The sequence below is a fragment of the Patella vulgata genome, chromosome 8, assembly GCF_932274485.2.
Source record: "Patella vulgata chromosome 8, xgPatVulg1.2, whole genome shotgun sequence".
Classification (NCBI taxonomy): Eukaryota; Metazoa; Mollusca; class Gastropoda; family Patellidae; genus Patella; species Patella vulgata.
Window position 1 is genome coordinate 27,151,284 of NC_065886.2, and position 131,776 is coordinate 27,283,059.

General features: G+C 34.4%; 5 protein-coding genes across 6 annotated transcripts; 3 read left to right on the forward strand and 2 right to left on the reverse strand.

Moving 5' to 3' along the window:
* Positions 1 to 8,329: 8,329 nt before the first annotated feature.
* On the forward strand, positions 8,330 to 17,177 carry LOC126830476 (serine/threonine-protein kinase PLK4-like). Its single transcript, XM_056102859.1, has 9 exons — positions 8,330 to 8,335; positions 10,058 to 10,134; positions 10,329 to 10,365; positions 15,377 to 15,472; positions 15,564 to 15,659; positions 15,808 to 15,922; positions 16,272 to 16,384; positions 16,552 to 16,640; positions 16,934 to 17,177. The coding sequence occupies exons 1-9, from the start codon at positions 8,330 to 8,332 to the stop codon at positions 17,175 to 17,177; spliced, it is 873 nt and encodes a 290-aa protein (XP_055958834.1).
* A 2,572-nt stretch (positions 17,178 to 19,749) lies between these two features.
* LOC130014047 (serine/threonine-protein kinase PLK4-like) lies at positions 19,750 to 22,631 on the forward strand. Its single transcript, XM_056102860.1, has 7 exons — positions 19,750 to 19,854; positions 20,006 to 20,100; positions 20,839 to 20,954; positions 21,101 to 21,311; positions 21,444 to 21,756; positions 21,919 to 22,025; positions 22,390 to 22,631. The coding sequence occupies exons 1-7, from the start codon at positions 19,750 to 19,752 to the stop codon at positions 22,523 to 22,525; spliced, it is 1,083 nt and encodes a 360-aa protein (XP_055958835.1). The 3' UTR covers positions 22,526 to 22,631.
* A 2,867-nt stretch (positions 22,632 to 25,498) lies between these two features.
* Positions 25,499 to 51,503, reverse strand: LOC126829454 (cadherin EGF LAG seven-pass G-type receptor 3). 2 transcript variants are annotated; one of them, XM_050559361.2, is made up of 27 exons: positions 51,415 to 51,503; positions 43,599 to 43,658; positions 43,137 to 43,366; positions 42,620 to 42,761; positions 42,057 to 42,235; positions 41,289 to 41,433; positions 40,353 to 41,168; positions 39,393 to 39,503; positions 36,376 to 36,488; positions 36,060 to 36,272; positions 35,343 to 35,411; positions 35,060 to 35,216; positions 34,650 to 34,769; positions 33,419 to 33,494; positions 32,694 to 32,811; positions 32,022 to 32,083; positions 31,122 to 31,245; positions 30,660 to 30,769; positions 30,086 to 30,200; positions 29,729 to 29,879; positions 29,447 to 29,513; positions 29,057 to 29,120; positions 28,652 to 28,746; positions 28,416 to 28,557; positions 27,770 to 27,811; positions 27,461 to 27,574; positions 25,499 to 26,638 (listed from the first exon to the last, which is right to left on the reverse strand). In XM_050559361.2, exons 2-27 carry the CDS (start codon positions 43,645 to 43,647, stop codon positions 26,381 to 26,383), a joined length of 3,882 nt encoding a protein of 1,293 aa, XP_050415318.1. In that variant the 5' UTR covers positions 43,648 to 43,658; positions 51,415 to 51,503; the 3' UTR covers positions 25,499 to 26,380. The 2 variants fall into 2 exon arrangements, with proteins under 2 accessions (XP_050415318.1, XP_050415317.1); XM_050559360.2 differs by lacking the exon at positions 51,415 to 51,503 and adding an exon at positions 51,265 to 51,349.
* Positions 51,504 to 56,320: 4,817 nt separating this feature from the next.
* On the forward strand, positions 56,321 to 64,432 carry LOC126830276 (polyprenol reductase). Its single transcript, XM_050560635.2, has 5 exons — positions 56,321 to 56,507; positions 56,763 to 56,908; positions 57,988 to 58,197; positions 60,435 to 60,548; positions 61,821 to 64,432. Exons 1-5 carry the CDS (start codon positions 56,383 to 56,385, stop codon positions 62,078 to 62,080), a joined length of 855 nt encoding a protein of 284 aa, XP_050416592.1. The 5' UTR covers positions 56,321 to 56,382; the 3' UTR covers positions 62,081 to 64,432.
* Positions 64,433 to 77,488: 13,056 nt separating this feature from the next.
* LOC126830475 (glutamate receptor) lies at positions 77,489 to 102,607 on the reverse strand. Its single transcript, XM_050560862.1, has 11 exons — positions 102,178 to 102,607; positions 98,734 to 98,886; positions 88,743 to 88,991; positions 87,710 to 87,903; positions 82,151 to 82,204; positions 81,846 to 82,007; positions 80,034 to 80,237; positions 79,403 to 79,510; positions 78,546 to 78,659; positions 78,164 to 78,233; positions 77,489 to 77,643 (listed from the first exon to the last, which is right to left on the reverse strand). The coding sequence occupies exons 1-11, from the start codon at positions 102,263 to 102,265 to the stop codon at positions 77,489 to 77,491; spliced, it is 1,551 nt and encodes a 516-aa protein (XP_050416819.1). The 5' UTR covers positions 102,266 to 102,607.
* Between the last annotated feature and the right edge of the window lie 29,169 nt (positions 102,608 to 131,776).

The window sequence follows — 131,776 nt, forward strand, 5'->3', positions numbered from 1 at the left end:
CTTCTTAACAAGAACATAACATGTACAACGGTGATATAAAATTTCATCTATTATGTTCGTGATCCTTTGAAAGTAGCTATTGACTATTATTATAGAAAATGTCTTACTTTTTTAGCAAATTTGATGAGTTGTTGTGTTTGTATTGAGAATTGTTGTTGTATTCTTGGTGATGATACAGATAATATACTTCCTTGTTGTTCATTCACTAGTTTCATACCTCGCCATGTACTCACAAATGTCTCACCTACAAAAATATACATTTTAATTCGATTATTATAAATTAATATTGTTTTATTTTTTTTTTAAAAAAGCTGTGACTTGAATTGCCGAATACCTATTAATTGTGCAAGAATGTATTTTAATCTGAAACTGCATAATCTATGAGTCCAGTATCATTAAAATTAGACCATGCTTTCGTTTCTTGTACATTTGTACTTTTACGCCACAATAAGTTTTATAAATATATTAGATTCGATTAACCCGACCTCTCATTTAGTCAAGTTGAATTAATAGCAAGTAGTCCGTAGATTAAATTAACTTACCATTATAAAATTTGGCCATGAAATTTGGATCGGGAAAATTTTCCATCAACATACATTTAGCTTGTTGATTGTACATAATAATCTTAGGTGTCTTAGACTTCACTAGGTTCACAAATCTAGAAAAAAACCAACACAACAGAAACATGAATAATTAATCAAAAACATCAAGGTATTAAATAAACTGAATTACAACATAATTATTTGAAGAAAAAGGATATTTTATTCGGTATTTCTATATAGAGATTAGGACACAGATTTGGACTACCAGATTAAACCTTTTCCCAGAATCAAAAACATCAAGGTATTAAATAAGCTGAATTACAACATAATTATTTGAAGAAAAAGGATATTTTATTCGGTATTTCTATATAGAGATTAGGACACAGATTTGGACTACCAGATTAAACCTTTTCCCAGAATTAAAAGTTAGGTTAATCTGTCTATTACCTTCTTGTGTATTCATATTTCTTGTAAAGTTTTCTTGGTAAATTATCCCATGAGTAGACCCTTCTACGCATGTGATTAGATATGGTCATGTTATTGGTTACATCTGTGCCTTCTCGCGTCACCACAATCTGAAAGAGAAATACATTCATCCATTACAAATTCCAGTTTGTTGCTGGTGTGCGATTAGATTATATAGTTTCAAAGGAGTCCCAGAGATAGTCCTGTGCGGTTATCTGAAGCTGTGACACTTTTTGAAAAAAAATACAAACTTTCAGTTTGTTTAGGTGGTTTGCCGTAAGTTTCTATAATTGCCGAAATACACTCGTAAGTGATCGTCGCGATTATCCAGTCGCTCACCGAAGAGTAACATATCAAAGGTGAGAGAAATCTAGACCTACTCCTTCAAATGTCGAACAATATGCAGTAACCGGGAAGTAGTGTGGAATAGCTTACCGAATACTCTAAAACACATTACATAGATTGCCATTTTCTTCGAATTTTAGGTATAAATATTGTTATACAAATCTGCTTACCTCTCTTCCATCCTGAGACACCGTGAACGTTTCAACTAATGAGTCGATATTGTTCCTATTTTTGAAGATTTCTAGACGAACAGTTCCTGATTCAGTAATGGACAGCTGAAAAAAGACAAGAATACCATGATGACAACACAGGAGACACAGTGGTTCAGTTCGTAAAGCGCTGCCTCACTAACCAGGTGGTTTCGGTTTCGATACTGGTGTTGATCGAAAATTGTCAGTGGTGAAGGAATGACGTCTATTCGTTCAAGTAGAACTAAAACCGGAGTTCTCATGTACGTAAAACAACCCTGGGCGGTTGGAATTATGCGCAGAAGCAACAGCAAAATCTCCCTCATTGCACACTGCATGTCGTCTGCGGGTCTTCATTACCCAGGTTGGTGCTGAAAAGTAGGACTTTTAACCCCATTTAATTTCCTATCATTATCAAAACGACTATCTCATTAACTATTGAACTGGAATTATATTATAACCTTTATAATAGTCTAAACTTACTGAAGTACTACGGAGCCTCTCTGATATAGGTTTCAGTCTGTAAGTATTTAATGGGGAAGTTGTTTTATCTTCAATGGTCAGTGTTTCATCAACATTACTCAATAACAAATCATCATTCCTGAAAATAAATATTGACATCTTTCTGGTAAAAATATTGTTCAAACACACAGCCCAATTTTAATTACCATTGTCTTACTAAAAACGAACAAATACAAATATCATTTTGTTTATTTATACACCACTAACTAGTTGGTACCCCCGGATAAACACAAACGCGTTATTAATACAATTGCCTTTTCAAAATTTAAAGTCTTTCCTTAAATGTTCACAAAAACCTCCATTGAAATCTAAGATGTATTTGAGATACCCTTTCTATGCATTTAGTGATAACTGGCTTTGAGCGTAGATTCTGTAGAAATTACAGCAATATTTACCTGTTACTCTGAAGTCTAACGGGTGTGTCACGAACTCTCTTTGGTGTGGCAAATGGCGAACTCGTCAAGTGAACGTTAGCCTCAGCAAATCTTATTCTGGGTGTTTCAACTTGTTCGATCTGTGATATCTCTAGTTGAGTCAAAGCTTCAAAGACTTCTTCCTCTTCTTGAACTACATGTAATCTAGGACTACTAAAGGATGCCATCTTAACTATTCAGTGTAGATTATTATAATTCTTCAGCTGGAAATAAATAGTAAAACGTTAAGAAAAAGAAATATTCCATGTTCTAATGTTCTGTGGTCAAACCGAAATTACACCCCCAAAACACCCCACCCCCAAAAGTGCCACAAGATACTGTACGGTACGTACTAGCCTATTTAAAATGAAGACGACTTCACCTGCATCATATTTGTTGTTGGTCCTTAGACTAGGACTAATAGAAACATATGCATCACCATAACAAAGCACAGAAGTCTAGTCATCCGAAAAACTGGTATGTCGGTACCTTATGGGTTCTAAAAACAATTAGTCTCATGTTCATTCAAAATGACATATAAATCATACATGACTGAACACTGCGTAGTAATACAAATATTACACATTGAAAATCACCAGTTGATCTATAAGGTACAGAGAAGACGAATAACTAAGAATGACATCTTACCAATTGAAAGGTATATTGAAATATGAACTAACAAATTAGGAATGTTTATATTTATATAAAAACCTATACTGTTAAACAAACATTGATTTAATTGTTTCTAAACCCATTATAATTAATCTATGAATGACAGCTTAATTTTCTTTACAGCAATCAGTAGTGTTATAACCATACCAACCTAATGTTGTCAACAAGCATTGCCATTGTCAGGGTAGAGTTAGTATGGAGAGAAGAATGAATATTTAAAGACGAGCGAATCAGTTTTGACAACATGACTTGAATATGAATATTTCTTTGAAATTTAGTCAAGTTAAATAGCCTAAATGTATTCAATTCGGAATGTAAATTAAGAAAACTAGTTAATATTGTTTGAATTGTGTAGAATTAGTAAATCTTATAAATTAAGACGCATTATTCAATATGTTTTATGTCCTTTTTACTTTTTATTTTTGTTTATTATTATTGCCATGATAAAAGAATCATAACAACTACTCACTTAGATTAATCGCCGTCAATGGTTGATTAGACCAATTAATCGATCTGAAACCTACTCACTTAATGTTACTCTACCTTTTAATGCATGTATCTACAGATCTACAGTGTAAATAACTTATATTTCTACAATTTTTAATTCTTCAAAAGTTTATAGAATAAGATATTTCAGAAAAGAAAATGATTTAATAATTCTATTGATATGATATATTATTATGCGCTAGTGTCCGGTTTTCACAAAGTATTCTCAGACTAAGTTAAGAATTTACTCAACTTTCAATCACTGTTTACGAGAAATATCTTTGATCCGGAAACACATAAATTTGCATGTAGTGTTTTATTGATGTATTTGATGCATTAAATCAACAATAGTTTTATAACGGGTTGCCCGTGTATATATTGGAATGCACGTAAAAGATAGCCCGGCGGTTGGAATTCGATATAAGAGTAGGCAATAGTGCCGCTGCCCGGGCAAAACTTCCCTCATAGCACACTGTGTGGCGTATACCCGTCTTCATTAGCCCAGTATATGAGCAGAACAGTAGGGCGTTAAACCCCATTTCATTTCATTTCATTTATATCGGGTTGTATTTTAGCTAAAATATGGCGAACAATTTTGAGTACATTCTTAACTTAAGTCTGAGAATGGTTTGTGAAATCCGGGTTAAGTGTAGAACTTCGATAAACCCAGAATAAAAACCAAGGTAACCCTTCCAAGCTGAATGACTATACTGTAATCATGAAATATTTATTTCTAAATTGAATATATTTAAAGATACATTATGGGAGATAAGATAAAGAGATGGTAGTTCTCGCTATAATAGTTAAAAACAAGATAGTGTAAAGGTAATTTGCTGAAAATTTCAGTCAAATTGATCCACTATGAGCCGAGAAAGAAGCGGGTGAAATTTTTGCATAGTCTCGGTCATCTTTACTAAAATCATTAATATAAACAGCATAGTCTCGATTATCCACTTTTATTGATTTAATTATCAATAGCCGTTAGCGGCATATAGGAATCTAATCCAGCCAACATCGAAGGCTAGCCATGACATCGAGAGTTTATTATGGTCTGGATAAGTTAATTAATGTCTAATTGATAATTTAAATAACATTTCAGGCCTAAAGAAAGACTTGTAATAAGCAGATTTTGCTCTTGCATAATGCATGTTTAAGTATAAAATGAGAAATAGTTTCATTTAAGCATTTTTTGAAAAAAAAAGAGAAATATTTAATTTAGTGATAAATTGCATGTTTTGTCACAAGTATATAGTTATAATATAGAATAGAGCTATTCAAATATTGCTTGATAATCACCTTGTTTGTTGGGTTCAACATTTGGACATTGATGACTCTTTTATTCAAAATCAAACATTTGGAAGTTTAATTCACTGTACAATACATTTTATTATGATTTAAATCATCTATTATATATGGATCATCGGTATCGTGGTTTAGTCGTTGTGTTCGAAACCAAACATATTAACAGTTTGCGGAAAAACGTTTGATTAATTAGTTAACAATATCAGTCAATCAAGAGGAGAAGTATTCGCAAAATTCGAAATCAAACTTTTTAACAGTTGGTAGCACTTCTATTCGGTTAAAGATGAAATGGGAGAAGTAAACTTTCTTAGAAAAAAAAATAACATACAGTACACATTTTAATTCAAACTATAATATATTTTTTTTAGATTCCTAGCGTTTAACCGATATTTGTTATAAAACAAATGACAAATGGATTATCTTAGTTAATTCTAGTAAGAAATTAAAACCTTTAATCTCCACATGTGGCAGGCGTCAAAGAAATATTTCTCACTGCTTTAATGATTTCACTGTCCTTATATTCTTTACCCATTATATTTACCATTTCTTCCCTAATCAATTTGAATGGATTATCTTTCTTTAGTGGTTAGAGATTAACGGATTTAATAGTCCAAGATTATCTTATCCCTGCTGACAGTGATAGACAGTGTTTTGATGTTTCATTTTTTTTAAATTTTAAATATTGGCTATGCCACCACGGTACCATCCCGTTTTAAATAATGTTTTGCATTATGGCTTTTGTATTTGCTTGATGCGAGTAAAGTGAATTTAAAATATGCACAGTAAAGTACATCCATCGCCCACGGATATTTCTTAATATTTTATTAAAATGCATAATTCATACATGGTTTTATGACGCAGTAAGGATCTCTAGGCTTTTGGGGTATTTAGATCAGTTTCTTCACGAATACTCAGTGGCTAGCATGAGAAGTAATGAAATGAAATGGTGTTTAACGTCCTGCTGTTCTGCTCCGACCCATGGGCTAATGAAGACGGGACAAATAATATGATTCGGCCTTTATCCCCAATAATTTGACTCATTATGGTCATTCTGGACAAAGTAAGAAGTTTTGAACGTCCCACACAGACTTCTCATCAAATGAGCAGTTTAATCTAATTAAGAAATAAATCTTTAGTATCTAAACCGCGCTCATTGTCGTAAACTACCCCATACTGGGGAGTTCAATGCAATTTATGTCTGGCTCTCTTAAATCCAATCCAGCTGAATAAAAAAAGGTTGACCAGTATGTAATCTATGTGTAATGGACAAATTGTTCGATCGTTAGTATCCCGCATGTAAATATGTAAGATAGACGCCGACATTATCGGTATATCTCTTTACATGATTAAGATTGACTACGAGATTTATGTTTTAATTAAATTAAAGTAATTATAATCTTTAATGCAGATAATTTTACCCTTTGATCTTAAAAATTATTTGGTTCCTTACCGAAATAATACACACAATAGAATATAACGCATTATACATTTTAACTATGCAAAAAATAGAGAAGAAACGCAATTAATTCAAATCTAAGGTGTATTATACTGAACATCGGTATATCTCTTTATGCGATTAAGAATAACTACGAGATCTATGCTTTAATGAAATTAAAGTAATTATAATCTTTACTGCACATGATTTAACCTTTGATCCAAACAATTATTACCTTCCTTACCGAAAATAATGCACACAAAAGATTATGCATTTTAACTTTGCAAAAAATTGGGAAGAAACGCAATTGAACCGAATGTAAGGTGTATTATAATGAACATTAAAGTTTCACAATAAAAAATACATTGCATCAATTCTAAAAGATACACGCAATAAAAATATATAATTTGCGAGAAAACATGCCAAACTGATGGGTTAAGAATAATTTAAAAAAAAAATCTTCTTTACATTTTATTCATCACAATTTTAATATCTTAAAATGTTTACTGCTATTTGCATAACAGAAATTTCGAACTTCCGTAATCTCCTATTTGTTTTATAGAACAACCAGATCCAATGAGTGGCATTGAAAAGAAACAATGGGATTAATTATCCCATTAAAATCAGTTAAAGAATTAAACTTGTTGAGTGGACTACAATATACTTCAACGTGCTGATTTGTTTGGATTAGAAGACATTTTGTTTGTGTTACAGTTTGTAACAAACCGTGTTTCTATATAAATATCATGATTTCTGTTGAAGATTCATCATTTGAACATTCAGTACTACAACAGTAAACATCTATATCTTAATAATAATACCAGTTTCCACAAAGACAGGTAAACATTGATCTTCATTGGTCTTAGATATTATTTCTTACTTTATTTCTTTATAAAAATCATTAGATTGGATATGAAATCGTGCTTATCTAAAGGAAATATCAATAGTTGAGGTGTAATGTTTGACTGGGGTTTATATTGTTTGGTTTCATGCCTTTTATTTTGATTTTCAGACTGAAAGAAAATGGATTTCTTCCACACCCCACCACAACATTTCAATCTCAACTCTGCATATCGCATGGTGAACAATGACAACAGTTATGAAAGATTTTTTCCAACTATGAATATGACTAATAGTACCCCTGTCAACAGATCACCTTGCACACCACCACATTTGAGAATCGCTTCACCACCAACACCGCCTACCGTTATACGAAGGTAAATATTTAATACATTTTTTTTCAATTTTAGTAACATCAGGGAAATTAAATTAAGGTTACCAGGTGATATTTTGACAAGGAAGCATAGTATCTTGTTTGGGATGTCACCACATTGTCATCGAAGGTATAATGAACTCCACAGTTGCTGGTACCAACTGTGACAAATTAATTATGACAAGATATAATTGTAGTAGTGTAACAGGAACGCTGCTAATCAATACATAATAGCAGGCAATTTCATTAACCAGCATTTGTTTTATGTATATGTAGCTAGGAAAATAACATACATATAGATATTAATAATGATAATATCAGAAAGGGAATATCGACCTCTGTTCATTTGTGTTAATTAGAAGTGTTGATTAAATGAACGAACATCTGCTTATTCACTAACACAAATCCAAATTTATTAACATTATAGTAGATATATTGAAGTCATACATCAATAATTACGAAATTGAGAAGTTCTGCTGTTCTAACATGTACACGCACCATTTAGAAGTTGGTCGTAAAGCGATACACGTCGCTTGTTCCAATGTGTTACAATAGGATATGATCTAAATTTAGTGGATGAACTGTAGAAATCATATAAATGAAAACAAAAAATATATTATTCCAGGAAAGAATCTATATCATCTGTAACCAGTAGCATGAGTTCTCATTCAGAAAGTGAGGAAAATGAAGGTCTTTCTCCGCTGTCAACTATTCGCCTCAAACCCATCACACAGAGAGTTCGAAGTATGACGGTAAGTCGTTCGTGATTATTTTTTTTTAACATATCGTAATTCTTAAATGAAAGTTTTGATCATGATTTTAAATCGTATGTACAAAAAACAAACTAATATTCCAAACAGCATACAACCTTGAAACAGTATAACATAATCGTCTTTTAAATATTTCAGATGTCAATAACAGAATGCGGAATAGTTTGTCTAGAATTTCATAAAGTTAAAAATGGCGTTATGAACACCATAGAAACATTTTCAGTTTCTCAAGATGGCAATGTCGTAAGTTTATAGTTTTATTACACTGTTTAGTTTCTACAAGTTTAATCTTTATTAATAACGATTGATTGTTCAGTTGATTTTTTTTCTAAGTTTCATTAATTTTATATTTTAAAATACCTTCTGTAACTGATTTGACACAGGTCAAATGTGGATGTAATAATTAACGTTTTTATTATTGACTTTATAGGTAACGATAACCAATCTACGTCAACAGATACACGGTGATGAAAGCAACCGAACTAAGATTTTTCAGTTAGACAACCTTCCACAGTGCTACCACAAGAAATATAATCATGCCAGAAAGTAAGTAGAATCTTTTACTCCAATTCATTTCACTTTTACCACAAAATATTAAGTGATCAGGTAATAAGAAGATATTGGTAGAGCAAGGATTACAACACATATTATTGACAACGTCAAATTTTTATGTATGAAATCTAAACTTGATTTTATTGTTTCAGATTTGTTTCACTAGTTCAGTCGAAAACACCAAAAGTAACAATGTACAATAAAGAAGCTAAGTGTATGTTGATGGAAAATTACCCTAGTCCTAACTTTGAAGTTCATTTTTATTCAGGTAAGAACTACTATTTAATTTTGTTGAATTTATATTAAATGATATATATATTTTAGTATTTAAATATAATGAATACGGCGTTTCTATAGAGTATTTTAAAAGTCATTTCTACGTGTCCTAACATATCAATGTGTTTAAACGTGTTGTATTATGTTTTTAGGACGTAAGTTTATCAGTAATTGGAGTGGGATGAAACTGGTAGATGATGAACAAGGCAGTATATTATCTTTATCAACACCTAGAATACAACAACAATTTAGTAATGAGATTCAACAACTTATTAAACAGGCTGAAAAATATCACCAACAATGCATCCAGTTTGAAGCGGTTATACATTCGACAGCTAATTCGTGTACTGATAAAAATGAACTGTTTCCTGTTATTATTGGAAAGTAAGTAAAATCATTTATATTAAACCAACTAGATAACGACCATTTGTTATATCCAATAAATCATTTAAAGGATAATGGTTTGTTTTTCTATTTACGAAGCAAATGAAACAATATTATTTATATTCATTTGTTTTCTTTTACTAGAAGACCAGAATCTCGAATAATTGTGAATGAAGAACCAGTTTTACCCACCTCCCATCCGGCTGACATCAGTATCATGACAACCTCAACTACCTCTAGCAGTTCTTCATCCAGCTGCTCTACAGATACCTGTAGTCGTGTAATCAGACAGATTAGAGTTCCTACTATAGGTTTAGCCTCCCAGGTAATTATAAATCATTAAATATTCTCTTATAAAAACGTTTCAATTCATGTAATATGTCTTTTTTTTTTATTGAATACCGATTTACAATGTGTATTTCATTTGTCACTAAATATTCATTGAAATAAATAGTCATTATTACATATATTAATATATTTATATTTTTTCAGTTGGACAATGGTGATATATGGGTTGAATTTGAAGACGGCAGCCATCTTGGTATCAAGCCAACGGTTACGACTGTTACGTACATCAACCAGATTGGTTTAATGAAAAAGTAAGCAATGTTTTCTTTTTTCTATGTCGTCACCTAATTGAACAAATCTTCACTTGAAGTGAAAATTTTAATAATATAAACATATTTCTAAAATAAAATAAATAGCGCAATACCACGCGATGGTTTGAATTTGTATTTATATTTTCTTTTTCTTTTAATTTCAGATATAAGAAATCAGAACCACTGCCAGACAACGTAAAAGTGAAATTGGCTTCGTTGCCAGTTGTTCTAGAACAACTAAAACATTCTCAAAAAACCGAATCATTTTGTCATTTCTCCCAATAAGACATGAAACTGTGCTATATATTTAACAATATCTATATCTGTGATAATTATTTTTCTTAAATTTCTGTGATCTCATATCTGTGATCTCATATCTGTGATCTCATATCTGTGATAAGCTTTATGTGATACTATTTTGTAACTATTAATAACGGTCTGTGGTGAATATTATGTGATAATCTTTCTGTAATCAACGATCTGTTATGATGTGATACTCCTGTATGTTCTTAATTATGTCTTTAACTTTCTATCTCAATTAACTATTTGTGTTACATTCTGTGATATACATTCTGTGATATACATTCTGTAATAAACATTCTGTGATAAACATTCTGTGATAATCCTTCTGTGATAAAGAATTGTATTGTATTATATTATTTATATTTATTTAACTACTTGTAATCAGCATTCTGTGATAGATGATTGTTTATATTATTTATCTATACTTCTTGAACTACCTGTAATCAGCATTCTGTGATACAGAGTTGTATAATATATTATTTATATATATTTATTTAACTACCTGTAATCAGCATTCTGTGATAAAGAATTGTATAATATTATTTATATCTATTTGTTTAACTATCTGTGATCACCTTTCTGTGATAAACAATTGTATATTATGTACATACACAGTTAGCTACATGTGATCAGCATTCTGTGATAAATAATAATTTATAGTTTTACTTTTTTTATTTGTAAATAAATGCTCTATACATAAGTTTCGCTTTTCAATTATATTCACATTCAGCTCTCAGTAATATACACAATTTCCTTTCTATGAACATGAAATATAATAATTGTACAAAAAAAGAAAAATGTCTGCTTAATTTCCAATTCTTCAGACAGCAGACTATGTAAATTGAATGATAACCTGCACGAGGCAGGACAATTTACCCGATATTACCAAATATTACCCAATAATAAGACATACTCCCTATCATCATGAAAAAAGGACAGAATACTTCAATTGCATCAAAAGCAATGAAATTAAATTGCAGTGAGTAAGACGCTGGCTCGCTAACCAGGAGGTCCTGGGCTTGATCCCGTTGATGGCTGAGAACGTACCTCGGGATGTTCCCATATTGATTTCCCCTTGGCGGTTGTGCAGGGCCGACGATGTGACTAGGAACAGTGTCTAATCGTTCGGGTGGGATAATTCTGTCCTAACATTGTGTGCAACAAGAGAGAGAGGGAGAGAGAGAGAGAGAAAGAGAGGGGACAGGGAGAGAGAATGGTTCAATTTTATTTCAATAATTCGCTTGTGCACCCACGAGGTTAGACAGGTGAACCTACTCTTGTCACGTACCACCGGGGAATCGAAATCACACCAGTTGACTCAATGACAGACCTTACGCGCACGCGCTAACCATTCGGCTATCCACCCTTCCCACCTTCTGGACAACGGGATTTTATTATAAATTCCATTTATTATGTCTAAACAAATTGTTTTGATTTAAACAGCTTAATTAAATTTGAAATATTTGATTATCTGTCTGTAGCTGCTTGTAGAGCTTAGCAGGATTATGTGTTTAGAATCTGTGTGGGGCTAGTATATGAACAATCTTTATGCAGTTGAGCCACTGGAGGGATTTTATTATGAATTCCATTTATTATGTCTAAACAAATTGTTTTGTTTTAAACAGCTTAATTAAATTTGAAATATTTGATTATTTGTCTGTAGCTGCTTGTAGAGCTTAGCAGGATTGTGTGTTTAGAATCTGTGTGGGGCTAGTATGCAGTTGTGCCACTGTAGGAAATGAGTCTGTTTTGTTCTGTGGTGTTGCAAGGCTCTACTTTCTCTGTTCGGATAACTTTTAATGAACTACAGAGTATATATATGGTTTTAAACGTAAAACGCTTTCAAAAGACTAGAAATGTTTAAACCTATGGACAGATTTTAAATAGAAAGTATTTGATTTCTAGATAATCCACAGGTTTTTTCGGCGAATATTTCGCTTTCCCACATAAAGCAAACGGGCTTTTTTTGCTATCTGCATTGATGATACCAAACCTCAATCAGCTGGACCTCATGTTTTGATTTTATTATGACAAAGGGAGATTACCCACACTCTCTTCTCACGACAGGGAATTTTAACACGGTGTTTTAAAGTGACATTTTGATATACAAGAATTTTCTTTTATATATGTTTTTACAAAATTTTGCTTATTTATTACTCCTTCATATGTAAATAACCTAATTAAATCAGAGAGTGGGCGATTAACGTCTACTAGGTCATTTAAATGCGAAAACACGTCTTTTTGATGTTTTTTGTTACATTTCATTAGAAATAATATAAAACTATGGCGAATAAAAACTGTAACAGTAATGGACCGATCATTTGAGGAATTTCTTTGACAGGGATAGTAGGCAAAATGATTACACTTTCAGCATTTAGTTTGGGTCATAAGTCACACTTACGCCCTTTCAGAACTATGGCATCGACATATCGTTTTGCTAGCCGATCCCTCCGCCTAAAAAATGAAACGAAATGAAATGGGGTTTAACGTCCTGGCGTTTTTTTGCAGAGACGAGGGACTTGAGCAGAATGAACATAGGTTTGCAAAACGTCCCAACAACAAACACCGATATGTTGAAGATCTGAGATTTCTTTACCGGACAAATATACTATCTGCCGAAATCAATATCCAAGTCTTAATATCATGAATATTCACTAACACCTGGCAGACATTTCCAATTCAAATGGCTTTATATTTTGTCAAACAGTTGAAGAATATCTCAAATTTCAGAATGCTTCTTAATTATCGCAAGCCAAAAATTGCTTATCGTGACAACCAACCTCGTGGATTTTCTCCGGGTCCTCCGTTTTCCTCCAACTGATAAAGACCCATACGCGCAAGCAAAGTATTGAATTAAAATGGAACCATAATATATATTATGTAAGTCCCGAAATGACCTAGTTTGTGTCGAGTAGACGTTAAACCCCATTTCTTTCTCTTATCGTGACAAACGTAGCGTTTTAGGGTTCAAGGGTAACTCATATAAAGTTCCTTGTAAATATGTCATTTATGTTACTAATTTCTAAATAATGTCATAGAAAATAAAGAACATTTGCTGCTTTTATCAAAAGAAGAGAGATTTAAGATTTCGTTTATTAAGAATTGTGCTCCAAATCTTATGCCAAGCCTTATCTTCAAACAGTGTTAATAAAGTAAATTCCCATATTTGCGGCACCGGGAAAAGATCAGAGAAACCGTCGATGAAATTTGGTCACCTATCAATTAATCAATCAGTTAATCAATCAACCAATATAGAACAGGATGAACTCCACTCATTATTATGAATTTAGTGACCAGGTATGTCCACCGTCCACTTAATGAAACTATGGAAAACAAAATAATGTACGAACGTTTCTATTTTGTAACGATATAACATAACGTTTACCACAAAACGCACCTGCACTTTTCCGTAATTAACGGGTGTATGAAATCGGGACATGTGTCATAATCCATAGATTATTTGGCCTCTTTTTTATAAATAAAGCTTCCTATTTGCTACACAGTAAACAACTAAATCCAACAGTGTTCATAAAATTAATGTATCATTTTATTTCATTTGTGTTAAACAGCATCCTTGTTTTCTTTTACACTCTTAGTTACGAAACTAAACAATATTGCATAAAACGGATACGATATATGCAGGATTAAATGTTAACTTGTAGGAGAAATTAGATTATTGTGGAAGTGATTGAAGTTATTTTTCAAAATTAATTAGTATATCTTTATTGACACTTGTGTATATTTTGTTAATTCAATACATTTTGTTTTCTACTGGACATTAAATGTTTCATTAACCATCATTGGATCAGCATTAACAATCTTTAGCTTAAGGAGATTAAGAAAACTCTAGTCCAAACACTCATTCTTAATGTTGATAGAATACTTATAATGTTTTGCTATAATGTTTATTTTACACTTGATGCCAGTGGACTGTTGCTACATGTCAACATAAATCCTTGTGACAGTAACCTCACATATTAATCGTTCTTTTATTTTTCAATTACATTAAAATTGTCTTTAGATAGTATTACTGCGAGGTTTTCTATTTCTTTTAAAATATCAAATACAAGAATATGAATTATATGGACAGTATAGCAATCTTTTTTTAATTTTTTTTTTAAACGTCCCTCGAAGATTGAATAATCGCATTTGGAAATTGAATGATAGTTTCTATTTATATAGACAAGTAGGGCGCTAATCGCAATTGTATTTCTAAATACATGTCTTATCCTAACTTTTCCGTTAATTATATTTTGTTTGATTGAATACGTGATTAAGGGAAGAGGAAAGTTTTTCTATGGGACTGCTAACTACTCACATAAAGTAACACAGCATGTTATAAAATACTACAATATCAAATTAAACCACAATACTAGTTTGATTTTGTTAATCACTTGTATACTGATTTTCTTGTACTCGAGATTTTACCGCAGATACCAGAATTTGTTTAAACCATTAGCGTCCGTGAGTACGCTGTGGCGGTGGTTAACTTTGAACTTGGCGTGATTAGGGATGATTGATCACGTGACTCGGAGATATATATTTCCTAATCCACCCGTATGGCAAATATATATCTTCATTTTCACCCAACATGGAAACCAAGAGTAAAGTTTTTACTCTAAATGATAATAACACAAAACAAAATGTCGACAGTTTAGCGGTACCTACTTTGTTTGATTTCAATTTTAGACATTTTTCTAACATTTTAATAACTCTTTAATCCACAGTCGGTTTTCGTTTTTGATTAGCGATGGATTTAGAAAACCCATCATTCAATATAATTATTAATAACTTTAAAAAAGATTAATTATTTATCTCATTGAAATAGGAAACTATCATATTTCATAATCATTAATCAGAATTACTACAGATTTAACAAATATTGATTTTCTTTTTTCTTTTTTTTCAGAATTATCAGATATTTAATTTACTTGGAAATGGGGGTTTTGCCAGTGTTTACCGAGGAGTGAGAAATGAAACAGGACAAGTGGTTGCTATCAAGATGGTAAGAACATATTATAACATAGCGTTTCATCTACACTAATTTAAAGATATTTTAAAGAATAAATGTTGTAAAACGTTTGTTTTGTTTGTAGATAGATAAGAAGGTGATGAAACAGAATGGCATGACAGAAAGAGTTTGTAAAGAAGTAGAAATACATTCTCGATTAAAACATCCATCAATACTACAGGTGAATAAATTGATTTACTGGAATATATTATGGATATTGTAGTATTATTTACCAATAACTAATGCAAATATAGTACATATTAATAGAAGCAAAAATAATTGTTATAACATGAATTTATATTTTAGTTTCGTTATTTTTTTTATTTCAGCTCGAGAGTTACTTTGAAGACAGTGATTATGTATATTTAGTGCTGGAACTATGTGAAAATGGCGAATTGTATAAATATTTACAACGATCAAGCATGATATTACAAGAAAACAAAGGTAGAGGCTGATAGTCAATTTGTCCATCATATTGAATAACGAATATTACTTTAATGTCCAATGTTTATGAATCCGCTATTTATTTCAAATTAGTTCCGTGAGATTCAAAATTGAACAAAGGCGGTTACATTTTACTAACTAGCGTCGACTTTTGAAATTCATGTCTGAATGATGGCTTGGTTCATAATGATACAATTTAAATCCAAAAAGATATAGATGTTGTACACGAGGCATGTCATTAGTATTCTTTCAAGAACATCTGAATCCATTTTTTTAAAAAAAATTCATTTTGCCCCCTTGTTTAGTACTTGATGAATAAATTTTAACTTTATTCGTTCTCTGTTTTTAGCCAAGGATTACATGAACCAAATAGTAGAAGGAGTACTATATCTACATTCTCATGGAATATTACATAGAGATCTTAAATTGTCTAATATTCTACTAACTAAAGACCATCAACTGGTAAGAATGTCTAAAAATATTTATATTTTTGTTCCTGGGTGTAGAAGCGACTTCTCAAGATGTGCCATAAAGAGTATGCGCACCTGGCATGTTACAATATCGCATAATTAGCAATCATTAAATTAAGTTTAGCAATATTTTCTAAACTTCATTGTTTTACATTCTAGAAAATTGCTGATTTTGGTTTGGCTACTCAATTATCTGTTGTTGGAGAGAAGAGATACACAATGTGTGGTACACCCAATTTCATTTCACCGTAAGTAACATTATATCTATTTTAAGTCTTTAAATGGATACAATTATTTATTATACAGGAATCACTAATAAGACATGCGTTTGTAAAGGTAAATACTATCAAATCTAAAGACAATTATTATGGCTTATATATAATTTAGAAAAAATTCTTATGGGCTGTATCAATTTGAATTGGTTTATTCATTTTTAAGAATTATATCGTTTCTCAAAAAGGCTCTTTTGAATTATATCAAATTTTAATATTTAAAGATTATTCTTATAAATCATATCAACTTAGTTTTGTTTATATTATAGGGAGGTGATAACCAGGTCATCTCATAGTTTAGAAGCAGACGTGTGGTCATTAGGATGTATGCTATATACTTTCTTGGTAGGAAAACCACCCTTTGACACAGACGCGATTACATCAACATTAACTAAAGTTGTAGCTGCTGAATACAAAATACCCAAACATTTATCTATGAAAGCAAGAGATTTGATACGCTGTCTACTACAGAAAAATCCTAAAGAGAGAATTAGTTTAAAAGGTATATTTTGAACCATTTATTTGAGTATTGTTCAATACCAGATATTTATCAAATACTTGATAACTTCTTAAAATGTATCATTATAATTTCATGAATTTTGAGTAATCAAAAATTACTCCGTCATTTTGTAAATTACAAAGAAAACAATGAAGTATATTATCTGTCTGATACAGTAAGGCGATAGAATTAAGAGGTGACCCTTGAGTAATGCCTTTAAAAGATGGCGACGAACATAAATTTTAAGCCTAGTCATTGTAGCTCATAGTATTTTCAAAGGAGAGGTCGTGGAGAGGGTAGTGTTAGGGGAACATCGGGGATTCCATAATCCATTCTATGTCGGCGACATAACGGAACCCCTAAACTATAAGGAGGCCACTATTCGTCTAAGTTTCAATGATCGACCGATTAAATGTAATGAAACTTAATTGTTATAATTAATATAATTAATCAACTGTCTTTTTCATATAGATATACCTTATCACCCGTTTATGGTAAAAGAGACCGAAACTTCTACCAATTCCGATTCACTACAGGTAGGCATTATATCATTAAAATTATCTCCTTAGATTAATAAGGATTAGCCAATTAGACCCAGGGATTAAATAAGTAATCCGGTTTGAATCAAGAATGAAAAGCATGTAAACGTTGCCAACGTTCTGTCATTCACCGGTGTTTATAATAATAATAATAATTTATTTTATTAAAGTGTCACAAATCAGATGAATATTTACAGAGTTTATACAATATAATACAAATGATTTCCGGCCAACAAAGGCCTATGAGACACTACAGGTAAAACATTAATATAATATAAGGCAATAAATACAGGTAAAACAATTAATTATGTAATCACTTGTATCTAAAATATCTGTTAAAATCAATCATAAAATTTCATACTTTCATACAAATTCTAAAACTTTCCATCCGATATGTTAAAAGCCAATCATAAGAATTTCTAAAAGTAAGCATTTTGAGACAATCGCAGAATTTCAAACTATACAACATAGCTTCTCCAGGTCGCCAATGTGCATTCCATTCCAATACTTAAAGTTTACTTCTTAAAATTAGTTAACTGTAGATATTTTAAAGTCCAACTACGACCAGAAATGTAATAGTTTAGTTTACTTGTAGTTTACAAAATAATTGTAAAATTAAAAATAATTAAAGCAGCCATGGCACCAAAATTTATTTTTCTTTAATAATGGGAATATTAAAAAAAAAGACTTTTAAATCTAGTTTCATTATATATTGAAAAGTATATGTTTACGTTGATGGTTGATGGAAAATAATTCAAAAAATGAAAATGACTTATTAACCTTTTTTTATGCTTGCTTAAATTCTTTGAAATAATATTATAATTTGTTGTCTTAATTGTGTAGGCGAAAAGCCACTTAAAAGGGACTTATTATACAGTTCGACCATCATGCTGCAAGATTATGATAGTTGATGTAAGGGGATTATCTGGATTAAAGTGGTCAAATAAATTCGATAAAGGGTTTAGTGTAAATGTAATTAGTATATCATTTAGAGGTTAATCTGCTGGAGTTGTTTAGGAATTAGTAAATGTATAATTGTATGGTTGTATAACGGTTTTAGTTGTGAAATTTGTTACTAGGTTACGGCTCGATAATTTCCGTAACTTGTTCCGATGACAAAAACCGTTAACACACCTGAGTTTGACACAGGATACTTTCTAATTACTGCTATGGTGAGATTTTACAACTGTTAATTGTTGATTTACTAGTTATAAGCAATTCGTTATTAACAATACTGTATTTAGCGACCTATGTGGACCACACCTGAATGAAGAGTAAAATTAGATCAATAATATTACATTAGTCATTCAATCGATGGGATGTAGTAGAGAGAATACGTACCGTACGTCTCTGTGTTTATGTGGAATACTATATGATTGTCTTTGACCATCTTTTGAATATTTCTTACAGTGATATTTTCATTTTGGAAGGATTTTTATTATTTCTGTTTATTTTACAATTATTGTAGAAGCCAGAGATACCTTATGACAGCAAACGATACACCATGCAGACGTCATCTGCTAGTCACGACCGATCACTCTCACCAACAGCACGCATATCTGACAAGTAAGTACATAATGATTGTAATATTTCTTTTTAGCATTTCCATAATATGATATATTAATGAATACATTAATGAAGACACTTAGGTTCCCATGATTTATTTCTGTTTTTATTTTTAATTAAAGTGAACTAGAAACGAGTATTCACTATACCCAGGATGTTATCAACACTTGTTCATGTAAACATAGACACGCCTGTAACAGTCCAACAGAGGAGCTTGTCACTAAGGGAAACAACCCTGTAAAATCAATCAAAGATTTTGTACTGCCCTTGAACACCTGTCGAGTAAAACCGATATCACAGAAAACAAAGAATGCGATGGTAAGTATTGATTTCATAATGACAATAAATGATAATATATATCAAATATGTCGCCAAAGTAGGAACATCCACGACGTTTCTTGCCAAATCATCAATATGACCATAGAAAGAAATAGAGTCGATATAGATCAAATAGTTTAGTTTGTTTTCCCTTTCATTTCAGATGACGGTTTTAGAGAATGGAGATGTTTGTTTAGAGTTTCTTAAATATAAAGATAACATAGAACGGGTTGCAGAAATATTTATAGTATCAGCAGATGGTCAAAATGTAAGCTCGATTAATATTTCCATGTTTATATTTAAGTTGATTACTTTTAATAAGATGTTACGTCCATGCAATTTACGATAATTTAAATTTAAAGAAACTGTTTCGGCTATTTCAAGTATTCGTATTTATTTATTCATTTCTTTTTCATTAGATAACTATAAAACACCCAGACAGAAAAACAGAAACCAAGAAAACGTATAAAGATTTACCCGAAAAACAGTGGAAGAAATATCATTATGCTTACAAGTAAGTAAACTAACAAAATTTACATGAATACATATATAAATTTGGGTGAAAATTTTCTAAATTATCTAATTTTTCAGGCGATACGTTTCAAGTCAGTAGCTTGAAGCGTATATATGGTATTAGTGTCAGTGGCCTGTGGCACGAAGTAACAGTATGTTGTCGCATACATAATATATTATGTCAACGCTTGGGCGATATAATATATTATGTCAACGCTTGGAACTAGGATGGAGGTGACTAGGCATGAACTTGCAACGATAGATTTAATTGGCGCTTTGATAACCAATGAATGCTTGTTTTTTTCTTTTCTGTTTTTTCTCTCTTTTCTGTGTCCTAACCCTAACCCTAACCCTAATCCGAAAGAAAAGTGCCCTTTTTTGAAATTCTGACATCACAGGTGCCCTTTTTCTGATAAGGATGCCCTCTTTTATTTACAGGGACACTTTCTATGGCTCTGATGACGCGTACATTCCACTGAGTCTACAGGTCTAATATGCTAACACGCTTGGAGCGTCAACACAATATATTATGTCGCCCAAGCGTTGACATAATATATTATGTATGCGACAATATACTGTTACTTCGTGCCACAAGCCACTGACACTAATACCATATATACGCTTCAAGCTACTGACTTGAAACGTGCAGGGTGAATTTTTGATATCATAATGTGTATAAAAGTATAGGCTTTAAACTACAATTCAAATTATAATAACAATATAATGTTTTACTTTCTAGATTTGTGGAATTGGTTAAATCTAAAACACCAAAGATAACAATGTACACAGAAGAAGCTAAATTTATGTTAATGGAGAATTCACATGACAGTGTTTTTGAAGCCAGTTTCTATGACGGTATGTATTCAACCAATGTAACAAAACGTAATTTTAATTGTATGTGTATATGTATTTTATTTTATTTTATTTTATTCATTAATTTATAAATTATAGAAATACATACGTACTGAATGTAATAATAAATATGAATATTAATATTTCAGGAGCAAAATTGATTGTTACGTCATCTGGGTTATCTGGTAGAGACAAAAATGGTGGGAATATCACAGAACATACGTCATCATCTGATATACGTACTAAATATCACGTTTCAAAACAATGGCTGCTTCAATGCCGACATTTAGAAACTGTTATATCATCCATTGCACACCAAAAACAAGATGGTGACAACATGTTTCCGTTAGTTTTAGGAAGGTATGTAAAATATATAATTGTAGAAATATCTTGATTAAGTATTTTGTAGATCTTTATATGATAAAGTCGTGATATCTATTTAAAACATTTGTTTGTGTTTTAAATATTAAAATTCTCATATTTATTTCACAGGCGACCAGGGGGAGATAATGTCAACATAACAGCATCCACGGAAGTTATGTCTTCATTGGCCTCAGACGAAGCTGACCCTTCATCTTTGCCGTTTGAACCATCGGTAACGTCCACCCATTACGAGACTAGAACGAAATCGTCAGCACCAACACAATCGTCTTCTAAAGTGGCGGATGTTACAAGAACAACGACGTCTCAAATATCTATGACGTCAACGTCTTCATCAAACCAGAGTTGGGGTTACGACTCGAATGTTTCAACCAACCAAGTTTTGAAGGAGCTGTTTGTACCGGAAGTTGGTTGGGCATCACAGGTTAGTGTTTCCTCTTGATAAGAATAGCAACAACCTCCAGAGTCTGATTTCACTTTGTATTTATCATGTTAATTTATGAAATTATATATCCATTTTTGTTTATGTCTAAATTTACAATAGCATTTTAAAAAATTATCAAAAACTTTTTATCAATATTTTCAGTATGGTAATGGCGATATTTGGGTTAGATTTAATGATGGTAGTCAACTGGGAGTAAAGTCATCAGTTACATCAGTTACATTTATCGACATTAATACCAATGTTTATAGGTAAGATATTATTATTTGTAATAATCCGCACCATACTATTTGAAAGTAGAAACACATGGATACTTTCACATAATACGTGTCGCCCTCTCAGCGTTATAAAAGAAACACAGCTTCTGAAACCACCCTTTGTTGATTGGATTCCTGGGAAATTATAGTATTGATGGTTTTAAACCTAATGTGATTACCCTGTATATCTACAGTTTGAGAGACTGATTAATATCGGTTGCAGAACTGCGTTCGTAAACATTTCTCTAATGTTTTTATTATCGTGCAAATTATATTAAATTTCAAGTTCTAAAATTTATGAAAGAAGTGTGTTTATTGGTTTCTTAAACGAACTTTTTTTTTTTTTTATCTATTTCAGGTATACAAAATCCGACACTCTTCCAGAAATTGTAAAGATGAAATTATCTGCGTTTCCAGTTGTTTTACAATTACTGAAAGCTTCGTCTGCCAGAACATCAACAGCACCTTTGGTTCTTCCCAATATTCAGCCATAACTTGTATTAAAAATAAATTCTCCGAATAATATGATTTATAAAATCTTTAAGTAGGTATGAAAATCGAATTTAAGAATGCGTCACATACACCTGTAGCAAATCGTAAAAGTGCAATAGATCCATTTTGTGTTCACCATTTATATATTTTCATCGTGATTTTATTTTCTACACTTTACATTGTCGTTTTATTTCATTTAATTCATTATACAATAATCAACATCTTCGTCTTCAACATCATCGTTCATATAAATCATTATTGTCTTAATTATCATGCCCATATGTTGTTTTGGGTCCAAAGGGTCCCGTTTATTCCTATTTATTTGTTATTATGTATATGTATGTTATATTGTTAATTTATATTATATGATAATTTAACATTATAAATAATATTATAAAGTCTGTGATATATTTTATATAATTAATTATGATAATTTAACATTATTTATAATATTATAAAATCTGTGATATATTTATTGATCTCTGTGATAATTAATGTGTATATTGTAAAGCTATTTACTTTTTTGTACTGAATATGTAATAATGTATATTATAGGTTTTAATACCCGAATTGTTATTGTTATTAATAAATCTGTATAACCAATTAATGATTTGTTTCTCTCCCTTACTTTTGTTATTATATAGTGGATAATTAATAAAAATAACAGTAATTTTTAGACCCCGACATTTAAGTGTGGGCGTATTAGGAAGTCACCCATGTCGGTCAGCCCATCCGTCCGTCAACTATTTGCTCGTTAACGCGATAGAGCCTACAGTTTTAACGGATTTATTTCAAATTTGGTGTAAAAGCATTATGTAAAGTGGAAATTCTTCAGGGTTTTAAAACAAAATGAAAAAGATTTGTTTGACAGGAGAATACAAATTGCTACCTGAAAGAATAGCAGAAATCCAGTTTATATTTATGTATTGCGAAACTACATTTCGTTGTCTTTCTAAAATATCAAATATCATTTCATTACAATAATCATTTGCTTTGAATGGTTTAAAGCTACAATTTCATATTTCATAGTTATATTTTTAAAATTTATTAAAATAAAGCCTTAAAATAGATGGTATCCATAAACCGTCCTACCTTGTTAAAGAATAATCCTATTAATCCAATAATTCACTATTGCCAGCTGAGAAATTGGCAAAAATATCATTTTCAACTTCAAATTCCAACGTTTGAAGGTAGCTAATGCATGGAGGCAATAGGAAAACAAGGGAGGTAATTGTGTTATTATTTCCTGTGTCAATGATTTTTAAGGGTGGGAAATGATGCCCATGGTCGTATAATAGTGAGTTGATAACCTATTGAGCCAAAGACATAGAAATAATTATGTTTTGACTTTCTTAGAAAATATGAAATTCTCGCTTTAACTAAACATATTCTATTTGAAGATCCCTAAAATTGGGAAGTTAAACCGGTTTCAATGGAGGAGCTCCCTTCATTAACATACACCCCACACCATGACAAGTTGATACCTTACTTAATATAAGGGCGGTGGGTTGTCGTGCTTTTACTTTCGCTAACGCCAAATAGTTAATTAACGATTGAGAGTTTAAAACACCGTGATTTTGTTTTTTAATTAAAGGTTTTGACATTCATTGTCAAACTACATCTAAACCAGATACTAAATTTGACTTTCAATGTCTCATCCTCGGTATCTCCAGTGGTTTCATTCCGTGCTACTCCACTATACCCTGAGTTACTCTATTGGGTAATCACATATTCAAATCATCTGCCCTTGATCGTAGCTTGAGTCTGCGAAGCAATCAAAAATAGTTTACAAACTGGTTTTAGCCGCCTTGTTAACGTTCACAAAAATATGCCGAGATCAAGCTGGCAGACCATAAACCAGGACACTATACGGATAAGCAGAAATCATGCTGGCACGCTACTAGAAATTCGCTTCACGAGGAAAATCACAGCTGTTTCGTTAAGAGAAATGGGTAGCTGTCCACAGTAACATAATTACTAAAAATAAACTACTTTCAATTTATGTTATTTGTCGAAGGCTCGGATTAGCTATATAAATCACGCGATTTCATTGCTATCACGATCGTTCAGCGTATTCTTTATAGCGTGCCAGCTTGACATCGGCTTATCGTGTGGTGAATATCCTTATAGTGTGCTGGCTTATAGTGTGCCAGGTTGATCTCGACCAACAATATGGCGTCTTGTTCGCTCAATTATCAGAAAGTTTGTAAGACTTTTAATATAAAAGAAGTGACATGCACCAAAAAAGATGTCCTAAGCATCTTCTTGATGGGAAAGATGTTATCTTATGTCAGTTTTTATGTAATTAACGATTTATATGATTGGTCGATAAAAATACCACAATCATCAAGGGCAGACAATTTGAATACGTGTCTAGCCTACGGATGAACCCATGGATTAATGGAGTGGAACGCAATGAGACCACTGGGGATATCGAGAATGTCAATGTCTAAGTAGGATGCGTCTTTAGCTGAAATAAGAACGCGGACCCTCGCACATTGATCAGCAGTGAATATTCGCTAGCCCGATACGATCAACGAACGGGATGACATCGGTGCGGGTTAATTAGCTCGCAATATTGACCTTTTTCCCTCTGCAAATTAAATTCTAGAACATTTTTTTGAAGTATTAGCAAAATAAATAAAGGTGTTTGAAGGATATTTGGATAAAAAAAATATTTGCTATTTAGTGTAAATGGGTATATAAAATGCGTAAAAAGCACCATTCTGCCCGGACCAGTTTACGCTACCATGTTTTGTGTAAACAATGCACGCGCCATCGAGCCTACGATCGACGCCGTATGATGTGACGTCCGATATAGAAGTTATTTGTCAGTGTTTGACAAGCGGAGTATATCAGGGACATGCCAGATTTTCAGTTCTAGTATCAATAGTAAAAGTGATGCTAAAATTTACCCTGAATTATAGCCCAAGACACTAATATCATTAAAATAAAATCAATTATATACCTTTTATTATAAAGCAGATTTTATGTTTCAGTAAAAAATACATAGAAATACATTTTGTTTCCAAATTTAAAAATAGTAATGAATGCAGTCTTGACTATCAAAAGGTTAAATGCTAAATATGTAACTGGCCCTCACAATAAACTATAACTATATAGACCAATGCCCTTAGAAATCATAATGATAATGTAGAAAACTGAATATAAATGTAATATTATGCGACAACCTCTAAGTTTCTTTTGTTAAAAAAAAAAATACATTATAAACAAAACTGAACACAAAATATTTCTTGTTCATTTGGCAAGATTAGAAAAATAAAATTAAGGCATAAATAACATGACATAACAAAATATAAAAAAATATCAAGAGACAATATCAATAAGCTACAAATTTTTAATTTGAAGGGATATTGTCAGATATTACAGATGCGTTTAAAGATTTTATTTATCATGGACACAGAAGCTGGGCGTTGTTAGTTGTCATTGCTCCGAATATAGCACGTCGAAAAAGGTATTTGTCAGTTTTTTTTTATCCAATAAGAATTCCGAAAACTTTTGAAATGAATAAAGTTTTGGAAATAATTTAATTTAGGTTTAAACAAGGGACAGGTTTAATACAAAACACAAAAAAAACAAACAAAAAAGACATTGATAGCTATACGAACGTGGTATCGCGTGTTCAAGAAATATTAAAAATACCTTGCCTCAAGCAAGACACCTGCCATCATATTTTTGGCTAAAAGGCGTGGTGGTTTGTACTTGAATTTTGGAAGAACACGAGAAATAGCAAATTAAAAAAAACCCATTAAAACAGCAACCATTACTAAAAAAAACATTTACAGAAAATATGAAAAGGCCATAAAATATTTGAACATAAATTATCCCTAAAATAATTAGGTATTACTTGAGAAATGCACAGAATGACGACTCGGCTTTTCCAAGTAATCTTCGATGTCACTGATGTATTCAGAAACGTTTGGGTCCGATTCACTGCTTGGTCTAAGTCGCAGAACAAACGGATCATCGTACCAATTCTTGTCCGTATCGAAATCGTGAAAATCATTGAAATGAATATTGGGATTAATTTTAGGTTTATCAATAACTGTAGAATTGTTCGTCTTTTCCACCACGCCCACAAATTTAGGGGTCATCTGAAAAAATAAACGTATCTGTTAACCGGGTCATAATATATTTATTATATCAGATGAAAATTGAAAACAATGGAATATAATGCTAGCGAGTATAACATTTTTGACCAATATGGATAGGGGTGGACCTCGGCTTTTTTACCAAACACGCCATTAGTCAGTCCTTCACGCGCTAACCTCTGTCTCGAACTCAAGAAATTCTAGCCGAGAGTCCATTCCTTGGCAATCTTATTAAAATACAGATCTATATTTCGTTTCGTTTGTTTTATACTTTCGATGGCCTACACTACATGAAGATCTGACAAGTTATAGCGATAGGTCACGTCAGGGGTCAAAAGACCGACTAATGACCCTATGATGTCAGCCATTTGATTAAACAATCAGCATTGATGTTACTAGTGGATTACCCACAGTTCCGTGCAAAACACACCTAAATCTCGCCGTAACAGACCGTTTCATTGGCTTATCCCTGACACCATTCAGAACACGAGTTAAATAACAACTCTTCCAGATCCAAGTGTAGTAAAGACATGTAAAACGAAATTTTGAACTATAAAAACGAAACGAAATAGGATCCGTGTTTTAACCAGATTGATTCCTTGGCGACCAAGGTTCCTGAGATATAATTTAAACCACACATGTCTCTGTAAAGTCAATACACCACCCCAAAAATGGTACAGGTAATAAGTGTGTTTGTATCTACTGATATGTTGACCTGTCGTAATCTCGTATAGCTAACATATTTGTATTTAGTGAAGCGATTGGTATGTCGTTGTGCCCTGGCCCATTTTTGCATTGTATATTAACCTAAACCGCAAAACTTACCGTTCCTTTCACATCGGCTATGTAAGAATCCATCTCTGAACTCTTTCTACCACGTGAGGAAGACGTGTCCAGAGACTTCTTACGACGGTATCTTCTTTCAAACGCTGAACGTACCTGTAACGAAACAAAAGAATCAACCCAGTTGCTATTTATGCATTAGGATCATTAATAATTGAGACTTAATGAGACCCAATATTGTAGTAATAGTCGTTCGTTCTTTCCTAGAGTTTTACGTCCACTTCCACGGAGGGTGATATCATATTTTTTTTGTAGTCATATGTACATACTTAAATAATGTTTCATACTTACATCAACATTCATTAGGCAATGGAAGACAAAGAATACCACGCCCTGAAATACAACGATAAAATATATATTCACGGCAATCAAACATATCAAAGAGGCATTATCACTTTTGAGGTCTTTACTGGTTGGTAAAAAATATATATTGGATTTTTGATGTGATATAACAGTTACACCTGCGAGGTCAAATCTAAGATGCAGAATTTTAACTTTAAATAAAAATGTCATGTCGTAAAACTACTTTTTATATGTACTCTTAAGTAGGCGGTGTCTGAATTCGATAATCAGATGAGTCACTGACTATTTTGAATATATATATATATATGTCAAATTAGTAATTTTTTTTTTATTTGATTATGCTTTAAACGAAGTTTGAAAATGAAGAAAGTTAGCATTCGGTATTATATGTAGTCCACTCGAAGTTCAATCAAGTGTGTAAATTATCTTATACCTAACGGTTTGTGCCCGTAACTCCGAAACCGAAAGTGGTAGGCCAAGGCCATCTAGCCTATGTTACTCACCGGTCCGAGCTACCACTATGCACCAAATGTCATCCCCAGGACAGTCCTAGTGTAGCCACCAACCCTGAGCAGAAAACGGACAAGCGACAGTTACAAACATTAGTATAGATACAGATCAATTTGTAACTTACCTGAAAAGCGTTACCAATAGTAAATAAGTAAGTAAAGACGTAAGCTAGGGCTTCTGTACCATCCGTATTTATAGCAAAGAACGCTAAAGTCCATGTAAGACCCAATAGTGGTAGAAGAACGACAGCTGCTTTCAAACTAATTCTGCAAAATAAAATATAAAATTGATATGAATTTGGTTCCTTTCAAGAGTCTGGTTATCTTGTCTGAATACCCCTCCAATTATTATAAAACTTACCTTATACTGGACTTTTCCTTTACATTGACTTTAGATGTCGAATTCATAGATTTCATCATCACACGAATAGTTATAATCAACATCACTGTATTAATCTAAAATCAGATCACAAGAACATTTAGATATATATTGTAAAGAAAACATTTATTATCACCTTTGCCTACCGTTAGCTAGCCATTGGATACTGTCTAAATGTGGACATTTGATTGGCTTAAGACCGGAAGTTCTGCACGCGAATGTTATGACATTGTGGACATGATTTTAGTCTAGATCATACAATCATGCACAAATTGTAGCATGACTAGTATTACAAAATAACCACCGAGAAGTTAAATTATTATATTATGCATGTAGGCTTATAGGTATAATCTTAAAAAAAAACTACAGATATCAATGTTTACTTACGACAACAACAAGCCCAACAGATGGCACGAAACATACAAATAACAAATCTCTTGCTAACCAACAACTGCAAATAGAAAAGGTACAAAATTAACACTTTTAGAAATCCAAACAATAAATTTTAATGCATTATATTAACAGTAATACCGCTTTGTGTTTTCAGTAATCTCGACGTCGATAATTTCGTTCATTTGATTTGATCTGAAAACACTTCCAGGGTTTTAAATATCATTGTATATAATGATTAAGCTGTGTCAAAATACAGTGAAATCATGTAATTCAAATTCTCTAAAACATACAACTGGATTATGATATAGTATACATGTCTACAATACGTGTTAATTCAAAACAAATATCAATGTGTAGCTTGCAGAAATACTCAGGATAACATACATTCTTCCTTGTCCATAGTCAGGATAGAAAACCCCAACAGATATACCGACTATAACTAATGGTGCACCTATAACAGGAATACAAAAGACACAACAAGACATAAAATAAACAAAACAAACATAACAAACCGTAACAAAGCAAACATAACAAACCGTAACAAAGCAAATATAACAAACAAACAGAACGAACTATATCGAAACAACGCACCAGTCAACATAAATCGTAACAAATAAAATATAAAGCAAAATCGAGGAAAACACAATAAACATAGTTAAATCTTACCCCATCCAAGAGCCATGTATTTCTTGAGATGACTTCCTCTCTGAAAGACTTGTACCAGTACAACATACAGATGAATACCTTCTACCAACATCCAACAGAACAGTGCCGTTAGCGTATAGTGTAGTAGTATGGCTACAGTTTTACAAGCCCACTGAAAGACACCAATATGTTACTAGTATATCATAAGTAAAGCATTAACTAAGTATTGTTGTGTGTATGTGAATATTGTCTTATCATATTTTCAATTTTATCACTGCTTGATAATGACTAGAGAAGCCTAGTCGAAACGTCGCTCAGTAATAAGCAGTAATTGTATTCCATAGAATTGTGACCTGTATAATCACAATGAAACCTTACCACAGGTGTTGATGTTTTGTCACTTGTTCGTCCAATACCAATTAAAAATATAACTTGTACCAGGATAATAGATGCTGCCAACTGTTCATGTATTCTAACACGATCACTCTTTAACCTATTTTAAAATATAACTCCTTAAACTAAATACCAAATTAATTCATTTAGATATTATTTATTTATTGATTGCAAGGAACTAAAAATCTCATATACTTAATGTCACCTTAAGTTGGTTTATGAAACCGTCAAGATGGTTTTCATTCTCCCTTAAATTAACTCTTTTTTTGGACATGAAAACTGATCTTACATCAAACAAATAAAAATGTTTAGGAACTAAATAAACAAAAGGTATGCATTTTCTTTATCAAATTCTTAAGCAAGCAAAACATCAAACGTATCGCCTTATAATTCAATCGGTGGGTGACATTACTTGTTTAGTTTTAGCGATATCTGATTCACACTTGTTTTATTTTCCTTATTTGGCTAAAACCAAATTTTAAACTCGGATAATTTTAATTCCTATATACTTAAAAACAACCCAAGGTTTGTACCCTTTATGTATATTACCCTCACTAACCTGAAGTATTCGAATACAATAATTGAAACCAAACAACCAAGGATAGATAAGGAACCACCTATATATGATATATAAGATAAAACAGCATCATTTGTCTCATCTAATTCTTCCTGTAAATATAACAATATAATGATAAATTCTTCCGTATATTTAATACCATTAACGCCTATACAGATATGTTCTCGATAAAATCATATAAATGGTACATTTTAGTTCTACTAGAGTATGATCACTAAAAATAAAACTATCCACCACAAATCATCATGCATCTGGTTTTCTTCAACAACAATATCAATAAGCGGCATTCCCAGGCCCAAAATAACAATTTTAGAAAGTAAGGCCAAAAGAGGACAAAGTTTTTGTCCAAAAGCTAACACGTCAACACTTTAAAAACTAAGAACAGGCCATTTCTGGAATTATCAATAACATTTTATATAACCCCACCCCACTCCAATATCTTACCGATGTTTTGTATACGTCTAGTAGCAAGGCAAAGTTAGTTAAATGATAACAATAACAGATCACGTGGGTAGAGTTACTGTCCTTTAACAAACATCCTTCAGTTGACCATTCTTCTTTGGATGATCTGTAAATATATAATACTGGATTATCTTAACATAAATTATATACCTTGCCGTGTGTCGTTTGATATATTTTACATTTCTGTACAAAGGCAATGCATTTGTTCTTTAATCGTGTAGTTACTTCCCTTTGTTGCAACACGACTCACAGTGGGCTCTAGACTTCTCGTCATTATTGTTTCGCTATATCGCGTACAGGCCCGGATTAAGGGCGTGCTGACTGAGCTGCAGTTAGGACCGCCATATTAAAGGTGACCCCAAATTAACACAAGGTACAATTTTATGGATACACAATTACTGAGTGTAATACGAAGCAACATTTCGAGGAGGATACTCTCGTCTTTATCAAGCATTTACTAAAGTATCTGTAAATAATGTACATTATTGTAAATATGTGAAATACAAATACTCAAACCAATATTTACATATTACTAAATGTCAACCAAAGAAGACCCCAAATTAGTTTATGACTCCATCTATTATGTTGTATATGTTTGTGACAAAAAAAAAATCTACCCATCTACCTTACTGACATACAAATTTCGCTGTTGATGAAAGGGTCCAGGTGACATTTTCAGCCAAGGTCCCCAGGGAAGGTTAACCCGATCCTGATCGCGAACATGGTTGTATTCTGTTACTCGCATGAGAACCTTAAGCATAATATGCACACGGACCCCTTTAGATTCAAACTATCAACGTGAATTTCACGGCTAGAGTAAACTGTACTCGTTTTTTGTTTTGATAATAAAATTATAACAATCAATAAAACAGAACAACTTACGTGGAGTTCATGTTCATAAACACACAATGATTTTTCACATGATCTTCTGTTTGTCCCGAGTTCTACAATGAAAAATAAAACCATTTGGATATCTTCATCATTTAGAATGACAGATACACTCACATATATAATTTGTCTATATGAGTGCTTTTTAAATACTGCTTAGTTTGTTAAGGTTACAAGGGTCAGTTTCAAATCTTAACGTTTACATCCCGTAGTCATTTTTAAAAGAAATATATCCCATCCCTTCAATCAATGTAATAAACCATAATTCAGATCAAGATATCATTACAATATTAAACATGCTGCAAAACAACCGATCCCATTTGAACACCAAATTTCCGAAATTAGTCTATGTTTCCTACTATTACTCAAGCGAATTTAGAGATTTCTTTGGGTGCATACTTTCCGGAACAAAAGATTGCTTCTTATAATTATCATTGTGCCTTTAATTAAATTGACATACTCAAGGATCACCTGTTCATGGGGTATATTTAATGCCAACATACATATATAAAGAAGAGACTAATGCCTTCAAGCTTACACATAGGTGCAAAATGTGCACTCCATTCAATTCTACAGTCAACAATGTTTTGAAATTTTTCGAAATTTGCATAAAGAGTCGAGTGCAAATATTAGCTTTGTGTGAAAATAAGAGTTTATAGTATTTACCTTGGTTTTATAAGTAATGATAACAGGTTCAGCTATTTTATTAAAGACATCTTCTGGAAAACCTAAAACTTTGCTAGATATTATATCAGAATTTACTATACTTTCACTGACATTTTCACTGAAATAAACACAATAATTACAAAATGTTTTAGAAAATATAGCACATAAGATTCAAAGATACCTTCCCACGTACAAACTTAGTGATTTGATGATATATTTGGACTAAAAACATATTTAAACTAACCAATCTATCACAATTTTGCTTCAAATCCTTCTCAAAACATAGTATTCGCGAGAAAATAGCTAGTCATCATCAAGCTTATCAACATAAACATCAAGCGCTCCCTAAAGCTGAGAGATCAGACAGCTCTAATCGTCAGACTGCCAATTAGTGACAACCTCTCATTTTTGTTCTGTGCGTGCCCCATGGGTGTTTTTAAGGAATCAAGTATTTTTCTAGTAAGATTGGATGTTTCTACTTTCCATATATACCACAATTGCCATACTTTCATTGGAAATAACCACCTGATAAATACTTTTGTGGGGAAGTATCTAGAGCACATCAATATCGGAGAGGGACATTAAGCATATGTAAGCATGTCCAACAATTTGCCGTAATTTATATATAGAGTTTTAAAAATTCTGTCCCGTTTTTATTTCTGAATAACTTCACATTTTGTAAATAAGCACCATTTTGGTGGCAAAACTATATTCAAATAACTTACCCATATCTCTCTTCTTTCATAGATAGTAAATCGGCCATTGATGAAAATCGCGCATAATAAAAACTAACTGGAGATTCTGAAAATTACAGGAAAATTCTAAAGCTTAATGGTAATTTTCAAGTATCAGTATAAGTATCGATATACATTTTCTAGAGCTTTTGAAAGTTTTCTAGTTATTATTATAATATACAAATGGTGAAGACTAATATATACTAATATTTGTGACTGTCGTTGGTCTGTCTGTCTGTTCAGGTTCGGGTCGGGTGTTCCACCCCTGCATTGGCCGAGAAAGTTCATCCAGATTTTCCGGCGTGGTTACCCCTTGTCAGTGATGCAGGACGGAGGGCCTGACAAGGACAACTGTCTAGTCGTTCGGGTGGGACGAAAAGCCGAAGTCCCGTGTACACATTGGCGTGCGCGTAAAAGATCCCTTGACATTTGGAATTCGATAGAAGAGTAGGCCGTAGTGCCGCTGTCCGGGCAAATTTCCCTCATCCCTCCTAGCACACTGTATGGCGTATGTCCATTTTCATTAGGCCAGTTCGGAGCAGGACATTAGAACGTTAAACCCCATTTCATCTTCATTTCATTTCTGTTCATGTTTGGCGGCAAAACTAGGGGTGTCCCGAGGCTAAAATTTGGTGTATAGGGGTATCTTGGATCGGGGAGTGGCGTTGGCTACTGCTTCCGGCTTCTGAGTTATACTACTACTTTCAACCCGTGCAGTGCCGGTTCATCCACTAGTATATTATATTTTGTACGTCCAGTCCTAATATTGAAACTCGTATCCAATGTAATGTCCTATCTATTAAATTCGACTACACAAGTCAGTATATGCCCGCTTTATGGATCTCAATATTACTGTATTAAATACCCCGGAATAAAATTACGTATATTATGCTGGTTTCGGGCGCCCTATTCCTCTTTTTTATACTTATAGTAATTGATTGTTCACATATACTGTTCAGAAGGCAAATTTGGTCTCAACCTACTAGATTTAAGCCTAAGATGAAGTCCATTTGCAACAGGGCGCATTAAATGCGCGTTTGAGTAACTCTAACCTTTATAATTTGTCACCTCAGACAAGGTATTTAGCTAAAAGGGCTTAACGTTTATGCAATTCTGGATGAAATTTAAAAAAAATTAGACGATCCAAATAACACTAGTGTATGGGTTCCCTACTTAAAGTTTGCTAAAATCACATCACAGGTACATCAAAAAATCTGTTTACCATCATTATATTGTCTTGCTAGTTGTATTACAGCTGGTGGAAGAACAATACTACTAGAATCACCACCAATGAATATATCAGGTTCTTTCTCATCTTTTCCCACAGTTGATATCTGTAATTCTTTTAACAAATACAATGTATTTAATACACTGTAGGATACATTGTAGGCTATTATAGAAAGGCCTGTTAGTAGCTTGATGAATTTTAGAGACGTCTGAATGAGAGTTACATACAACTTTTCATGTGCTTATTCCGCTATACTTACAAAATGTTATAGTTCTAATTTTACTGTTCATAAGAAAGTTTATTGGTTTTGACTGTGCAATATCGTTATTTAAAAGAAGTTCACGTGGTTGGCAGAAACGCCATGCTAAATATGGTTTTAATTGTAATATACACCAACTATTTACCCATATTTCGTCCTACAAGACGAAGGTCATTTGGTTCATCTTGGTCACCAGAATCAAGGGATCGAGCAGACTGCGTATTTAAACCACCAGTTTTAAAATATTCTGCAAGTTTTTCTGAAGATTCTAAAACTGATTTCATTCTGTCAACGACAACATTCTGAAATTTAACAAAATAGTTTGGACTTAAGTTGCGGATGTTCTATTTTTAACATAATATTTACAAAAACTTATCTGTTATGAAGATAAATACATTAATATACGAAAATTCAGTATATGAACTTACAGCCCTAGCGTTTTGCCACACCACTTTGGTATCAGGGTCAATAATATTATCCATAGCATCCTTAACACCCTGAAATCAACAAACAAATTGTTAAGAACCAAGAATTTTATATACTTGTGCATTTCAATACAACTACAAATATAAAGAATACATTTGCCGTGATTGGTCCCTAGAAAAAGGACATGTTTTATTCTCATTTCCCTTAATTTTTCTAAAAAAGAAGTGATAACTTTGGGGGGGGGGGGGGGCGTTGAAGTTTGCTTTGTTCTGAGGTAGGGGTAGTACCAATTGACAAATTCAAAAGACGTCCCATCAGCTGCTATTTAATAAACATCTTGCCATTCCGAACCCATCAAGGGATTTCCTTCTGACTGATAGCTGAAGTATAAGTGACTTCAGCCTTCCATGTACCTTACAAAAATGTTACATTAAGCATTGTCGCTTTTCTAAATAATTTTATTTCCGGTCACTTTGATATTGAAGTAGCCTTTCTGAGAATTTAGGTATCCATTCAGGGAACGCAAACATCATTCTAGTAGATTATGAACATATTCCGTCTGAGATGAATCATGTTTATCTCTCATAGTATTACCAAACCATCGCCCTACTCTTTTTCCCAAACTTTGAGACCGACCATGGCTCTTTAACTTTATAGTAAAAGGCAAATTTTAGATAACATCAAGTACATTTTTATTATTATTTTTTATAAAAAAATACCTGAGCAATATGCCAAACACTTCCCTGAGCCGCATTAGTTTCTCCGAGACCATCTGTTATCAAAGAGACGACTGTGGTGGCCATACGTAGATCTCCTGGATAAAGTGTTTTGGCCGTGGGATCTCTGACAGCTGATGTAATGTTCTCTAGATTGCTTGTGATTTCAGCTAAAGACTTGACAGTCAAATCATTTCCCGATTTCAATAGGGTTGCCTGTCAAAAACATGAAAATGCAAGATGAAGGCAGTAGATTACATAAATTACACTGTTTATATAGAACATTTAATATTTTAATTTTTGATACACGTAATCTTACCTGAATAGCAATTTCAAGAAACTCTGGACTAACACACTCGCTCAGATCAGGTCTTGTCCATACACCACCAGTTGGTGATGACGAGTCCATTACACATGAACGACTAGCGTTTCCTGCAATTTTTAAAGAAATCTTAGCGTTTTGGGCATTGGTCAACATATGCCTTATTCTAGAAATATATTTACAGTTCAAATCTAAAACTAAATGTTATACAACATTAAAACTAGGGACATGTTTGCTGCTATAACTATTAAATAAACATTTCTCAATTTTAGAAAGCAAACTGAATTGAGATCGAGATACTGCAAAGATCAATAATGGGGAATCAAGCAAGCATACAATAAGAAAAATCGCTCGCTCCGTGACCGTGATTGTAGTGAAATCACGTGCGTGGTATTCAAAAAAGTAGGGGATATTAAAATGCAAATACCTATGCAGGTTGAGATAATTATGATAAATAGTCATGGACACTTGACAATCTTTGAGAGTATGTTCACAGATGAAGAACTTATCGCCCAAACAGAACCACTGAGCTGCACATGCAGGGTTGACGAAAAATGCCGCGTGCTGGTTTATCTATCCATGTTTGCTTTCCTATCGGTTCTTGCATAAGATTTACTGTTTAGCGTATCTTTGCTTTAGGGTGTTACGTTTAATTTGATTGGGAGACATGTTCGTCGACGTCAACATCAACCGACAACACTGCAAGAATTGACCATGGCACTGCAAGAGGATTGGGCCAGATTGCCCCAAATCGTGATTGGACGGTTGGTTAGGAGCATGCTACGACGAATTGCTGAATGTCTGAGGAATGGTGGAGCAATTACTCATTATTAAGACAAAAATCAAAAACGTCTATTTTCACTTTTGACGGCGTATCTCTTTTCGAATGAAATGGGGCCGTCAGATAAGCCGCCCATATGAACTGTACATGTTCATGTGTAGGCCATTATCCTGTTATTAACATACACTGGCTACCTCTAATAAAAACAACAATGAATTTCCGAAGTTTTGTATTGTTTCTGAATATCCCCTACTTTTTTTGAAGAGTATATAACTGTATGGGTTACTCCAATCTAGCATTAAATAAAATAAATTTAAAGTACATGTAGTCTATTTTTAGTAATAAGGTGTTGGCGACATATTTCTTAGCACAAACGAAAGAGGATTTTCTATCATGTAATCATGAATGTGCCAGGATATAACTAATACTTGTATATTCAAAGAGCGATAGAAAAATACTTTCCGGTGATGCATTGCAAGATAACTGAATTTCATATTAAGATCCGTATTTTGACTTTTAAATACTCCCCTCTCCCCATCACTAAATTGAGTTCAGACGATCCAGATTAAATCTGTTTTATGAATGTGCCATAAAATATTTTTAAAATTTTGAAAAGGTATATGGTAATGTTTTTACCAAATCAGTGTTTGAAACAAAATTATCTTTGATTGTATATGGTTTATTTTGGCATGTTGGAGCTTTAAGTAATACGGTATATATAGTGCGTTAATGATTGTAGATTTCAAGAAAGAACATCAATTAACTAAGTTTTAAATATAAATGGTTGTCGTTAAATGTGTTGTGTTTATTCAGACTAATCCCACTTAATTCTCTTGAACTGATAAAACAGCACGTGCTGACTAATCTCATTAAATAGCAGAATAGTTCATCATTGTTTGCTAAACGTATATTGATTGACCCACATTTTATTATACAAGTATTAACAGACAGGTCGTACATGGTCTGTAAGTCAATAGTTTTTATGTAGAAAGACGATAAGCCACCCACGTCACAACACCACCTCGAACGTAGTCCACGGGTATTACATTAAATGAAAAATGAAAACTTCCCAAAGATTTTTTTTAAGAACAATATATATAGATAAACATTATTTAATCATTGAGTGTTTACGCACAATGTCGCTCATAGCACACTGAATGACATATGCCCATCTTCATTAGCCCAGTTGAAGCAGAACAGTAGGAAGTTAAACCCCATTTCATTTCATTTCAATTAAAAGTAAGTGACGTAGACAAAGAGTACGGCCATGTTTTATATAGTCGAAAAAACCTGCCCACATGATATGATGTTTATTATTTAGAACACAACTGGGGAGATTTACTTTACCTTTAAACGATATCCTAGTGATATCACGACAAACTTTGTTAATCGCCACGATTCCTAATTGATTGTTTCCCCTTTTCGCTTAACCGTGTTTGACTTAAACTGAATCTGAATCTGAAGTAGTTTTTAAATTTTCTCCAAATTTTATGTCTGTTCTAATTGGAATTCGTGATTAAAGTCTGGTCAATGCGAGGTCCGAGGTCAGTTTGTACATTATTGTACCACCGGAATGATTGGGCACCCATTTCTTGTCAGTTCCGCTGGTACGCCCCATCCCCACCCCCGTATGCTTGACAAATCACAAAAAGTAGCCCAATTCGTCACTATGTGATTAAAAGACACAATTCCTAACTTCTCGAATTTAAATAAATTAAGGAATCCAATATCACAAACGCTCGAAGGATGATGCTGGGAAGTCATAAACGCCCCCAAATTGACACTGGGAGTCATAAACGCTCTAAAATTATTCTGAGTGACTATAAAACACATTCTAGTGTCGACACTAGTCTTATTTTGATATCAATTATATTTTCTCTTACGTTTTTATTTACTATATCGACGTATTAAGCACAAATACAGAATGTGGCACACAATTACAATTTGAATTAAAGCGACGTTTAATTTGATTGTTAACGTTGAGAGAACCCCCCAACGAAACATCGCTTTAATTATTATGTTTTTGTGTTTATTAGGTGTGCCAATTGAAAAATGGCGCTCAAAAAGATATCGACGTATGTTGACATATTTGATACAAAAGAAATACTAGGCGTTCCGCAAGGTAAAGTAGTCACTGTACTTTAATAAACGTGAATATGTTAGACGACCTAATGTGATTAATTTATGCAAACAAAGAATGTATTCTTCAACTTAAATTAAGAAAATGACTTACCCATGATTCCTTGTGGACACGATTGTATCTCAGTTGAATTAGCTAGTATATCAAACCATAAAATACGGCTTGTTACAATATCATCTCTAGCTTCCAGACAATGACCTGCATCTGGTGATAAAATACAGCAGGTATATATTAAAGTGGACAAAACATCCCAATCAACCTAATTATCCTCTTTTTCCACTAATCACATTGTAAATTATTGCACCATGTACACATCAAATGTTATTGTCTGCGATATCACCTCGGTGGAAGCGGACGTAAAATACAACTAACTCACACACACATCCCAATCACCAGCCATGAGTGCATGTTTCTTAGCATAAGCATAAATTCAATGTCCGCGCATATTCATATTATAATGTTTCTTAGCACAAGAATAAATTCAATGTCCGCGCATATTCATATTATAATGGTTCCTAGCTGCGAGGTAAACTACCGTAACAGCGAAATAGAAATAAAAATATTTACCAAACATAAGTCTGCATTTCATCACTATATTAGTAATTGGTGTAGCAAGCACAGATCAAGCGGATGTCGCTAATGCGGCAGGGTATGCTTACCCTTTCCAAAAAATCTAGTTTTACTTTCCATTATGGGAATTTCTTATGCTAGGTCCCTGCTATCACGATTCGCGCTACGATTGGAATCGTATTTTTAATCGTAGTGTTATCGTGGTGATCCTAACAGGTCTTATCATATATTGAGGTCAGTCGTAGCAATCGTGTTGATCGTATGAAAACGTACCCGAACGTATCTGCACGTACCAGATCGTGGACTCAGTAGGGACAATTCTATTATAACGCATCGCACGACGGTGGGAGCCTAGCACTAGATGGCGAGGCCACTTAATGCTGTATGATTATGTCTACTGTAGGGTCGATTTTTCCTACTGTTTGATTAATTTGATAATTATTAAAATGTTAAATATATATACTAGAACAATCATGAACATACCTTTATGTATAGAACAATATCTCCCAATGTAATCAATGTCACATACACATTTAAATGTGCTCCCTGTATTTTCACATATTCCATTGACACAAGGCGATTCAGCACAATAATCAACATGGATGTCACATAACGGACCACTGTAACCATCATCACATATGCACTTAAAGGTATCATCAGCGTCTATACATTTACCATTCTTACAGGGGTCCGAGGTACAACCGTCCATATTGATCTCACAAGCATCTCCTGAATATCCTGCAGGACACTTACATTTATAGCTCGCTGGTAGACTTACACAAGTAGCATTTTCAGGACAAGGACGCGAAGAGCACATATCATATTCTATGTGACATGTCTTACCAATGAATCCCTTAAGGCATTCACAACGAAACTGATCTCCTTTACTGAAACAAGTTCCGCTATTTTGACAAGGATTTTCCTCACAGGGATCGTCTTTTGTTTGACAACGCTTACCACTAAAACCTTCTGGACATGAGCAGATGTAGGAATTGGCCGCATTTTCACATGTTCCACCGTTCATACAGCTATCAGGAAAACACGGATCAACAGCAGCCTCGCATGTTTCCCCGGTAAAGTTTACTGGGCAGTTACAGGTGAACGCACCCCTAACTTGTACACACGTGCCATTATTTTGGCAACTTTTCGGGTAGCATGGGTCCACAATCTCTATCCGCACATCGCAGTTTCTTCCCGTGAACCCTTCCTGACAGGAACATCTGTAGCGCTCTGTATTGAGTAGTCGTGGATTAAGACAATTTACTGAGTTGACACAAAAGTATTCACATTGTGGATTTTCTGAAAATAATCAATATTATGACATCAGCAGAAAAAGTATAATGAAATTACATTGAACAATTGGATATAGAGAGATTGGTTAAATAAGATCGGTTAAATGTAAGAACGATATTTACTTACTTATATATTCGACTTTCATGGATCCATTCCATGGTACACTATCTGGTGTTACATCATACGTAAAGACTGCATCGTTGAATATCAAAATTTTAGATTCAATCAAACATAGTTTATTCTTCTTTTTGTCATTCTTCGTCTCTGTAACCTAGAATAAATCAGGATTAATTACTGTGCATATTCAACCATGGAGTTGTGTTTGTGTCAGTGAGTTTACTATACGTTAGATAAAAAGAATGGGCTGGTGAAAAAGTCCACACATGCTTTTTGTCAAATCATTGCACACTAATTTATCATTTCTCTCCAATTAGATGAAACCCGAGGTAGCTAAATCATTGGCTATAATGTATTCTGGTGTAAAATCCATGCTAACAAGACACTAAAAACTAATTACAGTCATGTCAAAATATTCTAGAAAAAAACCCAAACAATTTTAAATGTTTTCCGAGGTTCTTAAAAAATATAGACAAAACTAAGAAACGTAAATCAAAAGTCCAACACAATTGGATAAAGATTTTTCTTCGTTACTTTTGTTCTCAATTTAAAAAGAGAAACATCATCAATTTGGAGATAAAACATTTTAAAATATTTCCCATGGTTTTTAAAAAATATATAGACAAAACTAAGAAACGTAAGCCAAAATTCAAACACAATTGGATAAACGATTTGACCTCTTTACCTTTGTTCTTTATTTCAAAAAGAGAAAAATTATCAATTTGGACAATACTGTTTTCTATACACAGACTTGCTAGACTTATGTGATATACATACGGTTAATGGAGAAATGTTACAAGATGGTAGAGTATTGGCTTGGTTATTTAACTGTATGACAGCCACTGTTGCTTTAGGCACATTTATATTCCATTTACATTCAATACTATCTGGTGGAGACTTGGGAAAGTTGGGTGTCTCAATAGTACTGTTTTCAGCTATATCCATAGAGCATTCACCTTAAAACAACAATTCCAAATACATGAATACCATGAAAATAATTGTTAGCTACGTAAATTTCCCAAATAAATCGGAAGCGGTATCATGTGTTCCAAGGAGAAAGAAAGCAGTGGGAGGAAACAGACGACCTAGTTATACCTATAAAGTACACATACCGTATAGGAACAGAGTCTTTTGCAAAATGGCACGGGAATATATGATTAATATGATATATGGATGTGTAACTTGCTACTACTCGAACTCGATTTTGCCAAATTCCTTCATTCGTATTTTTTTGTGTGTCCGGGTTAGGACATTTTGTGTTTCTTTTGAGAATCTTCATAACATTTCAACTAAACAAACAAAACACTGATTCACTGTTATATTTGAAAGAATAATCTCACCATGATATTCCAATCTAAAGCCCGCCTTATTTCCAGATTCATCTGATTTAAAATTGATCTGAATTTCATTAGTATTAGATAGTATAGGGCTTGTCAGTTGACTTCCACAAGCTTCCAGTAAAACATTCGTACCATCACGTATCTTAAAAATACACAAAATGAACATAGATAACCTGCATTGCCAAATGAAGTAACATATGCACACCAGCAGCTTTGTTGTCCGGGCTAACACAAGAGCCCCCCCCCCTTCATCTCCTAAATCTTATTCAGTCCTAAATCTTAGAGGGAAACACCATCTCCAACTTTCTGAATTAACCCTACCTCTGCCACTGTAATGATCGATCGCCGGAATTTATCAAGGATTTCGACTGCGGTGTTCATGTGCGAGGCTTTTTACATTAATAACATAACACAGCACGAAATTAGTCCAGATATTTAGCATCATTAAATAAAAAAACCCCTTATATTTATTATTTTCTGGGTAGATACAGAACATTAGATGTTTAATATATCTCACCTGTACTTTATCATAACAAGTACTGACAGTATCACCTGATTTAACACCATCTTCTAGTTGAAATAGGGTAAAATCTAATTTAATTCGACTTCCCTTACTGACCCTAATATTCCAGGTACAGTCTTGGTTGTTAGGGTAGGAACCACCCAGGTAACCAGGACTGTTTAGACTACCCGACCAATCTGTCAATGTCAACGAGTCTTTGGCTAGATTACATACACCGCTTATGTCTGTAAAAATTAAAAAAATAATATGTTAGATGTACCAAAGCATTATTTATTTAATTAAATGAGCCAACTCTCTTTGGATTGGGTCAAAATAAAGTTTTAAAGTGAGCAGATCTGATGAGGTATTTCAGTTAAGTATGGGACAAGATCTATACGATTAATTTTCATTTTAACTCAGATAATTAGGAGCAAAAACAATTTATGTCAGATAATCTTCACGTGTTCATGCACTTACCAGTAAAAATACTGAATATACAAAACAACTTCAATAGTAGATCATCCATTATATAGACAACTAGAAATAAAACAAGAGCTTGGAATAAAATCATGAAGAACACACACTCACTGGCAGCATAAATGTCTGAGGGGCCGATATAGGCAATCAGTATTCGTTCGTGCACATTGCATAAATTAAAGGCTTAAATTAAATTATTCATGCAAATTATTTAAAAATTTGTGAATGATATTTCAAAACCGTTACAATAACTTTATCAATAATCATCAAAATTCTTAAATGTTTTTTTAACAAAATTGAATCAAAATTTCAACTTGTTTGATTTGTCTTCCAAATTATGTACGGAAATCAAGGAGCAATGACTCCATAAATATTTATTGGAGATCTGAAAGATTAAATAAGGCATCGTATATTTATTCAAACAGTGATTTATCAACCCACTTAACAATTCTAAAAGCCCAGATGATCTCAGTTTGTCATGTAAGAATACTATAAGGTAATAATGATAATAACGAAATTAATATTGCGCAACAATTCATCCCATTTGCGCATGAAAGTGTTCACATGGGTCAATTATAGTGCCTAAACAGCCAAGTTTTCACATTTGATTTGAAGATAGACAATGTTTCACATTTTTGAATGGAAGGTGGTAGCGAATTCCATAGAATTGATGCATTATACTGAAAAGTCCTTGAACCAAATTTCTTCATCTTATAAACCGATACTTCTAACAATAATTTATTCTCGGATCTCAGTGACCTTTTTGGTTGGTAGTGTGTCAAGAGATTCTGAAGATATCTTGGTGCTGTTTTATGGAATGTTTTCTATGTCAGAGTTAAAATTTTAAAGTTAATTCTCTCGCGCACTCGGAGCCAGTGAAGATTATTTAAAATGGGAGTGATGTGTAATTTTGATCCAGCTTTAGTCACATCGTGCAGCACGATTTTGGATCCTTTGCAACTTGGAGATTTGTTCATCAGTTACTCCAGAAAATAGTCAATTCTGGACAGCACGAATGATCGAGCCAGTGCAGCGGTTGCACTTTCAGACATAAGATGACGGATTGATCCTATTCTTCGAAGATGAAAATGGCAAATTTTGCAGATATTGTTTATGTGAGAGTTAAAACTGAGGTTTGAATCTAAGAACACGCCACGATTTTTCACAACATTTGAAATTGGAATATCTGAATTGTCTATTTTGAGAGATTTCACAATGCAAGTATTAAGTCTGTGATCAGGTCCAATAAAGAGAAGCTCGGTTTTGTCGTCGTTAAGCTTTAACATGTTGGCGGACATCCAGTTCTTAATACCGTTGAGGCAACATTCCAAATTACAAATTGTTGTGAGCTGGCTGACAGTGTTAAGGTGAAATTTATCGATCAGGTAAAAATTATGTAGGTTATGCCAATCAAAAAATAAAATTCATATTCCAGTCAGTGAACTAACCTAGTAAATGTATATAACTTTAAAGTGTCTGTGCGTCATTAGCAATTTTCGACATATTATTGAATCTTCATTTCATTATATCTTTGTAAATACTGAACAGAAACGAAACAAATTTTGATTGATATTCCTTCTGGAGATTCAAGTTGTGCGCTATTATGATTCCCCAATGCCTCAAATGAAGTTCGGTAACTTTAAGTCATTTTACCCACATTGTATGGATACCAGAAACTAATTTGTTGGATTTTAAATAAACAGTATAATACCTTATAGGTATAACATGCCTAATAAGACAATTTATGCAATCCACGTTTACTGCTACAATAATAATCTTATATTAAAATGTTACGTGATGATAGTTAAAATGTTACGTTATGGTAGTTAAAATGTTACGTTATGACAGTTACAATGTTACGTGACGATAGTTATAATGGTACGTTATGATACTTATAATGGTACTTTATGGTAATTATAATGGTACGTTATGGTAATTATAATGGTACGTTATGGTAGTTATACTGGTACGTTATGATAATTACAATGTTACGTGATGATAGTTATAATGACACGTTACGAAAGTTAAAGTGTTACGTCATGATAGTTATGGTGTAACGATTATGGTAGTATAAAGCGTTATTTCAGGTAACATTATTTTAGTCAGATTATAAAGACAATTACAATGTTACTTCATTAATAATATTTCTAAAACCAACGATAATATTTATTCTTGCGAAATACCTCTGCATGATATATTTATTAGGGTTATCTGATATAAAAGGTATGTCTTTTCTGTCAATTTGATGGAAAAGAATCTACGTAACAAATAATACTTGAAGAGGAAATATTGACAAAAGGTGGCGGATATTGACAGTGGTATGCAAAACAAACCAATATGTCTCAGTTTCCTTCTGGGTCATATAAATACTCTATTAACTATTGACCAATTAAACTCTAGCTTTGAGTAGTAAAACCGATAGAAATAAGATGATATTAAATTATTGTACTTGTTCAAGGTTTTGTTGACATGAACTCACTACTTCTCCTGAGAAGAATTTTTTTATATCTCATTTGGTACGTGTTTTGAATGATGGATGCGTTATTCATATACGATTGACACTTGCCGAATTGACATTTAGTTATTAAATCGTAGAATATCTGGATGGATGCGGTTAGTCATTTCGGGACTAACGTATGGTACAATTTGATGTTAATAATTCGCTTGTGCGATGGGTTGTGGGTGTGGGTGGGAGGAAACATCCGTGAGCCAGGGAGAACCAAGAAGTCTAATATGTATTGTTTTAATATAAAGACCGCTGTTATTACCTAATCATAATTGTTATGTGGAAAATAGACTTAATTACATTGTAGCAACTTTAAACTTAACACAAAACCTCATAATCCCTAAAAATACATTGTTTGTAGAAACATTAAAGCGATTGACTGAAACTCTTTTAGAACGGACCTTCAAATTACAAACTTATATCGGATCCGATTAGATTCTTGAAAAGGCAATCAATATTCGTCTAAAGGAACATCTTGTTGCTAATAATTCTCTGTTGAGCGCATGCCAATTGGCAGACCAGCAATACCATGGCACAGAAACAAGGTCTGTGGACGACCTACGCTGTGTTGTAGACTGTGGTAATGTTTCTTCCCTTGTGATGTCTGATTTATCTGCAGCCTTTGATACCACAGGCCACATTGGTATGCTGGAGAATCTTTCAACCCGCTGTGGTATTAGTGATTACCCTCTTGAATGGTTTAAATCTCATCTCCAAGGCCACACTCAGTCAGTTCTAATTCGTAGAGAACTATCGGGGGGAACATCACTATCCTGACGAGTACCACAAGGATCTGTACTGGGCCCGATACTTTTTATTTATACCAGTCAACCCTCTGATACAATCAATTAACCTGACTTTTCACATCACTCATATGCTGGTAACGCTCAGATTAATGACATATTTTCGCCTGTACAAGTAACAATCTGCTGAAACTTAGATCAACCATGGTGATGATTGCTGACTCTGATATTCAGACACAGACCAATGTAAAAAAAACAAACTTGGAGTTAAGTTAGTTGGAATTAAACGTTATCAATGGAAACACATGCCAATTTCCTTTGCAAAGTGTGTTACTTTCAACTTCGAGCCATTGGAAATATTCGACACCTCCTGACTAAGGAGACAGTATATACCCTTGTTCGATCACTCGACTATTGTAACAATATATTTATTATGTATTTATAATGTATCATTATGTAATTATTTTTAAAAATATTCAGATTTGGAGGAAATAAAGATATAATTATGTAAAATCTTGTGCATGTGCTTTACATGTTTAAATGAGTCCAGCCCAGCCTACCTATCTGAATTTATACACCTCTACACACCATCACGATATAACGCAGCCAAGCTCACTCGAATAGGAAATTTGAAAACTCATTTGTTTAACTTTGAATATAAGAGATCAAATTGCTAATGTGTAAATAATGTACAGTGTACAGAGATGGCGCCTTGAGTGTGCATTTGTGGATGGAACAGGCGCAATATAAATATATGATATTATTATTATTACCGAGTATCAAAAGTTTGAATAAAATTGGACACATTTCTTTCATAAAAAGATTTTAAATTGTGTATGATCTTAATCTCTGTATAACTACCCGAATTGAATATCTAAACGAATTCTTCGATTAGGAAGTGGTCCACTCCAGTGGTATAATACAAAAGCACAATACAATTTTTGTTTAAAATGGGAAGTGGTATCAGATGCTCTATAAAAAAGTAATATTACGAATTGACTTCATGTTCCTAAGAGATGAAAATTGGTAGTATTGGATGACATGAGTTGAATTAGTTAAGTGTTAAACTATTTGAATTAATTAACAAGTATAATCCACCAAGCTTTTTACATTCTGTTACACGTTACAAACACATGTGAAATAAGCATCTGATCTAGTCAATCGACCAATGAGATTAGTCGAGACAAGATTGACATTTCCTGACATTTACATTGAAATTAATGGCTAGAGCAACACTCCTGTATTATCTAAGCAATGACAAAGTGAACACAGAAATGTGTTTAACACTGTTATAGTATGTGTTTTAACAACAAGCAGGATCTTGCGATTATATGTGTGGGCGCAATACATAAAGATCCATCAATTAAAAGGCGAAATATACAATCCTATATTTTTTAACTAACAAGTAATGAATTTTTGTATTTCAAAAAAGGGCCGAGCCAAACCGGGTACAGAGTATAAATTGATTTTGTACGAAAAGGACCCCTTATTGGATGGAATTTGATAAAGTGTGGGTGAATTATCATAAAGTCCCCAATTAACAAGTAATGAATTTTTGTATTTCAAACAAAGGGCCGAGCCAAACCGGGTACATAGTCAACCAGAGTAAAAATTGATTTTGTACGAAAAAGATCCCTTATCGGATGGAATTTGATAAAGTGTGGGTGAAAGATGTGTCAGAATTATCATAAAGTCCCCAAGGTATAAGACATATGCCATATTAGCTTGACATTGAATTATCTTACACAATTTCCCGTGAAACTATTGAGTGATATATAAATCCCTATTATCACCCAGAACTTAATTTCAGACAAATTGTCGCGATAACAGTTGACAAGAAATTCTTCCATTTCTAAAACCCTGGTATTTTAGGGTTGTAGAAAAATAGTAGTAATGTCGCTCTTTCACATAAAAAGCGTGATTTACTAGAGAATTATTATATAATCGGAACCATTGGTGTAACCAGTGCACATAAACAGTATAGGGATTAAAAAAACCCATAACACCCCCAACCACACCCACGACCGGGGGAAAAGTCAGAATAATCAGTGAAACCCAGGAATATCAGGAACGACTAACGGCGTCTATGTAAAACAGTCTTCCAATTACTTAACTTATTACAAAAACAGTTTAAAAAGTAGGTTTGGTTGAGCATGATAGATACAGACGAAACATCTTAACAAGCCTAATTACACACTTTAACATAAAAAGGTACAAGGAATGAAGAAAACTCTGTGTGTTTGTTTGTCGGAGAGATGTGAAGATGGGTGGTTTGGTACACCACAGAAATCTACATAATCAGTTTACGTACATTAGTCTGTGTCTTAAATCACATTTTCCATTACTTACGAATAACAATTTCTCTGCTATAGTACGAAAACCCCAGGTTCCGTGTACACGTTGGGGTGCACTTAAAAGAACAATTGACATTTGGAATTCGATATAAGCGTAGACCGTAACGCCGCTGTCCGGGCAGAATTTTCCTCATAGCACACTGTATGGCGTACGCCTAACTTCATGAGCCCAATTGGTGCTGAAAATTATGACGTTAAATCCCGTTTCATTTCATTTTCTAAACAGTAAGACAAAGATGGGTAGATATATTTCTAATTCAAGGGTTGTCCATATTAAATGTCACCCCTTAGCTTTTTTGTAACCTCACTTTCTCGTACCAAACATGACAGCCTTGTTGTCTGCACATATCTCCCATTATCTCCCATTTTACCTTCTGAGTGACTATGTGTATGAAAGCCTACTATATAACCACAGTAAATATCGCTCATTAATAACTATATAGAAGTCATGGCAAGAGTTAGTATAGTTTAACCCTGATATCTTCTGGTGAAACAGGGTGCAGAAAGGGACGAGGTCGTGACACTTAAATGCTTACGGGCCCGGGACTGTACAGCGCAGTGGACGCTTACGGCAGACCCCCGGATCCATTCACTTGTTTTGATATTTGTTGTTTATTTCTTGTAATATCTTTGTAGTTTGTTTTGTCCGCACGTTTGTTTGTCGGTTTTGTTTTGTGTGTAGTGTGGTCCTCTTGCTCTTATATTAAATAGGAGAGTGAATATGATAAACAAAATAGAAATATCTTACAAATGTTTATATGAGAATGAAACCCCTTAAATTTGTCTAAATTCTGTGATTTGGCCAATTAGTCAATGACGATTAAAAGTAAATAACCTGTATTTAAAAATTTCTTACACAGCGACATAAATCTATATTTAAACTTTTAAGAGAATACATATTAAATCTTTATGAATCTAAATATTTAATGCCCTGAAAAGGACATCAATCTATTTTATCCTCCATTACATATACAATTTTCAGTTTTGATATCAATACCAAGGGCATCAACTTTTCAAATACATATAGTTTCGAGTTTGAAAGAAAGTTTGATTAAGGGTGCCGCAACCTAATTCATTTATGACATTTTCATGTGCAGGATTATTAACGAATATAAAGTTAAAGGGTGTGTGACTCTATCTTTGAAACCTTAAAATAGACAAAAACCGGTCTAAAAGCATATAAAGTGATTTATGTTCAATGTTTTAAAATTTTATTGTAATTTCTAATCAGTTATATTCAGTGGAACATGTGAACACTCCAAACTGAACGACATTTGTTTACGCCTGCTTAGACCAGTCTACAGGGTTGTTTTATCAATATTATGTAGTTTGTGAATCAGATATTATTAATTACTTTCGCATTGTCTTGTAGGGTATGTTTTCTTTGTTCGTTACAAATGGCGTCCAAAACCATAGAATACACGACTCGTACACTGATTATAAAATTTTCACTGTGTCTTACATATTAGATATTAGGATCACAAATTTTCACAGCAAGATAACAACATCAATATTGATTGAAATGGAGCAATATTGATTTCTAATTTGTGTTTTTAATTTCATATATTATGGAAAATATTGAGTTCGAGGACCAGCTCCTTTAAATTATCCTTTGAATGGTTTTATTACCTACCACAAATTTGGTCAGCGTGGTGGAAAATAGGAGTTAATAGTGTTAAAACACCTTTAATCATGTGTTATAGCTCGTACTAATGGTTTAATTTGACATCTTCTATACACAGTGATACCCATCCATTGTTCATAGACAAGTCTGGCATAAATTTTATAATGAATATTGGAATAGTGTAGATTAAGGAGGAAGAAATAATTTTCATTTATTTGTTTTAACTTAAAAGTTGACACATTTAAAACTAATTTCTGTATATTCAATTTACTTGATCAATTTAGATATATAATTTACTTTGGTTTGTTTTCATTTCATTTTCATGTCCCTCAACATAATATATTCCTATGTTGAAAAATTCTCCCCATAGGTTATAACTTACAACGATACTCGAAGTTATCTTAAAACATACTGTTTTAAATTGAATAACCTAACTTACCTTTATTTATCTCGTATATAAATTCACAAATTATCGGAATCACATTTTATGGTGAAGTGTTTTAGATTCCCGGATATTATTCACAATTACAGAATTTACCACAATATCTGCTTGCGATTCGTTAACTGTTAGGACACTTCAAAAACTTACCATGGCTAATCCGAAAATCTTTTTAAATAGTTTACACAAAAACTCAACAAAGTTATGTGTCGTATAGGAATGCTTTTGCCGGCCCTGACAGACCTCGCTAATGATAGGTTATGTAGGATATAGAGCAAACACGAATGGTCCATTCCCACATTTGTTTGCCCACATTCGTATCTCGACCCATTACACGCGAGATAATATTTACATTGAGTTCTTCAGCTTACATACAGGAGAAAGCCCGTTACGCTATACCTTTACATACTTATTAAGATCATCACACTCTTGTATGCTAATGGACCATGACCGACTGGCCGGGTAACAACAAATAAACATGGGTTGTGGAATTCAAATTATTATGCGACAACGCATAATAAGACGCCCACTCTAAGATGCATACAGATTTAAACCACATCTCAGAATAAATGTTCAAAATAAACTTTTGGGCTATACAGGTAGGGTAATTAATACGATACGGCCAGGTGCCATTAATACACATCTTGGCTCTCCTAACTAGAGTTAGCACCCCTTGGTAATAGTCAGGCTATAACTATGGTATTAGAGGTGATCGAGAATAAATACCAACCATACTAACTGTTCCATTACATTCTCCTGCTGTACTTCCGATCTGAAGCCAATCAAATGTGGAATTTGGTCACGATCCCAAAACCACACAAATAGCATGACTGTAACCAAGGGTAGCTAAGTGAAGAGAAGCCCAAAGGCGGGACTCGGGGTACTAGAGATCTTAGTTGATAATCAATATGAGTACCCATACCATTCTAACCATTGTTCCCGGATCCTCTACTCATGGTACTGTATCAATTTGGTCGTTTTATGTCATTGGTTCATAGACTGGACCGACTGGTCAGAAATCAGACTCTTCCCTAAGTTACACAGGCTTGATTTCTGTTGGTAAAGTCAATAAATATAATAATTTCGATCGAATCGTGACAGTAAATCCCACTACTGTGCAAAAGATACAGTGTTCTTACTGTGGTATAAAATAAAAGTTCTAGTATTGATAATATACGTAAGAAATGTACAATATTAGTGTAAAAAATCAGAAAAAGACTGGTGAAACGAAATGAAGATAAATATTTTAAGTAGATTGTACAATATTCACACGGTAGTTCAATTAAAACGAATACCACGCTCTGCCATCATCATCTCTAAAATAGACTTTAAGTAATTCGACAGTAAATTATTAATCTAAATAAAACTGCTTTTTCATGGTAGAAATTTTAAAGTTTTAAGATGTACATGTACACTAGATATAAAGTAAATAGACTGTAAGGGTTTCTACCAAAAACAAACACTTTAATGTTCAGGGTATACATAATCTGTTAACAGGTCGTGCTATTTATTAAAAGACACACCTATCTTATTATAAAGTTAATAATTACATGTATGTTCAAAAATATCTTTATTCGGGATAATTTTAAAGGAGAACTTCAAGCAGTATTTTCTTACGTTATTCAATAAAAACAAAATTGTTCCTGGCACAATCGGAAGAGGTGTGAAGTTATAACTACCCATGACAAAATAGTCTCCGATACAACGACGCGTATACAGGTACCGTCGTCTGTTTAAAAGGGGGGAACATTGGCTATTATAGGTGGTCGTTTGCTTATTTACAGTTTCTGACAGTTCCTTTCATAACATCCCACCTGGTGTGTTAATCTCTAGAATTAAAGGCAAAAGGATTAAGCATAGATGAAACTATTTTCTTACTAGATAATGAATGATATATATAAAAAACATTTGGAACGGCTGATACGTATGATTATTTTATCTTTACGGACTGGTTATGTTTTATGCACTGTATAGAATCCTGCATAGAATCCACTTATTTCTCTTGGGGGGCGATTACTACGAACAAATTCACGGTCTACCAATGGGCAGTCCCCTATCCCCAGTTCTAAGTGAAATCTATATGACCGATTTTGAAGAGAGGGCTCTTTCCACCTCACCCATCCAACCCACAATTTGGCTCCGTAAAGTCGATGATGTCTTTGTAATTCTCCGTCAGAACGAAGACCACACCGCCTTGCTCCATCACCTCAACAACCAAAATGGCAGAATTAAATTTACAATAGAAACAGAAGAAAACCAATGCCTCCCATTCCTGGATGTACTAGTTAAGAAAACAGAAGGTAGGCTCACAACAAGTGTTTATAGAAAACCAACACATACTGACCAGTACATTAACTTCTATTCCCACCACCCACACAGTGTTAAGAAAGCAACCATAGCAACTTTAGCCCGCCGTGCTGTCAACATCTGTGACAAAGAACATCTCCAAAAAGAATTAGACCACATTGAAGAAGCCCTTACAAACCTGAACAACTACCCTCTACAATTTGTTAAAAAGACCATTAAAACCACCATTGACACCCCTACAGATCCGGGAAAAACCAAACCAGAAAAACCACCTATAAGAATCACCATACCGTTTCAAGGGAAGCTCACTTACCACCTCAAGAGAATCCTCATCCCAATAGGTATCCAGGTCACCTTCTCCAAGGGCCGAACACTTGAAGATATCCTGAAAGCTAATGGTAAGCTCCTCCCGAATAAACCCCCGCCCCAGAAAGAGTGTGTCTATAAAGTTGCCTGCTCTTGTCTTAGTACTTACATCGGTGAAACTAGACAACCCCTAGATAAAAGAATAAGCCAGCACAAGTCCAAGTCGTCCATCACTAACTCAGCTGTTGCACAACATCTCCAGACCAACCCTGGACACAGAATTGAGTCATACGAAACCCTGGCATCTAATCTCCCAATAGAAAAGACACGAAAGATAATGGAGGCAATACAAATCAGAAGGAACAGCCCAGATCTTAACCGTGATACAGGGATATTTTTGCCCAATGCGTATGATCAACTAATTTAAATAATAGCATGGTTCCACCACTCCTTATAAACTGTACAAGTGTGTTATCTTTTGACTAGTTATTGTATTTACTATCGTGCTATATTCATTGTTGTAAATTGTTTTTGTTTTTACATTAAATCTATAACTCTGTTGCATATCTAATTATCCTATCATAAAATTACAAGTGTTAATAGATATGTGCAATGAAATAACAGTTATATTTAATCTACCCTTCATCATGTAACATTTATCTGTTGTATATACTCCATTGCCTTAATTTATTGTCTTAACTATAATAATAATCACCTCCCATATTCGGTTAATATCGCAACTACTTAGTCAGCTTATTGATCGTTTAACATAGCGGTTTCTTTTCTTACTTTTGTATATTGTTACCAAATTGTGTCACAACCCTTTGATCTAATTGTTTTAAGGTATGGTTTCCATTTTTGTTGTTAAGACATCCTCACTGGCCATGGACTATAAGTTAATTAACTCTCTATCTGCTATTGTATATCTTAATAAGTGTTGGTGTAGGCCTTTGATCATTTTGTTGCTATGTATGGTTTCGGTTATGTTGTTGTATTTTGTCTATATATATTTGCCTCATACCTGTTTTACTGTATTAGCTTGATAAAGTTGAGAGAATACTCTACGAAACGTCGCCTTAAATACACTAGTAGCTGTTTTCCATAAGTATGTGTTTTGTTGTTACTCTATCCAGTTACTAAATGCCATTTAAAGAACATATAAATAAGGTTATGTTGTACCACTTTGACATTATTGTACTCCCGGCCTTGTTGTACTCCGGGCAGTATCATTATTTCTTTTGTCAATTTGTCGGGAAGTTATTTCTGGTGTCCGATGAATGCTGCTACACTAGTCTGATTAATAGGGATTCAAATCAGCAACATAAGTAAAGCTATATTGGACTACTTAGAAATTGTTGTAACTCATGGGCTGGAATAGCTGGAAAACGCATTTGCGACCGTTTAAGTTTCAAAATTTTCTCGGTGAGGCCCACCATAGCTCTGGACAAAACAATGTCTGTCTTCGGCGCTTAATTGCGACCGGCTTCGCAAGCTGAGACTCGGTGGACTCTAAACAAGAATGGTGGGTATAAGGTGGGATTTCGGTTGCAAGACAACATAAATACGGCTGCATTGGTGAGGGAGAAAGAAATGACGGTTAACGTCCACTCGACACAAACTAGGTCATTTCGGGACTAACATATTATGGTTCATTATTTTTCAATAATTCGCTTGCGCGTACGAGTCTTAGCAGTGGGAGGAAACCAGAGGACCTGGAGAAAACCCACGAGGTTTGACAGGCGACCCTACTCTTTGTCACACACAACCGGCAATCGAAACCACGCCAGTTGACTCAATGACAGACCTGGTGATACAGAGGGGGGGGGGGTGTACCATAACCAACCCATTTGGAGCTTGCGGCGGTCGCTGATGTCCGCCACCGCCTACCGTAAACAAGCTAAAAACGTGATTTTTCGAAAAATCAGGGGCCATAACCAATGAAGTTACACTCCAATATCGAAAGGAACCGAGATCTTTTCGGGATATAAACCTATATTTCAAGTTTCGTCAAAATAGGATAAAAATTTTGACCTGTATAATGTCCACAACAAATTGTGGACGGACGGATGGAGGGATGGGGCAATGTGGGCGTATAAAAATTCCTTACGCATTTCCATCCGTTTATAGTTTTTCTCTTCATTTTTTTCTTTTTGCCGCGTTGTTCATGGTGATTTCTGTTGGCTTTTTGGGATCTAGAAAAGAGTTTGAATTTACATTTTTCTTCAGGATAAGTGGATGTTCATGAATATGAGGCAGAACGATAATACAGTTAAAAATTGTTTAAGACGTTGAGGAAAGGTGGAACCGGGCAAAGTGACGAGGATTAACATTAAAGTCAATAATAAAATATGGTAATGTTAGGATTTAACATTAATGGGAAGAGAATTACTAGTCTTGATCCAGATATTTATACCAAGGGAAATAACTCTTTTCAAAATGGCGTTGTCCATTGCGTGTTTTATTTGGATCTCGGCATCTATTGCAACCCTTGTGTGGCTGACTTGTATGAAAATTACCAAGTTTATAACAGTAGGGGGTATTTTACATAATCTGTTCTACTTTGGAAAACTAAGAGACAGGAAATACTATGATGCGATTGGACGATTTCGTTTCTTAGACGTACCTAAACGGTAAGTTTTCTTTATATTGGCTATCGCTGTCTCATTATGTCTAATATGTAACAGTTCAATTCCTCCGGCCTGACTATAGCAACCAAATATGGGCAATATTGGAAATTATATGAAAAAACCCTATAAGGCTCAAGATTTAGACGTTATGTTCATTTGGGACAAAATTGATTCGAAGTTCTTTTCAGCAGCTTAAATAGAGTTATTTCCCCTGAACTGTTATCTCCACCAAAACGCAGTTTTACCTTTTCTTTGTAGCTATTTTCTCCATTTCTACATAGTTGGTGTAATATTCAATACAGCAGTGATTTGTGTCTTTGTTAACGCCATATACCGTGGTAAAATTTGGCCATCAATATTCAGAGAAGTTTTTGATATATTAAATTATCCTAATATAAGTAAAAGTAAGTTATAAATATAAAGGTAAGAAATAAATAAACCAATTTCGCTGACATATTGATAAAAAACAGAATTTGCATGGACTACGAAACCCGACTGCTCTGCTCTAACTATCAGGGCCGAATTACCAACAATGCCTAAAGTTTGAGATGTATTGACAAGGAGGTCTGGGCCTGGCATTCTGCACACAGGGATCCATCTACTTCATACTACGAGAATTAGTATACTGTTTTTCAATGTGATTCTACTAGGTTTCACATCTATCATACACACAAAGACTAAATAAACCTTTTCGATTTTATTAAGTGGAAGTGGAATAAACACTTAACAAAATTCTCGAAATATACTTATTGATTTCGACTAAAAATCGTAGATTAAGAACTTAATATACCGACCAACTAGCTTAGTGGCTGATCCCAAGCGGAGCTAACTGTAGACAGGCAGCCTAAGTTTAGTATGGGAGGTCTGAGTAGAAACTTATACTTTAACTGTAATCTAAACATATTATGGATTACGAAGAAAAATCACTTATTGATAAGGGGTTTGAGAGAAATAATAGACACTATCCACCATAGTCAAAGCCATGTATTATATTTACTAAAATAGTAGGCTATTATTTGTATGTTGATAAATGGTATAGTACACCAGGAAATACAATAGTATATATATAGAGAGAAATGGGACTTAACGTCCACTCTACACAAACTAGGTCATTTCGGGACTAACACATTGTTCAATTTTATTTCAATCATTCGATTGCGCTTAGGGATCTTTAGCAGTGGGAGGAAACCGGAGGACCCGGAGAAAACCCACGAGGTTGGGAAGGCGACCCTAAACCTTGTCACGTACAACCGGGGAATCGAAACCCCGCCAGTTGACTCAATGACAGACCGCATGCTACAGCGCGCGCGTGCTAACCGTTCGGCCATCCAACCCCCCAATAGTATAGAAATCTTAATGTGAATCATTGATAAACAATAATATAATCAGTAATATATACAAAATTGGTCTAGAGAACATACTCAATATACATTATTTGTGAATTTTTTTGGAAATATTCATGCCGCTTCGTTTTAATCACCAGATTCCCAATTAAATGGTTTCAACGTAATTATTGTTTTGTTAATGGAAGAAGTTCAAGTTATAAGAAGACTTTATGAATGTGTAGCAGTTCATATTTTCTCCGAAAGTAAAATGAGTATAATACATTATGGTATTGGTTTACTTTTCTACTGTTCATTTTCTTGTGGTGTGTTGTCGGAAGTAGATCCAAACCATATTGTACAATTTAAAGGTTTGTATAGGGATGGTGAAAGCTAAGGGAGCTAAACCTCTAACTCAAAATTATCCATAATAGTAGGGGAGCTATCTGACCGTTGTTCCTAAACTCGCGGACAAAATTGGCACTATGTCCAACAGAGGCACCGGCCGATGATCAGAATGGGAATTCTTAAGTTGCACATCCCCTGGGGTTAGGTGCTGTACGCCCCCGAATTCGCGGAAAAAGTCGATTTAATTCAAATTATTGCGGACAAAGTTAATCTTTGCTACATTTGTTCACGTTGCTAAGGCAAACTTGAAAAGTGCCCTTTAGAACAAAAAATCACCTGGCTTCTGGCTTCAGAACGCCCCCTAGTGACCCGAGTGCGTAGGTTTATTTCAAATATGACGGACAACTTTGATTCCTTTTTCAGCTGATAGGGTATGGTCCCAAAGTAAATAAAACACAACTTCAGAACAAATAATACCCAGGGTTCCTACTCCAGAACGGGTTCCAAGCTGAGCACATCACAAAATCCCGGTAGAGCTATTAGAAGACTAATTTGTTTCAAGTATGGCGGACAAAATTCTGCTTTCGTAAGAATGGTGCCACAATTGGACTATAAATATAAAGTGGCCTCCAGAAGAAAATATCGTCTGGTTTCTGTACTTCAGAACGCCCGCTAGTGACCCCAATAGACATGTTTATTTCAAATGTTACAGACAACTTTGATTCCCGTTTCAGCTGATCGGCTATGGCCCCAAAGTAAATAAAACAACACTTCCGCGAATTTAGGAATAACGGTCAGCTAGCTCCCATACTATAATATTCGACATTAAAAACACGAATTAGAATTCAATATCGGACCATTGTTACCTTACCGTGAACATATTGTATCCTAATATACAATATTTATTATAACCCTGCAGCCAAAACTTCTAGCTTGCTTAGAATCACAATTCCGCTACTTTGTCAAGTTCACAATCGTTAATATAAATATAGCATTTACTTTTCAATTATCACAATTTTCATTTGGCCCTAAATCGAGTTATTGCAAACATTTTGCTTGAAACTCTCTGGATTTGTGTTCCTAGTGTTATAAGCTTTCCAAAAAATGCATAGTTTGTTTGATAGTGAGGACCTTGTAACGGAAATTCACGCTAGAAATTAAGAGACAATGAACACGACGGTGTGTATTCTATGGACAGAATGGTTTTTGTGCCATTTGTAATACACAAAGAAAAACTAATCAAGAAAGAAAACTAAAAATGGCTGATTAACAAACGACAAAATAATGGTAAAATACCCGTGTAGAATGTACTAAGCAGGCACAAACGATTACAGTTCAATTTGGACTGTTCGTGTATTTTAAGGTACCAAAGAATAGAGCTATGCGCCCCTTGAAGGTGGAGTACGAATAGGAATTTATACTTGGGTTATATTCTAGACAGTTAACTATGCATTATAAAGACAAATCACCAATTTCTGATTCCGGGATTTGCATGATATATTCTCGTCTCCTCCCTCTTGCTTTGTTTGTAAACACGTGTACAATGCAATATATACACGTGACTTTAGCTAGGGGATTGTTAGATCTACATCCCAATCTGGTCTCCTTGTTTCCACTCAAGATGTTTCGTGTTAAGAAGCCAGGAAATGTTCTCAAAAACGCAACCTGACTTCTGAGATGGTAATGTGTTCTCCATGCTTTTTATGTAACTCATGTTGCACGTGCTGTTCACCGGGTAAAATGCACCCCCATACCTGGTTGAATCATTCACACTACAACGTCAGCGGCATGCCACGACTCACGGCAGCTCAGAGCAACCAGGCACTTGGAAGACCCAACACTGGCCACATAGCCCACGCCGTTGCCAATCACTTCCAGGTCAATGTTCGAACCATCTACAGGCACGAATAATCGCCCCCGAACTGGTAGACCAAGGGTTACCAGACCGCCATGTTGTGCGATAGCACATGTAGAATCCCTTCACACAGGCATCTGAGACGGCGCGTCAGACAGTGGGAACACACGGAAGACACATCAGTACCGATACAGCGCGCCGACGTCTCACTAGAGAAAACATCCGTTGCCGTAGACCTTACCATGGACCGATCCTCACCCCTCGCCATCGAGAGTATTATTTAAATTATGAATATGCCCAGTTGCCTTCTGTCAGATTGCATATTTAATTATGCTCTATTTACTGATATATTATTTTTGAAAAAGGTTACTTAGGATTATTAAAAAAAATCCCATGATATTTCAGCCTCATTATTGGAAGTGGTTATCTTATCAACATCGATAGTGATATTTAGCTTGTCCTGGTATAAACAACATTCAACGTTCAAGATCTTAGCAAACTTACGAACATATAAAAAGGGTAATATATAGTTATTACTTATTGCAATTAAATGCTGATAATCATATTTTCGTCACAGTTTTACTAATTTGACTAGAAAGTCTTATTTTTATACGCCAACATGGAAATGTGGACGTATATTGTCGTCGCCCTGTCTGTCCGTCGTCCACAATTTCTTGTGAACGCTTTTACTCTAAAAGTTATATATCTGATTGTTTTAAAATTGATATATGTGGTTTACATTAGTGCGATGAAGAATCCCATTTAATTTCAATAATTTATGTTTATTACGTCTAGAGTTGTGGCCCCTGTTTCACTTAGTTGAACCCTGTGAACGCTATTACGCCTAAAGTTATCATCTGATCTTTGTGAAATTTATATATATGTATTATTTAAATTAGTGAAACGAAGAAACCTATTGAATTTCAGCAGTTTCCGTTTATTTCATCTAGAGTTATGGTCCTTGTTTCACTTTATTGAACCGTGTGAACGCTATTACGCAAAAAATTATCATCTGATCTTTGTGAAATTTATACGCATGATTTAAATTAGTGAAACAAAAACGCCTATTGGATTTCAGCAATTTCCGTCAATTCCTTCTAGAGTTATGGCCCTTGTTTCAGTTTGTTCAACCTGGTTAATGCTCGATTGATGAAAATTACCATCCGATATGTATGGAATGTATATGTATCATTTAAATTTGTGAAATAGAGGTCCATTGAATTTCATCAATTTCCGTCAATAATTTCTAGAGTTATGGCCCTTATGAACCTTGTGAACGTTTGAATGACAAAAGTGATCATCCAATCTGTATGAAATTTATATGCATTATTTAAATTTATATTTTAGTACACATTAATTTTATATGTTGACTGAAAATATAGATAATTACTGAATATGGAAATATTTTGATATATAAAAATTGTAAGATATTAACACACTAAAAACTATTTATGGAACAAGAATTACTGGTTTATTAACACGCAGCGTTTTGACGATGATACTCTTTTCTTTATAAAGCAGTTACGAATTGCCACTCAGAGAAATTAAGATTTTTACACCGGACAATATAAAGCTTTATATGTAAGATTTTCAAACTTGAGTGCCTTAAGGTTATGGAAGATAGTTCTCACTATAAAAGTTAAGACCTGCAATATGCAGATGCAGATTTAGGTCTTGCATAATGTATGTTTAATGGTTTTTGATTAGTAATGGAAAGTCCAGTATGTCATGTAGAATCTTGGCGTTGTTTCGGGTCAGTAAACTACACCCTCTCTTTCTGGTTAATTACAGATTCAAAGACAAGTCTTCAGCATTTTCTACCCAATGGCGATCTATTCCACTATGTCTCCTGTCCTCACTTCTTCACAGAAATACTGATATATTTTGCAATGAATTTAGTGTTGAAATTTCATCACACTACCGGTCTGTGTTATTTATTATTTATATGTGTTAATCAAGTGACGTTTGGTTTAATAACTCATTCATGGTATAAACAAACATTCCCATCATACCCTAAACATCGACGTGCCGTTATACCGTTCATTTTATAAATACGTGGTTGTACTTAATTAAGTGAATATACTATAGTTTCGTATGAAATCAAAGTTTCGTATGAATTGAATGATTATATTGTATTGTTTAGTAAGAATTATGTGAACATGAAAAAGTTTCATTAGAATTTTAAGAGAACATGTATATTTTTTGGAAAGAAAGGGAATACATGGTATATATAAACGCTATTGACTGAACGTTTATAGTTTCGTATGGATGAAGAGAACATGTTGGTTTCATAATAATGATGTAAATATATTTATTGTGTGGATGTATTGTATTCTGTGTTAAAGTAGCTAAGTCTCTAACTCAATATCATCCAAAATCTTCGACATTGAAAACACGAATTATTTGTCAATTTAAATCAACATTGATGTTGTGATCTTACGGGGAAAAGATGGGCTTCTGATATCCAATAATTAAGACAAAATAAACATTTTACCGTTGGTACACGGATCGTGTACCATGGTGCATTTCAGCGCCATTTTTAAACAAGGGACTCGTAGAAAGAGGCTAGATATATTCCACAAGTTATGTCGAACGGTGACGTCATATTCTGGAGAGCATGGGCAATAAAAACTATCGGTATAGAGCGGAATAACCAGACGCTAGGGATTGCCATTGGATTGAGACTTCTGGCATATTTCCCCGAACATAACTGATTAGAAATTGCAGTAAAAACAGAAACGATTGAATGTAAATCAGTTTATATACATTCACGTTACATTATTATATACGTTGCGACCCATTTGTGTCAATTTCTAGATCCAAAATATTAGTGATTTAAGTAAGGTAGTGCGAAGTGTTATATGTATATGTCTGTGTGTTTAGTTTCGTATAAATTATGTAAACACGCATATTGTTTTTTGTGTCTAGATCCTAAATGCATAACATTCGATTGGAAAATATATTCACACTAACACTAAATATATGTTTATTGACAATGATAAGCGCTGACTTAGAAAACTGCACCCACAAAGGTAGCAACTACTCAAAGAGTGGTTTTGTGTGTCCGTATTAATTTTGCTCGAAGGAACATTGGTATTAATTGTTTTGTATAATCAAGAATTATGTGTTATGTAGTAATTTTATCGGATTTGGTACAAGTTCAGAGGCTTGGTACCATGATTTTAGAGATATGCCTCTCAGAAAAAATTATATTAAAAAAGTATGTAGAGATATGATTTTAGAGATATGCCTCTCAGAAAAAATTATATTAAAAAAGTATGTAGGTATATTATGCATTGTATTAAACCATTTTGTACATTAAAGCAGGATTATGGAAGATTAGATAAAGAGCTGACAGCTCTCGCTATAATTGTTTTTAAAAAAAAGATAATGTAAAGGGAGTATGCTGAAAATTTCAGTCAAATTACTTCACTCTGAGCCGAGAAATGCTCATTTCAAAAACACTGTAGCCTTTGTTGTCATTGTTACCGTCGTTACGATAATAAACTAAGTCCCGATTATCCATTTTTACGGTTAATCATCAACAGCCATTGAACCATATATCGGATTCAAATCTGTTTAAAATCGGACCCATCAGATGGCATCAAGAGTTGAGTATGGTCTTATCATGTTAACAAATTTTTAATTAATAGTTTATATACTCCGCCAAATTAAAAACTTGACACTCGGCATTTTTGGTACTAGATTTTTAATATTTGGTTTGAGGCAACTATTTTAGTGTTATGTTGTGCACAGACGACCTTGACATCAACAGAAAGCAAGAATACGTCTCGCCGAAAGTCCTTGACATTGATAACGTTCGTGATGTCACAGTACCCCCCAAAATGAAATTCACAGACTTGGAGAACAATCGGAATAAAGTGTTTAGTAACGGTTGTGGTCTCCTCTGGCGTCTCGTACTGCCACACGTCTTCTCATGGATCTCAGAACATTAGTAAACACTACCCGAGGAAGACGTCGCCACTGCTCAGCAAGAGCATGTTGAAGGTCCTGCAACGTCAGTGGTGGATTCACTTGCTGACGAACACGTCGACCCAGTTCGTCCCAGATGTGTTCAATAGGATTAAGGTCGGGGCTAAGCGACGGCCAATCCAGGACTTGGACACCGGCATTTTTAAAAAAATTCTGGGTAGCAATTGCTGTATGGGGTCGAGCATTGTCTTTTTGAAACGTTAGTCCAGGCCCATGTCTCTGCATAAACGGAAGAAGAACAGGTTGCAAAATCTGATCCCTGTACTGGACAGCATCTAAGTTCCCTTGGACAACAACAAGAGGAGAACGTCCATGTGCACAAAAAGAACCCCAAACCATGACGCTGCCGTCACCAAATCGGTCAACTTCTCTGATGCATACTTGAGCGTAACGTTCACCTCGTCTGCGGTACACTCGGACCCTGCCATCGGCAAATCTCAAAGTGAATCGAGATTCGTCACTAAAGACAACCGAATTCCACTTTCTTTGAGTAAATCGTATGTGTCTTGTGGCCCACACAAGCCGGTTACGGCGAATAAGAGGTGTCAATATTGGTCCATTATAGGGCCTCCGAGCTCGAAGACCAGCAGCCTGCAAGCGAATTCGAACAGTTTGTGCAGTTACCCTTCTACCAAACATCTCTCTACTTGTGGAGGTTGCAGTGACAAATCTGTTTCTAAGATGACGTAATCGTATTGCTTGATCTTCCTGGAGTGACGTCACACGTGGCGCTCCCGACCTTGGGCGGTCGGCAATAGTTCCAATTTGAAGCACTCTCATTCTAAGATTAATTATTGTCTGGCGTGAACAATTAAAGGCTCTTGCAACAGTGACTACAGACTGACCACCATAGAGCCAGCCTACCTATAGCACGTAGACGTTCTACATTTGAAAGGCGCGGCATTTTCTAACGAAGATGAAAATAACAATTTTAATTTGTTTTCCCAGTTCAAGTTACGTTTGCGTGTTCGGTTTAAGCAAACTTGCATCGATTGACCTCACGAGTTTGTGTTTGCATGTGTTTTTCAGGTTTTTCATCTTTATATTCTCAAAAGTCACGTGATCGACGTGACTTTACAATTTTATGAAGTTAAAGGCTTCTTACTACTTGCTATCGCTAGAAACACTTTAAAAAAAATTTGGCTTACCAGAAAAAAAAAAATTGTTGAAATTCATCAGTGTCAAGTTTTTAATTTGGCTGAGTATATGATATTAAAGGCCTAAAGAAACGCCCGCAATAGGCAGATTTAGCTCTTACATAATTCATATTTAAACAAAATGTAATTATTTTTTAAAAAATGGTTAAATATCACCTGTATTTGAGTATGTAGATTACACAGCATCATTTGACAGCCGAGGAAAGTGAAATGAAATGGGGTTTAACTTTCTACTTTTCTGCTCCTCAGTGGCTTATGAAGGCGGGCATCCGTCATGCTGTGTGCTACGATTCTGATTTTGCTCCTGTTTCAAATTCTAACTGGCAAGGGCAATTTACGCGCACCCCTGTGTGTACACGCCCCAATGACCGGGGAAACCACGTCTGAAATATAAGAGGAACTTTCTCGCTCAATTATGGGATCCAACTGGGGACTTCACGAGCTAGCGTAATACGCACTGGGCACTGAGCCACCGCGGCTTCCCAGCAGACGCAACCGTGAACACAAGAGATGTTGTTTGAAGAGAAAAAGTTCATAGGAAATGGCTGAAAATGCTGATTCAACTGTGTGAAAATGTCAAGTTTAGACAGTAAATGTTAAAATCGTGAATGAAGGATGGTGCAGTTAAACTAATCAGTTAGACCCGTTGGTCTTCCATAATCAATGTCGAATTCATTCATCTCAGTGTCTTTCGCTCTAAACAGACTAACATAAATTTTCTTAATTTTGCAAAGACATCCTGGGTAGTACAATTTCACAAACCAGTTTCTATGTTCATCATAATAAATAAAAACAATAACAGAAATTTAAACAAATAAAATAAATTTAATGTTAGATAAGAAAAACACACTTTGTTATACCTTTATTTTATGTCTACAATTATGTTTTTGATCTCGCCAATTGCCAGACGTTCTTTTCCTACTATATACAAATATGTTTTTATTAACAAACTTATTATACACTAAATTCCCCTATTGAAATAATAATATTGATCCAGACTTGTATCTAGTTCTTTAGAGAAAAACAGCAAATAACGGCATGCAATTCAATTTGAAACGATATCGTTCTTGCAAATCGACTGCAATTGAAATGAAATGTGATTATGAGAGTCATACAGATTGTTCCAGGTACAATATCAAAGGAACCAGACGGCGATAGTAGGCCAATTCCAATTAGTTATAATAGTGTACTCACTTCAATCTCTACCTACAAATGAAATTTGAGATATTTAAATTAAGAAGTTGTCGAGAAAGTCTTCATCTGAAATGCTACCTGTATGGTGACTCGCCCAAAGCGTAAACATCACGTGATCATAAATCCCTGCCCGTCAGCACTCAAGAGTTCCTAACAACCAATATACATACACCAAAATAGGCTGTTCCAACGGAGTATGTCACTTTCTTTCTTGATATGCACATATTTCCATCTTTAAATTAACATTAAATCACCCTACAACATGATGCAGATTTTCAATAGTTTAACAAGGTGGCAGGCAAGTATATATTAGTTATATTTTCTATGCAGACAGGTACCCTATCGCCTCATCGTTCTTTAAATATTAAATACGTTTTTTTTTTATTCTGTGTTATAGTTCTTTAAGCTTGTGTATCACTCATATCTTGATGAGTATGTATTATCAGTTCATAGTGGTCCCATTATCACCATTGATTCCCTCAAATCCTATAGGTGCATTGTATTCTGTATTAAAGCCTTCGAAACCAATAGTTCCTGGAGCACTGTATGTATACTGTAAAAAAAAAAATGTGTTAGTTATTAATAATACTGATGAAGGAATAATATTTTTAATAACAAAGTCCAAGCATGTCGAGTAAAAGTTTACTATCTTGCTATTAGATATAATTATTTTTATACGCCCACATTAATGTGGACGTATATTGTCGTCGCCCCTGTCCGTCCACAATTTGTTTGTGGACACTCTACAGGTCACAATTTCTTATCCGATTTTGACGAAATGTGAAATATAGGTTTATCTCCAAACGATCGACACTTCATGGATTATGATCCCGGATTGTACGAAAAATCACGATTTTAGCTAGAGGTCATAATTTTCATCTGATTTTGATGAAACTTGAAATGCATGTTTACAACCCAGCGTGATGTCGTTTGAGTACCACTTTCGTGAAAATCGGACCAAATCTCTTGCAAAATGTGGGCGTATCTTGCCTGGCAAACGCTGGTTTCAATAGATATTATACTGGTTAGCATCAACAGTAGCTAACCTTTTGGTGTCCGGAAGACCTTTGATATCTTCCATGAAGTATGTTCTTAACTGGCCAGCTTATGGACACTTATATAAAACAGATGTGTCATTTTACAGTGTGTGACACTATTTACCCAGGGTGTTGATATGTACAGATGTAAATATACATTTGCACTACCTCCTCACTTGACGTACATTTACTTAGCTTACTTTGTCGATATGCAAATCATCATATAACATATTTTTCCAGAAAGCGGTAGTAATTAAAGTAAAACGGAGTTACAGAACAGTACAATAATAGACATTGAAGAATTTTACCTCTGATAAAACTTTATCGTTGTTATATGTATCATAAGGAAGACATTTCTCGTCTCTTTCGTTAGGTGTCGCTACCAATGTCGTTGCTGTTTCAGTGCCACGTAGATAAGAACCCTTAAGTCACCAATAGAAAATCATGCACTTTGTAAGATTTAGATAAATAGCTGACAGATTGCTATAGTCATGTAGTTTAAAAAGATAATGAATATGTAACGTATTCACAATTTCAGTCAAATTACTTTATTCTGAGCGCTGTTTTGATAAGAAAAGAGTCGTCCCGACGGTTTCATTGCTACCATCGTTACAATAATCCAGTTTTAAATTTAATTATTTAATGGCCACCAGTCCATTTAAATTCACGACCACCCGACGCTCTAGTCCAGGGAATTCGTTAAGGGCTTGGCACGCGAATAATTGTCTAATTAATAATTTATATAAAATTTGATGCCAAAAGAAAGACCCACAATAGGTAGATTTAGCTCTTACATATTTCGTAGTGTTTATTTTTCGGTTCATCTTGTTCTAAAGACATTTTTTTACACGACTGTTTGGCAACGTGCAAATTGTGATTGAACCATGTGTTAGTCCCGGTATGACCTAGTTTGTGTCGCTTGGGTGTAAATCCCCATCCCCACTCCCTACCCAACCCTACCCACCCCACCCCATTCCTGTGATTGGGCACATCAAAGCTCAAAAGTCAAAAATACCTATATGATGTCATTATGCAACTAAGGAAACCTGACTATATAAAAATAAACATGAAGAATCTCTGAACATGTATGAAAATTTCTTTATAGTTTCAAGATAAATAAAGATATATGTGTGCAATCAATAGAAATCGAACTGTAAATGGCATACAGGAACTAAAATTGATCGATCCAAATAATTTATCGATCAAATAAGTTTTTAATAAACGTACTTGTGATTGATTATGGTCCTTAACTCTATATTCAATCTTTAGTGTGGCCTACTCGATCTTTTATGTTGAATTTGCAATATATTTTCTACGATAGCAGTCAATCGGCCAAATCTCGTAATGAAATTATTCATTATTCAGATTCTCGGATTAATTGCACGTAACAGTTGGTCAGTATCTAACGTGTCAGTTTTACCATTTTCTTTTTACTATCTTTTCTAAATGAATTAAACACAAAACATATACAATTAAAAAATTACCTTTGTGTTATTGGATCTATAATAGAGAAACTCAAAAACCCCAAGTATTATAGAAAATACTAGACCGCTGATTAAAATATAAAACACTCCTGCTACATTACTTAGAGAAAGAGATCTTTTACCAGATTCCTGCAACAAAAACAAATATATTCATTTAATTAAACTCATTGGGCGCCCGATCTTTGTATCGTTGAAATAAGACGATGAAGGGTGAATCCGAAAATTCTATGACTACCCCCTGGTTTGGGTGCTTATTAAAAAATAATACTCGTCTGGTATAGAGTCACATAAAAATGTTGCAACGTCCCGTCGACACAAACTAGGTCATTTCGAGACTAACATATGGGTCAATTTTATTTCTATAATTCGCTCAGGGTCTTCGCTCAGGGTCTTTATCAGTGAAAGGAAAACCGGAGGACCCAGAGAAAACTCACGAGGTTGGACTGGCGACCCGACTCCTTGTCACTTACAAGCGGAGAATCGAAACGACGCCACTTGAATCCAAAGAAAAGCAAACTTTCTGATCGCCCCCCCTCCCTTTAATAATAATATGTATGATTGGCGGGGTGTGAGCTAATATTAGAAAGAAAAACTGTACCGTACGTTCTTCCCTAAACATACATATCCTCACGGATTTTCTCCCTGCAATGATCTGACTCCCCAGCTCCCCCATACCAAACCACCAAATCCAGCGGCAGCGCAAATATTTATAATACTAAAATTAAATACAGCATATATGATTATTATCGTAACCTTTGACCCTCCATCTACTCCACATTCGCCCTTTTCATACCACCATCTTCTGTGTAGGGTGTGTAATGTTCCATCTTCTTTAAGAGTTAAAACAGCTAAAGTGATTTGATCTCTGAAATATTCATATACGTAAAGGATAATTTTAAATAAGTCTGTATATTTAGAACTGAACCAATATGTATTTTTACTTGATAAAGACGAGACTAGCACCGTCGATTATAAACCAATAATTGTTTTTCCTTAGTGTGATATATGCTCTTCAAAAAAAGTAGGGGATATTTAGAAACAATACAAAACTACGGAAATGCACTGCTGTTTTTATTAGAGGTAACCAGTGTATGTTAATAACAGGCCAATTGCCTACACATGAACATAAACAGTTCATACGGGCGGCTTATCTGACGGCCCATTTCACTCGCAAAGAGATACACTGTCAAAAGTGAAAATTAACGTTTTTGATTTTTGTCTTAATAATGAGTAGGCTAATTGCTCCACCAATCCTCAGACATTCAGCAATTCGTCGTGGCATGCTCCTAATCAACCGCCCAATCACGATTTGGGGCAATCTGACACACCCCTTTTGTAGTAGTCAATTCAGGCAGTGTTGTCGGTTGACGTTGACGTCGACGAACACGTCTCCCGATCAAATTAAACGTAACACACTAAAGCAAAGATACGCTAAACAGTAAATATTATATGCAAGAACCGATAGGAAAGCAGACGCGGATAGGATAAACCAGCACGCGCCAGTTTTCATCAACCCTTCCTTGAAGTGTCAAATTTGACAATGAACCCCTCCCACGTGTATGGTGCTATTGCGTGTCGCATGTGCAGCTCAGTGGTTCTGTTGGGGCGATAAGTTCTTCATCTGTGAACATACTCTCAAAGCATGTCAAGTGTCCATGACTATTTATCATATCACAACCTGCATAGGTATTTGCATTTCAATATCCCCTACTTTTTTAAAGAGTATATAAAGACATATAAAATTGATTTGCACTTGGCAGAATAAAACGAAATGAATTTGAATGTACGTTTCAATCAGAAATATTGTCTTGATTAAAACAAGGGCAAAAATGTATATGTGACCCACCGCATGTTATTGAGTCGGAATGCGGCAAAATTAATTTTGCACAAGAGACAAAATAAGCGAAAATATTGATTTTGATCGAAATTGAGATTTTCACAAAAATGAGTCTATAAATATAATATCTATCTACTCAAAAGATCAAAATAGCAATAAAACATTTTAAAACGCCTTTATTTGGACGTTTTGTAAGAGTACCGTATTCTTAAATCTGTCTTTTTTTTAATATTCTCAGCGGAATTAGATATTTTTCTCTGCTCGCAGCGGGGCGACCTGTCAATCCTCTTGCAAAATGCTTGGCATCGTTGTAAAGCGGCGAATCTCTAGTTTATAAATATGACCAAAGTATTGCCGATGAATTCATTTTGAAGAAATACAAAAGGGTTTTAAAACTCCTAAAAATGTAAACATACATTGCGATGCTTCCAACACGACTCGTTTGCTAATTGGCCCCGACGACGCCTGCAAAGCATTGTGGTTCCGTGGCCGATCGAGGCTCAAGCAGACGATAGAAATTAGATTTGGGCAATGCTTTGGTGTATCTACATGCGATTCACTCTGAGAAGTGGCAGAAAACAACTGTTGTTGTTTATTAAAGATTTAACGTTCAATACAATGAATATGATATTATGGACAGGTTGATTTAATTAAATTTTTTACGCTTGAAAACTGTTAAAAACACGAAATAAAAAGCTCCTCGGATACCAACAACTTAATTCTGATCGTATATAGATAGCCGTTGAGTGTTAATCAAAACATTGTAAATCAATCAACAAGCCGTTCGTATCATTGAGTAATACTAATCTGTAATCACTTCTCACGGATTAATGATTAGTTGATTGATAATTAACAATGATAAGGCCACCGACAATTCATTATTTACTCCGAATAACTAATCAAAGCGGCGATGATTTAATGTCTCGTTTGGTCTGTTAGAAAATAATTTATAGTCCTTAAATGGAAATAAACAAAATAGCCAATAATTTTCTTTCCGAAGAGAATTTTAAAGATAGGTGAATTCCGTTTACTGTCGCTTCATACGGCATGCAAAGTTAAGAATACATATTGGATATTATTATTGTTTAAAATTCTATTATCACCATGGGTCGGGAAAATGAGAACGACCAATGAGTCGAAACGCGACGATTATCGAGTGGGAAAAATAATCAGCCACTGTTTAATTACACCGCTTCCAAAATGAACGTAAGCATTTCATGCCAATGAAATTGAGATTTCTATTCTATTATGGACTCATTTGATACCGTTACGGTACCTCAGGCTTAAAATAACAATAGACTTATTGTACACGCAAAATCTTAATTCAGGCATGCTGCTGTGGCGGCTTCTTTGATGATTAAGATAGGCTACTAAACTTGATTACCCAATCAACAACTTTAATCTTCTGACCACTGGCACCAAGGTGCTAAATAATTGATGAGATTAACTGAACTGAAGTTAATCTCACCAAAGTTATCATATACATACTTAGACTACTAATGTATACACTGTTCTAAATTATAACGCTATCATAGGAAATGTGAATATGCCGCATGTGTTGTGAATGTTTTACTATGAAAAGAGCGCATTTACTACGATTTTCGTTATCGGCACCCTTGAAAACCTAAAGAAGAAAATATTAATATTAAACGACAAAATAACGAAAGATTTAATGGCATGGTTGCTGTGTGATATTGTTTTAGAACATACCGACACCTTTAACTTGCTTTTTTCTAAAAACTGCAGATGTCAGTGCATTCAATGCATTTGCAACTGAGAGCTCGCCCTTTTCCATTCTTGAACGTTAAACAGTCACCCATGCCCGATGAATCAATAAATTAAATTCTCGTAATGCAATTATATCCACTGTAAATAGCGTTTGTTTACAGCTTTCTATACACTGGCATCGTAACCGTGCCATACGAAAACTCCATAGTATATACAATGAAACTAGTTTCAATTAAGGTGTATAGTCAACCATGTTAATAATGTATCTTTGATCATAAGGCCTAGTACCAACTCTTTTAATTAGAACTCGGCAATCGCGGTCAAACCACGAACAGTGATATTGTTCCACCACCAGCGGAACATTAAATTAGTAATCATATAAAACACCCAATAGCTAAATGATTCCGCACCCCACCGTATCGTAGCAAAATGAACTGGCTCATCTAAATGGCCACATTTCCAGCGCTTGAGTTACTTTTGTTTTACAAATCATCCTATTTCGAGTGCTATTATTATTTCATTTGTTATTATATTTTATTAAAAAAAAAATACTAGTAATTTGTGATGCATTATAATACAATTTGTTATTATAATTATTTTATTAAATTTATGAGAGTTTTTAGCATACTGTTGTCTTTTGAAAACTGTTCTCTTTTCTTATACTTGATAGCATAAGGTGTTGAATACCGTCGTTTCATTGGTATACCCTAGCCTGCAAGGTGTGACCATAACTGATGGGTGACAATAAAATCATCGAATATGTAAAATGATAAATATTCGTTGCATCGACCCAACACCATGTTTTTCGTATTCAGCACCCCAGAAAACCTCTAAAATGATATATTACACGAGTACCAAGTATAAGAACTTCAATAATTGCCATTTTGGTGGGCATTTTGAAAAAAACAAGATGGAGGATACAGTCCAGTCGACCCCTGATGCTACAACCTTTATGCCTAATAAAACATATAAAATGACACGGTTACAAATATACGGTGATAAAAAAAAACAGAATTGTCATTTTGGTCGCCATTTTGATAAAACAAAATGGTTGATATTGACGGATTAATTTTACTACTACGATTATCATTTTGGTCGCCATTATGAAAAACAAAATGGCGGGTATTATCGGATTTATTCTTATACTGCAATTGTTTAATGTAGCACCCCCAAAAACCCATTCAATGACATTAATAAACACATAACTTATGAAAACTCGAAAATTTGTCATTTTGGCGTCCATTTTGAAAAAAAAGATGGCGGAAATTGTCGGATGAAATTGTTACTACAATTTTCGTCTTCAGCACCCCTGAAAACCCCTAGAAAACAATATTCAACGACAAAACAGCAAATGAATGGCTTGGTTGCTATGGGATTTTGTTTTGAAACATACCAAATCCTTAACTTGATTTTTCTCAAAACTTACTTTGGTGAGTTGGGTGGCTTTAAGCAGTCACAACTCGGTCAATTTTCGCTCGATTCAAACAAACTATACATCAAATTGAAGGTAATGAGTCGGAGAATGTGAAAATAACAATAACTCAATTTTCAAAATTTCCTCATTGCGACTCAGTATGCCATGGGGGGGTCACATATAAGATAACACTAACCTTATTTCTGAACCCCTGGGTGTTGCTATTCCAAAACCTTTAGAGTTTAAATTAGGTCCAACTTTCATAGTATTACATTTCTTTCTGTTATTAATATACTCATTGTTAGATGATTCTATCAAGAATGCATATTTTCCTTTTGAATTTCTGACTCTCTGTATACCATCATTGACTGTATCTACCAAAACATCTGGATTTGTACTCATAAAGTTCCACATACGAGCATATGTTTGTACTTCTGAATTCTGAAATATACCAATCGTTGACAGGAATCATCCTAAGTTCACCTTTCATAAACTATTAATAAAAGGCACAATATTGCAGACTACAGCGCCAAATAAAGAATTTTAGGCAATACATAATACATAGCAGTCTTGCTATAAAAAATATTTGTTCAAAAGTTACTCAAATCGGGGGCCCCGCCTCAAGCTTGAGATGGAATTTAACCCCCTTGTTTTGTTTGAATGTTTTATAAAGATTACTATCTGAAGGAAACACTTACATATATTACTACTATCTAATAAACAAGTTCAAGTCCATAATTTTCTTAAATCTAAATAAGGAATATGATAATACAATAATTTGTCTCGAGGTATTAATTTGATCTCGAGGTATACAATAATTTGATCTCAAGGTATACAATAATTTGATCTCGAGGTATACAATAATTTGATCTCGAGGTATACAATAATTTGATCTCGAGTTATACACAATAAAGTATGCAAGGGTTTGTTTTATCGTACGGGCATTAATGGTATGTCCATTTTCTTGATAAAATGTCGACGGAACATCAATAGAATTATATCACCAGATTTATATAGTTTACACTGACATCAGGTCATAGTTTATACACTGTATTTACAAATCTTTGAAATAATAGTTAACTTCATTTTGTATATTTTATCTCTGTGTTTTATACATTTGTTGTTTAAAGCGTATTCGAGCACTTTATTTAAAGTCTTGACACCACACCACACAATACCACATCACACCACACAACACAACACAGCACAACATAAACACAGCACACCCGCGCACATTCCTCACATAGCTCTTATACAACTTCCTTACCTTGAAAAACTGGAATGTGGTACCGGATTTAATCATTCCATATTTGATTTCTGTTTGTTTGGATAAATCATCAGCTGATTCTATAGGTGTTAACATTCTCTCTATGGTTAAAAAGGCAGCAAGGTTGGCAGTATAAGATGAGATAGTTATCAGTACAAAAAACCACCACACACCCCCTATTATACGACCAGATATTGACCTGAAACCAATAACAATTTAAATTTATTTTTATCTGAACGTATAATATTTCTAACAAATAAAAAAAAATGTCTTGCAAGAGATACTGTTTTTGGTAACCATATATTTTTCAGTTCTCGACTTTCAGGATATATATTTTGAAATGAATTGTTTTAGTTTTCTATTGTGTGAAAATAGAATCCATTATCAAATATATCAATAGGTTCTACATTCATTAAGGATATAAATACACACCCCTGTCTCTAATTTAAGGGGGAGGGGGGTGGGGGTGGGGGTATTGTACATTAAAGCATACTGAAATCATTAGAACACGAGACACACCAGTGTCCACGGAATTTGGGATTCCTCCAGATGCTTTAACTAATTCCTAATTTTTCTACAATTAGTTTGGAATGAAATTTAGAAGTATTATGGGAGAGAGAGAGAGAGAGAGAGAGAGAGGGAGAGAGAGAAATGGGGTTTAACGTCCACTCTACACAAACTAGGTAATTTCGGGACTAACACATGGTTCAATTTTATTTCAATAATACGCTTGCGCGTAGGGGTTTTAGCAATTAGAGGAAACCGGAGGACCCGGAGAAAACCCACGGGATTGGACAGGCGACCCTACTCCTTGTAACGTACAACCGGGGAATCGAAACCACGCCAGTTGACTCAATGACAGACCGTATGATATAGCGCAGCGCGCACGTGCTAACCATTCGGCCAGGCCCGTAACTAGCCCCCCCCCCCTGTGAAATAATTTTCGACCATAAAAAAATAGATATACATTGTACCTCAATATTACAGCACCCCTGCGAACACTTCCCACCCCCTTGTTGCTCTAAGCTAGTTACGGCCCTGCATTCGGCCATCCAACCCCCCAAGTATAATGGGACTCCGTATGTTCTTTTATACAAAGACCGTTCTGAATAAAAGACGAAGTTTAAAAATGCTGTCATTGTCATTTGAGAAGAGTTTTGTAAATAAAGATTTGACGAGGAGAAGATTATTAAGCGTGAAATGAAAAACAAAGTGCACTACAATATTTATATGATTGGCCAATACTGGCAGTTGATCTCAATTGACAATAATATTTGTTCAAGAAACTTTCATATTTGTGCTACAATTATTATTCATTCATTTCACTCAGTTATTCAATATGTTCCAAGTGATTATATTATCCCCTTAGATGTATCTGTTGATTTTCGTAACGGTAAGCTACTACCATCCTAATTACCTTGGACAAGAATCGCTCCCTTGAAACATCAAAGCACCCATAGAAAACCAAAAGGAATTCATTAAAGAGAATTCATTTCTATAGCTCTCGAGATTATCGCCTTCAACTTTCTTCCATTCAATGGGGCTGAATCTGCTTACTAAAAACAACCCAACACTCACACCCACATAAGCCACCAATATACACATCCAGATCTGGATAGACAGAGGTTCCATAAAAGAAAAAACTCCTGGTTTCTGCACTTCGGGTTTCCTTATCATTATACTAATACCAATATCCATAAAAGGTTTTGAAAAGTCAACATTTCTCTCACGGTCAGCAGTAATTGTTAATGGTGCCACGGCAAGGTCGGCTTTCTGGGAAAAAAACACATAAAACATTGTCATTACATTTCATTTGAATATTAGATTTGTAAATTCTGTCTGCAATGTTACTATATTATTATCTGTTAATCGAGTATAAATTATCCTGTATACAATATGTAGGCATGTACATGACTTGTATCTTTAACTCTCAAACAGATTCACTTGACCGAGTATATTTTTAAATTGATAATAATACCCTTATTAGATAAGTTTAAATGAAATTTTGTTATGAACTTCAGTCGATTTCATCAATCCCAGACAAAATGACAATTACATATATAAAATGGACAAATTTAACTTGCATAAATTTTAGATTCTTGTCTGAGATTATTACAATACAATTTTGTATCGAATTGATAATAGTTTTTAATAACGTACATGTTCGATTAACTCTCCTATCATACCATTCCATTTGTTAGGTGCTATTTTAGTACCATATGCCCCGTCTTCCACTAATTTAATAATATAATCAAACCCCAGCAAACGAGCAATGTGTCTACTAAGATCAACAGCATATCCTGTAATATAAAACCAATAGCATTCTAGGTGTTGGTTATCCCAATCACTCAACTGAGACAACATTCTATCATTAACTCTCCTATCATACCATTCCATTTGTTAGGTGCTATTTTAGTACCATATGCCCCGTCTTCCACTAATTTAATAATATAATCAAACCCCAGCAAACGAGCAATGTGTCTACTAAGATCAACAGCATATCCTGTAATATAAAACCAATAGCATTCTAGGTGTTGGTTATCCCAATCACTCAACTGAGACAACAATCTATCATTTTGTTTGTAAACGGAGCTAGTAACCACTTTTCGTAGAAAAATAATTTTCCATCGATTCCTTGGATTATACTCATATAATGTAGTCATTTAATAGAGGTCCGGTACTACCATGTCCACCACATGGATTATATGGTAGATTCCAAAGTCGCAATTTTGTTCATGCTATAAAATAACAAATTAGAAAACCGATATTTATCAAAAAATATATTTATATCGAATTTACTTCCTATTTAACAAATACCGCAACCACACTGAACCCCCCAAAAACCCTGCAAAATGCATTTTAGTATATGGTACATTAAACTCATAAAGGATAATTTACAAGACCGAATAGGTGAATACAATACCATTTTTGGTCTATAAAGACCGCCTCATTTATTCTTTAAAAATCATTACTAGGAATTACATGTATAAATTTCTGACGACTATATTTCTATATATATATACCTTCATATCTATCATTGCCTACTGGAGGTACACCATTTTCAACAGGCTTCTTCATTAAAAATGGCTTTGACTGCAAGTAAATTTATAAATCAGTTTAACTGGGTGTGATCCAATATACTGAACAATAATTTAAAATGATACCCTTTAAGACCTTTTTGTATTGTTCTGTAAATAAATAAATTACCATCTGTGATGATAAATTCTTTATTAGGCCAAACAATGGATGAGATACACCTTTTTACGATTTATCAATAAAGGTCTTCAGGATGTATATAACTGGCGACTAACCAAAATATTTACTGCCTTAAACTTCTAAAATTCATCATTCAATTTTTTACTATGAAAGTCGATTGATAATACAGTAAATGACATCTTAACTTACAATTATAGATGTAACTATTTTCGTTGTATTTCCTGTTCCGGGTGGTCTGTAGTTGTATTTGCCTCTAGGGGCATGCATACTTCTAAAACCTATACCAGAAGACCACGTACCTAGCTAAGATAATAATGAATATTGTGTTATTATTAGAAATGAAATAAACTGATACATCCTGTATTAAAGCAATTAAATCGTTTTGGTTTTTGTAAACCCAAAGTATTGAATTGGACTGATCTAATATTTTATTTTCAATGATCACCAGGAAAGCTGTATTTCGAAAGATTAAGCGACTTGCTTACTCATTTTAGTTTTAGTTTTTGGCTTTATTTGACGGTAATAGAACACAATATATTTTAACAGTAACGTTATCTAGAGGCCTAAAATGGTCAACGATGACACGTTATCTTCATATAAAACCCCATGAAATTGACAATTTTATTATTGACCCAAATCGGATAGGTCTAGACATTTTAATGGTTACGTGTGTTGATACCCATGAACACATGATGTATGTTTAGTAGAGTCAAACTTTATCGAGAAGTCCACATATTTTGGTAGTATTGTGCTCAAAATAATACAACGCAAACGGTATTCCAGAAGAACCAAATTATCCTGATCTGCTTCCGCATTGATGTAAAACAACTGTTTAAATTGTTTAGTCAAATGTACTAAACCACTGTTATACACTTCTAAAGGTCTGTACATAATAGCCACTGAAAATCATAATGTTTTGAATGCGAGCTATATTATTACCGTCTGACAGATTAAATTCGGTTTATAGGAAGTCGCCTTTAAGAAACAATTCAAGGAATATTGGGAGTCTGATTATTATCTAATTTTAGGTTGATTATAGGCTTTACCTTATTTGGTCCCGATTCTAAATTGACGGTATACACCCCGAGCTTGTAATCTTGTCTGAAACCTTTCTCGTCAAAGTGTAGCCTTCCTGATATTCCTGGTGGATTACGCTGTCAATAAAAGAAAAGATTCGTGCAGAGGTTAGACAAGTATCTGTCTTATTTAGAAAGGTAACATTAATAAAAATTCAATTATTGTCGACATCCCTTTATATTTTTTTTGGTCATTTTTGAGAAATCGTCTTAACTTGTTCTTTTATTATGTAGAAGCCGTATTAGGAGCTTTAACCTTTTCTCTGAACACTTTACTTTGATTACTTGAAATGGATTTTATGTAGTAAAACAGCTTTAGATCATAACTGCGAGCGAAGTGCTCTGCGTTTATAATATACAGTTAAGTCCCATTGTGTCAGCCCCTATCGTCTCTGGGTAGTAATTTAAACGATTACAAAACCAACTTAGGTTGTATGTCATCTGCAGCCAAAACATTCAGTAACAATAAAGATGAATACGTGAAATTAATAGGAAGTCGTGCTAGGACTGCATGACAACAACTTTTTGACTGGCAATATGCTTTTTGGAACATTTTAGTCTAGACTATTGTAATTGTGCCATTACTATTTAACTGACTTACTGATTTAAGAAGAGCATATATTGCGTCTCCATGCATCCATGGAGTTGGTGGGTCAGTAGTACAAGGTACACCACGGGTTCTGTTATAATTATATACATGCTTCCGTCTAAAGGTATACCGGAAGGCATCAGAGTTATTACCCAACATGGCGGCGATAGTATCTTCTAGTGAAGTTACAGCATCAACAGTTAGAGCAGCACTAGACTATCAATAGAAAATGAAAACAGGATTTAGCGGCCAGGATGTTGTGCTCCCTTGCAATTCTGGACTTATAAGTCACATTTCAAAAGTGCAAAAATATACATTAATAGTTAAACACCTACAAGACTAATATTTTGTGAATATGACACAGTAAGTAAAGCACAATCGACCCTAACCAGTACATATATCTATGGAATCAGCACATGGGAAAGTGGCACCAGATGTTCCCTCAGATATATGCTTACATATTGTAATAATAATTTATTAATCTTATAGCCAAAATCCACTGGAACAGCTGATCTATGGTGCATTTACAAATAGATTTAATATAAATACATCAAATATACATATATATAAATGATAATACATCCCCGCCCCATCAGATTCATTAAAATGAACATGAATCATTGAAACGTAAATTGAATAGAAATGATAAAAAGATATAAAAGTTGATGATTGTGAAGTAAATTTAAACGGTTCAATATATGAAACCAAAATATAACAAATGCTTTCTCAAATACACCAGATTTAAAGTTATTTGTTAAAATACGGAAACTTGGACTTATTTCTGTGTTAAATGACAATTCATTTCGAAGTTCAGGGGCTGCCAATGTGAATGAACGTACACCAAACAAAGATGGATATTGTAGGATTTCAGTAGTTTCCGGTTTGAGGGACGAAGCTGTGGGGAGTGTTCATAAGTTGACAAGCGATCATGGAGATTGGTGACCCTGGACAATTGAATGACAAATTAATATAAAAAAAGAAATTTGAAATCAAATCGATATGGTATAGGCAGCCAGTGAAGTTGTTTTAAAATTGCATCAGGGAATGTGAATATGGTATTATACAGAAACATAATGTGGTATTAAAGTTGTCCGTCTGTGCGATTTTTTGAAATACCTTCAAAAATACATGCACATTCTAGTATGGCCAGAGCATGCTCATTTCAAACACACCAGGCTTAAGTCTTTATTTCAAACGTTTTATGGTAGCCATCACGATAAAGTTGATCTTTGTAACATACGATGTGTCTGCTTTTGTTGCAGATCTGTTTAGTCTAACCTACGTTTTCCATTTAATCATCCTCGACTTTTCATTTAACACGGCGACGATAATGGCGGTTGTCGAGAACGAGGCGGAGTATTGACACCTGGTAGGCTACTATTATGAGGCACGGCTAAATCTATTTGTTTTGTTAAGGCCAGCTCAATTTTCGTCACGGTCGCTGAGATGTAAATAAGGTTAGGGTACGTGAATGTTGGCCAGATTGTAGGTTCGGGTTAGGGTAGACATTAGGGCTAGGTCCAGGGTTAGGGTTATTGTTGGGTTTAGCGCTAGCCCTGCTTACATCTCGTGACCTTTGACCAAACTTGAAGTTGGCCTTATTAAATAGATCTAACTGTTATTTATCGTGTGACTAGTCTACTTATTCGTTACTCGGGTTTACTGAATTACTCCGCTGCTTAGGATCAATTGTGCTTAATTTGTGTTCTAAAATATCGTATTTACAGCTAACAAATATCGTATTTACAGCTAAAAAATATATTTACAGTTCAAAATGGGAATGTCTAAGGATATAAATTTAGTAAACTATAAATACAAACTTACTGGTACAACATTTGTACCATCGAAACTAGATACTGTAACATGTAGTTTCTTCATTTCTTTTATAAAATCTCTATTATCAGTTGTCTCTTCATCTATTAGTTGAAATCCAGTTATATTTACTCCACCATGGCGATACCGTGATAGATTTAAACTTTTAAAATCCTATTATTCATAGAAAGGTAAATATAAGAGATTGAAGTTAGAAAAGGGTGAAAACAAAACAAAGTTATTTAAATTATAATATATACATATATTTATAATCATAAAATATTGTTCTACTAAATGATAATACATATAATACTTACTAACGTTCCCAATAGATAATTATATCCATATTTGTTCATACCGACTTCTGGTATCTGGAAATCAGAATAGAAACGGTTTAAACAATATTAAAACCTAGTCTTAATCAGTGAACAAACAAATATATATAGATCGAACTAAACCATGAGTCGCTATTAAGGTATAATGAAGACGCGCATACGCCATACAGTGGTGCTCTGAGGGAAATTTTGCCTGGGCAGCGGCACTATGACCTACTCTTATATCGAAGTCCAACTGCCAAGGGAACTATTACGTGCACACCAATGTATACATCGGGACCTCTGATTTTCGTATCATCCGAATGACTAGACAGCTGTCCTTGTCAGGTCCTCCGTCCTGTACCACTGACAAGGAGAAACCACGTCGGAAAATCCGGAGGAACTTTCTCGGCCAATGCAGGGATCGAACACCCGACCCCCGGGCTAGCGAGCCAGCGTCTTAACCGCTTAGCCATCGTTGCTCCATTTCAAATACAAGATGTAACGTAAATTTACAGTTGGCCCGTGTCACCGTAACAATCTTCAAGGGAAAAAAAACTAGTTACGCCAGGGCGTAACCGTTTTCAGTTTTACGAACTGTTTATGGTATGTAAAACCTGAGGTTAACGGTGCAGCTAGGTACCCTTTCGCTAACATCTGATACCAAATGGGTAACAAATACAACAAATAGTACATACGATTAACCGTGCCACATGTGACGGATGTGATCTTTGCCAAGTTCGTGAAGCTAAAAGCTACGAATTTCTGGTCGTTTAAAGACCCACTATGGCAACAGAAAGGATAAATACGCATTAAAAATACTCATAAAAAATATTAACAACGATCAATTTTTTAACTCAAGTTTGTTCCATTTAAAGTTTACATTAGTTTTTATTGATTTCACCCCGCCCTGTAGGTTCTGTATTTATATCAGTCTTTACATTAAAATAGTACACAATTTTTAACTGAGATAATATGAACGATGTGAGATATTGTGCTATAACCACCAAAGACATTTACAGGTCACAATTCTATGGAATACAATTACTGCTTTTTACTGAGCGACGTTTCGACTAGGCTTCTCTAGTCATTATCAAGCTATGATAAAAAATGAAAATATGACAGGACAATATATATATGTACATGTATGTAATAATCTTACGTTCTTGATGCGATGCAGGGATGCCGATGTACACGTCATTAAGTTAGATCCCTGGTTTCTCAGCATTAACTAAGCATTGTTGTGTACATGTATATATTGTCCTGTCATATTTTCATTTTTTATCATAGCTTGATAATGACTAGAGAAGCCTAGTCGAAACGTCGCTCAGTAAAAAGCAGTAATTGTATTCCATGTGTGACCTGTATACTCTAGTTCAATTACTAAATGGCATTGAAACAGTTTATCAGACATCAGTATGGAGATTTGGCAGTCAAACTCATTGATCAGATACGAAGAAAAGAAGGAAAATATGTACATGTATGTAATAATCTTACTTTCTTGATGCGATGCAGGGATGCCGATGTACACGTCATTAAGTTAGATCCCTTGTTTGTCAGCATTAACTAAGCATTGTTGTGTACATGTATATATTGTAATGTCATATTTTCATTTTTTTTATCATATTTTGATAATGACTAGAGAAGCCTAGTAGAAACGTCGCTCAGTAAAAAGCAGTAATTGTATTCCATAGAATTTTGACCTGTATACTCTAGTTCAATTACTAAATGCCATTGAAACAGTTTACCAAAGACATTGTATTCTGGATCTATAGAATATTATTCACAAACATCCGCAGCGATGACTCTCAACAAAAAAAACCCCCAACAACCACATTTCACAACAAAAGAGGTCCCGGTATTGCATAAAAAAGTCAATTTTACTCCACAACATCACAATAATTGTGCTCAGAAATTATATTGCTGCAAGCAAAGGAAAACGTGACAAAGAAAATTGTTTCAGCGGTTTATAATAGTGCAGAGAACCCAGGTTTTGATTGACAAGCATGGCGAGGAAGTTGAAATTAGTGCTGGGAATTACATCATCGATCCTATATGACTTATTCCATAACAGCGACCTGAAGCAGATTAAACTTATTATACGTGTCACATGTCACGATGTTGTATGACTTATTGTTTTAACCTGTAGAGGAATTATAAAAAAAAGTATTGACAGCCATAGAATCAAGTTTTCTTCATATCAGTTAACTTAAGAACAACAATAAGAAAAATATTTTTAAAAATACATATTAATTTAATATTATGAAACTGAATTATCTCGTGGATGTAAAAATCCATAGGTTCGCCCGTCCAGGAAACTCACCCAATGCACATTGACAGTTTTTAAAAGCTAACATTAATGTCATATACCGCAACGGCCTACTGAAATATCCTAAAGTTTTGTCATATGTATTTGTTGTTCCAGAAATTTTGATCATTAAACCCGCGATGCGACAGAAGACTAGCAATCGTTTCCCTTATTTCACTTTAATGATAACAAGGGCTGCAAAATGTCCTAATTAGATAGTATCTTAGACCAGACTGGTTCCCAATATTGTTCTAACCATGGACCACTTGGGACATTTTACAAATGCCAAATAACTTAACTCCCACATCTGCATTTACCTGTTCACCACTTTGCAAATTAAATTATGAAAGAGATATGAATGAAACAAAAATATTTTGATAATATTATACATTCAGGTGTTTCGACAATTCACACTCACACTCATTCTGATCAATAACGTGATACATCAACACATAGCAAGATCATCGCTATTCCCGTTAATGTGATATTGAACTTCATTGTCCGAATACTAACATTTTCATACTGAATGTAACTTCGTAGCTGTTTTTTTCCCCAAGGATCAATGTTTCCACTGCGGGCCCTCTGAGAACCTGTTTGACTGTGTGGAAGACCACAAGGAGTCAGAGCATCAAAGTTTGAGAAACGCTGCTTTAGGCGAATAAAACAAGTAATTAATTTAGGTTAGATACCACCTTGAATTCGATCTGCATGTAAAGAAATGAAATGACTGCTAGTTGTTTCTAAAACAATACAGACTGCGGCATGAAATCAATAGAAACCCATGAGAAATATAGATGGCCATAACTTACGTTCAAATTGTTTGATTTTAATAATTTTTGAACCACCAAGTCATTATATATTTGGCTTTCAGCCTGGAATATTAGGGCTTTAATATTTTTGTTAAACATGACACTATATAGCTACTTTTAAATGGAATACGAGCGACAGTGTTAGTGGGTTTCTTTTATTTGTGTTTTAATATATTGTGTGGGGAAAATAAAAATCGATATTGTGTCCATAATATAAGAGCTTTAATTTCACTGACAAAACTACATACATGATCTGTTCAGATCACTTTCTAAATATTTCCATTACGGCGGTGACATATCTTTCAATAGTTAGACATTTATGACTTGGCTAGCAGGTGACGGAAATGGAAATTAGCTGCGGAAATTCAGCCATCAATTCCGTGATCTTATCCCGGAAAACTCCATGGTCTAACTTGTTATTCATATTATGTTGTCAGATATTTGCACATCTTTTCGTAAAACGTTTTGACATTATAAGCTTTTTGGTTTACCGTTTAAAAAATCAATGTAGTGCTATGTTGTTTAGTTTTTACATTTTTTTATTACTGTATTGCGTGCAACAATGAACAATTTCCCAGGAGAATTCCGACTGACATGCCATATTATATCATGTTAACTGACAGTACAAATCATGATTCGTCCGAATTCTTTCCTTTCCATTACATGGTTGACACCAGGCTAATTTGTATGTCATGACATTTTCTTAAAGGGTCAACAAATATTACTGAAGACACTTAGTTTAAGATCAAGAAGAATTATAATGTTTATTTATTATTCTCATGACTCGGTGCCATCGTTGCCTGATATTAGCAGGTGGTAATCATGGAAATCAATAAAGATAGAAAATAAAGCTAAGCGAAGAAATAATGCATCGCTTGTCCTTAAAGTAGTGATTTTAAACTGAACACTTCTCCCAGATAACCATTTGCACGCGACCGTATTATCTTTTTTAACGCTAATCTCAAAAACAAAAAAGAAAAAAAAGTAATTGAAAAATGTTCCATCTTTTATTCTTTACGTATTTCAAAGTTCTTTAAACTTTTTCTTTTCTTTCTGTTATATGACATTTTTAGGCGACCAGAAGTCAGAAAGTGTGACCTTTATGTTTTAGTATACTTTAAAGTGTATCGAATGGTATGTATGTGAATACACAATTAAAACATCAAAAACATAGAGTTCACAAATCAATCATTATATATGCTATGTCTGTGAGAAAGACAACAGTCCCTGCTACACAATTTAAATGTCAAAGAGAATTAAGCCGTTTCCAACGTAAACACTTCTAGGGTCAACACCTAGATCACAGATAAACCTAGTTATACAATGCATCAGGTGTTGCAGAAAGAGTAAACACTCCCAGATGTCATAATTTGTAGTTATTAGACTAAATGTGTGATGCATTCATATACTCGGCTTCTAAAACGACCACCAGCATCTACAAGAACTTCTGTATCATTTAGATCGTATAGCGCAATAACATACTCTAATTCAGTATTTATTATAAACTCATTACATTGATATTGTATAAATATAGTAATAAACAAGAAATTAGTCATTGTAACTGCCGCTCTATGGACATTATCCATCAAACTAGCGTACTAATCTGATAAACTACAATATCGACCAGTCCTTAATCACTACATTGATATTCCACAGTGCCAATTCTCCCAGTAAAGGCGCCGTATCAATCACACAGATTTGGGAAATGGGATTTTAGTCCCCGGGAACACATTCTTCTTATTTAATAAGAGTGTAACAAAGATAGCGATAGAGGTTACGGATGTTGGTTAATCTCTGCTTTTATTTTCTACTTGCAAGGAAATAAAATAAATCAAGTTACCAGTGGTAGAATATAGATTACTCATAAAGCAACAATGATTGATTTATCTATAATATATGATTATCTACCCCCTGACGTACATAGAATAAAAAAAATCCTTTAAGGTAGAAACTTACAAATTATAATTAAGTTTTAAGGTGAAAATGTACTAATTATAATTAAGTTTTAAGGTGAAAATGTACTTATTATAATTAAGTTTTATGGTGAAAATGTACTAATTATAATTAAGTTTTAAGCTATAAAGATATAATGTAGACTGTAAGGATGAAAGTGTTAAATTAAGAAAACAAAATTCACAACTTTTCTGTGAATTTCCTTTATTTGAAGCACCAATGGATTTTAGGTGTTTGAACTCTTCTGGGCGTCCGTGCTACAATATCCGTATATACGTTTGATAACTCTACTTATCTTTCCATTTACATAGCAGTTTTAAAGCCACGGTGGTGCTAGCTCACAATCCAGGAAATCAACTGGTAAAGAAAAGGTGTCACGTAGTCCAACCATGTAAGCGTAAAATTACCCTTGGTGTAGAATAGATAGAAACGCCAGTGTTGGAGCAGATTTTCGTCTTCAGAAGAACATTAAACCCCATTTCATTTACATACCTGTTTTAAAACTGTTTTATAAGCTTCTTCACTGGACAAATCGAGTACAAATGATTTAGTTGCATTGATATCGCCTCGATCAATTTGTCTTAAATCATCATGGACATGGTTAATATCGTTAAACCGCTTCACGGAGAACCAATCCACACTAGCATTACGCATGGACCGAAATATTCTTTGAAGTCGTATTAGACCTGAAAAGAAATAAAAGTTTATTACTTTATTGTTAAAGGACACCAGGAATGGTTCAGATTTTTATATCTGATTAATTATCTAGTTATAAACTAGTTTCTAGAAGAACCCAAAGTCATTTCATCTTTGATTAAGAAATTAAGACATAATATCATCCGGTTAAAGGTCAGTCACCACCTCTAAACAAAACCAGGAGTTTATGTAAGAACAGATACCTTTGTTCTTTTAGGTGAAAACACTATGGAACGTGAGACACACTGGTCGAATCAATCGCCGCCGAATTGCAGCCGAATTCATTCGGCCGATTGAGTGGACACATTTGGCGAATTCTTCGCCTGATTCACCAGTCGATTGCATCACATTCCACGTGATAAGTCAGGTTATTAAACAAGGCAGCTACCAAGAAAAAGAAAGAAAAAGCCGCAGCGATGGAAATTTGTTAATTTTACGCCGCATCCATCTCCGCCCATAAAATAATAAGCTCCGATTCTTTCTCGAGATTCCACGTTTCAGTGATAGTCGACATTTTGTCTTCAAAAAATCACGTGACTTTCTCGACATCAGTAGTAATTGGCTAATGAATTTACAATCGGGCGACACACTAGGCGAATATAAACACGGCGAATGAAAATTCGACGGAATATACCAAACATGTTTCATTCGGGCGAATCATTCGGAGTTCTTTTGGTTTTTACCCAAGTTAACACCCAGTCTTGAAATAACTTTTGGATTTCAAAATAGTTTCAGGATGTGAACACCAGGAAATTTTAAATAAGGGTGGCTTTTTGAAAACTTACAACGTACAAAACGTTCTAGTGTACAATATTTAATAATAACAAACCTTCGTCAGAATCATAGAGGAAGTGTACATGGTCCCATTGGAGAAATCTTATCAACTCTATTAAGGCCTCTGTGAAATCAGGTTTCAAATGAATTTCAAACATGGAGTGCTTTCGTGATGTATCACGTGATAAACTTGGTGTAAGATATGGCATATGGAACGTGCTGGTAAAGGCCTGTACGATATCAGATGATTGCGTGGTCTTCTGTCCGATTATAGCAAACACGCCTTCAGACATTTGACGACATACTGAAAGATAAATGATTAATAAGCATGTTGCATAATCGGTGTTATTATAATGAATTTCATAAAATATAGCAAAAACGCCATTTTTTATACCGTTCATATGTAAAGTGCAACGGTCAGTGTCGTAAATAATTCAAGTGATATTCCCATCGCTTGAGTGGACTTTTTTCTGGTACGTTAAAGGTGGCTTGGTTACTGAGCTATAGGTAAGTTCCGTTACTACTGTTACTGAGCTATGGGTAAGTCCAGTTGGTATGGTAAAAGAACTATAGGTAAGTTCCACTGGTATTGTTACTGAGCTATAGGTAAGTTCAGTTGGTATGGTTACTGAGCTATGGGGAGGTTCAGTTGGTATGGTTACTGAGCTATGGGTAAGATTAGTTGGCATGCTTACTGAGCTATGGGTAAGTTCTGATGATGCTGTTACTGAAACATACATTATGCAAGAGCCAAATCTGCCAATTGCAGATCTTTCTTTCTGCCTGAAATGTTATCTAAATTATTAATTAGACATTTTAAATTAACTTATCCAGACCATAATCAACTCTCGATGGCATTGCTAGCCTGCGATATTTACTGGATTAGAATCCGGTCTGCTGCTTCTGATTAAATCAAAAAATGGATAATCGATTCTATGTTTTTTATCGTACCGACTTTAGGAATGATGATCGAGGCTAGGCCGAAATTTCAATCGCTTAATTCTCGGTTCATAGTGGATCAATTTCAATCGCTTAATTCTCGGTTCATAGTGGATCAATTTTCAGCAAATTGCCTTTACATTGTCTAGTATTTAACTATTATAGTGGGAACTGTCAGCTCTTTATCTAATCTTCCATAATGTATCTGTAACTATGTATTGGCAAGTTAAGTTGGTACTTTACTGAGTTATACATAAGTTCCATTGATAATGTTACTGAGCTATGGTTAAGTTCGGTTGGTATTGTTACAGAACTAAGTTCAGTTGGCACTGCCAATGAGCTATGCGTAAGTTCAGTTGGTGCTGTGACTGAGATATTCCTAGAACATTTAAAACTATTTATGTGCCGACTTATATTTTTGAATCAGATATATTTTCCTTCGTTTCAGAGAGAGAGAGCTTGGAATAATTACTCCATGATGTTCCAACCTGGTTTTCTCCCATTGCTAAAGACCCCTACGCGCAAGCAAATTATTGAAATAAAATTGAACCACGGTATAGTCCCGAAATGACCTAGTTTGTGTCGAATTGACGTTAAACCCCATCTCTCTCTCTATCACTCCATAATGTGGAGTAGACAACCGATAAAACGAATGTATGCATACGGTACGATTTTTTTCTTTGTAAAATTATTCGAAAATCTTTCTTAAAGATATTCTTCCTCGACAGGCCGTAATTCATAACCAATGATTGAAAATATATTCAAAATACCAAGAAATGTGTTTGTCAAAACATCAAGTTGCGAGCCACGAACGGGACAATCTATCAGATCTATAAACACTGCCACTACCAGAACAGTGGGTTTGACGAACAGTCAGGTGTCTGCCAAACTAGCGGTTGACTTTAAAGGATTTGTATCTTATTTCATTCATTGTACATGTATTTACAAATCACTTTCAGTCTATATTTTAAAAAATATCAAACCTTTAGTTTAAAATTAGTGTTCGGGTGTCACACAAGATAACTTAATTTCGAAGGAACATATCTTAGTGGTTTACTTCGACATATTTTCTGGTAGAATTTATTTAAAGGGACTATCCCGATTTGAACAGAGTCTCAAAAATAAAAGTCCGAGCACGTATGAAATTTAGAGGAATGGTGTATTTACCCTGTCTCAAAACTTCAGCTCAAAATATTGAGTCGTTTGGACGTGAAGGTCAAAATTGCTTATCCGGACACGTAACCCTTTTAAGATTTCGTGTCAATTTTTTCGTTGGGTGACCTGATAATCGATTCACGTTCCTTTAAAGGTATAAACAGTGAATCACGCATGTGCCGTACTTAATGAAAGGTAAATTTCACCTACACATTATTTTTATAAAATAAAAGTCTGGTTTTATCCAGACACCGCCTAATACAGCTTAGGACATCGATCTCCATTTCCAGATTAAGACTGATGGGTTTAAGTTGTTTGAAAATGTATCACATATATTGAGTTAGTTGCTCGGACCTAAGTTAGAGAATTTTGAGGGATTTTAACACAAAATTAAGCAGTTTTATTCTCCAAAATATTATCGGGATTGGCCCTTTAAGTAATGCTCTCGCTTCAGATTCTTCTATATGAAAAATCGTAAGAAGGAGCAATCGCATTTGATACTGACTAAAAGTGATTTGTTTCAAATGACAGATTTTAAAAAAAATTCCTGTGTTCTTTAAGATAGATTTTATACTGCGTTAGTCTGTTATTCTTATCGTTTATGTTTTGTCGATAGTAATTCTATTAGATGATAATAATATCATCTTGATCAGTCTTTATCATAGAGAAAACGTTTGTACTTTATTTTGAAGAGCAACAGACGTAGGCTTGAACTATAATAAGAAGTTAACCACGAATCAATATTAAAACATGCTTAAGAGTCGTCAATCAAGTACCATCTGAAATTTAATAAACCTTATGTTTTACACATGATCATGCCAGAATCAGTAATGGCAGTCGTTCAAAAGCCGAGTTGAATTTTATATTTTAACGTTTAGTGATAGTTCGTAAATGTTTATTTTAGTCATTCTGTAATTGTCTTTTTAAGGCATTTAAGTCAGTTATTTTCAATTTTCATGTAAATATTAATTTTTAGACATAGTATATATGTCATTCAGTAATTGTCTTTAAGGCAGTCATTTTCCATCATCATCTAAAATGACATACCTAATCAAATTTGTCGTTTAATATCTCAATAATGTACGACAGCAGCGAAGTGATAGACGTTGGTACGGCCCCTAGCATTGGGGCGTGGTGACAATTGATAATCCATTACAATACTTGGGTCGATAACCTATGCTAATGATACATTTATACCATTAAAACCAATGGATATAAAACCATCAATTATTATTAGGCAAAAACGTCAAATGCATTTACAAACAAACCACTATTGTATAGACAGATATTTAAAGCGGCATTGTATGAACCTACAAGAAAATGGCGAATCTCGGTCTAGCTACTTAGCAAGCGGTATATTTGGGTTTGTGACTGTATAGTAAACTAAACGCTAGTAGGAAACTAAACTCGACGTCTGGCGAGTAATTCGGAAAGGGGATAATGATTCAATTATTTACTATCGATCTTCAAAATATCATCGGGACACAAAATTTGTTAGAAGCCGACCCAACTCCCGTGTGAGATTGGTAATTATTTCGTATTCGCAATCATTTCTACTAAAATTCCTCCACATCTGTGGCCTCGTGTCTCATCACTCGTAGCTTTTCAGTTTCTCATCTAGACACTGAGCTAATATAAAATTGACGATTGTATCGAGAAAAGCAATTCACTAAATTTGAAAAAGGAGAAAGAAAAAATTGTGCGTTGATGCAGATTTACAGATAATTTAGTAATGATTTACGTGATGGGTTATGTTAAAAGCCATGGGTTCAACACAAATTGATAAACAACTTGGCTATAAACGTTAACGATGCATTCTTCTCTCAGATGAAAATTCCAATGGTTCTGTATCTAATCCATTATCTACATACGGTACCTTGGCATGAATACTTTAAAAACTAAATACATCCCGGGTGATTTTCTGTTTTTATACACAGCCAATATAATCAGTTCTTATTTGCTTTTTTTAGACATTCATTCAGCATACGTAAGCCAATTGATCCCGTAGAACCTAGGTCTAAAAATGGACTCTTCGAAAATTGTTTGAAGTTAAACAAAAAGGATCTCAGTTTGAACTTTTAGCAATACATCAAGCTTTTTCAAGGTACAAATAATTTATAATGGTTTTAACAAGTAGGGTCGACGAGTAAAAACCTATTTTAGAAACGTTTTGTAAAATAGGCTAGGCGGCTTGTGAAATAAATAAAATTTGTTTAATAGCGATAAGAGGATACTTGGCGATATATCGTGCTGATATGTAATAAACCAGTTATTGTTTCCCATACAACTGTGGTTTGTTAATGTGTTTTTCGATCACTGAATGCCACTTACAGAATAAAAACATAACCGTTGTTTGGGTGCTCGTCGAATTACCGGGAAAGAAAAAGAGATATATGTTATATAACTGAAATCTAAACGAAATCTATTAGTCAAATATGGATCATATTTTCCATCTCTGATCGAAATAAAAAACCCCCTACAATTCAACACTTTATGTCGATCTAGATCCAAGAGGTCTATTCCCTTTAACGTATTACCGTATTAACTACAACGGAGCATGACCCTTAATTCTAATATAGCCATCGAACATGAACTCGATACGAGGATTTATGTTATATAATCATTATTTATCGTAATAAATGTTATATGTAATGGTTTATTTACAATCCTTAGATATCCCGTTTACTTAATAGCATTCTACCGCGTCTCTCATTTCCTGTACAATGTAATAAGTAATGGACCCCCACAGAGCGAATTTAGAACATATCTATATATGTTCGTTTGTCCAGACACATATATTGATGCCAATATCTAAAAGGAAGTTCAATCAGACCAGTGATTCATTGTATTCGTGTAAACTTTGGTAAACACAGCGAATATCAAATCCTTTTTCATGATAAATTAGTATTTTTATTGATCAAATCTAACAGACTATAAAATGATTAAATTAATTTGTGTAAAATCTTATGACAATCAGACTAGAGAAAAAAATTATAATCACATATACTATAGTGACAAAATATTATGGTCCATTATTTAATAACGACTAGAACTAGCGACCACGTTCTCTTAAAATACTGTCTCCTTAGTCTACTCACGTGGAAACTTATATATAAAAATGATAGATGGCGCGTTGTTATTGTATATACTTAATTAGACTGATGAGGCATGGTGGTCTTAATGGTTTTAAAGATTGGGTACAATAGTACATTTCTGAACTACGTATACACAGATTTAGATAATAAGTTTCGCAAGGATTGTTGGCTATGTTTAATGTTTGGTTGTACATTATAGCTCACGAAACGTGGCGAAATCCATATTACAAATATTTCGATAGGCTATGAACATAGAAATGCTATTCAACCGTTATAAGTTACTTCCTTAATCCAGTGACCAAACAAAGGTTGACATCTAATATTTCATGTACACCCAATTCATTAAAAGCAATATTAGTCACCATGTTTTTTTTTTAAATATATACATGTATATGTAATCTAACATATATCATTATATATTAATATACAATGGTATTATTTACTTATTGAATAGCGGTATTGTCCAAAACAATTCCAGCATTTAAAGAATTTATTTGTGGAAGAAATGTACTAAAAATCGAAATATTATATGAACCAGGATATTATGTAAAACTATCGATCCAACGTAAGGACATAACATCCATACAAGAATGCTTTTCTTTTGTTACAATGGTCTAACTACACGTTGTCTAAGAAAGAAAACCATTTCTTCTTCACTCTACCGGATAATGCACCAGAATCAAGGATTGTAATACGTGCATGCTCTATGGAGGAGTAACTGGTTTGAAACAGAATTTAATACATGGCAGAGCGGTTACCCAGACAATAAAACATTGGTAATCTCACTCAGATCTTCTTCAAGACGATCACAGGGGACCCAGACATTACCATTTATAAATAATCATTTCACAAGCTGGTAATTTTCAAAGTAAGCAAGCTTTTGTTATCGTTATAGAACAATCTAATGGGACTAATGGTCGCACAAGATTGGAAGAAAATTACCATAATACAGGAGTAATCAGACAATGGAACTAAGGCTTTCTTTTTGATACACAAAATATACATCTGAAAATTGCATTATAGCTATGCTTGTAAATTATAAAATCTTCAAATTCGTAAAACGATTCTAGTTTTATCTAGAAGTCCTTAATTGAATTCGCCCATTGTACTGCGTGTAATCTGTGAATTTTATTCAAGCAACGTGTTCTAAGAGTGTTAATCAACAATGTCTGAAGTAACCTTGATTATACAATACATGGCATCAGTAGTGTACAAATACACAAAGGCCATAATGTCAAGATATGACGAGATAACAATCCTGTTTAAAAATCGATTCATCAACGACCGTCTGTAAGCAAAGAGAAGAGAATGTCCAAATTGAATTCGTGGGTCAACGAGCGATTTGCAAGAGACTTATAATTTCCATAAGCGCCCTCGGTGATAAATACGCGTTGATAGAATATTAACGACTGTGGAATCTGGGAGCCGTTTCTCTTCTACCGTCTCAATATACGACTATTAGAACCACAATAATTACACGTCCTTGCTCTTTAGTGACGATACGTGGTAGTTTACTTTCTATAATGACAGGCATTTTAATTTGGGTATTCTTAAACGGTCGTCTTCATTTCAGAAACTGATGCCGTCGCTTATTTTCTTGGCCCTGAATTGTGCATTGAAAATGATATTCTTACAATCTCTGTCTAAATTGATATCGGTTTTTATTTGCCTTTGGTCATATGAAAACAACCCATTTCTACCCAAGAAATAAGATACAAGCTTATACAATTTGTCAATTTATTTTTACTTCTTAAGCCGTGAATCTGATGGAAACGCTTAAAGCTATAAATGATTAATTCAGATTAAAGACCTAATTGAATCTGAATATCACGCTAAAATACCGACAACGTTTAGATAGGATGGTGACTAACTCAAGCAAATTATTCATAACTTGGCTTTGCAATTTGATAATTTTGCCAATTGGCAATAAAACTGTATATTATGGATTTTGTTTATGGGTTAAAAGCATTTACATGTAGAAATCTTGGTAATTTATCAAACGTCTTTCGCCTTTCAGGTTATTCTATATTCTTGAATATCTGCGTTTGGCCTATTTCGATCATAATGTGCTATAAGTATTTTTAAAGACGATAAACAAGAAACGTCAGTTACACAAGTCTGTTTATTGTTTATTTAGATCAGTGTGCCCCTCGCTTTAAAGGCACAATAAGTCAGAGCGTTCACATATTTAATATATTAATGTAACGACTGTTATTCTATACTATTTTACCCCCCCCCCCCCAAGTATATATTCATGAGGTATGAGTTGGTTTACAATATTTAAAGATAAAAAAAAAATATTATTACTATAATTATCTAAGATGCAAAAAGATGGTGGCGTGAAATCATTAGAAACAACGTAAACATAAAATGGCCATACTTTAAATAATTCTTGGCAAGACATACTTTGGATTGTGTATCGCTCTCTGCCTAGAACACCCAATAACACTTCGTTTATTTGAGAAGTTCACATTGTTGTCATTTTTTGGTTGTTCAGAACTTCTATTATCATCGCCATAGTGTTATTAGAAGCTATTACGGGTGAGGAAAACAGTATTATCCTTATTTACTAGTTGTGTTCAGCCACAGGCAGATGGCAGCCATCCAATTAGCTTACTGAACCTTCGGCCGATATCATTATCACAGTTATATTATCTGGCTGCTCTTTTTAACACATTGTAAATGAAAGCAATTTTAAATGTGAGTATATTGTCACGACAAGCCTATCTGTCCGACAGTTCAGTGTGCTTATAAACAGTAAACACACTGCAGTTCAAAGGTCCTGCCCTCGCGACCGAAATCTTGCCAGGTTGGAGTTTTTGAAACATGATCAAACAATTTGGTAGGATTGAACAGGTGGACAAGGGGCAATCCGATTAAAATATTTCGTTTCGTTTTCTTTATACTTTCGATAGCCTCTACTACATGAAGATCTGACCAGATTGGACAAGGCGGAGCCATGAATTTACCACCGAAGCATTTTAAATACTCAATTTTATTTCTTTTCTTAAAGTACATAACCCTCTAACTATCCATAAAAACGCGAATTAGAATTTAATGGTAGTCCATTTGAATCAGTATTGGACTCCAGATATCCAATATTTAAGACACATTAAGAGAATAGTTGTCGAAACGTCGTGCTATGTGTATAAACCATTGACTAACCAGGCGCAAACGACATTCATCCAATTTGGACCGCTCAGGTATTTCACTAAACATAAATGATTAGAAATTACAATCAATATTTTAAAAACATGAATGTAAATCCGTTTTTATTCATTCATATTACATAATAATGTGTTTTTAGACTCTTTTTCGGTATTAAAGAATAGAGCTCTAACTCACTCCCTTAAATAAAGTCATTCAACGGTCTATATTCCTATGGACATTGTTTGTCGTTCAAAATCATTCCTGGACAGGGAAAACGGAACATGATGAAAAAAGCTATATTTCTTTTCAAAACTTTTGATAGCTGTTCATTAATTTTAAAAAGCCAAATAATTATTTTTATGGCACTGTCTGTCAGATTTCAACAATGGCAGTTTTAGAGAAAATTTTAATTAAATCTTTCAGCTGTAAACAACTTGGACGTAATGTCGTTTTTTTTCCGATTCTGTTATTGACGCTGTGAACTGAAATAATGCATTCCACTTTTATATGTGATTTGAAGTAAACTGTGGACTGATGTGTAAGCTCTGTGAATCTGCAGAAGCGATCTTCATCATACAGAGACAACTAAGAATAATTCTTTTTTAACTGGGTGTAAATCTCGAGGGATAAGAAAGATGGAAATTTGATATCGACTGAAAATAGAGATGGATAAGAGATGGTTATCTGTGGGTCTTTATACAGCTTTATTATTTTTACTTTAGAATGGCTGTCAAGTAAGTCAGACGTCTTTACACTGTTTTAGATTTTTATGAGTTTAAAACTGATTAGAGCTTTAATTATTTATTTCAATAAAATTACCCGATAAGTCACCGTTTCGATATTCATATAAAACTATCTAAGTAATATTAAGGCACAATATATAAACTATTTAAAGACTTATTATTTCCTGGACAGAAACTGTTGTAAAGCTACCGATTTTAATAAACTCAGACGGAAAACGTAACTCAAGGATGTAAGCACTCTGGTCACTGGACTTATTTTTCAAAAGAATTAATTGGAAACGCCACATTATTATCAGTAAAGTATCCAAATAAGTAAAATGACTTCGTTCTTTGAAATCGTTAAGTATATTATTCCTTCATTCTTCCACACTTTGGTTATGTGGATATTATTTGCAACAGGTAAGTGACTATTAGGTAATATATAATATCCTCCCACGGCGAACAAATTCTGAGGTGGTTAGAAGCGGTAGCACTGATAGTACGTTTGATGTGGATAATTAAATCCTTTCAAAAGAATTCGCCGAATTTTCTGTAGCCCTTTGAATTTAGTTAGGGAGTTAACACGACCAATGCCTGCTTTATCTTTGTAGTATAAGTGCTTTTAAAACCTAAGCTAAATCGTCATCCAATGTTTTTCAAAACTCTTATGCAAAAGCAAATTGGTATCTCTTGCCTACTTATTACAAGATATATCTCTCTTACCGAAAGCATCTATATTTTTGAATATTTTACAGAACGATAATCTTTTTAAGAAATAGTAATTTATCTTCCTGCTAACATTGCTTATTGGCAATATTGTTTACCGATAGTTAAGATTCAGTTCAACAAAAAACAATCTGTGCAATATAAAAGACATTATATAACCCACGCTATGCAATTTGCTGATAATGACTCTTACTTTATGATATCATATAAAAATATTTGCATAATATAAAAAAAGTACAAGAATAACAATTGAACTTACTTGCTGATGCGAGTTGAAAATTATCGTTGATATTGATTTTATCAACAGTTACATTGAATTCAAAGAATGGCTCTTTAAAACGACGTTTATGTTGTTTGATGGCATACTCAAAAGCTTTTTGCGACACAACATCATCTCTGGCAAATATACCTCCTGTAATGAACAAAAATTTGTTTATAAACTAGGTCATTTCGGGACTACATGTTATATTTGATTGTAATATATTGTAGTGCTTCGCTTTCTGGTAATGGTCTTGATGAGTGCTAGGTAACTTGAGAAAACGTGGCATGTAACTCGTGACATTTGCATTAATAACAAACCTTATGATCGACTCGTACCGGACACATAATCTCCATAACATCAATGGACAAACATATTGGCTATATGTTGAATTTAAAATTTCAAGCTGTGTGTATTTCAAATTAATGGAACATCTCAAAGACCAACTACATTATCAACCGATTTTTATTAGAATAAATATGTGCTTTTTATTATTAGAGTAGCATTGTTTTTATTAATTGACAAAACAAATCTTTTGATGGATTAAAAGCATATTATGTTACTGTATCCTACAAACCCGCATATTTCTCAAATAATATAGTGTTTGACAACTCAAGTTCTTAGATATTTTTGCAACCAAAATGATGGGTTATCCTATTTTTTAAGCAGGGTGTTGCAGTATCCTGTGATGGTCGTGTGGTATTACTACAGAGATTGCAAGAAGCAGGGGGGGGGGGGGGTGGATGGCTGAATGGTTAGCGTGCGCGTGCTGTATCATAAAGTCTGTCATTGAGTCGACTGGCGTGGTTTCGAATCCCCGGTTGTACGTGACAAGGAGTAGGGTCGCCTGTCCAACCTCGAGGGTTTTCTCCGGGTCCCCCGGTTTCCTCCCACTGCTAAAGACCCCTACGCGCAAGCGAATTATTGAAAGAAAATTAAACCATTTGTTAGTCCCGAAATGACCTAGTTTGTGTCGAGTGGACGTTAAACCCCATCTCTCTCTCTCTCTCTCTCTCTCTCTCTCTCTCTCTCTCTCTCTCTTCAAGAAGCAGAATTTAAACTGTTAGAATTTTTAAATTAAACAAAGTAAATATATTAATATGTAACAATTGGTATGATTAAAGATGAAAATTATTTCCACTTTATATGAAACAATGATTCTTCAATAAAATAAGTATATCTAATGAAAACCAACGAGATGAACTGATGCGCACAAATGTCCACTAATATATGCCTTAGCTAGAATAGGAAGTAGTTATTTTATTATGCTATGAGAGAAACAGTAGTGACTCAGGAGAGTTACTAGTTTATGATTAATCCCCTTTCTAACACCGTGTATTAAACTTCCATTACTCTGCTTGCCTAAATTAATTGTTCTCATGGGGAAGACAATCCAGTTCTCTACTTGAACTCCACTGTATTGATCAAAACTGCCCATTTCTTTGTTTAGTGAATGTAAAGACTATATGTATATTCATGTAGGTGTTTATAGTAAGCAATCGTTTGATGTCAGACGTTTGAATTAGATTATGCAGATGCTTAAATATAGACATATAGACACCAAGTTAGTTTTAAAGTTTGCAAAGAGGGAGTTTAGGGAAATTTTCAAATTTGGGCAGTAATCAAATAATATATTCATTTTTAGTCTAGACACGTACATGATTTTGGAAACAAATTTAACTAATTGACATGAATAGTTCGAGATAAATATAGTATTAATGGGGTTGGCAAAATAAAGTATCAAAAAGGTTTGATCTGATGTTATTTCGATTAGTGCTGCTACAAGCTATTTACGATAAAATTATCAGTTCAAACATTAAGCGAGAGTTAATTTGTTCACTAATTTCAGTTTAAAATATCTTAAAAATATCTTAACGATAAAATTGTCAGTCGACACGATTAAGTGGAAGTTGATTTGTTTACTAATTTTAGTTTAAAATATCGATACGATAACATAAAATCCGTTATATCTCAGTATGGACATTATCCATGAAACTAAAATAAACTGCAATTAAATAATACTTTATTTGTGGCCAAATCAAATGAGACCATCCGTTTTAAGGATGACATATGGATGTTTAGGATTTGTTTTTTTTTTCTTTTTATAAAAAAGTCAACAAATATTAGATAAGTATTAAGGATATAGATAGCCTCTCACTGGAATCATTTTAGGTCTTATCCATTCCATTGATATGTGGGCTTAGTTCGATTACAAAATTTACATTAATATTTAGAATATAATATCTTGGTTTTAGTTGGCGCAAGACTAGTTGATATGTTCAGCTAGTCTTTGTCATAAAACATGGCTGTCTTTTCCCACTCTTGTATTTATTAATCAGTCGGACAACGGGTACTTTTCTTCTTCATTAAATTGACTTATCTTGATTAGGGTAAACCCCATAATTCATCTTTAGTACACAATAAAAATCAGTAATCTTCTCAGTACCGTTAGTCCCGAAATGAGGTTTTCCAATATCTATCCAATATATATTGCACTGCATTCATAACAAAATTTAACAACGTCATCCTTAGGGAACACCATTATTCTGTAAGTCTATTGATGCCATGATATCGGACTACCGCCATGCAATTATCTATATAGGGCCCAGTATGTATTTTATATCTCACAAATGGAATTATCCGCGTACATTTTCCGCCCACATTTACTCGTACTAACTCATAGAATGAGCTCTTGACAATATTTGTATCACAATAGTGAAGATGGTTCGAACCTGTTGATTATTAGTGTTTTACAAAAGTTATCTTATAGTTATAGTTAACATTGCACTTGATTGGTTTGACCTTTTGACCATTTTAAGGATCTTGCTTAAAAATAGCTGGGGTTTGCCAAAATGGACAAAACTGTTAAAACCGTGCGAAAGTTTATCTGAGAGTCATTACCCTTTCCCAAACATTAAAGTTGTCATGATTGTTTGGGATTTACCCGAGGTTTGGCAGAAAGAAGGAAATATGATGGAATTCAGATGCGTGCGACAGTGGATCTGAGTTATTGCCCTTTACCGTTCACTTCCAATAAATCAAAGTTTTCACGATTGTTTTTTTTTTTTTTAGATACGAATAGGTCTATTGGAAGAAGGGGGTAAGGATATGGATGTCGGCGTATATTGCTTCGCCTTACCTCATAATTGTTAACAATATTTAATGTTGTATTGAGGTAGCCTACTGCTCGCAATGTTAATATACAACTATACAACTTTATTAAAATTAAACTTTGAGAATGTTAACCATTAATATAAATACGACGATAGTCCTATTACAGTTTGCATTACATATATTTTAAAACAATGTACTTATTCAGATAGTAACGATTGTATCTTTAAACGCGGTAAATTAATAATAATAATAGTAATTTAACAATGGCCTTTTTGTCATGTTCTATAAAATACATTCAAAGAAGTCCTGTTTAAATGTCAGTTAACTTACCTATAGGTATAATGCCTCGATATGTTTCCACATAATCCAGAAAATAACACGACATAATCAAAACCCTTAATAACAATGCCATTCCCATGGTGTCTCCGTGTTCTTATTTTTAAATATAAAGTTCCACTACACACCCTTTCTGAGAACAATATCCATATTACATCACATTTAATTCAACACAAGACACACATATTTCTGATCACATGTCACTTTCTTGCTCACATGAACGTACAAAAGCTTTAAAAGCCATTATACCCGACTTTCACACAAACTATTCAATTCTGAAACACAAGTCACGCTACCTGAGACAATGTGTTTATTTATCCATAAGACATTCCTTAGTTTTGTCTTCAGAACAATTATAAAATTTACCAAAAATATGACAACTTGCGTTTGTTATTCCACCAGCACGTGTTTTGCTATAAGTAAACCTAACTCATTGTACGCATGCTCTCAACACAGAATCCAGTTAGAGGTAACGGTGGTGTTTTTACTATGTTGTTTATTGATTTTTGTCGAAAGAAGATCGGGCGCAATGATACAATAGCCTGTAAACGGGGCTCCTCGTGTTTCTGACATTGTCGCTAAATCAACTCGTTTAAACCACCCTCTTGGAGAATGTCCGCCTTCAGCCACGTGGACAAACCCCAGAGACGGTTGTTGCTGACTATCCCAGAACAAACTCGATTATGAAGACTTTGTCGCAATCTTTAGACATGTGGGAGTAAGTCTAATCTCAATTATGGCATTTGTTATTATCATTGCGTTGTAATAACCGGAATAAACGTACTAACTGAAAGAATTTAGGTTGAAGTATACTGACTATCATATTCAAATCCCTAAAACTTATTGCTTCGGACATAATCTGTCCATCTATTACACCTTCTAATGTTGATTTTCTCTAAATGTGTGATTCTCCCCCGGGACAAGTAAACGTTCGGTTGTACTTGTAATATATACATATTTGTTAGCCACAATTGCCCAAAGCCGCCCGGGTTAATCTTTCATGCAGTAATTACGAATAAGTTTGGAATAACAATCACATCATTTTAAAATCATATTATCTCAAAATCGATTCATCATTATTCAAGACTTGTAAAATCGAGACTTTAAAAAATAGTAGATATATTCTCCAATGGATTGCTCAATTACGGTCTTGATTAAGACCCCAATCCCATTCCGATATCCTGAAAAATAACTTGTTTAAAATGGCCCTGATTGTCAAAGCAAGACAACCATATAGATATTTTCTGCATGCCCTATCACGTTGCAAGTTGCCAGAAATCTTTGTTTATTAGCAAACTTAACTTTGTCATCGTATATTACCAATAGATGTAAAAGAAAAAAATGGTTATACGTGCAACTTTTTGTGATGACATTTTCACATTTCACTGCATTAAGACATGAATCATTTACACGTAAATTGCTAGTAATGTTCACAATGCTAGTAATTGCTAATAATGTTGTTAAAATAACTAGACCTCTTTGATTTGGAATACAAGAGCGGTGGGGTTGTGACTTCCGTTTTGTTTTGTTGTGCAGATGGGCTGTAGTCTGTTGCAATACGTTTATGGTAATTACTATTATTGTTCTGTACATCACAACAGCTCAACAGTTATTAGGGATTGAAGGGTGTAAATAATAAAAGAAATATGACTTCTGTGAATCTTTGGCAAACTTTCAATGTTTCATGCATTTGATAATTAGAAATTGTGCAGGGTTTAATCGATTACTAAAGCATTACACTTCATTAATCACTTTGGAAACTTTTCAGATAAAACGTGGGAATCCTAAACCTGCTTGTTTTGACAAGCGGATGATTTGATTAGATTATGATTTATTAAATTAGATCGACTTGAAGAAAAGAAAAAGAATAGCACGTCTCATTGTGAGACACTGAATGTGGCAGTCTGAAAAAAAAGAGAGCTAATTACAATTCGTAAGTAATTTGGAAACCAAAACGAAAAGATAACTTAATTACTTTGCAGTACAAATATTGTTTCTGGAATGAACTACGTGCTAAGACCAATAATGTCCTTACATAATGAAGGTTTAACAGAATCTTGGCTATAATACGCGTGCAAATATTGTTCTTTCTGATAGAATTTACCACATAATTTGCAGTTTACGTAATAAGAATTGTGGACCAACTTTGATGTTTCTTTCTTATAATATTTTTCCTTTTAGATATTATAAAATAGATTAGGGAAATGTGGTTGATCTTGCAAAAAAATTAATAGATTATTCTGATAACGTGTCTGGGCAGTGGGTGCATCCTTTTAATTCATTCTGGATCTGAAAGAAGGTCATCGTAATTTACCGTTGTTTCCAACAAGTTGAACGGAAAGATTAAAACAAAATCAGCATATTATTGTACTGAAATGTTTTTATCACGAATGTGGAAGACTGATTGATCTTTATGACGCACAATTTATTTACGGCTTAAAAATAGAAATTCATTCCCCGATGCCTACTAATAAGAGAATGTTTCATCATTCCAGTCAAAAATATTGGCAAATTTATATTTTATGATATCCTTGAAAGGATGGAGATAATTTTTTCCCAGACAAACTAGCGCCGTAGTAAGATATTTCATGGTGATTATATATGATTCTTAACAAAGAAACGCATGAAATATTCAGAATGATGAAAAAATACTAACTTCAATTTTTAAACATGCCACTTTTAATACATTGGACAGGAAAGAACGCGTAAATGTTGTCAGCTTTTGTTAAGGTAAAGGCGATCACCAAGTCTTAACCATCCCCTTGTCGTCTTAAGTTGAAATCTCTGACAAATCCATCGACCAAGGTCTCTAATCGCTGGCAAGGCAACATAAAATCTAATTACTGTAGTGAGGCTATGTTAGGACTCGATGTTTATGATTTGATTCACCGGTTTGCAAGAGCCTTGTCTGAAGACATCGATGGTGATTTCTAAGTTGGTTATTACTGAAAATGAATAGAAGTGGAGTAATGAACACTACAGTGAATAGTGGAAGAACGACAAAGATTTATAAACTTGTCACGAAAATTGCTGAGTAGGAATAATATTTATCGTTTTCTTGGTCGAATCGTGATGGAGTTTCTTGTTGCTAGTAATTGATGCTGTAATTTTGAATGGTAGAGATATGCAATAATGATAAGTGAAATAAATCTCTGTCTAGCACAAGCATCAGTTTAGATATAGATCTATGCCATTAATCTCTTTGAGTATCGGTTGCTTGTTCCTTTGGATGTTAGCTCTCTTTTAAATTCTAATAAAATTATCTTAAATTTTCACTTTTGGGCAGGAACACTCATTATTTCCCCTTTCTTACTCGTTTTGTATTAGTCTATAAAATTTTCATGTCGAAATATCACAAATATTCCTTGCAGATCTTTAGAGAACAGACTCTAATTGACCTTTTGTTAATTTTTTACCTAAACATAATTTATTATATTTTCCAAGCCTAGTTTAGGAATTTGAACTAATTGCCAACATCGTTTTATTCAATAGAAAGTTAACGAGTTTTAGTAAAAGAGTATCCTAAACATAATTTATTATATTTTCCAAGCCTAGTTTAGGAATTTGAACTAATTGCCAACATCCTTTTATTCAATAGAAAGTTAACGAGTTTTAGTAAAAGAGTTTTGACCTGCAAATACCATGATTAGTTCGGGCTTAATTAATAGGATAATCTTTAACAAGGGTCCCATTAGAGACTCCGATGCATTGAATTTAAATCTACATGGCACGCTTAGACTACCTACAATATGGACTATTCTATTGATGCCAAGAATGCTATCTTTAAAAAGAACTACATGCCGGACACGGTATGCTTTCTATTACACCTGATACCTCTTTTACGAAGTTCTAATAGCTAAAACATTTTGTTACAATTTCGAATTTATTAGTTCATAGCTCTTTGCAGTTCTTCTATTTCAAGTGATTTTAACAATTTAATAATACAGTTGAAAGTTCCAGTAAGGCGTTGTGGATCATTTGAAACATACATGCCTTAATTAGCACTGAAAACAATTTACCCCTAAAGCTCTCGCCGCTCCCCCACCCTCTCTCTGGGAAATATCTTCCAATCTGGATACGTTTTAAATTATAAGTGGTACACCATTTTGAGGAAATTGAAAAAAAAGGTCAGCAATATACTCAGAGTACCTCCCATAACTAGACCGAGCGTTATCAATAGGAAATATATTTTGAATTTAATTACAAGATGTTATTATTTAATCTAATTTTAACAAACCACTTGTCACCCTTCTGAAAGAGCATTAATGTAAATGATACCGACAGGCATGTGAGAACATTGTCGCCAGTGGTCATTTATTTTGGTTATTTAGAATTATCAGCAGGCCTCTTTGGTAACGTTCGGCTTAAGCATTCAGTAAACATTGTACACGGGGGATTGTTGAGTTTCGTGCACGACACTTGCCGTTACTATTAGCTAATTGGAAGAAGAGTCGGGGGATTTCCAAATTTAAAGCTAATGGGTATACGGCTAAATAGGTGAACGTTGTTTACATGACTACCCAGTTTAAGGAAAAGAATCAGCAGCTAGAAAGACAGCTTTAGAATTTCCCTCCTTAAATTAAAACATACACGTATTTAAATTGATTGGCTTGCTCGATATGTCTCTATATGGTGTCTATGGTTTTGTCTACTCCAAGATAAATTGCTTTTATTTCTGCCTGGTGATGACTTTGCCTTGGATCTAATTAACAAGTAAACTTGAGTGAAATCACAAGAGAATTCAAGTACTGTTTGCGCCTAATTAAGACTCAGCTGGCAGTGGCACGTAAATGATTCTTAATGGTGCTTGTGTGAGTACGACCAATTTTCTCTAGTGTTCCAACGTCGTCTGGTCAAATAGACACAAAAATATTCCACCTCTAAAAAAACCTAGCTAATGAATCGGGAGAATTACTAGATGTTTTGTAACTTAACAATGTTATATCAGACAGTTCTAAAATGACATAACATTATTTAGTGTATAACCTGACTTTGTTGGTATATAACTAGTTTTGATATCCACCAAAGGGGGATTTGAATATTGCCCCACGAATCTCCAGTATGCTATCAGAAATGCATTGTAATGAAATGAAACGGGGTTTAACGTCCTACTTTTCAGCACCAAACGGGATAATGTAGAGTGTGCTATGAACAGCGGCGCCTACGACCTGCTCTTATTTCGAATTCCAACTGTCACGTGTACGCCAACATGTAAACAGGACCTCGTGTTCTCGTCCCATCCAAACGACTAGACGCTGTTCCTTGCCCTACACCCTTCATCATTGATAAAGGAAACTACGCCGGAAAATCTCCAGGCACTAGCATTTTAATATTACTCCATTTGACGAATGAAGTCGATCGCTGGATTGGAGTATTTTAGTGTTTTATTCCGGTTTCTTAATATATTTGTCTGTCATGGGTAATTTTATACTATGATCGTAATTGAACATTTACCAGACAAGGCTGAATCCTTACAGACGAGAATACCTAACTTGTGTACGAGATAAATGTATTTAATTATTTCTAGGAACTAACCAGTTGTATACATGTACTGTTTTTAGCAGACACAACAATTACTGTCAATACGTAAATGCCACCAACTAAACCGTCTGCTTATTATTCGCAAACTGGGTGTCGTGAAAGGTGAAATGGGTTAGGTTGGGATTCGGGGTACTGACTTTGATTTGATAGGTCTCTAATGTCCTACAATATCTATGTATTTCGTTTATTTGGTGTCACGCGTTTGTTTAGTATTTTCTCGCTTTTCTCGTACCAGCACCAGCAGTTGGTATAGCTAAATCTGGTCAGGATGACTCAGTGCCCACAAGCTAATGTATTAAGATATTTCAACAGACATAATCACTCACCAATTTTTTTATAATAATTATTAAACTTGATAGCTCAAAAAATTCGACTGGAAAGGCTGTTTTGTTGCGAATTTATAAACATAGAACATAAATGATACATCAAATATAAATGATACAACATACACAAAAAACAAAAAAAAATGAACATGAATCATTAAAATGTAAATTCAATGGTAAACGTAAATACAAAAGTATATGATTGAGAAGGAAATAAGTGAAGTTGCTTTAAAACTGTTGTATAACAGACCGTGATGGGGTGAATAACGCAATTCTTGGTGCTTTGTTCAGTTTAAGTTTTGACTGATATAGTGTTTTAAAGGGATCAGAAACCAATAATATTTTAAATGGTTCATTATTCAACTACGACCGTATTCTACCAGCCTTTTAAAGATGAAGGTTAATTCTTTAGAAACACGTGAAATATGAGACTGCAGGTTTGAATGCACAAGATATTTCGGTCACTATTATTCACAGAATCACTTATAACAAGAAAGGAAAAGAAAGACCTGTTTTCCAGACGCTTGTATACATGCGTGTTAACAGTTTAAACATGTTAACGATATTTTGTTGACACTTTTGGGTAGCGTCGGTTTTATCCTCATTCGACTTTTAACAGATTTTTGTTTCATCCACGATATTATTTCAGTGATACACGTGATATTCCGCCCCATGGAATAGCAGGAGAACGGGATAAAGCACAACCATCAACGTCGGAACGATTTTTTGAAGTATATATCGTGTTGTATGCGGTACCGAGACCCACCAGTTCATAATTTATTGACTCCAAAGTGATACCCGAACCTTTCAGATACCATCATCTCTATAATTATCGAGAGAAATGGACAGTAGTTCTTGAAGATCTTTCAGTCAAGGGTAGCCGTTTTATTAAGAGGTATAACAAGCTCATTCTTACGGAAAACACTCCATTTTTTTGCGAACGATTCACAATATGAGTAAACTAGGATTTGTGGTGGCTGAACAAAGTTTAATGTACATGTAGGTATTGATCTGTATCATTTGGGTATGATCTTCGATGTAATATCCACTGTTGCTTGCTCAGAATATGTGAATAACTGTCTAATGGATGGTTAGATGCGGTTTTTAGTTTGTGGTGTATTATCAAGTTGTGATCGTATAATAGCAAGTTTATTACTGACCAATGACGAGAACTGTTCTGTAGAGTAAAGTGTCGTCCTGTGAGTGGAACAGATTCTTCTCCTTTGATTTAGGGGCGTCAATGATTTTGAATAGTTGTTTAGGACTGTCTTTATTTAGTTATATTTTATTTTGAGTAGAGTTTAAGCTTGTAATCTTCTTGTTCTTCGTTCTACGTTGACTGTTTATCGTATTTGGAATTTGGTCTTCCACCATTTATGCTCTGTCGATCGTTTGGCCTGCATGGAATGAATTCCTTCATCTGTAAGCCACTTCTTGTTAAGTCTCACCGTTAAAGTTTTAATTTTCAATAGTGTATGATGATTGAATATCTCACTAAGAATTGAATGTTACAGACGTATTTGTGTTTAAACATCATTTTAGATTTCCCTAATTATCTAAAGTGCAAACACTGGACTACATACAGAAAGGTAATTTTTACTTGCCACTAAGCACTGTACAAGTCGTTAATATGTGTATATTTATGTCAATGATTAGTTGGCAGATTTGTCTCAAATTCTGCATACAATCATGCCCGATGTGCCGGGTAAATCGAGAATTATTGTCCTGCCAACATGTTAATACCACAAATGGTCAGTTCTTCTTTAATTTAGATTATAACTGTTTAATGCAGCTATTATTATAGCATTGTAAGAATTTCGTTTAGAGGACTGCTTTATCTTATTAACGTTTTACACAACCCGCACAGTAAGTTCCTGACTAATACTATTGTCTGATTTAGTGTAATTAGGGCAAATGTATTGTCACTATCCATAATAACGCTCAAATGCTTTAACTGATTTTCCAATTTGACACATGCGAGTAATCCATCAGCGTGCATTGAATGTATCACACGAGATACATCCGACTTTACACCTGCTTGCATCCAATCAGTTTGTGAAGCAATTGCTCGTTAAATTCGCCGGGGATTGTGTGACAATCTGAGTACAGAAGGTCTTATATGTCGCGTTTATTGACTTTGTAGTGATTTTGTTCAGTACAGATAAAACAATTTAACCCAACTCTTGTCACCATTTACATAGACTAATCCCCACAATTACAGCCCCGTACAAAATATTTTCCAGTAGGCGATTTGTGCTAAGCATGTAGATTAATTTAATGCACCACTGATACTCCATAGTAAATTCTTTTCATGTGATCAATAAATTTTGAATCTCTAGAGGATAGCATTATTATGTTACAAGTATTGCAATAAAAGTTTTCGATGTCGTGGTCGTCTAGATTGATGGAGAAGGATATAATTATTTAATCATTTACAATGAAATATTTTACACGATTTTTTTTACGTCGACCGAGTAATATCGTATTCCCCATTTAAACGGCACTTCAATCCGACCGTCACTAAAATATCACTTTGTACGAATTTTGATCAGAATAATGTTTGAACAAATACTATATCCATCTTTTTGAATTTTAAGTAAGGTTGAATCAATCCATTTATCCGCCTAGAGCCCGGGATATTGAAGGGAATAAATTAAACTACAACTAAATGGCCCAATTAAACATGTCTGATACTAACTTTCCAAATTGAAACGTATGCTGTTTTTTCTTCTGTGAAACGAGCGAAGACTATATAATTAAAGAAAGTTTGTTCGAAAGATTAAACAGAAGATGGTTTGTATACTAATATAAGTTTCAACCCTGGCTTACACACAATCAGTTACATCTCGACATATAAAATTTTGAACGCCATACAAATCAATCCAATGAAATTGAAAAATCAAAGAGATTGGACACAAATCAAAGAGACAGTGCTATATAAGCATCATTCATCCAGAAGTGCTACGAATTTAGACTCCCACTGTTTTATCCATATAGGGTAGACAGAGTGTGTGACAATGAGAGAAATGGTGTTTAACGTCCACTAAACACAAAATAGGTCATCTCGGGACTAACATATGGTTCAATTTTATTTCAATAATTCGCTTGCACTTAGGGGTCTTTAGCAGTGGGGGTGGGGTACTAGAAGACCCGGAGAAAACCCATGAGGTTGGACAGGCGAGAGTTGCAACCCATCTATGTTTATGCCTCCTGTAAATTTGTCGAGTGACCACGTTAACTGGTATTAACTGGTATAGAGTCATCAAATCACAATAATTTGTCCCAAAGAATTCCCCTGTTCATTAGCCTAGTTGGTGCAGACTAATTTCTATTATATTACAAATTATTTGTAAGTTACCGTGGACTCTAGAGGGTTAATGTCTCAGAAAGAATTTCAGGAGCAACTTCTTCAAAGATTTTGTCTAAAAAAAATAAATAATAGTAAATCCATAGAGTAAAAAAGAAAACAAATCTGCTAAATTTGCTAGCAAATTATTTTATACAAATCGGCATTTATTATTTTTCGCACAATAAAAATTTACCCATACATTTTTTTCCTTCAGTAAATATCGGTTGTACTATATACCGAAAAAATTCGAAAAGTACCAAATAATACCGAAAAACCGCCGAAAAGTACCAAATAATACCGAAAAACCTCCGAAAAGTACCCAAAAACATTATTTAGATATTTATTACCGAAAAACACCTAAATACTGAAAAACAACACTAATTACCTAAAACAAAACTGTTAGGTTGGTCATGGGTCACGTATAAAAATGGTGGACACTCTAGGTAGGTAATGGATTACGCTCGGCCACGCATAAATATAGTGAGACACTCTAGGTTGGTCATTGATCACAATAGGTCCCGCATAAGACTTGTTGGGCAATGTAGATGGGGTACTCTAGGTGGGTCAACGGCGGGTTAGAGCAGTTTCATTTCACATGTGCACATATTGAAGACCCACTTCCGGCCTAGGAAAATGCAGGTTATTTTTCGTGTGGACATTGTGCCTTTAGTAATGACTTTTCTTTCAACTATTGGGGATCATTACTTAGGTGAGTAGTTTACTACCAGTTTGTATAGTAGTAAACTACTCACTTAGAAGTAATGATCCCCAATAGTAGTTACTACTAGTTTCATTAGCCGAATTAAGCCCGTATGACGCTGGCGAAGCGCGTTCGGTAAATGGTCTGTGGATGACCATAAGCGATTACCTCACTGCCTACTATTTAGAAACCATTTAGAGCCAAATTCATTACCCTACTGACCAACGTTTGCATTTATTACAGTGAACGCAGCCCTGATCCCTAGTAAGTTTTTATTTCTTCGTGTAAGACATGTCCTTTTACCAGGTACCAGGAGGAGACTGAAACTTATTTGGTGGACTTTTCGGCTGCTCCTATACTTTCCTCTCCTTTTCTTTGTTACTTTCAAACGTGGCATATCGACGATCGGTTGGATGCTGAACACCAAAAACTAAAAGATCAAAAGCCGCCGAAGAATGCTTACAACCTGCATTGAGATGTTTTATAACAAGTTCATAAAAGTTCATAAAAGTGCCCTGCTGAGTAGTGTAAACGGGAGAAATTGCCGTCTGAAAAAAAACCCCATAACACCGACCCATGACCCACCTAGAGTGGACCACAATTTTTATTGGTGGCCCACCGTGACCCAACTACAATGCCCCACGAGTCGCACGCGGGACCTGTTGTGATCCATGACCGACCTAGAGTGTCCCAGTATATTTATGCGTGGTCTATCTTGACAAATTACCCACCTAGAGTATCCACCAATTTCATGCGTGACCCAGAGTTCCCCACAATTTTTATTCGTGGCCTAACCTGACCCAGCTAACAATTTTTATGTGTGGTCTAGGTTTTTTCTTTCGGTATTTAGGGATTTGCCGGTAATAAGTATCAAAATAGTTTTTTCAGTATTTTTCGGTGTATAATACAGCTCGTAAATATAATTAAATGACTTCTAATAATTCCGAAAAACACTGATTCTCCATTTATTTGACATGTGTTTAATGTCTCATTTGTTTTGTATACTATGATATTTTGTAGAAAGCTTGAGACCTAATACATCAGTATCATTTTCTTGTAGCAATGACCCGCGGGGTCAGCTCCCATTTTGTTCGATGCTTTTGATTAGAGGGTTTCAATAGATGGATTGATTAGGTAGTTAGCTTTTTATTAACGCGGGAAAGCATCAATATCTTTTTCCGATGAACACAAAGGCGGGACATTTCATCAGTTAAATGTTGAACGGCCTTTTACCAAAATAACAGAAACCCATCTTTTTGTATTTGCTGTGTGTTTTGTTCAGACAAATTTCTGAAACCACTGAAAACACAGAGAAAGAGGAAATTGCCCCGAAATGAGACAGCGCTGAAAAATTCCCAAAGTAAATAATTGAAATATATGATTTACACCAGCAAATGGTGCAAGACATTAATCAATGAAGGAGTATTTACCCACGAAAAGATTAGACCACTAGCTCTATTGATTTTCTATTCCCATGTTTTCCTTCCAAGCTAATGTTTAAAGTATCTAATTTGTCCATTCGATCTCGATCTTTTACACTCATATTGAACAATGTTAGCCAATCTGAGTTGCTAGACTGTTAACTTTAAAAAGGCGGTTGTCACGATCTACCGGATTACTTCCATTGTTTTTGGTAAATTACCCTGATCCTGATAATTGATATTGAATTCTTTCTATCTTATTGCCAATAAAATGTCTTAAAATACATTTTCATTCTCTAACGTTCGTTTAATTGATATTAAAAAGGAAGAGTACAAGGCCATGTAATAAAAACTATAGTAAATTATTGATACAACTCACAACATTGTTTAATCTAAATTAAAACTCTTGTTTTTTTTTGAGAATCTAAATCAAAGGTATCCTTCATCTGAAAGTCAGAATGGTTTGATTCGTTCATCCTAAACAAAAAATAGCCAACTTTCCTAGAAGATCGAGCAGTAATAGAGAGAGATAAGAGAAAGAGATAGGGGGAATCTTTAATATCCATTCCGCACAATGGATATCATTTCGGGACTAACATAGTGTATATGATTGACTTCCGAGCCGATGTCTTTCACAGTGGGGGAAAACCTAATAGGTTTAGACAGCACATAGCACATACTGGCTTGAATCCAAACCACCATACTTGCCACAAGACCACTTGGCTACCCAACCTCCCTGTGTTGAAGCCGAACACTACAAAGTAGCACGTAGATCATTAAAATGATCAATATTTGAATATATAACTATCATTAACGATTAGAGGCATATGGCTTTGATTAGTAATTTGGATATAAAAATCTAAGAGTATGTTTACATTTTGCATAACACACACACTCTTAATGATCTGTCCCTTCGTCAACAAACCATATTTCTTTTCATTCAACTATATGTTATATCTAATGATCCGGAAAATTTATTTATAAAACTAAAATTGCGTAACAAACCCACTAAAGATTAAATAGTAAGTATTAACGGCATGCATTCCAGTGTTGTTCCCAGTTACCTACTGACGTGCACCAATGTTATCGTTCTTATCTGCTACTGGTTTCACAAATTGATTGAAATATGCTATTAGACATGTATAAGGCATTTTTGAATATTTCCCTGTAGTGTTTAATGTGTTCCAGTAAGTGTTGATAGGGTATAAAATATTTTGTTATGGCTGTCACGCTGTGGCTACTCCCGACCATTATTTTAACCATCCACGAATGCTGGACGATGTCTATTAGTAATCAAAAGTATATTACGATTACCACAGAAAACTAAGATTTTAATTTAATGATTAGTTTTATCACGTTTAAAAGTGTATAAGATGTATGAATCTTTCAACTGTAAAAGTCAGAGAGGGGCTTTAAACAAAAAGCATTTAAACAAAAGAGTCATTTCATTGCTGCACAAACTGAGGATGGACACAACACGCTTTATTTATACACTAAATGGTCACGTATTTACTCTCGGGGAAATATATAATTAAGTGGACAACTAAAACATGATTTATAATTATTTTTAAAATGCAATTCAATTCAATATTATTGTTTATGTTTGTAATTATGGAAGACCAAATTGGACAATATTCATGATTCTTGTTTCTACATTCCAGTTTGAACATTTTAGACATGAACGCAACATTCTAAACTAATGATTCTTGTTTCTACATTCTTATGTCAACATTTCATGTACAAAATCAACATTTTAAACAAAAAATTGACTGTATGTTTCATTTTCGGCGTTTTATCGGTAACTTTTATATATCATTAAATATTAAAATTAAAAAAATAATTTCTTAATTTTACACGACAAAGAAATCAATTCATTGGTTTCTGAAAGTATCAAAAAAAATTCTGGAATTTGAACTCTTATGAAAATATTTTCTACGTTTCAAAAAGTCTTGAAGTTAAAATCTTGAAATGAAAATGTCCAGAAAAATATCATGAATTTATCAACATTATTACACCAGAGGGCGTTAGCGTATGTGTACAACTTTGATACAGACTATAGATTAGAAATCAAAAGTAGACTTTTTTACGAGTGGAAGTGGGCCCCTGTTGTGTTTACAGTACACGTAATTAGTTGCATGAAACAGAAATTAAGCTCGAGATATAATAACAATACAAATAACTTTTATAATTTAAACAGCTAGAAAAATTAGGACAAAGGCCTTTCTTACATATTCGCTGTTATTTGTTTACTTTTTCATATGTTTACAAATTACTTAATTAGACCTACACGTGTTTCGAATATGGCAAAAATGGATGATAATGCTGTGTTTTAAATGGAATCTATTCACTGTTATTTGTTTACTTTTTCATATTAACTATAACTATAGGATAGTGTTTGCAAATTAGACCTACGCGTGTTTCGAGTGGAAAAATCTACTTTTGATTTCTAATCTATAGTCTGTATCAAAGTTGTACACATACGCTAACGCCCTCTGGTGTAATAATGTTGATAATTCATTATATTTTTCTGGACATTTTCATTTCAAGATTTTAACTTCAAGACTTTTTGAAACGTAGAAAATATTTTCATAAGTGTTCAAATTCCAGATTTTTTTATAGATACTTTCAGAAACCAAAGAATTGATTTCTTTGTCGTGTAAAATTAAGAAATTATTTTTTAATTTTAGTATTTAATGATATATAAAAGTTACCGATAAAACGCCGAAAATGAAACATAAAGTCATTTTTTTTGTTTAAAATGTTGATTTTGTGCATGAAATGTTGACATAAGAATGTAGAAACAAGAATCATTAGTTTAGAATGTTGCGTCCATGTCTAAATGTTCAAACTGGAATGTAGAAACAAGAATCATGAATATTGTCCCATTTGGTCTTGTAATAACATGCTGGTACGTGAAGGAATAGGCCAGACCCGAACTTAAAGTTACCAAAAATAAATCCATTATACTTTGGCCAAATTCCATCTACTTCATATTTCATGTTCAGTTTATGGTCTTAATATCACCATCATTAAAGATTTATTGAAGATGTCAACCAAATATATGCCCGGGTCATAGAAATCCATATGTATTGATGACCTAAGAATTCTGTTCACGCTATTTACTGGAGGCAATTTAGTAGGAGCTATGATTAACCAAAGAAGTATTTGACTGATATGATGTGGCTGAACCTCTAACTACCAACCCCAATGCTCATGATGTATCACTATATCCTTATATTGATTATAGGCCTTTATATACAGCTGACTACACTGAACTGATTACTGGAATAATGGTACAAATTGTTGTAATTGTATTTCACTTCCCTTCCGAGGCAGTCAACGAAGTTAATAAAGTTATAGTTCTAATTACTACCGGTTTAGTGGTAATCGAATGTGATTTCTTCCCGTTAATGTATAGCCTCTGTCCTTCAGAATCTGTAAACTTTCTTTTCTAATTTAACAGATTATATTTCTTTCCAATTTATTTTAGTAGATTTTTATAATTTATCTTTTTAAAACTTGCAATACCCCCTACACCACCTCCCTATTTTAAATAGATATGCCTATCAGCATTATTACTGAGAACTTCGTTTTTTTTAGAATTGACTGCATACTATTCATTCAAAAGTATTGATGAAGAACAGTAGGGCTATTTACCCACGCAATTATACAACATAATAGGTAACCAACAATATTCTGTAATTAAGGTTTTGTCCTAAATAAAGAATTGTTTCAGTTTTATTTCCAATATCAAATCCAAAAATTTAGTATTACCTCCCTTTAAACACATTCGAAAACGGTATACACAGAGATGTAACGTCTTGTAGGATGACAAAGACAAGATATCGTGCTAAAACCAATTACCAATACTCAAATAGAAGTCTGGAGATTATCAAACATTCACAGGGATTTATGGAAACCTTTTCGTGCAGCACACGTCGTTTTTTTGTCCTGCGGGAATATTTATAATCAGCTATCTTAAGAAGAAAAATCCCTCGCAGCTATAGCTCATTTTATAATTCTTGAGAATTACGTTCTTTTATGGCTTGATGTGTCTATATGTATCCCCGGGGGTTGTTCGTGCAACATTTAATATTAACATAATGACACCAGTTCAAGATGTATACATTTACAACGGAGAGATTCTTCTTGTGTCACAGTGTTCTTAGCGGATTTGTTGTATCTTAATTTGCATCGAAATCAAGATTTTTTCGATTGCTTGTCCAATTCTATTCCCGATATGAAACAAATTGTGATTCAATTATCGACGCTTACGTCTACCTAGCTATAGCCCTCGGAAATATTTAGGAACTACAGTGCCATCAAAATCCAAGCTTAACCAGGTTCAGTGTGATATTCATTAATTGGAGCGATGTGTTCTAGTATTCTGCCCATTTATATTCTTACCCAAATCCCCAAAACAATCACAAAAAAAGTCTTGTCCAAATTATGAAATGAATAAGGTTACTGCTGGCCACTGTGTTTGTTTCAATATGCATTTATATGGTCAAAATTAAAGACATATATAATTTTTAAACGTCCACATTTAAGTGGGTAAGACGCTAGCTCGGTAGCCTGGAGGTCGGGTGTTCGATCCCTGCATTGGCCGAGAAAGTTCATCCAGATTTTCCGGCGTGGTTCACCCTTGTCAGTGATGCAGGACGGAGGGGCTGACAAGGAAAGCTGTCTAGTCGTTCGGATGGGACGAAAAACCGAGGTCCCGTGTACACATTGGCGTGCACGTTAAAGATCCCTTGGCAGTTGGAATTCGATATAAGAGTAGGCCGTAGTGCCGCTGTCCGGGCAAAATTTCCCTCATAGCACACTGTATGGCGTATGCCCGTCTTCATTAGCCCAGGTTAGGAGCAGAACAGTAGGACGTTAAACTCCATTTCATTTCATTTAAACGTCCACATTTCCATGTGGACGTATAATGTCGTCGTCCTGTCCGTCCGCCCGTCCACAATTTGTTTGTGGACCCTCTACAGGTCACAATTTTTATCCGATTTGGTCGAAATTTATTTAATATAATAGGTTCATATTCCACAGATATCGGACCGTAAATTCCTTGGTTATGGCACCTGATTGTACGAAAAATCACATTTTAAGCTTGTGGTCCCTCTAGAGATCACAATTTTTGCTCAATTTTAAAAAACAGTTCAAATATATCACAGTTACACAATAATGATGGTTGAATTAGAATTTCGTGAAAATCTGACCGAAACTGACGGGCACAATCGACGTCCCTTTACGCAAATAGTGTTAAAGTATGTAATACCAAGGGTGTGGAGCCTCTAGAGGCCACAATTTTCATCCTATTTTGATGAAACGTAAAACATGTGTTTGTATCACAAAGATCTCGGTTCCTTTTCATATTGGCGCATGTCGGACATTAACTTTCTGAATTATGACCCCTGATTGTACGAAAATTTCACGATTTTAGCTTGTTAACCATCTAGAGGTCACAATTTTTATCTGATTTTAAAAATGTCATTGTTACACCGTGATACTGATTGAGTTCGAATTTCGTAAAAATCAAAGCGAAACTGCCCGACAAAATGGCCACTGCTTGAAAGCCAATTGTGTAAAAGTATAATACCAAGGTTGTGGACCCTCTAGAGGTCACAATTTTTATCCAATATATGTTTATATCCCAAAGATCTCGGTTCCTTTCGATATTCGCGCATATCAGACGAGACCATAACTTCCTGGATTATGGTCCCTGATTGTACCCTCTAGAGGTCACAATTTTATCCCGTTTCAAAAACCGTTTAAATATATCACCGCTACACCATAACGGTAAAATCGAAACGAAAATGCCCGACAAAATGGCCGCTCATTGTATGCAAATAGGTTGTGGACCCTTTAGACGTACGAAAAATCACAGGTTTTGTTTTAGCTTGTTCTCTATCCATCTCTTGCAAAAAGTGGGCGTATACTGCCTGGCAACCGCTGGTTAAATCTTGGATACATTACGTATTATGTCAAGAATAGTGATGTGCACAAGCAGCGCGTATGTCAAGATTGAGGTATGTTCTTAAGAGCATCCAAAGCAGATTGATACTTTTATTCAAGATAGATTATATTTCCATATCCATCAACTCTTAGCGAGGACGTATCCGGATTTACGGTCTAGAGTCAAAGGCGACTGTAACATAGAAATTATCTTTAAGAAATACCATTAATCCGAGGACAATTCATAAGCGAGATTATCAAATGCAGCAGCAAGTCGATTCCTCTATCACTCAGTATATGTTATATAGAAAGGTGAAACACTGCCAGAAAAAAGGTGGCATCAATAAAACGACCCTACCATCCGTCAACCAGTCGCAATACTCACTACTTCATAATGGTAGACATCGGTAAACCTTAAAGTAGCTAAGTCTCTTAACTCAATATCATCCAAAGTCTTCGACATTGAAAAAAAACCCAACGAATTATTGGTCAATTTCAATCAACATTGATGTTGTGATCTTACCGGGAAAAGATGGGCTTCTGATATCCAATATTTAAGACAAAATAAATATTTTACCATTAGTACACGACTCGGGTACCATAATGCGTTTCAGCGCCATTTGTAACAAGAGACTGGAAGAACGAGGCTAGACATATTCCACATGTCATATCAAACGGTGACTCCATATTCTTATCTGCAGTGCATGCGTAATAAATGCTATCGATGTAGACTGGAATAACCAGACGCTAGAGATTGTCATTCGAAACTTCTTGCGTATTTCGTGTAAAAACGGAAACAATTTTAAAATGTAATCAGTTTGCATACATTCATATTACATTATTATATCCAAGGAACGCATTTTAGAACCGGATTCTTGTTTCAGATCACTGGAATGGCATTTCCGGGCTTCTAGTTTTCGAAATTTTCTAGGGGAGGCCATCTGGTGTTCATGCTGGCAATATGCGTTTATCCATGATCTCTGAATCCGCTTTTGCAATTTATAATTTTCCATTTTTATTCCTTTCTTTTGTCGATGACCTCTTTTAAATACATCATTTGTGCTAATGTTTATACAAGTAACCTGCATTTAAATTTATTACGAGATGAGCTGATATCTCAAGGTTTGTCATTTTGTTTGACGATCATCATTTCAATGTTTTCAGTTCAGTGTGCAAAGATCCCAGCAATAACTGAAAACGGTGCCTTTACTTGTTATTCTAGGGACTGTTAAGGAGGTCGTACAATAATTAAGTCCCAAAACAATAACACTTTCACAATTTCAATCTTTCAGGTACCACTGAAAGTACTCTTAAGAGAGCATCAAACTGGGCTTTTGTCCCAATGAAAGAAACTAAGCATTATGGTTTCATGTTATCCTTGCTTTATAATATGATGAAGACCCCTGGCCCAAGATGCCAGTCAGACCTACAAACCTTAGCCTCGGCAGACCACATCACTGATAGCAACGTGGACCAGACTGTGCATGCTCGTCATTACGGTTTCCCACACAAACCCCATTTTAGTACCCGGGGCAACTCGTTTAGATGGAATTTTTACCTGGACGCTACCCCGCAAAAGGCAATGTGTCTTTACTTAAGGAAACAAGATCGAATAGGCTTACTAATTATTGATCTCACATCTCCTATCCATACTGGACTAAGATGTGGATTCTCTAGCAAGTTTCTTAGGAAACACTTGTCTGCGATATCACGCTAGGCCAAGAGGGCATTAAATCCAAAGCCCACCCCTTCAAACTGGAGAATAAAGGCAAAGCATGAAGGAAAAGATCACTGGGTGAGGCTGACCCCTGAAAGACTGCTGGGACCATTGCCAAACCGAGTCTGAACCAACTTCTGAAAGAGAACTCGATTTTAATGTAATAGTTTATTTATTTTTCATAATAGTCTTCTTGGATTAAAACCAGTATACTGTCCACTTATGTCCAGAAATAATGCCCTTGTGTCGTGGTAGCTCCATTTTGTAAAGAAATTAAAAACACGCTATTAAAAAAAAGGAAACAATGACAGAGAAGGCCAAATTGGTATCATATTTATGACCTTGTCTACTTTGTGTAAAATAAATATATTAATTAATAGACCTCATATACCAAAAGATGGGAATATACATGGATGTAAACCATTCAATACGAATTTAAGAGCACTATTGTTATAGACACCTGGTTTATGGAGCCAAGAAACATGTATTTGAAAACTAAGTTTAGGCGCAAACAAATCAATGTCGAGACCAACACAGTGATCTCAAATTCTGTGAAAAGTCTGCGATTTTAAAATCCATTTACTAGAAATAGAAAAAAGTCTTGAATGATAATCAGCGTGAGAATTTATTTTCCTAGTATAAATTTAACAGGAATGAAATATCCATCTGTTCATACAAAAAGACCTAACATTTTTAACTAAATTTTAATAATCCAAAAAAATATTGTTATAATTATTGGGAACAGCGTTTATAACCCATAAAAAATAATAAAATCACTATAATTAATCAGTAAGCTTACTGCCTTCTACATGGAAGCAATTCGCCACTTTTGGCACATGTGTTAAGTTTTGGTCATCCCTAACCCAATGTTAGTTTATGGCTGATATCTATTATTATAACGGTCTCTAGGCTTTGGGCAAAGCTTACATAAATCACATAGATAAAATAATTAAATTGATTCAACTAGATACATAGATGAAGGTTACCACCCGAACTTCGGCTTTGGGGAACCTTAAAGGGGCATTATGGGAGATTAGATAAAGAGCTGACAGTTCTCGCTGGAATAGTTAAAAATAGATAACGTAAAGAGAATAATAATACTGAATATTTCAGTCAAATTGCTCCACTCTGAACCGAGATATCAGCGGATTGAATTTTAGGCCTAGCTTCGATCATCATTACTAAAGTCGGTACGATAAAAAAAAAACGAAGCCTTGATTATCCATTTTGACGTTTAATCATCCATCTGAAAATGTATTCAAATCCAATAAACATCGCAGGCTAGTTGATTATGGTCTGGATAAGTTAATTAATAATTTAGATAACATTTCAGGCCTAAAGAAAGACCAGCAATAGGCAGATTTAGCTCTTGCATAATGTATGGTTAAATATGTATGGCTAAATTTTAATTATCTGTATACATTTGTTTATTTCTGGAGATGCTTATATATTAATGAGCGCCATGGAAAACGCATCACTTTTTTCCCTAAATATTTTATTACTAGGTGGTTTTGTATGTATAATATTATGCAATACTATGAACTATTGTTTCACACAATGCTCCCAAACGCAAAAAATATCGGTCCGTGTGCAAAAAAAAAAATTGCACGAGATGCACATGAAAATCCCAATATTTACGTGTAGCATTGTGTGTGAGCCCTTTAAAAGCATGTTTTCAACTTAATGTGCATTACATGAACTGTGAAACGTCAATCTGTCGTAATTTGTTGTTGGACGTGTGAAGGAATCGAGCTAGAGATGCCGAGACTTACTGAAAATCAACGGAATGAAGCCATGGGAATGTCCAGGGCTGGCATGTCTACACGTGCTATTGCCAGACACTTCAATTGTCATCAGTCCACTATTGTAAGGTTGCTGGAACGTGTTCGAGTTACTGGATCAACACGTGACCGTCAACGTCCTGGCCCACAACGCGTTACAACCCAGGCTCAAGACCGCTACATCCGGGTCACTCATCTGCGTGACAGATTCCACCCAGCGACTCGAACAGACAAGGACAAGGACCAGTAAGTGCCAACACCGTAAGACGTCGTCTAAGAGAAGTAGGACTCCGTGCACGACGACCTTATGTTGGAGCTATCCTCAGGGATCATCACTGTCAGCGGCGTTTGATATGGGCTCAAGGACACCAGACATGGAGAAGAGTAGACTGGCAAAGTGTGCTCTTCAGTGATGAGAGTCGCTTTCATTGTCAACATGTGTGGAGACGTCTTGGGGAACGTCTTGCAGACTGCTGCGTCTTCGAAACGAATCGATGGGGTGGGGGAAGTGTAATTGTGTAGGGAGGCTTCACATTTCATCACCGGACCGCCCTACACATTTGCAGGGGTCGCGTTAATGCTGTAGCCTACCGTGATGATGTCTTGCAACCAATTGTTGTTCCGATGTTTCGAGCGCACCCACAACTTCAGCACTTCCAACAGGATAATGCACGTCCGCATACCGCCCGTTTTAGTATGGACTACCTGGCTGCTAACAACATCAATGTCTTGGACTGGCCAGCCATGTCTCCGGACATGGCACCGATAGAACATGTCTGGGATGAGATTGGACGCCGTCTGTATCGGAGACCACAGATGCACACCATTGCTGCTTTAGAAGCTGCTCTTGTCCAAGAATGGAACAATTTGCCCCAGGCCTTCTTTCAAACATTGGTAAATTCCATGCGACGTCGCTGCACAGCGTGCGTAAGAGCCCGTGGAGGACACACGCGCTACTGAAATCTGTGTCGTACTTTTGGTTTTGACCCCTCTGACTTTGTACCGTTGATTACAGATTAAACATCCATAAGTGTACAAATGTGTTGTTATTGATGTGTTCCCATTTGAATATTGTTCACAATAAGAAGCAAAATAAATAAGATATGTTTACAGGATTATTTTGTTATACGAAAAACTAAGTGATGCGTTTTCCATGGCGCTCAGTATATATAGAGAGCTTTTGATTTAATGCATGTCAGAATGAAGTAAAGTAGGGAAGTTTTTACCTGGACGTTTTTTTTTATTTATTTATGTATTATCTACCGTAAATATAGAAGTACATGTACATGTCGTTATTTTAGCTTGTAGAGGTCACAATTTTTATTTATATATTCAAATATATCACCGTTACACCCTAATGGTGCCCGAGTTCGAATTTCGTGAAAATCGGATAAAAACTACTTGTGCCCACATAATATAATAGTATATAAAATAAAGGTTATGGACCCTCTACAGATCACAAATGGTATCCGATTTTGATGAAACATAAAATATATGTTTATATCCCAATGATCTGGGTTCATTTCGATATTTGCACGTATCGGAACTGTAACTTCCTGGATTATGGCCCCTGATTTTCCGAAATTTGTTTTAACTTCTTCTTTTGCAAAATGTGGGCATATCTTGCTGGGCAACCGCTTGTTTTCCCATTCAAGATGCTTATTAGTATTGAACGTACCTCTATTAATTTAATAGTAGGAAGTTAAACCAAATTTCATTTCTATTAATTTAGATTCTGGTATACGAACAGGCATATTATCTAGAATAATTTGAAGGCCTAAATATGTTAAACTGAAGTAGGGCACGCTCAGCTCCTGTCAAATCTGCGAGAATGCGCCTGCTAGGAATTTGAACCATTACTATATTTAGCACTCACAACAGAGTAGAGTGTACTTATTGGTTTAAGACTTATTTCCCACTCAGGAAAACATGAAAACTTTTCAAACAACGAAAAGGTAATGTCCTGTCTATAAAACACAAGCACATAAGTTTAAAACTTAGCAAATTAAAATCATAAGGATGAACAGGTAAAAGCCTAAATGCCGATTTTATGTGCATCTCAATGACCTGGGCGCGTTTTCTAAAACTACTAATTAAGTGATTCTCCTAAAACGGCGAACGCCAAAGAAAATAAGATAATGCGACTTTGTTTCGTGAGAGCGATGAAACTCCGAGTATAGTTTATTGTATCACTTACCTTGGCTAAGTTCTATGACGAGAGGTTAAGGAGCGATAAGACATTTGATTGGGCAAGATTTTGGAACATAAAAACTCTGCTTTTAATGGAGGTGGAATGTTTAAACTTGATATAGATGTTCTTTAGGTGATTGTCTTGACCGAGTTCAATAATTAACCGATCCCGCTAAAGCTAAGCAGATCTAAACAATTTCATTGGTCGATGCTTTGGGACACGATAACCTTGAATCTATCTGATAGAGATTGATGAGAATTAGTGCATTGTTAATAATCAGTTTGATTGCTCGATACTTTTGAAAAAGATAAATGTGCAATTAAATAATATGTGTCATGTATTTATTTCGGGATTTCGGCGAGGGACATCAGTCTCACTGTTGGCGTGTTATTATAGAGGACGTCATTGACCTTGACCCATTCCACCGTGGTTAATCTTGCTCAGGGTGAGATAAGTGTAAGTCTTGGTTTTCTATAGAGACCCAATGCTGTTCGTCATCATCTGCTGTAGAGTTTTTATACATGGTCCGGGGACAGACTTGGGCGGCTCAGCATAGTGCGCCTGATCTGTCTGGCCTTCAGAGGAGCTGGAGCTGGGGGATCTTCGGGCAGTACGAGTGGCTGTTTTCCAACTAGTAGTCCTTCTGTCACTTATCGTTGGAGGCATGACGAAACACAGATTGCAACGTTAGTACTATATTTGAATGTCTTGATTTGCATATAGCTTGAAGATTGAACGGAAATGGGGAATGGTGGGAACGCGCTGGGATTTTATAGCCCCCGAGTCAAGATGAGGACGAGTTGAACTGCCCCTGAACTGGGTGGTTTGGTTCAAACTAGTTAGAACCAGTTGCGGGCGTATTGGGTAACAAGGTAGAACTAATTACGAACTGGGTTGAACTGATTTTATTTAATCCAATATATCAACTGAGTACGGAACGTAGATGCCTAACTTTGACAAAATAATAAATCAATCTTTGTGTAATGATGCTTTGAGAGTGCAACTGCTAAAGCTTTGAAAATAATTGATTAAATTTCATCTCGGGTTCAACAAGATGCACAAGCCCGGACATAACTTTGAAAATAATGTCCACTTTTTGTGATGTTAGATGAAGTGGATGGGCAGAATTCTCGAACTCATTTCTAATTGTATTCCCGATCCCATTTCTAAATAAATGTATCAAAATGTTGTCATTGATAATTGGTGGGTGTAAAATCACGTGATTATTCGCATTCTCTGTCTATGACACGTATTATTTCTTCCAATGGCATTTATCGTTACCCCCCCCCCCCCCTTTTCCACAGCAATCTTACTGTCGAAAGGCCAATACAATACTCCTAAATTTCGTCGAGGTTCGCAAGTCCGTTCGTTTGACAGTTTACCTCAACGATCAGTGCCTGAAATACTGTCAGGCTGTATTTCCGGCAACTTGTTTTTCATAATTTTCTGGGGGAGCCCCACTACACCTAGTTGAAGCTCGTCCCTTTGCCCCCTTAACCTTGGACTTTTCCCCAGCTTTGCCCCACCAACCACCGACGGCTGGCGCCGCCACTGATCTTGTCATTCTTTTTTTTATCTAAATCTAACGGTCGATCTAGATCTCCATGTTCTGGAAAATGTACCGGCAATCTTTCGGTTATATATTGTAATGATCTTAAGGTTTTTATTTAAGAAACGAAAATGAATTGGATTTAGACTTAAACTCACAGTAGGTCAAATCATCGAATTCAAATAAATTTCTTGGCTAAGAACAGTGCAAACTCACCTTAGATGTTGGAAAACTTAGTATATTTGATTTAAACGTTAATAATGAGAATTTTGTCCGATATTGTCAGCGGTACTCTCTGTTCGGTTTACCAGATTTCTTCGTTGAACTTGTTGAAGACGGCGTTAAGTGTATTGGCCTTTTCTTCACTGGAACATGGATAGAAATTTGTGTTTTGTTTTTCGGGGTTTCTTTTATAATGGCTCCGGCATTAGCACTTAGACCAAAGTTCATAAAATAACACCCGGCCACGCCCTGTGCATTATTTCTTAAAAAAATAAGAGTGTTGAACAGGCAATGCAAATATTTTTGTCCGAAATGTCAATTCTTGAAAATTATTTCATTGGGGTCGCCATCTTGTATTAGGGCTATTTACATATTTACATTTAGGAGTTTGGACCGTTGTAAACCAACTTTCGTCGAGAATGTAAATGTCTTGTGGAGCGATCATGAATCTGTCGAATACATTAGTCAAGTTTTAAAAAAAATCCCCTCCAGTATTAAAGGCAGTCGCTCTAGCCGTAGATGTACCCGCGAGTATTCTACAAGCGATATTATGTCTATTCTTAAAGCTAGCAAACCATTCGCGACCTGCTTTGCTATTTTTGAACCATGATTTTGGCATCTTGTCGTCATCAGTATGAAGAGCTACGTATGCTTCTATTTGTGTTGAGAAAACCATGTTATTTATCCAAATTTAACTGGTTCATTGGTCGTCTATTTTTCATTATTTGTAATAAATCTAGTAAGGGTCACACAGGCGATTAGGTATTCCTTAGCGCCTATTGGTGTCTGTTCTTTTGTTTTCCTTATTTAGCAACGTGGCATTATGAGACCCTAGATAAATAAAAATCAACCACTGCACATTGTATGGCTCATTTTTACCCATGCACAACTGATCTTTCACAGCCTCGGGTCTCCGAAACCAAGACTGGTAACTTACCGTCTTGATATATGGAAATGATGATTATTTACATTGTCGCTGGGATCGCAAAACTTCACATCGACCAATTTTTCAAAAAACTTCTATTTGGATAAATCAAAAGATCATATCAATCCGCATACTCTGTTAAATTATTAATCCTTTATAACCAATACACTTTTAGTAATAAAGAATACAAAAATAGTTGTGGATTTGTAACTAATTATTTCGGCCATGCCTAAACCTCATATCGTGCAGTCTGAGGTTTTGCTATATAACAAATTTATAAATATCAAAAGCTCATATCTGAGATGAGAGCTTTTGTTACATGACTGAGCTCTCATTTGGACATTTCTTCCCAGCAAAACCTAACATCTCATAAATTGGACGCCATTTGCAAAATGAACAGGGGTAAATTAATGTTGAAGTTATCTCGGCAAAAGAGAAGATTAGAAGCTGAAAAAGATTCTGAAGTTAATTCAATATTAAGATGCAATACGCGTATCTCAAACTGGTCACTAAGACCACCACAAAGTCCTGCAACTAATTGTAACGAATCCTTTTCAACAAAACAGTCAAATCTAGACAATGATTGTCAGAAATCAGCTTCAAGTGTAACATACCATCGGCATCCCATTGTAAAAGGTGTAGAAAACAAGGGTCAAATCATATTAGAACTCGTTGGTAAAAATACAATTGTGATTAAATCAGAATAAAAGGAAGTATGTAATATTTCTTCAAAAACACTATATGGCGTTCAACCTTTATTGCCCAGTAGGTACAAAAAAGTAGGGCATTAAACCCCATTTCATTTCTTACTGATTATTCATAATACATCAACAAATTATTTTCTATAATCATTGAAAATCAAATGGTATACATAACAAATAACTTTTATCATTCTGCTATGATCTTGCATGATAATGGGTTACTTTCATGCACGAACTCTATTAGATATTCACAGTATTTCCTGAAGATGTCAACAACCTCTAGTGGTCAGGACTTTTAACTTCAAAATCTTGCAATTCTTGTATTCCAATATGACAATTTTTAGCATTAATATATTTTAAGGTGTTTTTACACATAAAAAACTATAAGTGTAGTATAATTGTATTTATAGTGCTTGAATTCTTTGAAATTCAAAATTTAAGGCATCTAAACTGACGAACAAAACCCTGCCATTGACCAAATTCTGGCCTGTGGACAGTCACATTAAAATGGATTACGAATTTGAGACTCTCAAACATTTTTGGCTGGATTTGTGGGTTTGAATATAATAATTTCATTTGGCTTTGGTCACATACATGTATATTGTTCTCTTTAGAAACATTTTCTGCACAGATTGAAGCATGAGTCTCTATAACATTTTTGTTGAAGGTCTTCTGACAAACTGGACATTCCACATCTTCAATATTATCAGTCCTGAATACAAAATGTGAATTAAATAAATTATAAAATTGTTATTGACGACTCCATTTACTTAAAGAAATTAATATTTATTCAAGTCCCATTCAGAGTCGTCACTTGCTTTAATTGTTTGCTAACATCTTTATGATGAAGTTTTATAGAGATTTATCCGATTTAAAGAGTTCATTGTACAATCGTAACATGTGTATGATGGTACTCATCAATATGCCTTAATGAATTAGAAGCTCTAACACTGTATCTTCGATAAAGTAAGCCTTCTAGATCTACCCTTTACATGGCACCTCTGACCCTTTACTCTTGCAAGGTAAATCCCTGAGCTGATAAATGACCCTTTACACTTCTATATCCCTGATCAGGAAATCTTGATATAATAGCAGTAACTAAATTATCCAGCTCATCATCTCTTAAAGTACTGTACTTTTGTGAAATGGATATATCATATTCGTTGAGACGTCTACAAATGGTGCGTTTGGAAACGCTGTATAAATTTGCAATTTCGGCCAATTTAAAATTGTTATCAACTAAATATTGTAACTGTTCCTGTGGAATAAATAACTTTGGCGGACCAACTATTCCTGACGAAACATGCTACTCTCTGTCGTGTCCTAGTTGTCTTGTTTGCAAATTTATTGCATCGTATAATAACTGTAAAGCTTTTCTTAAAGATACATTATGGGAGATAAGATAAAGAGATGGCAGTTCTCGCTATAATAGTTAAAAACTAGATAGTCTAAAGGTAATTTGCTGAAAATTTCAGTCAAATTGATCCACTATGAGCCGAGAAAGAAGCGGGTGAAATTTTTGCATAGTCTCGGTCATCATTACTAAAATCATTAATATAAACAGCATAGTCTCGATTATCCACTTTTATTGATTTAATTATCAATAGCCTTTAGCAGCATATAGGAATCTAATCCAGCCAACATCGAAGGCTAGCCTTGACATCGAGAGTTTATTATGGTCTTGATAAGTTAATTAATGTCTAATTGATAATTTAGATAACATTTCAGGCCTAAAGAGAGACTTGTAATAAGCAGATTTTGCTCTTGCATAATGCATGTTTAACTGATAAAGGCAGTCAGATATCTCTTCAGTAGTTACACTTATTTCAGATAAAATGCCAGCAATCCCCCAACATTCATGCCGATGTTCAGTCAAAGATTCGTTGGGTCTATTAAGACAATGAGCCAACCTCAAGGTTCGATGATATAACTCATTAAACAAAAAGTTGTCTGACATGACAAGCAATTTATCTGAGTTTTTCAACAACAAAAAATAAATAAATAAAAAATAATAAAATCGGACAATCTTAAGAGTCATGAATAGCCCAATGGAGCATTAATTTTAGCCCTATGACGTCAACTTCGGCTGAAACCGGAACCACGCCCTCTGTCCGTTCGATTGGAGAAATTTATGGTGGTTGAAAATAAAATGGTGAAATTCTTATAGTTGAAAATGCAAAGATGAAAAAGTCACAGTGAATTTGCAAATGCGAAAAGTAGAAAGTGAAAAAACGTAAGTAGTTTTTTAACGCTGTTAATTTTTGGCGAGCAACTTCAGTGTTGATACTAATATGGTGATTTTGTATTATGTAATATCTACAAGTGAAAAATCACGAAAATGGCCATTTTTACCATTTTAACAATGATAATTTTGCCATTTTAACTGTGATATTTTCTCTTAATATGGCAACGATTCGGCTCCATTGGAAATAACTGATAGATTCAAAGAACCATAGAAACATACTTTCCAGCAATGTATAACACGATAACTGGAATTTCGTATTAAGTCCCGTATTTTTAATCCATTTTTAAAAAAGTATAATTATTGTGCCTAACAAATAATGAATATACATGTAGGCTACTTAAAAGAGAGGCAAGAGTATACATGAACGTGCTTTTCACTAATATGTAACATGATATCGTATTATGACCCGTATTTTGACATTGCATACCCTCCCCTATCCGTAATCATGGTAATATAGTTTAGTACCATCCAAATTTGGTCGTTTTTTCAAGGTAAGTAAATTTCTTATAGTGTGCCAGGTTGGTTCCCCCTTATCGTGTGTCATCTTATAGTGTGCCAGGTTTATCTCGGCCTCGTTTCCGTATATGTTAATAAGTCACGTGATATCCTACATTTGCATATCATAGTTAGTGCTCTGCGTAAGATGCTATGTAGAAAGCGTGAAGATCAAATGAAATGCGGCAGAACGCAAATGTAAAATGTAATGAGGGAAATGTAAAATGCAGACACGCCAAAAAAAAACAGCCGTTTCCAATCAAACATTTGTCATTTGACACATTACATTTGACGTTTTACATTTAACTTTGGCCTTAGAGGTATTTTGACTTCATCATTACCGGTTTTAGGACATTGTACATTGTACTTTTTTACATATAATCAATGGAAAAGACATTTTAGCAGAGAATTTAATATTGGCAGTGATGCCCTTCCATAAGATATATACCTAATAGACCCACTGGCCTCCTTATGACTG

Bases quoted from the DNA above. Each gene is read 5' to 3' on its own strand.
- LOC126830476 (XM_056102859.1), top strand. The intron at 15,660-15,807 runs GTGAATAAATTG...TTTTTATTTCAG, and splicing joins AACATCCATCAATACTACAG to CTCGAGAGTTACTTTGAAGA. The intron at 15,923-16,271 runs GTAGAGGCTGAT...CTCTGTTTTTAG, and splicing joins GATATTACAAGAAAACAAAG to CCAAGGATTACATGAACCAA.
- LOC130014047 (XM_056102860.1), top strand. From the start codon at position 19,750: ATGACGGTTTTAGAGAATGGAGATGTTTGTTTAGAGTTTCTTAAATAT. The intron at 20,955-21,100 runs GTATGTATTCAA...TTAATATTTCAG, and splicing joins TGAAGCCAGTTTCTATGACG to GAGCAAAATTGATTGTTACG. The intron at 21,312-21,443 runs GTATGTAAAATA...TTTATTTCACAG, and splicing joins TTTCCGTTAGTTTTAGGAAG to GCGACCAGGGGGAGATAATG.
- LOC126829454 (XM_050559361.2), bottom strand. From the start codon at position 43,647: ATGGATGATCTACTATTGAAGTTGTTTTGTATATTCAGTATTTTTACT. The intron at 32,812-33,418 runs GTAAGTTATTTG...TGTTTATTTCAG, and splicing joins ATGAAAGAAGAGAGATATGG to TGAAAATGTCAGTGAAAGTA. The intron at 28,558-28,651 runs GTAAGTTTTATA...TTTATTTTGCAG, and splicing joins AAGGAAAAGTCCAGTATAAG to AATTAGTTTGAAAGCAGCTG.
- LOC126830276 (XM_050560635.2), top strand. From the start codon at position 56,383: ATGAAAATTACCAAGTTTATAACAGTAGGGGGTATTTTACATAATCTG. The intron at 56,909-57,987 runs GTAAGTTATAAA...TTTAATCACCAG, and splicing joins TTATCCTAATATAAGTAAAA to ATTCCCAATTAAATGGTTTC. The intron at 58,198-60,434 runs GTTTGTATAGGG...ATGATATTTCAG, and splicing joins CCATATTGTACAATTTAAAG to CCTCATTATTGGAAGTGGTT.
- LOC126830475 (XM_050560862.1), bottom strand. From the start codon at position 102,265: ATGGGAATGGCATTGTTATTAAGGGTTTTGATTATGTCGTGTTATTTT. The intron at 82,008-82,150 runs GTAAGTATTATA...TATGAATAATAG, and splicing joins ATTATCTATTGGGAACGTTA to GATTTTAAAAGTTTAAATCT. The intron at 79,511-80,033 runs GTAAGTCAGTTA...TTTTATTGACAG, and splicing joins TATATGCTCTTCTTAAATCA to CGTAATCCACCAGGAATATC.